Source organism: Myotis nattereri, assembly GCF_964212035.1.
Source record: "Myotis nattereri genome assembly, chromosome: 2".
NCBI classification, from domain to species: domain Eukaryota; kingdom Metazoa; phylum Chordata; class Mammalia; order Chiroptera; family Vespertilionidae; genus Myotis; species Myotis nattereri.
In genome coordinates, this window is record NC_138076.1 from 102,016,046 (window position 1) to 102,153,780 (window position 137,735).

The 137,735-nt window shown below is 42.0% G+C and overlaps 1 protein-coding gene across 5 annotated transcripts; it reads left to right on the forward strand.

Moving 5' to 3' along the window:
• Positions 1-41,293: 41,293 nt before the first annotated feature.
• On the forward strand, positions 41,294-92,163 carry HDHD5 (haloacid dehalogenase like hydrolase domain containing 5). 5 transcript variants are annotated; one of them, XM_081083471.1, is made up of 9 exons: positions 41,310-41,450; positions 61,751-61,954; positions 64,911-65,023; positions 67,334-67,427; positions 68,990-69,023; positions 70,671-70,845; positions 74,718-74,906; positions 75,074-75,218; positions 91,787-92,163. In XM_081083471.1, exons 1-9 carry the CDS (start codon positions 41,325-41,327, stop codon positions 91,838-91,840), a joined length of 1,134 nt encoding a protein of 377 aa, XP_080939597.1. In that variant the 5' UTR covers positions 41,310-41,324; the 3' UTR covers positions 91,841-92,163. The 5 variants fall into 5 exon arrangements, with proteins under 5 accessions (XP_080939599.1, XP_080939595.1, XP_080939597.1 ...); XM_081083470.1 differs by lacking the exon at positions 91,787-92,163 and adding an exon at positions 85,418-87,003; XM_081083473.1 differs by lacking the exons at positions 75,074-75,218; positions 91,787-92,163 and adding an exon at positions 85,395-87,003 and having other exon boundaries at positions 41,294-41,450.
• The last annotated feature ends 45,572 nt before the right edge of the window (positions 92,164-137,735 follow it).

Below are 137,735 nucleotides of genomic sequence, written 5' to 3' on the forward strand. Positions count from 1 at the left end.
ATGAGGACTATGTAGGATCCTTAGGCACATGGACCCCTAAGGCTTTCTTAAAGGGTGACAGGCATCCCCCTTCTTGCCACACTCCCCGCTGGGTAGAAGGCAGCCTATAACCAGAAGGTGATCTGGGGCTGTGGGATTTAGGGACTTAACTCAACTTCCAGAGATGGGGAAGTCCATCCCTATGCACGAGGAGCAAAGCAGCCCGGCCGATGTGGCTCAGTGGTAATGTGAACAAGGAGGCGGCGTCTTGGGAACAGGGAGAGAGATGCAGTGACCAGCCCGAAGTGGACGAGCGAACAAGGTCCAGGAGAACAGGATGAAGTATTCACATGAATAAGGGTATGGAGCCAAGTGAACAGCTGGAAGTGGTCATGCTAAAAAGGGGGTGAGACGAGATGAAAAGCCGGAATTGTACTAGTGAAGAAGGGTTTCAGACCAGGTGAACTGCTGGAAGTGGTCAAGTGGATAAGCTGGTGGGGCCCAGTGAATGTAGAGGAGGGTCACAAGAGGACAGAAACACCTCACCTTCCTGTGTTCCCGAAATGGATGGCAGCAAGGTCTCTGTCCTCAATGAAGAGTGATTGCTGTGAATGAGGTAGAAATCTAGTATCAGGGCCAGGCAACCAGTAAGTGACTCCAGAGGAGGCAGAACAGTGATAACCAGAAGGAATGGGGTTTCAGGGGTTTAACACTGATCTTGTCCTGATATCAAAGGCCACAGGAAGGGTGTCAGGGTCACAGTTCAGTCCAGTGTGAGATGCCTCCATGGTAGGGTCCATGTAGGATTCCTAGTCACATGGACCTTCATGGCTATCTTAAATGGGGTTAGCATCCCCCATCTTGCCATCCTTCCTGCTGGGTAGAAGAAAGCCTGTGACCAGAAGGTGATCTGGGGCTGTGAGCTGTAGGCACCTAACCCAACTCCAGAGATGGGAAAGTCCACCCCTATACCTGCTGAGCAAAGCAGCCAAGCCAGTGCCCCTCAATTGTAAGGTGAACAAGGAGGCTGAGTCTCAGGAACAGGCTTTCTGCCCAGGTGTCCAGGCTGACGTGATCAAGTACACAAGTGCAGTCCCTGAGAATGAGGCAGAAAGCTGGCCCTTAGTGCCTGACAAATCGTCAATGACTCTTGAGGGGGCAGAACAGTGTGCCCCAAATGTAACAGGTTTTCAGGGGCTTAACACGGCTCTTTTCCTGATTTCAAAGGCCACAGGTAGGGCCTTAAGGGGCCTAGGGGAGTCCAGTGCGAGATGTCCCCATGTTGGGCTCGAAGTAGGATCCCCAGGCACATTGCTACCTTAAAGGTAGGCAAGTGAACAATTGCAAGGAGAAGAGTCAGAAATGGTCATGTGAACAAGTGAATGGGTCCAGGACATCAGCTGGATGTAGTAAAGTCAACCATGCTTTGGGGCCAGGCGAACACCTGGAAGTGGTCAAGTGGCCCGGTTAATGGAGAGGAGGGTCACAGGAAGACAGAAACACCTCACCTTCCTGTGTTCCCAACAATGGATGGCAGCAAGAAGGTCTCTGTCCTCATGGAAGGGTGATCCCTGTGAATGAGGAAAAAAACTGGTCTGAGGGCCCGTCAAAAGTAAGTGACACCAGAGAGGGCAGAACAGTGATAACCAGAAGGAATGGGGTTTCAGGCGTTTAACACTGATCTTCTCCTGATATCAAAGGCCACAGGTAGGGTGTCAGGGTCACAGATCAGTCGAGTGTGAGATGCCTCCATGGTAGGATCCATGTAGGATTCCTAGGCACATGGACCCCCATGGCTATCTTAAAGGGGGTTATCATCCCCCATCTTGCCATCCTTCCTGCTGGGTAGATGAAAGCCTGTGACCAGAAGGTGATCTGGGGCTGTGGTTTGTAGGCACCTAACCCAACTTCCAGAGATGGGAAAGTCCACCCCTATACCTGCTGAGCAAAGCAGCTGGGCTAGTGCCTCTCAGTGGTAAGGTGAACAAGGAGGCTGAGTCTCAGGAACAGCGTTTCGGCCCAGGTGTCCAGGCTGAAGTGATCAAGTAAACAAGGGCCAAGTGAACAGCCAGAAGTGCTCATGTGAATAAGGGTTTGGGGTAAAGTGAAAAGCTGGAAGCGATCAAGTGGAGAATGCGGTGGGGCCAAGTGAATTTGGGTACTTAGAAGTGGACCCAAATGCCCCACCTTCCTGAGGTCCAGTCTCTGAATGGCAGCAAGAAGGTCCCTGCCCTCAAAGAAGTGCATTCCCTGAGAATGAGGCAGAAAGCTGGCCCTTAGTGCCTGACAAATAGTCAATGACTCTTGAGGGGGGAGAACAGTGTGCCCAAATTGGAACAGGGTTTCAGGGGCTTAACACAGCTCTTTTCCTGATTTCAAAAGCCGTCAGTGCCGAAGGGAGTCTAGTGTGAGATGTCCCCATGTTGGGTTCAAAGTAGGATCCCCACACATGACTACCTTAAAGGTGGGCTAGCATTCCCCTTCTTGCAAACATCCCTGCTTGGTGGAAGGAAGCCTGTGACCAGAAGGTGATCTGAGGCTGTGGGTTTTAGGCACTTAACCCAACCTCCAGAGATGGGAAATGTCACTCCTATGCCGGCTAAGCAAAGGAGTCCGGCCAGTGCCGCTCAGTGGTAAGGTGAACAGGGAGGCAGAATCTCAGGAACAGGGGTTCAGCCCAGGTGACCAGGCTGAAGAGGTCAAGTGAACAACTGCAAGGGGAAGAGTCAGAAATGGTCACGTGAACAAGTGGGTTGGTCCAGGATATCACCTGGATGTACTAAAGTCAACCATAATTTGGGGCCAGGCGAACACCTGGAAGTGGTCCAGTGGCCCCGTTAATGGGGAGGAGGGTCACAGGAGGACAGAAACACCTCACCTTCCTGTGTTCCAGACAATGGATGGCAGCAAGAAGGTCTCTGTCCTCCAGGAATGGTGATCGCTGTTAATGAGGGAAAAAACTAGTCTCAGGGCTTGGCAACCAGTAAATGACTCCAGAGGGGGTAGAATAGTGCTCCCAGTTTGAATGGGGTTTCAAGGGTTTAACACTGACCTTTCCTGTTATCAAAGGCCACAGGAAGGGTGTCAGGGTCACAGTTCAGTCCAGTGTGAGATGAAAACATGGTGGGGTCGATGTAGGATCCATAGGCACATGAACCCTCATGGCTATCTTAGAGGGGGCCTAGCATCCCCCTTCTTGCCAACCTCCCTGCTGGGGAGAAGGAAGCCTGTGACCAGAAGGTGATCTGGGGCTGTGGGTTTTAGGCACTTGACCCAACTTCCAGAAATGGCAAAGTCCAACCCTATGCCTGAGGAGCAAAGCAGCCCGGCCAGTGTTTCTCAGTGGTCCTGTGAACAAGGGGGCGGGTTTTAAGAACAGGGGGAGGGCCCAAATGACCAGCCTGAAGTGGTCAAGTGAACAAGGGCCAGGTGAACAGCTGGAAGTGGTCAATTGGATAACGCTGTGAGGCCCAGTGAATGGATAGGAGGTTAAGAAAAGGACCCAAATGCCGCCCCTTCCTGAGGTCCACACTCAGGATGGCAGCAAGAAATCCCTGGCCTCAAAGAAGGGAGTCTCTGTGAATGAGGCAGAAAGCTGGCCCTCAGTGCCTGGCCACCACTAAGTGACTCTTGAGGGGGTAGGACAGTGCTCCCAGAATGGAAGGGCATTTCAGTTGCTTAACACAGCTCTTTCCCTAATATCAAAGGCCACAGGAGGGCTGTCAGTGCCCAAAGAGAGTCCAGTGTGAGATGCGCCCATGGTGAGGACTATGTAGGATCCTTAGGCACATGGACCCTGAAGGCTCTCTTAAAGGGTGGCAGGCATCCCCCTTCTTGCCACACTCCCCGCTGGGTAGAAGGCAGCCTATAACCAGAAGGTGATCTGGGGCTGTGGGATTTAGGCACTTAACTCAACTTCCAGAGATGGGGTAGTCTACTCCTATGCCTGAGGAGCAAAGCAACCCGGCCAATGTTGCTCAGTGGTAAGGTGAACAAGGGGCGAGGTCTCAGGAACAGGGAGAGGGCCCCAGTGACCAGTCTGAAGTGGTCAATCGAACAAGGTCCAGGAGAACAGGATGAAGTATTCACGTGAACAAGGGTATGGGGCCAGGTGTACAGCTGCAAGTGGTCATGCTAAAAAGGGGTTGAGATGAACTGAAAAGCCTGAATTGTACTAGTGAAGAAGGGTTTCAGGCCAGGTGAACAGCTGGAAGTGGTCAAGTGCATAAGCTTGTGGGGCACAGTGAATGTGGAGAAGGGTCACAAGAGGACAGAAACACCTCACCTTCCTGTGTTCCTGACAATGGATGGCAGCAAGAAGGTCTCTGTCCTCAAGGAAGGGTGATCCCTGTGAATGAGGAAAAAACTAGTCTGAGGCCCCGTCAAAAGTAAGTGACACTGGGGGGGATGGGGGGGGGCAGAACAGTGATATCCGGAATGAATGGGGTTTCAGGGGCTTACACAGATCTTGTCCTGATATCAAAGAGCTCAGGAAGGGTGTCAGGGTCACAAATCAGTCCAGTGTGAGATGCCTCCATAGTAGGGTTCATGTAGGATTCCTATGCACATGGAGCCCCATGGCTATCCTAAAGGGGGTTATCATCCCCCATCTTGCCATCCTCCCTGTTGGATAGAAGAAAACCTGTGACTAGAAGGTTATCTGGAGCTGTGGGTTGTAGGCACCTACCCCAACTTCAAAAGATGGGAAAACCCACCTCTATTCCTGCTGAGCAAAGCAGCCAGGCCAGTGCCCCTCATTGGTAAGGTGAGCATGGAGGCTGAGTCTCAGGAATAGTGTTTCGGCCCAGGTGACCTGTGGTCAAGTGAACAACTGCCAGGTGAATAGTTGGAAGTGGACACGTGAACAAGTGGGTGGGTCCACGTCATCCGCTGGAAGTAGGCATTCCAACAAGGGTTTGAGGCCTGGTGAACACCTAGAACTGGTCAAGTGGATAAGGTGGTGGTGCCCTGTGAATGTGGAGGAGGGTCACAGGAGTACCGAAACAGCTCACCTTCATGTGTTCCAGAAATGGATGCAGCAAGGTCTCTGTCCTCAAGGAAGGGTGATCACTGTGAATGAGGCAAAAATCTGTTCGCAGGGCCCTACAACCACCGAGAGGGCAGAACAGTGCTCCCGTAATGAATGGTTTTTCAGGGGTTTGACACAGAACTTATCCTGATATCAAAGTCCACAGGAAGGGTGTCAGGGTCACAGTTCAGTCCAATGTGAGATGTCCCCAGGTGGGGTCGATGTAGGATCCCTAGGCACATGAATTACCATGGCTATCTTACAGGGGGCCTAGCATCCCCCTTCTTGCCAACCTCCCTGCTGGGTAGAAGGAAGCCTGTGACCAGAAGATGATCTGGGGTTGTGGGTTTTACGTACATAACCCAACTTCTAGAAATGGGTAAATCCAACCCTATTCCTTAGGTGCAAAGCAGCTGGGCCAGTATTTCTCAGTGGTCAGGTGACCAATGGGAGGGGGGACTGGGGAAATAGAGGAGGGCCCAGGTGAACAGCCAGAAGTGTTCATATGAACAAGGGTTTGGGCCTGGTGAACAGCTGGAAATCGTCAAGTGGATAATGCAGTGGATTCAAATGAATCAGAGGAAGGTCAGAAGAGGACCCAAATGCTCCACCATCCTGTGGTCCAGACTCTGGATGGAAGCAAGAAGGTCCCTGCCATCAAGGAAGGGCATTCCCTGAGAATGAGGCAGAAAGGTGGTCCTCATGCCTAGTGAACAGCCAATGCCTCTTGAGGGGGAAGAACAGTGTGCCCAGAATGGAACAGGGTTTCAGAGGCTTAACACAGCTCTTTTCCTGACTTCAAAGGCCACAGATTGGGCTGTCAGTGTCGAGGGCAGGCCAGTGTGAGATGTCCACATGGTGGGGTCAAAGTAGAATCCCCAGGCACATGGCTACCTTAAAGTGGGGCTGGCATCCCCCTTCTTGCCAACTTCCCTGCTGGGTAGAAGGAAACCTGTTACCAGAAGGTGATCTGGGACTGTGGGTTTAAGGCACTTAACCCAACTCCCAGAGATGGGAAATTCCACCTGTGTGCCTCCTGAGCAAATCAGCCAGGCCAGTGCTGCTCAGTGATAAGGTGAACAAGGAGACAGAGTTGGGAACAGGGGTTCAGCCCAGGTAACCAGGCTGCAGTACTCAAGTGAACAATTGCAAGGAGAACAGTCAGAAGTGGTCACATGAACAAGGTGGTGGGTCTAGGTCAGTGATGGAGAACCTTTTGAGCTCGGCGTGTCAGCATTTTGAAAAACCCTAACTTAACTCTGGTGCCGTGTCACATATAGGAATTTTTAGATATTTCCAACCATAGTAAACCAAAGACATATTTTTGATATTTATTTTTGATATTTAAATGGCATTTAACAAAGAAAAATCAACCAAAAAAATGAGTTCGCGTGTCTGGTCTAGGTCATTAGTTGGAAATAGTCAAGTCAACAAGGTTTTGGAGCTAGGCGAACACCTGGAACTGGTCATGTGGATAAGGTGGTGGGGCTCCGTGAATGTGGAGGAGGGCCACAAGAGGACAGAAACACCTCACCTTCCTGTGTTCCAGACAATGGATGGCAGCAAGAAGGTCTCTGTCCTCAAGGAAGATCGCTCTGAATGGGGCAAAAAAAAATGGTCTCAGGACAGGCAACCAGTAAGTGACTCCGGAGGTTGTAGAACATTGTTCCCGGAATGAATGGGGTTCCAGGGGTTTAACACAGCTCTTTTCCTAATATCAAAGGGCACTGGAAGGGTGTCAGGGTCACAGTTCAGTCCAGTGTGAGATGCCCCCATGGTGAGGTGGATGTAGGATCCCTGGGCACATGGACCCCCATGGCTATCTTAAAGGAGGGCTGGCATCCCCCTTCTTGCCAACCTCCCTGCTGGGTAGAAGGAAATCTGTGACCAGAAGGTGATCTGGAACACAATGAAAGCAGTCCTGAGATGGAAGTTTATAGCTCTACAGGCCTACCTATAAAAACAAGAAAAAATGGTAGTAAATCATCTAACTCTACATCTCAAAGAATTAGAATGAGAGCAACAAGAAAAGCCCAGAGTGAGCAGATGGAAGGAGATAATAAAGATTAGAGCAGAAATAAATGACATAGAGACAAAAAAAAAAAAACCCAATATATAAAATCAATGAAACCAAGAGCTGGTTCTTTGAAAGGATAAACAAGATTGATGAACCTTTAGCCAGGCTCACCAAGAAGCAAAGAGAGAGGACCCAAATAAACAAAATCAGAAATGATAGAGGCGAAATAACAACAGACCCCACAAAAATATAAAGGATTGTTAAAGATACTATGAACAACTCTACTCCAACAAACTAGACAACCTGGACGAAATGGACATATTTCTAGAAAAATACAAGATTCCAAAACTCAGTCAGGAGAATCTAAAAATCTCAATAGGCCAATAACTTTGGAAGAAATTGAAGAAGTCATCAAAAAGCTTCCAGTAAACAAAAGCCCAGGTCCAGATGGCTTCACAGGGGAGTTTTACCAAACATTCAAGGAAGAACTAAAACCTATCCTCCTCAGACTATTCCAACAAATTCAAGAGGAAGGAACACTTCTAACCTCATTCTATGAAGCCAGCATCACCCTAATACCAAAACTAGGTAAAGATAAAACAATGAAAGAGAATTACAGGCCAATATCCCTCATGAACATAGATGCCAAAATCCTCAACAAAATCTTAGCAAATCAGATCCAGCAGTACATCAGAAAGATCATACACCATAACCAAGTAGGATTTATCCCAGGGATGCAAGGATGATACAATATCTGCAAATCAATAAACGTGATACTTCGCATAAACAAATTGAAAGAATAAAAACCACATAGTCATATCAATTGATGCAGAAAAAGCATTTGACAAAATCCAACACTCATTTTTTGATAAAAACTCTCAGCAAGGTGAGAATAGAAGGATCATACCTCAACATAATAAAAGCCATATGTGACAAACCCACAGCCAACATCATACTCAATGGACAAAAACTGAAACCATTTCCCCTAAGAACAGGAGCAAGACAGGGATGCCCATTCTCACCACTCCTGTTCAACATAGTACTGAAAGTATTAGCCATTGCAATTAGACAAGAAGAAGAAATAAAAGGCATCCAAATTGGAATAGAAGAAGTAAAACTGTCCTTATTCGCAGATGGCATGATATGGTACATAAAAATCCCTAAAGACTCCATCAAAAAACTATTAGACTTAATAAATGAATTCAGCAATGTAGCAGGATACAAAACTAACCCCAAGAAATCTATGGCATTTCTATACACCAATAGTGAACTTACAGAAAGAGAGACTAAAAAAAACAATCCTACTTACCATCGCACCAAAAAAATTAAGATACCTAGGAATAAACTTAACTAAAGAGTTAAAAGACCTCTACTCAGAAAACTACAGGACATTGAAAAAAGAGATAGAGGAAGACATAAACAGATGGAAGAACATACCATGTTCTTGGATTGGTAGAATCAACATCATTAAAATGTCCATACTACCCAAAGCGATCTATAAATTCAACGCATTTCCCATTAAAATACCAACAGCATATTTCACAGACCTAGAACAAACTCTCCAAAAATTCATCTGGAATAAAAAAAGACCCTGAATAGCTGCAGCGATCCTGAGAAAGAAGAACAAAGTAGGAGGGATCTTAATACCAGATATAAAGCTTTATTACAAAGCCACTGTTCTCAAAACTGCCTGGTACTGGCACAAGAATATATAGATCAATGGAATAGAATAGAGAGCCCAGAAATCAACCCGAACCAATATGCTCAATTAATATTTGACAAAGGAGGCAAGAGCATACAATGGAGTCAAGACAGTCTCTTCAATAAAGGGTGTTGGGAAAATTGGACAGATACATGCAAAAAAAATGAAAGTAGACCACCAACTTGCAGCATACACAAAAATAAACTCAAAATGGATAAAGGACTTAAATGTAAGATGGGAAACCATAAAAATACTAGAGGAATCCAAAGGCAAGAAAATCTCAGACATATGCTGAAGCAATTTCTTCACCAATACAGCTCCTAGGGCAATGGAAACTAAAGAGAAAATAAACAAATGGGACTACATCAAAATAAAAAGCTTCTGCACAGCAAAAGAAACCATCAACAAAACAACAAGAAAGCCCACTGCATGGGAGAACATATTTGCCAATGTTATCACCAATAAGGGTTTAATCTCCAACATTTATAGGGAACTCATACAACTTAACAAAAGGAAGATAAACAATCCAATCAAAAAAAAGGACAAAGGGCCTAAATAGACACTTTTCAAAAGAGGACATTCAGAAAGCCAAGAGACACGAAAGCATGCTCAAAGTCACTAATCATCTGAGAAATGCAAATCAAAACAACAATGAGGTACCATCTTACACCTGTCATAATGGCTATCATCAACAAATCAACAAACAACAAGTGCTGGAGAGGATGTGGAGAAAAAGGAACACTCGGCACTGCTGGTGGGAATGCAGACTGGTGCAGCCACTATGGAAGACAGTCTGGAGTTTCCTCAAAAAGTTAAAAATGGAACTCCCATTTGACCCAGTGATCCTACTTCTAGGAATATATCCCAAGAAAACAGAAACACCAATGAGAAAGGATATATGCACCCCTGTGTTCCTAGCAACACAATCCACCATAGCTAAGATCTGGAAACAGCCTAAGTGCCCATCAGCAGATAAATGGATTAGAAAACTTGGTACATTTACACGATGGAATACTGCTGTAATACACTGCTGTAAAAAAGAGGGAATTCTTACCATTTGCAACGGCATGGATGGAACTGGAGAGCATTTTGCTAAGTGAAATAAGCCAGTCTATGAAAGAAAAATACCACATGATCTCACTCATTTATGGATAATTAAGACCATTATAAACTGATGAGCAAAAATAGATACAGAAACAGAGCAACATCGCACAGACTGTTAAACTACAGCAGGAAGGCCAGGGAGGGTTGAGGGCAGGATGGGGGATCAGAGATCAACTGAAGGACTTTATGCATGCATATAAGCATAACCAAAGGACACAAGACACTGTGTGGTATGGGAGGCTAGGGGAAGGTCAAGGGGAGAAAAAAAGAGACATACATAATACTGTTTGTAGTACTTTAAGCAATAAAACAATTTTAAAAATAAAAATAAATAAATAAATAAATAAAGGCCACAGGAGGGCAGTCAATGCCCAAGGAGAGTCCATTGTGAGATGCCCCCATGATGGGGACTAAGTAAGATCCTTAGGCACATGGACCCCCGCAAGGCTTTCTTAAAGGGGTTCTAGCATCCCCCTTCTTGCCACACTCCTCAGTGGGTAGAAGGCAGCCTGTGACCAGAAGGTGATCTGGGACTGTGGGTTTTAGGCACTTAACCCAAATTCCAGAGATTTGGAAGTCTACCCCTCTGCATGAGGAGCAAAGCAGCCCGCACAGTGTGTCTCATTGGTCAGCTGAACAAGGGGTCGGGGTCTTGGGAACAAGGGGTGGGCCGAGTTGACCAGCAGAAAGTGGTGAAGTGAAGAAGGGCCAGGGGAACAGCCGGAATTGGTCTCACGTACAAGGTGGTTGGGCTATGTGACCAGCTGGAAGTGGTCTTGAAAACAAGTGTGTGGGGCCAGGTTATTAGCTGGAAGTGGACTGGTCACCAGGGGGAGTGTCTAGGTGAACAGCCAGAATTGGTCACGTGAATCAGGGAATGAGGCCAATTGTACAGCCCCATTTCAAGTGGTCATATGAAAAAGGCTCTGTGGTCAGGTGAACTGCTGGAAGTGGACAAGTCAACAAGCGGGAGGAGCCAGTTAAACAACCAAAAGTGTTTACCTGAATAAGGGGGTGAGAGGGGTGACCAGCCAGAAGTGGTCAAGTGAGCAAGGGCCAGGTAAACAGCCAGAAGTGTCATGTGCACAATGGTGTCAGGCCAGGTGATTAGCTGGAAGTGGTCAGTTACCAAGAGGTTGGGACCAGGTGAACCGCCTGAAGTGGTCATGTGAACAAGGGTTTGGGGCCAGGCGAACAGCTGGAAGTGGTCAAGTGGATAAGGTGGTGGGGCCACGTGAATGCAGAGGAGGGTCACAAGAGGATGCAAACGCCCTACTTTCCTGTGGTCCAGAGTCTGGATGGCAGCAAGAAGGTCCCTTTCCTCAAGGAAGGACGTTCCCTGTGAATGAGGCAGAAAGCTGGCCCTCAGGTTCCAGTGACCAGTAAGTGACACTGGAGGGGGTATGACAGGTCACATTCAATGGAATGGGGGTTCAGGGGCTTAACACAGTTCTTTCCCTGATATCAAATGCTACAGGCAGGACTATCAGGGTCGCAGGACAGGCTAGTGTGAAATGCCCCCATATTAGGGATGATGTGGGGTCCCTAGGCTCATGGATCCCCATGGCTGTCTTAAAAGGGGTTGGCATCCTCCTTCTTGCCACCCTCCCCACTGGGTAGAAGGCAGCCTGTGACCAGAAGGTGATCTGGGGCTGAGGGTTTTAGGCACTTAACCCAACTTCCAGAAATTGAGAAGTCTGCCCCTCTGCCTGAGGAGCAAAGAACCCAGGTCAGTTTGGCTCAGTGGTGAAGTGAGCAAGGGGGCAGGGTCTCAGGAAAAAAGGGGAAGGCCCAGGTGACCAGCTAAAAGTGGTCTCATGAGCAAGGTGGTGGGGCCGGGTGACCAGCTGGAAGTGGTCAAATCAACAAGGGGGAGGGACCAGGTGAAGAGCCAGAAATGGTTACCTGAACAACAGGGTGGGAGGGGTAAACAGCCGGAAGTGGTCACGTGAACAAGAGGTTGGGGGCCAGATGAATAGCTGGAAGTGCTTAAGTGGTAAGGCTATGGGGCTACTTGAATGTGAAGGCAGTTCAGAAGACCACTTAGAATTCAGTGAAAAGTAGCAGGAAACTGTACCAAATAGTTAGAAGACACTTGGAAATCACTTCCAACCAGCAGGAAAGAGTGTAAAAAGGTGTTTGACTACTGGGGGAAATGACTGCTAAAGATCAGTATGCACACTATATCACAGTGTTTGAAACCACATTGAACTGAAGGAAAAACAGTAGTAAACTGTACCAAATAGTTAGAAAACACTTGGAAATCACTTCTAAACATTAGGAGAATAGTGTAGAAAGGTGTTTGACACCTGGGGAAAATCACTGCTAAAGAGCAGTAAGCACACTATAGCACAGTGTTGGATACCACTAGGAATTCAGTGAAAAGAAAAAGAAAACTGTACCAAATAGTTAGGAAATACTTGGAAATCACTTCTAAACCTCAGAGTGTGGAAACGTGGTTGACAACTGGGGGAAATCACTGCTAGAAAACCTTATGCGGACTATAGCACAGAGTTGGAAACCACTAGGAATTCATGGAAATGCTGCTGTAAACTGCACAAAATAGTTAGAAAAGACTTGGAAATCACTTCTAACCAGCAGGAAAGCATGTGGAAAGGTGTTTGACAACTGGAGGAAATCACTGCTAAAGAACAGTAAGCGCACTATACCACAGTGTTGGAAACCACTGGGAATTCAGTGAAAAGCAGTGCTAAACTACCCTAAATAATTAGAAAATACTTGGAAATCACTTCTAAACATAAGTACAAGAGTGTACAAAGGTGTTTGACAAGTGGAGGAAATCACTGCTAAAAAGCAGTAAGCGCACTATTGCACAGTGTTCAACACCACTAGGAATTCGCCAAAAAGCAGCAGTAAAATCTACCAAATAGGTAGAACACTCTTGGAAAATACTTCTAAACTATTTGGTACAGTTTAAAAAGTGTGAAAATGTGTTTGACAACTGGGGGAAATTACTGCTCAAGAGCCTTAAGCGCACTGGAGCACAGTATTGAAAACTACTAGGAATTCAGCAAAAAGCTGCAAACTGTACCACATAGATAGAAAACACTTGGAAATCACTTCTTAACAGCAGGAAAAAGTGTAGAAGGGTGTTTGACAACTGGGGGAAATCACTGCTAAAGAGCAGTAAGTGCACTATACCACAGTGTTTGAAACCACTGGGAAGTCAGTGAAAAGCAGTGCTAAACTATTCTAAATAGTTAGAAACACTTGGAATGCACTTCTAAACATCAGCAAAGAGTGTGAAAATCTGGTTGACAACTGGGGGAAAGTCACTGCTAAAGAGCAGTAAGCACACTATAGCACATTGTTAGAAACCACTTGGAATTCACTGAAAAGCAGCAGTAAACTGTACTAAATAGTTAAAAACACTTGGAAATCACTTCTAAACACTAGGGAAAGAGTGTAGAAAGATGGTTGACAACTGGGGGAAATCACTGCTAAAAAGCCTTAAGCACACTATAGCACATTGTTGGAAACAACTAGGAATTCAGTGAAAATCAGCTGTAAACTGTACCACATAGAAAGCTCTAGGAAATCACTTCTAAATACTAGGAAAGAGTGTGGAAATGTGTTTGACATCAGTGTTTGATACCACTTGGTATTCACTTCCAAATGGTAAGAAATGGTATACAGTGTTTGAAAGCTCATAGAAATCACTGATGAAAATCAGAAAACAGTGTAGAACAGTGTTTGACAAAACCTGAAAATCAGTGTTATAGAGCAGCACAGAGTAGAACAGTGGTTGTAACCACTTGGATTTCACTTCTAAATAGATAGAAACTGTATAGGACTGTTTGAAAACACTCGGAAATCATTGATCAACATCAGGAAACAGTATAGAATATTTGAGAAAACTTGAAAATCACTGCTTTAGAGCAGTTCACTGAGAACAGTGTTTGATACAACTTGGGATTCACTTCTGAATTGCAGGAAACTGTAAAAGTGTTTGAAATCTCATGGATATCACTGATGAACATCAGGAAGCACTGTAGCACAGTGTTTGACAAAACTTGGAAATCACTGCTCCAGAGCAGTTCTCTGTAGAACAGTGTTTGATACCACTTGGGATTCACTTCCAAATGGCAGGAAGTGGTGTAAAAATGTTTTAAAACTAATGTAAATCACAGAACAACATCAGAAAACAGTGTAGAACAGCATTTGTGAAAACTTGGAAAACACTGCAATAGAGCAAGACATGCTAGAACAGTGTTTGACACCACTTGGAATTCACTTCTCAATGGCTGGAAATTGAATAAAAGTGTTTGAAAACACTTGGAAATCACTGATCAATATCTGGAAACAGTACAGGACAGCTTTGACAAAACCTGAAAAAGACTGCTATAGAGCAGTACACTCTATAACAGTGTTTGACACCACTTGGAATTCACTTCTCAATGGCTGGAAATTGAGTAAAACTGTTTGAAAACACTTGGAAATTACTGACCAACATAAACAAACAGTGTAGAAAAGCTTTAGACAAAACATGGAAATCGCTGCTTTAGAGCACTGCATGGTAGAACAGATTTTGACACCACTTGGAATTCACTATTCAATGGCTGGAACCTCTATAAAAGTATTTGAAAACACTTGGAAATCACTGATTAATATCTGGTAACGGTAAAGGACCGCTTTGACAAAACTTGAAAATAGCTGCTTTAGAGCACTGCATGGTAGAACAGATTTTGACACCACTTGGAATTCACTTCTAAATGGCTGGAAGCTGTGTAAAATGTTGTAAAACACTTGGAAATCACAGGCCAATATCAGAAAACAGTGTAAAACAGCATTTGACAAAACTTGGAAATCACTACTACAGAGCAATACACTGTAGATCAGTGTTTGACACCACTTGGAATTCACTTCTAAATGGCTGGAAACTGTGAAAATGTTGGAAAACACTGATCAACATCAGCAAACAGTGTAGAAAAGCATTTGACAAAACATGCAAATCACTGCTATAGAGCAGTAAACTATAGATATATGTAATAAAGTGGTTTAGGCAACACTGAGATTACTTGTTTAAAGGGCTGTGAAATGTTTAGGACTGTGAGTAAAACACATGATTCACTCTCATTGTGCTGGTGTATATGGAACAAAGTGGCTTCAACATTTAGAATTCATGGATATAGAGCTTAGAGAACTGTACAAATGTCTATAGAGCACTTAGAATTTACATTGTTGGAGCTGGGAAATGTTGAGGGGTGTGTTTGAAATACATAGAATTCATATTGAAAGACTTTTGATATATACAGGGAAGTGTTGAAATACTGAGAATTCCCATTAAAAAGGACAGTAAAATGTGTAGGATAGTTTTTGAAATACTTAGAATTCACATTGAAAGCACGAGGAAATATGTTGGAAAATATGGGAAAACATTTATAATTTACACGTATCATTGGAAGAAGTAGAAAATGTTTATGGAAGTGTTTGAAACACTTAGAATTCATGATGTACAGATGTGATATCTCTAGGGAAGTGTTGGAATACAGATTTACTTTGTAAAGAGCTGTGAAATGTGTAGTACAGTGAGTACATGACATAATTCACCCTGATAGAGTGAGAGTATATGTAACAAAGTGGTTTATTCAACAAACCCAAACTGAACTGCAATTGGAGAAAAAAAATAAAGACAGCAGGAGAGCCTAAGGATGCTATGGGACAACATGAAATGAAGCAACATATGAATAATAGGGGTGCCAGAACAACTGGAAGGGGAACAAGGGTTAGAAAACCTATTAGAAAAAATAATGTCAGAAAACTTCCCTGAGGTGGGGAAAAAAAAGTGACACAAGCACAGAGAGTCCCAAACAATATGAACTCGAAAAGACCCACACCAAGACACATCATAATTACAATGGCAAATGTTCAGGACAAAGAGAGAATCTTAAAGGCTACAAGACAGAGACAGAAAGTTACATACAAGGGATCTCCCATTAGATTATCAAATGATTTCTCAACAGAAACACATCAGGCCAGAAAAAAAATGGAAGAAAATTTAAAAAATGATGTAAAGCAAGGGACTGAATCCAAGAATACTCTATCCAGCCAGGCTATCATTCAAAATTGAAGGGGAAATAAGGAGCTTCACAGACCAAAAAAAAGGCTAAGGGAGTTTATAACTACCAAGCCAGCAATGCAAGAAATGCTAAAGAGAATGCTGTAAAAAGAAGAAATAAAAAGGTAATCAGGAACACAGGTACAAAAATAAAAAAAAATGGCTACAAACAAGTACCTTTCAATAATTACTTTAAACGTAAACGGACTAAATGCTCCAATCAAAATACATCGAGTGGCTGAATGGATAAAAAAACATGACCCATATATATGCTGCCTACAAGAGACCCACCTCAGAACAAGGGCTCACACAGACTGAAAGTGAAGGTATGAAAAAATATCTTTCAGGCAAATAAAAATGAAAAAAAAAAAGCTGAGGTAGCAATACTTATATCCGACAAAATAGACCTCAAAGTGAAGGCCATAACAAGAGATAAGGAAGGCCACTTCATAATACTAAAGGGATCGATACAACAAGAAGTTATAACCCTAATAAACATATATGCACCCAATGCAGGAGCACCCAAATACATTTAAAAAAAAGACTCCTGGAAGATATCAAGGGAAAGATTGACAACAATACAATCATAGTAGGGGACTGTACTACACCACTGACATCACTGGATAAATCCTCTAGAAAAAAATCAGCAAAGAAACAGGAATCCTAAATGACTCACTACATCAGATGGACTTAATTGACATCTTCAGAACATTTCACCCCAAAGCCACAGAGTATAAGTTCTTATCAAGTGCACATGGGACATTTTCAAAGATAGACCACATATTGGGACATAGCCAAAATCTCTCCAAATTCAAGAAGATTGAAATCATATCAACCATCTTCTCAGATCACAAAAGCAGAATATTAGAAATGAACTACAATAAAAACAACAAAAAATACTCAAACATTTGGAGGCTAAATAGCATGTTATTAAACAATGATTTAGTTAACAAAGAGATCAAAGAAGAAATAAAAAAAATGTCCTGGAAAAAAATGGCAATGAAAACACAAGAATCCAAATTTTGTGGGACAAAGTCCTGAGAAGGAACTTTGTAGCATTACAGGCCTACCTCAAACAAACAAACAATAAAAACCAGTAATAAATTATCTAACTCTGTAACTTGAAGAATTAGAAAGAGAGCAACAAAAATAGCCTAGAGTGAGCAGAAGGAAGGAAATAATAATGATCAGAGTGGAAATAAATGACATAGAGACCAAATTAAAACAAATACAAAAGGTCAATGAAACCAAGAGCTGGTTCTTTGAAAAGATAAACAAGATTGATGAACCTCTAGCCAAGCTCACCAAGAAGCAAAGAGAGAGGATTCAAATAAACAAAATCAGAAATGAAAGAAGCGAAATAACAGAACCCACAGAAATACAAAGGATTATTGAAAAATACTATGAACAACTCTATTCCAACAAACCAGACAACCTGGAGGAAATGGACATATTCCTAGAAAAATACAACCTTCCAAAACTCAATCAGAAAAAATCTTAAAATCTCAATAGGCCGATAATTATGGAAGAAATTGAAGCAGTCATCAAAAAGCTTCCAGAAAAAAAAAAAAAAGAAAGAAAAAAAAAAAGCCCGGGCCAGAAGGCTTCACAGCAGAGTTTTACCAAATATTCAAGGAAGAACTAAAACCTATCCTCCTCAGACTATTTCAAAAAATTCAAGAGGAAGGGACACTTCCAAGCTCATGCTGTGAAGCCAGCATTACCCTAATACCAAAACCAGATAAAGACAACACAATTAAAGAGAATTACAGGGCAATAAACCTCATGAACACAGATGCCAAAATTCTCAACAAAGTTCTAGCAAATCAGATCCACCATTACATCTGAAAGATCATATACAATGACCAAGTAGGATTAATCCTGGGGATGCAACGATGGTACAATATCCGCAAATCAATAAACGTGATACATCACATGAATAAATTGAGAAATAAGTCACATAGTCATATCAATTGATGCAAAAAAAAGCATTTGACAAAATCCAACACCCTTTCTTTTTTTAAAATTTCTTTTTTGATTAAGGTATAATATATGTGTCCTTATCCCTCCATTATCCCCCCACTCATGCCCTCACCCCACTGTTGTCTGTGTCCATTGGTTAGGTTTATATGCATGCATACAAATCCTTTGCTTAATCTCTTCCCCTTACCCCCACCCTCCCCTACCTTCCCTCTGAGCTTTGATGTTCTGATCAATGATTCTGTCTCTGGATCTGTTTTTGTTCATCAGTTTATGTTGTTCATTATATTCCATAAATGAGTGAGATCATGTGATATTTATCTTTCTCTGACTGGCTTATTTCACTTAGCATAATGCTCTCCAGTTCCATTCATGCTGTTGCAAATGGTAAAAACTCCTTCTTTTTTACTGCAGCATAGTATTCCATTGTGTAGATGCACCAGTTTTCTAATCCACTCATCAGCTGATGGGCACTTAGGCTGTTTCCAAATCTTGGCTATGGTAAATTGTGCTGCTATGAACATAGGGGTACATATATCCTTTCTGATTGGTGTTTCTAGTTTCTTGGGATATATTCCTAGAAGTGGGATCACTGGGTCAAATGGGACTTCCATTTTTAGTTTTTGAGGAAACTCCATACTGTTTCCCACAGTAGCTGACCAGTCTTCATTCCCACCAGCAGTGCATGAGGGTTCCTTTTTCTCTACATCCTCGCCAGCACTTGTCGTTTGTTGATTTGTTGATGATAGCCATTCTGACAAGTGTGAGATGGTATCTCACTGTTGTTTTGATTTGCGTCTCTCAGATGATTAGTGACTTTGAGCATGTTTTCACCCCTTTGGGGGTCGAACGATCTTTTCACAGGGGTCGCCTAAGACCATTGGAAAGCACATATATAATTACATGTTGTTTTTGTGATTAATCATTATGCTTTAATTATGTTCAATTTGTAACAATGAAAATACATCCTGCATATCAGATTCACATTACGATTCATAACAGTAGCAAAATTACAGTTATGAAGTAGCAACAAAAATAATTTTATGGTTGGGGGTCACCACAACATGAGGAACTGTATTAAAGGGTCATGGCATTAGGAAGGTTGAGAACCACTGGTGTAGGATATTGTTAGGTTAGGGTTAGGGTTAGAAGTTAATGTTAGGGGTTAGGTTTAGGGTTAGGGTTAGGATTAGGGTTTAGGGTTAAGGTTAGGGAAATGTGTAGAATACTGTTTGGAACCCTTAGAATTCACATTGAAAGAGCTGGGAAATGTGTAGGAAAGTGTTAGGGATAGGGTTAGGGTTAGGGGTTAGGGATAGAGTTTGGGTTATGGTTTAGGGATAAGGATAGGAAATGAGTTGGATAGTGTTTGAAGCACTTAGAATTCAAGTTTGAAAATCTGAAAAATGTTCAGGAAAGTGTTTGAAACACTTAGAATTCAAGATTACTGGTAAAGGGCTGGGAAATGTGTAGGATAGTATTAAAGTTAGGGTTAGGGTTAAGGGTTAGGTTTAGGGGTAGGGTTAGTTTAGGGTTAGGATTAGAGTTTAGGGTTATGGTTAGGGAAATGTGTAAGATAGTATTTGGAGCACTTAGAATTCACATTGAAAGAGCTTGGAAATGTGTAGGAAAGTATTTGAAAGCTGTTAGAATTTACATTTAAAGACCTGAGAAAAGTGTAGTATAGTGTTACATACACAATTAGGTTAGGGGTTAGGGTTAGATTTAGTGTTAGGGTTAGGGGTTATGGATAGGGTTTTTGTTATGGTTTAGGGTGAGGGAGATGTGTAGAAAAGTGTTTGAAACACATACAATTCACAATTAAGGAGCTGGGGAATGTGTAGAATTGCTGTAGGGTTAGGTTTAGGGTTAGTTTTAGGGTTAGTGTTAAGGTAAGGGATTAGGGATAGGGTTTAGTTATGGTTTAGGGTTAGGGTTAGGGAAATTAGTTGCATAGTGTTGGAAACAGAATTCACGTTTGAAGAGCTGAACAAGGGGAGGAAAAGATGGTGACTGGTAAGAAGGTAGGGAGGGAGAGTGTATGAGAGAGTGAGGGAGTGATAGAGGAGTGTGTGGATGTGTGTGGTGTGTGTGAGTGAGAGCTAGGGACAGCTAGATCCTACAGGTCTTCCAAGGGGCTGCCAAACCGGGCAGTCTTAGACAGCGAAACCCCGCTGCCACTGCAAACACTCTGGGGAGGACACTGCTGGCACAGAGACCGTGCCATCTTGAAGAACAGAACTACTTGAGACTAGGATCCTAGTCTCGCCACTACCCAATCTGGTCTCAGTCACAAATTGGGACCTTACAGCCACTCTAGTAAAAGACCTGCGACCACAGCTGCAAACCACAGACACCAAGACCCCAGGCACCCCAGCCACAGATTTCTGTGAGTCACAGAGCCAATCCCCCTCCCCACCAGCCCAGTAACTGCTAGACCCTCTCCACACAAACGCACAGCAGCAGCAGGCTCAACCTGAATTTGAGCCTGGGTGTGCAGACTCGGGGCATTTATTTCCCACAACCAGACCCTGCACCCAAGCAGGGAGTCTGCACTGAATTTGAGCCTAGGTGCGCAATCTTGGGGAGTTTGTTTCCTGCGACCAGACCCTGTGCCCACACAGAGAGGCAGTGCTGAATTTGAGCCTGGGTGCACGGACACAGGGAGTTTGTTTCCTGCAGTGCACACCCACGTGACCAGACCCCACTGCCACACTGAGCAGCAGTGCCACCTGACTTTGATTCAGGGCAAGCGCACATGGAAGGCTGTTTTCCACAGGGCAGGAGTGGATCTCCGCCGATACAGTGCGACTGCAACCCGGTCCCCCAAGCAGACTGGGGACCCTGATTCTCCATGCAAGAGGCAGCACTGAGCACCAGTGATTTGACTCTGTTTCTCATCACGCACGCCTAGGATCCCTGATTCCCAGTGCATTCACACTAAGAGCCAGTAACTCTAATTCTTGGCGCATGTGCACACAGGGACCCTGATTCTCATTGCAAGACAGCACCAAGCAAAAGAGACTCTGATATTCGATTCTCGGCACGGACATAGATGGTCTCTTATTCCTGACATGCGCTAGGGGACTCTGAATTTTGGCACACACCAGCGAGGTCTCTGTTTCAGCATGGTGCAGGCAGGGTCCCTGATTCTAGGTGTGCACATGAGGCCACACTAAGTGCCTGTGACTCTGATCCTTGGTGAGCATGGCTCCCACCAACCCATGGCAGCCACACATCTTAGTGTAAGAGCTCTTCAGTGACACTCGGGGGGGGGGGGGCGTGAAGCTCCCACTGCACATGGCCCAGGCCCTCACAACTCAACATTTGAACCTTCTGGTGATAGTCAGAATGGGGAGACAACCAAACAATCCCCAGAGGAAAGAAAAAGAGGAGTCTCCAAGAAAGGAAATTAGTGCAATGGAAGCATGCAACATGACAGAAAAAGAATTCAGAGTAATGGCCATACAGTTCATACACCGGATGGATGAGAAAATCAACAACCTATGCAAAAATCAGGAAGAAATGGCCCTAGCCGGTATGGCTCGGTGGATAGAGCATCAGCCTGCAGACTGAAGGGTCCCAGGTTCGATTCTGGTAAAGGGCACATGCCTGGGTTGTGGGTTCGATCTCCAGTGGGGGGCGTGCAGGAGGCAGCCAATCAATGATTCTCTCTCATCATTGATGTTTCTATCTCTCTCTCCCTCTTCCTTCCTCTCTGAAATCAATAAAAATATTTTTTTTTAAATCAGGAAGAAATGAAAAGTGATATAGCTACAATCAAAAACACCATGGAAGCCCTGGCTGGTTTGGCTCAGTGGATAGAGCGTTGGCCTGCAGACTCAAGGGTCCCAGGTTCAATTCCAATCAAGGGCATGTGCCTTGGTTGCGGGCACATCCCCAGTAGGGCATGTGCAGGAGGCAGCTGATCAATGTTTCTCTCTCATCGATGCTTCTAACTCTATCCCTCTCCTTCCTCTCTGTAAAAAATCAATAAAATATATATTAAAAATAAAAAAACACCATGGACGGTTTCAACAGTAGACTAGAAGAAGCAGAGGACCAAATTAGTGAGTTAGAAGATAAAGTACAGAAACAATCCCAATCTGAACAGCAATTGGAGAAAAAAATTAAAAAGCAGGAGGAGAGCCTAAGGGAGCTTTGGGACAATGCAAAACGAAGTAACTACACATAATAGGGCTGCCAGAAGGACAAAAAGAGCAGCAAGGATTAGAAAATCTATTTGAAGAAATAATGACAGAAAAGTTCCCAGATATGGGGAAGAAAAATGTTACACAAGTACAGAGAGTCCCAAGCAAGATGAATCTGAAAAGACCCACACAAAGACATGTCATAATTACAATAGCAAATGTTAATGACAAAGAGAGAATCTTAAACACTGCTAGAGAGAGACAGAGAGTTACCTACAAAGGATCCCCCAAGAGATTATCAAATGATTTCTCAACAGAAACACATCAAGCTAGAAGGGAATAGAAGGAGGTATACAAGGTGATGCAAAGCAAAGGACTGAGTCCAAGAATATTCTATCCAGCAAGACTATCAATCAAAATTGAAGGGACAATCAGGAGCTTCACAGGCAAAAAAAGGCTAAGGGAGTTTATCACTATCAAGCCATTAATGCAAGAAATGCTAAAGGGAATGCTGTAAAAAGAAGAAATAAAAAGGTAATCAGGAACACAGACACACAAAACAGAAATGGCTACAAACAAGTACCTTTCAATAATAACTTTAAACTTAAATGGACTAAATGCTCCAATCAAAATACATCGAGTGGCTGAATGGATAAAAAAACATGACCCATATATATGCTGTCTACAAGAGGCCCACCTCAGAACAAGGGATTCACAGACTGAAAGTGAAGGGATGGAAAAATATCTTTCAGGCAAATGGAAATGAAAAAAAAGCTGGGGTAGCAATACTTAGATCTCACAAAATAGACCTAAAAGTAAAGGCCATAATAAGAGATAAGGAAGGCCACTTCATAATACTAAAGGAATTGATACAACAAGAGGATATAACCCTGATAAACATATATGCACCCAATGCAGGAGCACCCAAATACATAAAAAAAAAAACTTCTGGAAGATATCAAGGGAGAGATCAACAACAATACAATCATAGTAGGGGGATTTAATACACTACTGACATCACTGGATAAATCCTCTAGACAAAAAATCAGCAAAGAAACAGTAATCCTAAATGACTCACTAGATCAGATGGACTTAATTGACATCTTCAGAACATTTCACCCCAAAGACACAGAGTATATGTTCTTCTCAAGTGCACATGGTACATTTTCAAAAAAAGACCCCATATTGGGTCACAAGCAAAGTATCCCCAAATTCAACAAGATTGAAATCATATCAAGTATCTTCTTAGACCACAATGGCATAATCTACACTAATAAAAGGGAAACATGCAAATTGACCATCCCTCTGCTATGCCCACCAGCCAATCAGGGTGAGTATGCAAATTAACTCAACAAAGATAGCAATGGCCATGGAGCTGGAGGCTTGGGTTTCCCCCAGTGATGGAGGAAGCCAAACTTCCCGCCTGCACTGGCCGCCGCTGGAGGAGTGGCTGGGAGCCTGGGTCAGGGGCGACCCCCAGTTCCAGCCAGCCCTGGCCTCCACTCAAGGAGGGGCTGGGGGCTTGGGTCTCTGGGGGAAACCCAGGCTTCCAGGCTGCCCTGTCTGCTGCTCAAGAAATGGCTGGGGGCGACCCAAGCTTCCAGCAGACCCTGGCCTCCACTCAAGGAGGGGCCTTGGGCCTGGGTCTCCTGGGGGCATGGCCAGCCTGAAAACAGCCCTCAGCCCCTCACGCAGACTGGCCATGCCCCCATGAGGTGAGGGTCCCCGCTGGGGGGCATGGCCAGCCTGCAAACAGCCATCAGCTCCTCATCCAAGCACCCCAGCAGGAACCCCCACCCTGAAGGGGATGTGGCCAGCTTGAAAATAGCCATCAGCCCCTCACCCAGGCTAGCCACGACCCCCCAGCAGGGACCCTCACCCCATGGGGGCATGGCCGGCCTGAAAACTACCACAGGCTCCTCACCCAAGTTGCCCCACGCCCCCAAGGGAACCCCCACCCTGATCCAGGACACCCTTACGGGCAAACCAGATGGCCCCCACCCATGCACCAGGCCTCTATACTAATAAAAGGGTAATATACTAACTGACTGGGAGACCTTCCGGATGTTCTTCTGGACAAAGCCATGGTGGCAGAGTCAAGGTAGAGGCGGTTAGAGGCCAAGAGGGGATGGCAGTTGTGGGTGATGAGGCTGGTGTGGGTGGGCGTTGGGGTGATCAGGCAGGCAGGGGGGGCAGTTAGGGGTGAGAAGACCAGCAGGGAGCCAGTTGGGGGTGAGCAGGCCATCAATGGTGGTCAGTTGGGAGTGATCAGAACTGTGGGGTGGCAGTTTGGAGTGAGCAGGCCAGCGGGGGGGGGGGGCGGGGGCAGTTGCAGGCGAGTACACTGGAACGGGGGGCAGTTGGGGGTAATCAGGCTGGCAGGGGGGCATTTGGGGGTGAGCAGGCTGGCAGCACAATGGTTAGGGGCAATTAGGCAGGCAGGCAGGTGAGTGGTTAGGAGCCAGCAATCCCAGATTGCGAGAGGGATGTCCAACTGCCGGTTTAGGCCCAATCCCGTAAACTGGCAGTAGGACATCCTTCCAGGGGTCCCAGATTGGAGAGGGTGCAGGCCAGGCTGAGGGACAACCCCCCACCCCCACCCATGCACGAATTTAGTGCACCAGGCCACTAGTATTAGAAATAAACTACAATAAAAACAATCCAAAAAACTCAAACACTTAGAAGCTGAATAGCATACTATTAAACAATGATTGGGTTACAAATGAGATCAAAGAAGAAATTAAAAACATCCTGGAAACTAATGACAATAAAAACACAACAATCCAAAACCTATGGGACACAATGAAAGCAGTCCTGAGATGGAAGTTTATAGCTCTACAGGCCTACCTCAAAAAACAAACAAACAAACAAACAAAACAAAACAAACAAACAAACAAAAAAAACAAGAAAAAATGATAGTAAGTCATCTAACTCTACATCTCAAAGAATTAGAAAGAGAGCAACAAGAAAAGCCCAGAGTGAGCAGAAGGAAGGAGATAATAAAGATCAGAGCAGAAATAAATGACATAGAGACCAAAAAAACAATACATAAAATCAATGAAACCAAGAGCTGGTTCTTTGAAAGGATAAACAAGATTGATGAACCTCTAGGCAAGCTCACCAAAAGCAAAGACACAGGACCCAAATAAACAAAATCAGAAATGAACGAAGTGAAATAACAACAGACCCCACAGAAATACAAAGGATTATTAAAAAATACAATGAACAACTCTACTCCAACATATTAGAAAACCTGGAGGAAATGGACATATTCCTAGAAAAATACAACCTTCCAAAACTCAATCAGGAAGAATCTAAAAATCTCAATAGGCCAATAACTATGGAAGAAATTGAAGCAGTCATAAAAAAGCTTCCAGCAAACAAAAGCCCAGGGCCAGACAGCTTCAAAGGGGAGTTTTAACAAACATTCAAGGAAGAACTAAAACCTATCCTCCTCAGACTATTCCAACAAATTCAAGAGGAAGGAACACTTCCAACCTCATTCTATGAAGCCAGCATCACCCTAATACCAAAACCAGGTAAAGATAACACAATAAAAGAGAATTATAGGCCAATATCCCTCATGAACATAGATGCCAAAATCCTTAACAAAACTCTAGCAATTCGGATCCAGCAGTACATCAGAAAGATCATACACCAAGACAAAGTAGAATTTATCCCAGGTTTGCAAGGATGATACAATATCCGCAAATCAATAAACATGATACATCACATAAACAAATTAAGAGATAAAAATCACATAGTCATATCGATGCAAGAAAAGCATTTGACAAAATCCAACACCTTTTCTTGATAAAAACTCTCAGCAAAGTGGGAATAGAAGGATCATACCTCAACATAATAAAAGCCATATATGAGAAACCCACAGCCAACATCATACTCAATGGACAAAAACTAACACCATTTCCCCTAAGAACGGAACAAGACAGGGATGCCCATTCTCACCACCCTTGTTCAACATAGTACTGGAAGTATTAGCCATTGTGATCAGACAAGAAGAAGAAATAAAAACATTCCAAATTGGAAAAGAAGAAGTAAAACTGTCCTTATTCGCAGATGACATGATATTGTACATAGAAAACCCTAAGGACTCCATCAAAAAAAAAAATATCAGACTTAATAAATGAATTCAGCAATGTAGCAGGATACAAAATTAATGCCAAGAAATCTATGGCATTTCTATACACCAATAGTGAACTTACAGAAAGAGAAACTAAAAAAGCAATCCCATTGGCCATCACACCAAAAAATTTAAGACACCTAGGAATAAACTTAACTAAGTAGGTAAAAGACTTATATATGAAAAACTACAGGACATGAAAAAAGAGATAGAAGAAGACATAAACAGAAGAACATACCGTGTTCATGGATTGGTAGAATCAACATCATCAAAATGTCCATACTACCCAAAGCAATCTATAGATTCAATGCAATCCCCCATTAAAATACCAACAGCATATTTCACAGACCTAAAAGGAACTTTCCAAAAATTCATCTGGAATAAAAAAAAAGACCCCGAATAGCTGCAATGATCCTGAGAAAGAAAAACAAAGTAGAAGGGATCTCAATACCAGATATCAAGCTGTATTACAAAGCCACAGTTCTCAAAACAGCCTGGTACTGGCACGAGAACAATCATATAGATCAATGGAATAGGATAGAAAACCCAGAAATCGACCCAAACCAATATGCCCAATTAATATTTGACAGTGGAGGCATGAACATCCAATGGAGTTAAGACAGTCTCTTCAATAAATGGTGTTGGGAAAATTGGACAGATACATGCAAAAAAAATTGAAAGTAGACCACCAACTTACACCATACACAAAAATAAACTCAAAATGGATAAAGGACTTAAACATAAGACGGGAAACCATCAAAAATACCAGAGAAATCCAAAGGCAGCAAAATCTCAGAGATATGCTGAAGGAATTTCTTCACTAATACTGCTCCTAGGGCAATGGAAACTAAAGAGAAAATAAACAGATGAGACTACATCAAAATAAAAAGCTTTTGCACAGCAAAGGAAACCATCAACAAAACAACAAGAAAGCCCACTGCATGGGAGAACATATTTGCCAAAGTTTTCACTGATAAGGGTTTTATCTCCAACATTTACAGGGAACTCATACAACTTAACAAAAGGAAGATAAACAACCCAATCAATGAATGGGCAATGGACCTAAATAGATACTTTTCAAAAGAAGACAGAAGGAAGGCCAAGAGACATATGAAAACATGCTCAAAATCACTCATTATCTGAGAGATGCAAATCAAAACAATAATGAGGACCCTCTCACACCTGTCAGAATGGCTTTCATCAACAAATCAACAAAGGACAAGTGCTGGCGAGGATGCGGGGGGGAAAAGGAACCCTCGTGCACTGCTGGTGGGAATGCAGATTGGTGCAGTCACTGTGGAGAACAGTATGGAATTTCCTCAAAAAACTAAAAACGGAACTCCCATTTGACCCAGTGATACCACTTCTAGGAATATATCCCAAGAAGCTAGAAACACCAATCAGAAACGATATATGCACCTTTATGTTCATAGCAGCGCAATTTACAATAGCTAAGATTTCGAAGCAGCCTAAGTGCCCATCAGCAGAGGAGTGGATTGAAAAAACTGTGGTACATCTACACAATGGAATACTATGCTGGGGTAAAAAAAGAAAGAATTCTTACCATTTTCAAGAGCATGGATGGAACTCGAGAACATTATGCTAAGTGAAATAAGCCAGTCAGAGAAAGATAAATATCACATGATCTCACTCATTTATGGAATATAATGAACAACATAAACTGATGAATAAAAACAGATCCAGAGACAGGGAAACTTTGATCAAACTGTCAAACCTCAGAGGAAAGGTAGGGGAGGGTGGGGATAAAGGGGAGAGATCAACCAAAGGACTTGTATGCATGCATATAAGCCTACCCAATGGACACAGACAACAGGGGGTGAAGGCATGACAGGGGTGAGGGGGTTGGGAGGGTAATGGGAGGATGAGGACACACATGTAATATCTTAATCAATAAAGAAATTTTTAAAAATGCACAAATTTGTGTGTCAAAAAAAGAGCCGAACAATTTTCAGGGTAGAGTTTGAAGCACTTAGAATTCACAATTAAAGTGCTTTGAAATGTGTAGGATAGTGTTTGGGTTAGTGTTAGGGTTAAGGTTTAAGGTTAAGTTTAGGGTTAGGGCTTAAGGTTAAGTTTAGGTTTAGGGTTAGTGTTTAAGTTTAGGGTTAGGGAAATGTGTAGGATAGTGTTTGGAACAGTTAGAATTCACATTGAAAGAACTAGGAAATGTGTAGGAAAGTGAAACACTTAAAATTCATGATTAAAGAGATGGAAAATGTGTAGGATAGGGTTAGGGTTAGAATTATGCTTAGGTGTTATGGTTAGGAAAAGCGTTAGGGATTAGGTTTAGGTTTAGGGTTAGGGTGAGTGTTAGAGTTTAGTGTTAGGATTCGGGAAATTTGTAAGACAGTGTTTGGAACAGTTAGAATTCATGTTGAAAGAGCTGGGAAATGTATAGGAAAGTGTTTGAAACACGGAAAAATTGACATTTAAAGAAATGGGATGTGCGGAAGCACAGGACTTGGTTGGAATGTCTATAAGGAGGATTCTCTGAAAGGGAGGGGCCTCTGAGGGGATCTTCCCGAAGGCAGCACCCCTTCCTTGACTTTCCCAAACAAGTCTGATCACCTGGGGTGTTTTGCTAGAATCTCTATGTTTAGTCTTTAAAGACCTGACCTTGTAGAAGCATATACTTTCTCAAGGATACTTACCCTGCTGATTGTATCTAGAGGTTAATTTGAGTTCAAGCTGTTGTTACAATAAAAAGCCAATGAGGCAGGTTAACAGGCCTGCTTTTACTACTGAAGTTAAAGAGTCCCTTAGCCCTCTCTTTCACAGAAACCTGTGTCAGAGTAATCTGTCATCCATCGCTCAGGGTCTGCTGGTCAGCTCCAGCAATGGAAAATGTGTAGGATAGTGTTAGAGTTAGGGTTAAGGTTAGGATTCGGGTTAGGGTTACAATTAGGGTTAGGGTGAGTTTAGTCTTGGGATTAGGGAAATTTGTAGGATAGTGTTTGGAACAGTTAGAATTCACATTGAAAGAGCTGGGAAATGTGTAGCAAAGTGTTTGAAAACACTTGTAATTCACGTTTAAAGAGCTGTGAAATGTGTAGGATAGTTTCAGGATTAGGGGTTAGGTTTAAGGTTAGAGGTCAAGGTTAGGTTTAGCATTAGCCCTTGGAGTTAGAGTTAAGGTTTGGGTTAGGTTTAGGGTTAGGTTTAGGTAAATGTGTAGGATAGTGTTTGAAACACTTATAATTCACATTTAAAGAGCTTGGAAATGTGTAAGAAAGTTTTTCAAACACTTAAAATTCATTATTAAATGGCTGGGAAATGTGTAGGATAGTATTAGGGTTAGGGTTAGGAGTTTGGGTTAGGTTTAGGGTTAGGGTAAGGGATTAGAAATCGGGTTTGGGTTATGGTTTAATGTTAGGGTTACGGGAAGGAGTTGGATAGTGTTTAAAGCACTTGGAATTAACGTTAAAAGAGCTGGGAAATGTTTAAGGAAGTGTTTGAAAAACTTAGAATTCACCAGTAAAGTGCTGGGGAATGTGTAGGATAGTGTTAGGTTTAGGGTTAGGGTTAGAGGTTATAGTTAGGGTTAAGATTGGGGTTTGGTTTGAGTTAGGATTAGGGTAATGTGTAGGAAAGTGTTTGAAAACACTTGCAATTGGCATTGAAAGTTGATGGGAAATGTGTAGGGAAGTGTTTGAAACACTTAGAATTCATGTTTAAAGGGCTAGGAAATGTGCAGGAAAGCGTTTGAAAACAATTATAACTCAAGTTTAAAGAGGTGGGAAATGTGTAGGAAAGTATTTGAGAACACTTAGAATTTAGAATTATAAAACTTGGAAATATGTAGGATAGTATTATCATCAGGATTAGGGTTAGGGGTTAGGGTTAGGGTTTATGGTTAGGGTTAGAGAATTGTGTAGGATAGAGTTTTTAACACTTAAAATTTGCAATGAAAGAGCTGGGAAATGTGTAGGATAGTATTTGGGTTAGGGTTAGGGTTAGGGTTAGGGGTTAGGGTTAGATTAGGGTTAGGGTTAGAGTTAGGGTTAGGGTCAGTCTACTTTTAATGATTTAATAGGCTGCATATTGTGTGGAGCCTATAGTAAATTTTTTGAAATCTCTTAGTATGAATTCCTAGCCAGTTGGATTTTGGCAAACTCCTTCTAACACAGGCTATATTAATAAAGGATACATGTGCTAATTATGTAATAAATGTTCCATCTTGCTCTTCAAGTAAATGGCATTATATAACAGAATCTCGCAGAAGTTAACACTATTCCACATATTAGGTTCACCTGTGCATTCTTTCAAATGCTAACCATAGTACAACATATAGTCAATGTATTTCAAACATTACTAGCATACTGTGTCTTGAACAGTCTATTTTTACTATTTCCTGTTAGGCAGTGCTTATAGTGGTCTACAAGATAATGTAAAATCAATATTTCTAATTGCAAATCTGTTGAGGATGGTGTTGTTACAATATTTCAATAAGCTGGACATTGAGTGAAACCTGTTGGGTATTTGAACACTCTTGAAAAAAATCAGTACAAAGCAGGATTTGGAACACTATTTCAACACACACACACACACACACACACACACACACACACACACACTGCTGCTGCTGCTGCTTTGAATATAATTACTGCATGAAAGCCCTACTAATTACAAAAGGAATGTTCCAAAATGTTTCCCAGTAAATGGAATAAAAATATTTTACAGAAGGAACCAGCCATCCATGCTCTAGTTTCACCTATGTAATTCTTCAAGGGGTGAAACATATCCCCAGTGGGCAATGCATGTATTAGTGTATGACATAACATGTAATCAATACATTTGTAAATGCTATGGGAGCACACTGTTGTATCAAACCAGTTTTACTATTTTAATGATCAGTGCACTGTGTGAAACATGTAGTGTTTGAACACTCTTAGTATTAGTATATCCAAGTGGATTTTGGAAACATCTTTTTCACACTGACTACAATTACTAATTGAAACTCCTCCTAATTATGTAATAAAAGTTCTGACATACTTCCCCAATAAAGAACATTATATTATATTTCACAGAAGATAGCAGGTTCAATAGTGTATTCCTAGAAATATTGCAACATATTCCCAATAGATAATGCATGTATTAGTCTCTGACATAATGTTTAATCAATACATTTATTACACTACCGCAACACAGTGCCAAAATCAGTCTACCTTTAGTGATTTAATAAGCTGCACATTTTGTGGAACTTGTAGTAACATGTTTGAAACTCTTAGAATGAATTTCTAGCCAGTTGGATTTTGGCAAACTCTTTCTAACACAGGCTATCTACACTAATAAAAGAGAAAAATGGTAATTGGCGTACGGCGATACCTTTTTCATTGGCTAATCAGGGCTATATGCAAATTAACTGCCAACTAAGATTGGCAGTTAACTGCCAACAAGATGGCGGCTAATTTGCATATGTAGGCACAATGCAGGGAGGTGAAAGGGAAAGCAGGAAGAAGCCCCCTGCCACTGACAGTGATTTGAAACCCAGGGGGGAACTAAGAGCTGGGGGGCAGGGCAAAGGCGGCCCTGGGGCCGCCTTTGCCCTGCCCCCCAGCCATGATCGGAGAATCAGGTGCCTTTGCCGCCCTGGCCAGTGATAGCAGGAAGTAGGGGTGGAACCAGCGATGGGAGCTGGGCACGGTCGAAGCTGGCAGTCCCAGGAGCTAGGGGTCCCTTGCCTGGGCCTAAAGCGAAGCCCACGATCGCGGCGCCCCCCGCTGCCACTGCAGGTCCCCGCTGCCTGGGCAGGGGCGGAGCCTGCAACCACGGGGAGCTAGGGGTCCCCTGCCCAGGCCTGACACCTCTTCCGGAGGCCTCAGGCCTGGTCAAGGGGCCCATCCGGTGATTGGTGATCGGAGGGTGATGAGGGTCAACTCCTCTGGCCGAGGCATCAGGCCTGGGTGGGGGGCGGAGCCGGGGATTGGGGGGATATGATGATCCCCTTGCCCAGGCCTGAAACCTGGGTCAGAGGCGTCAGGCTTGGGCGGGGGGTGGAGCAAGCGATCAGAGGGAGATGGGGGTCCCCTGCCCAGGCATGATTCCTGGGCCAGAGGCCTCAGGCCTGGGCGGGGGCCAGAGCCAGTGATCGGGGGGAGATGGGGGTCCCCTGTCCAAGCCTGACACCTCTGGCGGAGGCATCAGGCCTGGGAAAGGGGCCGGTCAGGCGATCGGAGGGTGATGGGGGTCAACGCCTGAGGGCTCCCAGTATGTGAGAGGGGGCAGGCTGGGCTGAGGGACACTCTCCCCCCCACCCCCACCCAGTGCACGAATTTCGTGCACTGGGCCCCTAGTAATTATATAATTAGTAAAGGATACATGTACTAATTATGTAATGAATGTTCCAGCATGCTCCCCAAGTAAATGGCACTACATGACAGAATCTCACAGAAGTTAACATTATTCCACACACTAAGTTCACCTGTGCATTCTTTCAAAGTGTTAACTATATTAAAACATATAGCCAATGTATTTCAAATATTACTAGCATACTGTGTCTTGAACAGTCTATTTTTACTATTTCCATGAGCTGCATTGTGTAAAATCTGTAGCGAAGTGTTGATCACACAAAATTTGTACCAAGTTGGGTGTTGACAACCATTCCCATCACAGATCATCATTACTAAATAATCTCTGTATTATCTAACAGATGTTCCACCACTTTTCTTTTCCCATTAAATGGCATTAGAGTACAATATTGCACAGAAAGTACATGAATTGCACACACTACAGTAACCTGTGTATTTCTACAAACAGTGAAATAAATTCTAAATTGTCTATGACATAATCTCTAAGAAATACATTTGCAAACATTACTTGCATGCTCTGTCTGCCACTGTATAGTTTTAGTGTCTTAATGAGCTATGCAATGTGTAAAATATGTGCTAAAGTGTTTTAAATCTACTAAAATTAATTCCAACCTAGTGTGATTTTGGAAAACTCTTTCTGGCATAGGCTGTAAATACTAAATGATACATCTACTAATTATGGAATCAGTTTCCCAACATGCTTTCCAATTAAGTGGCTTTATGTTTTAATATCTCACTGAAGGTACCAGCATTCCATATGCTAGGTTTACCTGTGTATTATTTCAAAGGGTGAAATATATTTTGCATAGATAATGCATGTATTAGTTTATAAAATCAATATATTTATAAAATTACTAGAGTACTGTTTCTAAAACACTACCAGATATATTATATCAATGCCCCCTGCTTGTTGTGTAAAACCTTTAGTGAAGAATGAATTTGTACCCAATCATAATTTGATAAACTGTTTTTAGGCCAGACTATAATTAGTTAATGGAACTTTTCCTATGTCATGAATAATCCAACATGCTTTTCCAGTAAAGGGCATTAGACAATGTCACTAAAGATATAAAAATTGCACAAACTAGGTCAACGTATGTATTCCTTCAAAGTCTAAACCATTATTCCCCATAGGTCATTCAGGTGTCAGTCTATGACATAAGGTATCAACAACACATTTGAAAATTCTGCTAGCATACTCTTTAGAACAGTCTTGTTCTACCGTTTAAATGAGCTGTGCATTGTGTCACACCTGTAGTAAAGCGTTGGATCTGTCTTAAAACTAATTTGTATCAAGTGAGATTTTCGCACAATGCTTTTGGCACAGGCTAATTAATGAAACTCCTATTAACTATTCCATGAATGGAACAACATGCTAGTTAATTCCGTAAATGGCATTGCATCATATTTCCAAGAAGACATCAACATTGCACATAAGAGGTTCAGCTGTATATTAATTCAAACTCTGAAACATATTCTCCATATGGCAATGCATGTACTAGTTTGTGACATAGTATGTAATCAGTACATTTGTAAACACTGCAATCAAAACTCTTGGATCACCATAATAAGTAAATGTAATAACTGCTGACCACATAATGAACATTCCAACATGCTGCCACTGTATATTGTGTTGTATTATAATATTTCAAAGAAGATACAAGCATTCCGCCGAGACTGGTTTGGCTCAGTGGATGGAGCGTCAGCCTGCGGACTGAAGGGTCCCGGGTTCGATTCCGCTCAGGGGCATGTACCTGGGTTGCGGGCACATCCCCAGTGGGAGATGTGCAGGAGGCAGCTGATCGATGTTTCTCTCCCATCGACGTTTCTGACTGTCTATCTCTCTCCCTTCCTCTCTGTAAAAAATCAATAAAATAAAATAAAATAAAAATAAAAAAAAAGAAGATACAAGCATTCCACACCCTGGGTACACTTGTGTATTCCTTCGAAGAGTAAAATATATTCCAATCAGGCATTGCTTGTAGTGACCTACAAGATATTGTAAAATCAATACATTTCTAAATGCAAAGTCTGTTTAGAAAGTTGTAGTTTTAGTGTTTCAATAACCTGGGCATTGAGTGAATCCTTTTGGGTATTCCTTGAACACTCTTGGAAAAATTAGTACAAAGCAGATTTTGGAACACTGTTTTCTTTTCCATAATGTAATTACTTACTGAAAGCCCTGCTAATTATGTAATTAATGTTCTAAAATGTTCCCCAGTAATTGGAATCAAAATATTTTACAGAAAGAACCAGCCATTCACACACTAGTTTCACTTATATAATTCTTGAAGGGGTGAAATATATTCCCAGTTGGTAATTCATGTATTAGTCTATGACATAACATGTAATCAATACATTTGTAAATGCTATTGTAACACACTGTCTTCTCAAACTAGTTGTATTGTTTTAATGAGCAGTGCATTTTGTGAAACATGTAGTGTTTGAACACTCTTAGTATTAATACATCCAAGCATATTTTGCAACCTGTTTTTCAGACTGGCTATAATAACTAATTGACCATTAGTGTAATAAATGTTCTGGTATACTTCCTCAGTAAAGAACATTATATTATATTTCATAGAAAATACCATCAATGAACAACCATGGAATTTCCCCCTCCATATTTCTACAAAGTGTGAAACATTCAGAGTAGGTAATGGATGTAATATTTTATGGTAGAAGAAGAAAAACAAAAAAGAGAAAACTGGGGGAAGAGAGAATAAATACGAAATAGAAACAAGAAAGAAAGAACATAGAGTTGGAAAGAACAAAAAGTATAGGTAAAGAATAGAAAAAACAAACAGAAAATGTGAGAAAAAAATTAGGAGAGACCAATGAAAGTATAGAGAAAACAGAAAAATGAAAGCACCAAAAGTAAAACAGAAACCTGCCAAGATGGAGAGAACAAAGAGAAGGAAAAGAGACCAAAATGTGAGGAACAAGCATGGAGAAAATAGATAGGACAGGAAAAACAAAGAGAAACAAAGAATACTGGTAATATTAAGGGTAAAATAGAATTTTAACAGTAAAAAAAGGAGGAAAACAACACAAGATTAAAAAAATAGAAATCCAAAATCTTAAAACAAAAAATAAGGCAATAAAGAACCAAAAAAAAAAGAGTCCGTCCGGTGTGGCTCAGTGGTTGAGCATTGACCTATGAACCAGGAGGTTATGGTTTAATTCCTGATCAAGGAATATGCCTGGGTTGCGGGCTAGATCCCCAGTGTGGGGCGTGCAGGAGGCAGCTGATCAAAGACTCTCTCTAATCATTGATGTTTTGATCTCTCCCTTTCCCTTCCTCTCTGAAATCAATAAAAATATGTCCAAAATAAGACATTTATTTTTTAAAAAAAGATAATTAATGCCCTAACCGGTTTGTCTCAGTGGATATAGCGTCAGCCTGCGGACTCAAGGGTCCCAGGTTTAATTCCGGTCAAGGGCATGTACCTTGGTTGCAGGCACATCCCCAGTAGGAGGTATGCAGGAGGCAGCTGATTGATGTTTCTCTTTCATCGATGTTTCTAACTCTCTATCCCTCTCCCTTCCTCTCTGTAAAAAATCAATAAAAATATATTTTAAAAAAATTAAAAAAAGATAATTAAGACAAAAAGGAGGGCAAGAATATGGCGATAACAAAGAAAAAAATATTGAATGGGGCATGGGGAGAGAGAGACAACAGAGAAAATAGTGACAACAAAATGAAAAAATGATAATGGTAAAAAGGGATAGAAAAAGAGAAAACAGAAAAAATCAAAAGAACAAATGGATTAGAAAACAAGAGGAAATTGAGGGAATGAGTAAAGAACAATAGAACAAATAAAAGGCACAGAGAACAGAGGAAACAAGTAAAATAATGGAGTAAATGGAGAGGAAAAGGAGAAAATATAAAGAACAAAGAAAATGGAGAGAGCAAAAGAAGAAACCAGAAACACTGAAAATAAAGAGAGAACAATGAAAATATATCAGAAAAAAAAAATGGTAGCGAGAAGGGGGAAATTAAGAGAACAAAGAGAATGGGAAAAAGACTACAAAAAAACAGATCGTAGAAAAACTGAAAAAAAAACAAAAAGAGAACAAAGATACTGCAAAATGGAGAGAGCAAAGAGAAGATAGAACAGAGGAACAGAGAATAAATAAGAACAGAAAGAGCAGAGAAACTAAGAGAATGTAAAGAGAAAAGAGCGAACAGGGAAAACAAAGGGAACAAAGAAAAATATAGAAAATATTGAGAAAGAAGAGAACCAAAAAGGAGAACCGAGACAAGACAGAAAACAGACATGAGAAAAAACACAAAGAACTAAGAGAAAACAGAGAGAACAAAAAGAAAAGAGAGAACTTAGAAAACAAAGAGAAAAAACTGTACAACGAAAATAGGTACCCAATAGAATTAATTCATACCAAGGGGAATTTTATCAAACTCTTTTTAGCATAGACTGTGATTACTCAATGAAAGTGCAACAAACTATGTGATACATTTTCCAACATGCTCTGTGAAATGGCCTTATAATGTAATATCTAACAAGAGATACCAGCATTCTACACATTAGGATCAATAGTATATTCCTTCAAAGAGTGAAACATATTCCCAATAGGTAATGTACTAGTATAACATTTAATCAATACATTTGTAAGCACTACTGGAATACACTGTCTAAGTCAGTCTACTTTTAGTGATTTAATAAGCTGCGCATTGTATGAAACCTGTAGTAAAGTGTTTGAAAACTCTTAGAATGAATTTCTAGCCAGTTGGATTTTGGAAAACTCTTTCTAACACAGGCTATAATTAGTAAAGGATACATGTACTAATTATGTAATGAATGTTCCAACAAACATACTCCCCAAGTAAATGGCATTGTATTATAGTATCTCACAGAGGGTAACACCATTCCACATATTAGGTTCACCTGGGTATTCTTTCAAATTGTTAACCATACTACAACATATAATCAATGTATTGTAAATGTTACTAGCATACTGTGTCTAGAACAGTCTATTGTTACTATATCAGTGAACTGTATATTGTGTAAAATCTGTAGTGAAATATTTGATCACTTACAATTAATTTGTACCAAGTGGGATTTTGACCAATTGTTTTCAGCACAGATCATCATTACTTAAAAAAACACACAAAGAAACTCCTCCTTACTATGTAACGAGTGTCCCACTATGCTTCTTTTCCCATTAAATGGCATAATAGTACAATATTTCACAGAAGGTACCTGTATTCCACATACTATGGTAACCTGTGTATTCCTGCAAACAGTGAAATATATTCCAAATAGTATAGCCTCTAAGAAATACATTTGCAAACACGAAAAAGAGAAAGACAGCTTGGCTGGTGTTGCTCAGTGGTTGAGTGTTGACCCATGAATCAGGATGTCATGGTGTAATTCCCAGTTAAGGTATATGCCCAGGTTGTCAGCTTGTTCTCCAGCAGAGAGCAGGCAGGAGGCAGCTGATCAATGACTCTCTCTCATCATTGATGTTTCTATCTCTCCCTTTCCCTTCCTCTATCTGAAATAAATAAAAACATATTTTAAAAGAGGAAAGCATTGAAAAAAATAACAAGTGTTGGTGAACATGTGGAGAAAAAAGGGCACCCTTGGGCACTGTTGGTGGGAATATGAATTGGTGCTGCCACTATGGACAATAGTGTGAAGGTTCTTCAAAAAATTAAAAATAGAACTGCCATATGATCCAACAATTCCACTTCTGGGCATTTATCTGAAGAAAAAGAACATACTATATAGTATATATGCACTCCCATACTAATTGAAATATTATTTACAATAGCCAAAATATGGAAACAATTTAAGTGCCAATGCATGGATAAGTGGATAAAGAAAATGTGGTAAGTGTGTATATATATATATATATATATATATATATATATATATATATCATGTAATATTATTCAGCAATAAAAAATAATGAAATCCTGCCATTTGCAACATGATGGGCCTTGAGGGCCTTTTTTAATCTCATGGCACACATAAATTAATTACTAAAAATCTGTGGCACACCAAAAAATATATTATATTTTTTGCTAATGTGACAAGAAAAATAGGTATAATTTTGATTCATTCCCTCTGGACCGCTATTTTTGTGTTGGCTGTTGTCATTTTTTTATTTGACAATCAAAAGGAAAAGAGGTTAATGCCCCTGACTAAATAGTCAGATGTATATTTTAAAATTCTTGAGTTTCACTGGTTGAAAATTGCTGTGCTAGGGGAAATAAGACGCAGAAAGACAAATATCCTATGAACTCTCTTATATGTGGAATAAAAAACAAACACAAAAACAAGTCCCCTCACCCCTCCTCAGACCCAGCCAAGCTCATAGATACAGAGAATAAGAGAACAGATTGGTGATTACCAGAGGCTGAGGTGGGTATGAGTGAAATGGTTAAAGGAGGTCAAAAGGTACAAACTTCCAGCTATAAAGTAAGTACTGTGAACTTAAAGTACAGCATGGCAACTATAGTTAATAGTAGATTGTTTATTTGAAAGTTGCTAAAAGAGTAGATCTTAAATATCCTATCTAATAAAAGAGAAACATGGTAATTAGCCGTACCTCCACTACCCTTCTCATTGGCTAATCAGGGCGATATGCAAATTAACTGCCAGCCAAGATGGCGGCCGGCAGCCAGGCAGCTTGAAGCAAACAGGAGGCTTGCTTGCTTCAGTGACGGAGGACTCCAACGTTCCCCGCCTGCTGCTGCTGGCCTCTGAGCTTGCAGTTTGAAACATTGTTACAAATATAGAAGCTAAACAAAACCCCAGAAACCCGCTTTCAGCCAGCCGGGATCTCAGAGCTGGAGTTGAAACAGTGTTTCGATTATAGAACCCAAACAAACCAGATACCTGCTTTCAGCAGCCGAGGCCTAAGAGCCGGAGCCAAGCCTCAGAGCTAAAGCTGGCCCGGAATAAAAAAAAAAAAAAAAAAAAAAAAAAAAAAAGGAGCGGTTGGGAGCTTCAGTCACCCGCGAGCCTGAAAACAGCCCTCAGCCCCTCACCCAGACTGGCCAGGCACCCCAGTGGGGACCCCCACCCTGAAGGGTGTGTGACCAGCTGCAAACAGCCATATCCCCTCATCCAGGTTGGCCAGGAACCCCAGTGGGGACCCCCACCCTGATCCAGGACACCCTTCAGGGCAAACCAGCTGGCCCCCACCCATGCACCAGGCCTCTATCCTATATAGTAAAAGAGTAATATGCCTCCCAGCACCGGGATCAGCGGAGCTGCGAGGCCTCCCGGCACCGGGATCAGCGTGACAGGGGGCAGCGCCCAAACCCCCTGATCACCCTGCGGCTCTGTGTGTGACAGGGGGTGGGGCCACAACCTCCCTATCCGCCCTGCTCTGTTCGTGACAGGGGAAGGCACCCCAACCCCCTGATGAGCTCTGCTCTGTGCCTGATGGGGGGAGCTCCCCAGACCCCTGATTGCCCTGCGGCTCTGTGTGTGACAGGGTGCGGCACCCCAACACCCTGATCGGCCCTGCTCTGTGAGTGACAGGGGGGAGCTCCTCAACCCCCTGATCGGCCCTGCTCTGTGCGTGACAGGGGGGAGCTCCCCAACGCCCTGATCGACCCTACTCTGTGCATGACAGGGTACGGAGCCACAACCCCCCTGATGGGCCCTGCTCTGTGAGTGACAGGGGGCAGCGCCCCAACCCCCTGATTGGCCCTGCTCTATGCGGGACAGGGTGTGGTGCCACAACCTCCCCATCGACCCTGCCTTGAGTGTGACAGGGGGCGGTGCCCCAACCCCCCAATCGGCCCTACCCTGAGCGTGACTAGGGGTGGCATCGCAACCTCCCGATCCTCCCTACTCTGTGCATGACAGGGGGCAGCGCCCCAACTCCCCAATCGGCCCTGCTCTGAGCCCGACCAGGGGCTGCACCTAGGGATTGGGCCTGCCCTCTGCCACCTGGGAGCAGGCCTAAGCCAGCAGGTCGTTATCTCCCGAGGGGTCCCAGACTGGGAGAGGGCACAGGCCGGGCTGAGGGACCCCCTATCCTCCCCAGTGCACAAATTTTTGTGCACGGGGCCTCTAGTATATATATTAGCCTTCAAAGCTGAGGACCAAAGGGTATTTATTGCTAACCCCTGAGTTAGCAGCATCCCTGATGCCCACCTTTAGTCCTCCTCCTAAAGTTAGATATATTTTAGGCTCATCTATTCTTAGTATAACTATATACAAGGACAGATCAAGGGGTCTGGAAGGGGGCATCCTACACATTTAAAGTGGTGGGAACACACAGTTGTGCTTAGTTACCCAACCCCTCTCAAGACAGTTACCATCTCAGGATCTTGTCTCAACCAACCTCCAAAATGTGAGTTTGAAGGGATTACTTATGCAGTATATAGTTTCCCCAGGAAATAGCACAGAGCCCAGCAGAAAGGAAGAATATAGCTAATATTTACAAACACAAGAATGAACAACTGGCACCCAACAAGCACTCCTTGATTGACTGGGGACTTGAACATCAAAAGAAAGGTTTGCTCTCCCAAACCCTCTTCGCAATAAAGGTTTAGTTCCCTCCCCGGACGTCATCAAGGGTTCAGGAAGCTGGGACTTTGGCCTGAAACCTACGATCCAGGAAATCTGCAGGTATGAATGCCATGCCAACCATGAACACCAGCTTGTAACATCATGTCTTGTTTAGGAAGAGCAGGACCTTGCGCCTGTTCGCAGCCCAGCTTGCTGCCGGGACACCCATGCGGAACTACAAATCCCGAGAGGCCTCGGGCGCCTCCGGCCGCTGATTGGCTGCACGGCACAGGCGTAGTGCGCGCAAGTGGTGGCCCGATGGCTGTTCCTGGTTTGTTTGCCGCGGTCCGTGCGGCGCCTGAGCCCTGGCAGCGGGTGGCGTGCGCGGCCGCAGGGTTCCGGGGCCGCTGCCCTGGAAAGAGTTACGCTGTGGGCCCCGCGCAGGTGAGCCGGTCCGCAGGACTTGTGGTGAGGCCGGGAGCTGCGGGATGGGAGGCCGCGGGTCCAGCCGCTCCAGCCTTCCTGGCCTCCTGGGAAATGGCCGTGCCTGGGCAACTGACTTCAAGTGCTTTTCGTTCTTGCCTTAAGCACCAGTGTTTCTTGCACGCACTGTCTCCCCCTGACTCGAGGCGATTTGGCGGTCTTGCTCAGGGAGAAAAGTTACTCCGCTAGAGCATAAACAAAAGACCCAAAACGTGCACCAAGATTGTGTCATGGCCTCTTGCTGCTCTTCGCCCCCCAAATTACCCGGCCTTTTCTGCCTTCCCGTTTTTTCTGGTCAGGGTATGGTTCATGCACTTCCTCTTTGATTTCCATGATGAGAACCTTTTATGATTTTCAACTGCATTTGAAAGAGATTTGGAGACTCGTGCTAGACTCCCCTTCGGAGCTGCACCTGTAAGGGAACAGGCCAGAGATGAATGTGGTTTTTATGGGGCCTTTTCACTTTGTTCCCATTGGCTTGTGGGCCTGCATGTAATAGGTAGCTGTTAGGTCAGGAGGTGGGGGGAGGGTTTGGGAGAAGAAAACTGGCGCAGAGTCCCTAATTTGTGCCAGGTACTTAAGTGATATCTAATTCTCAACCTTGGAAGTAGGCATGACTCTGGTGTTAGTAAGGAAGCTGAAGTTACAAATCAAGTTGTTTTTCTTTTAAATCTTTATTGTTCAGATTATTACAGTTGTTCCTCTTTTTTTTCCCCCCATAGCTCCCCTTCACCCGGTTCCCACCCCACCCTCTGCCTCCCCCCACCCCCCCACTGTCCTCATCCATAGGTGTATGATTTTTGTCCAGTCTCTTCCCGCATCCCCCACACCCCTTTCCCCCGGAGAATTGTCAGTCCACTCCCTTTCTATGCCCCTGATTTTATTATATGCACCAGTTTATTCTGTTCATCAGATTTTTATTCACTTGATTTTTAGATTCACTTGTCGATAGATATGTATTTGTTGTCCATAATTTTTATCTTTGTTTTGAAGAACTTTTTTAAAATGTCGAACACCTGATATACTATCATGCCAGGACTCTCAGCCAGGTAGTTATATCTGTCACCCTGACTTTCCCCTGAGCCACTTTGCCTTCTAAGTTCACAATGTATGTAATAATGATAATATTTTACATTTGTATAATGCTTTCACAGTAACCCTTTGATGTATTTTAAGTTAAGTACTTATTTTAAAAAAATAGTACTTTGTGCCAGGCATTAAGTACTTCACAACTATATCATTAATCCATATAATTTTCATAGCAACTCCATGAGGTAAGTACTATTATTATTCACACTTTACAGATGGAGGAACTGAGTCACAGAGAGGTTAAGCGACTTGCCCAAGGGCACACAGCTGGTAAGTGGCAGAATATGAAACCCAGAGCAGTCTGGTGCCAGAGTTCTAGCTCTTGTTAGCTATCTTATTGTAATCATTTTGCATATGGAACAGCTAAGATTCAAAGAAGTTAAGTGACTTGACCAGTGTCACAGAGCTAAAAGTACCCAAGCTGGAAGCATAGAATGATAATATATTGATAAAAGCACTGCAAACTAATGACATAAGTATAAAGAATAATTGCCATCATTTATAATTATTATATTGATTCTGGCATCCTGAGATATCTCTGAGTGATTTTTCTGATATCATAGAATTTAAAAGTATTAGCATTTGAGTTGAATCCTGCCTGTACCGTTTACTGGCTGTTTGACCTAAGGCAAAATACTAAGCTTTCTAAGCTTCAGTTTCCTAATATATGTAACTGGTGTGTTACTTACTATGCAGTGTTTTTGTGTGAATATATTTAGGGTACTTTTTATGACAAACTAGAGGCCTGGTGCACGGATTGGTGCACCAGTGGAGTCCCTCAGCCTGGCCTGCGCCCACTCACAATCCAAGACCCCTTGGAGGATGTCAGACTGCTGGTTTTGGCCTGATTAGGCATGTGCCCTGACCAGGATTGGGCCGAAAACGGCAGTCCAACATCCCCCAAGTGATGTAGTAGTATGTGAAGCGGCAGGCAGCTGGGCTGGGCACCACACTGCTCCCGCTCATCCCAGCCCTGCTGTGCCTGCTGCTGCCTCCACTCAGTAGTGCTGCCGTGGAGGCGGAGAGGCTCGTGCGCAGATGCGTTTGCCAGCTGTGAGCCCGGCATCTGGTGCCTGTCAGTCAGCTGAGCGGCACTCCTGCTGTGGGAGCACACTGACCACCAGGGGGCAGCTCCTGGTTGAGCGTCTGCCCCCTGGTGGTCAATGCGCGTCATAGCTACCAGTTGTTCAGTCGCTTAGGCTTTTATATATCTAGATGATATAGAGTACTTTGTACGATGACTGACATATAGTAAGTTATCTCAAATATGGAAGTGATTGGAGGAGACAGTGAAATGGACTATAGTTGTAATGCTGTTTAAAATGGCAGTTGCCAACCGTTGGTCCGCGGACCACTGGTAGTCCGTGAGATCTGAAAGGTTGGCGACTGCTGGTTTAAAACATACCAAGCCAATTCTAGGTAAAAAGCAAAGAAAAAGGAACACCTAAGTAGTCCCTTAGTTTCAAATTAATCTTAAACCACACATTTTATCACTGACAAAATATGAACTTTAATTAGAGGATATGGCCTAATACCCAGGACTAGTTAAAAAACAAAATCAAGTACTATAGAAAAAAAATCAGAATACAGATTGGAGAATGAAGAGAAAAATGAAAAAAAATATATCCCTTTGTTCTTTTCTCTAGGTAGTTTCACTTTTTTTTCTTTCTTATATTTCTTTTTCTTATACCTTCACTTAAAAGAATAGACTTTATTTTTGTAACAGTTTTAGGTTTATAGAAAAATTGGGCAGAAAGTATAGAAAAGTCCCTCCCCACAGTTTCCTTATTATGAACATCTTGCATTATTAGTGTGGCATTTTTTTTTTTTTTATAGTTGTGTATCTTCACTTTTTATGTTGCTGAGTGCCTGGTTCTCTCTTCATTCACCATTCACCTGGGGATCGGAGATGATGATTATTCACTATGTAGTTACAGATGAGGGATTCTTAAGGATGTTGCTAAATTGGTCTGAAACCTTCCTGTTCTAAGTAACAGGAATTGAGGATTCTTATGTCTAAGAGAGAAAATCTTGTGATTATTTAGAATATGGCCACATAAGACCACTAAAACTGTATTGCAGACATCAGCACAGATGAACTTTTTATTTCATTTTTTAAAATATGTAAGTTTTCAGAAATCCAAAAAACAAAATACAGCAGTTTCTTTTTTCTTTTTCTTTTTTTTTTTTTAGTTGATTTCAGAGAGGAAGGGAGAGGGAGAGAGAGAAACATCAATGATGAGAGAAAAATCATTGGTTGGCTGCCTCCTGCATGCCCCCTTCTGGGGGTTGAGCCTGCAACCCAGGCATGTGCCCTTGACTGGAATCAAACCTGGGACCCTTCAGTCCACAGGCTGATGCTCTATCCACTAAGCTAAACCAGCCAGGGCTAGCATTTTCTTGAATAGTGTCATTTTGTCATAAGATTGATGAGGTACTATAGGAACTTAACTTTTGTTAATATCAATTAGTTTTGGTAAAATTGGTTTCATTATATATCACTAGAGGCCCAGTGCATGAAATTCGTGCGGGGGGGGTGGGGGGGGGGGTCTCCTCAGCCCAGCCTGTACCCTCTCCAATCCGGGACCCCTCAGGGGATGTCCAACTGCCTCTCACAATTTGGGACTGCTGGCTCCTAACCGCTTATCTGCCTGCCTGCCTGATCACTCTTAACCCTTCTGCCTGCCTGCCTGATCACCCCTAACCACCTCTGCCTGCCTGCCTGATCACCCCTAACTGCTCCCCTACCAGCCTGATCACTCCTAACTGCTCCCCTGCTGGCCTGATTGCCCCTAACCGCCTCTGCCTTGGCCTGCACCCAGGACCCAGGATTCCCTCCTCCGGCCAGTCGCAGGCACCCGGGACCCGGGCTTCCCTCCCTCTGGCTGGCCGCAGGCACCCAGGACCTGGGCTGGCTTTGTCCAGGCTGGTCACAGCCGCAGGGGACCGTGGGCAGGCAGCTTTGCTCAGGCCGCAGCTGCAGGCGCCCGGGCCCATGGGGCTGGCAGCTTGTCCCTCTCCCTGGCCGCAGGTGCAGCCACTGGCACCTGGGACCGTGGGGACCGTGAGGCATGCGGATTGTCCCTGTCCCAGGCCACAGCCCCAGCTGCTGGTGCCCAGGTCTGCGGGGTGGGTGGCTTGTCCCTCTCTCGGGCTGCAGGCACAGGCGCAGCCTCTGGCACTGGGACCGCGGGATGGGCAGCTTATCCTTCTCCCGGGCCACAGCCTGGCTGGTTCCCATTCCTCTCTTGTGAGCTCATTTGTGCCTGGCTGGTCCCCATTCCTCTCTCCCCAGTGTTGAATGTCTGAGCCATTACAGTGTGAGGGCATGGCCACCATTTGCATATTAGCTCTTTATTATATAGGATTTTGTTTCAAGTCACAAATCCTATTGATGATGTTAAGTGAGGAGGACATACTGTACTATGAAATCTTCCAGATTCAGCAATTATTAACATTTTGCCATACATGCTTTGCTTATCTCCTCAGTCACCCCCCCCCCGCCCCCCTTTTTTGGTGCCTATAAGATTTTAAAACAAATTTCTGATTGCTTGTCATTTCAGCCCTAAATTCTTCTATGTGTACCTATAAGGAAATAAGGACATTTTTAAATATAATCACAATGCTATTATCATATCTAACAACATTAGTAATTACTTAATATTACTTAAAATTCAATCCTTTAAAAATATTCCCTGATTGTGTCAAAATTATGGGCAAATGAGTTTTACATTTACACTTTCAGAACAGTATGCTCTGTGTCCTACAGTACAAGAAGGAAGGTAGATCATGTGCTAGAAAGACAGATTCCTTGTGTCACCAATTCTGTGTTGCCTGGTGTGACTCAGTTTCTTAGGTGTCATCCTGTACAGCCAAGGTTGCTGGTTCAATTCCCTGTCAGGGCACATGCCCACGTTGTGGACTTGATTCCTAGTAGGGGCCATGTAGAAGGCAGTTGATCAATGTTCCACTCTTACATTGATATATCTTTCTCTCCCTCTCCCCCACTCCTTTCCTCTCTAAAATAATCAGTAAAAATATATTTTTTAAGAAGAGTTACCCACTCTTTTCCCTTGAGAAGACATAGGGTGGTCAGAAAGTGCCTGAGGGGGAAGGTCTACCTTATTTTGCTCTAAACCTTCATTTTTGGGGGCATTCAACATTCCGTCAACCTTTATTGAGCACCTACAAGGGTCTAAGCATTGTGCCAGATTTGGGGGTTTGAAGGCAAATCACATCCTCTTTCCCTTTAGACTTGTGCAGTGGTTCTCTTTGAAAAGAATAAGATGATAAAATCTGAAAGGAGATATGGTTCTTTTAACCAGGAAAAATCTATAGAATTTTAAGAGATTTTATGAAGAGAAAAATGAAAAGCAAATGTATCCCTTTGTCCTTTTCTCTAGCTACTTTCACTTTTTTTCTTTCTTATATTTCTTTGTTTTTTTCTTATACCTTCACTTTAAAAAGGCCATTCTGAAACCTGTATATAGAACCCAGTTAGGACCCCGATCCTAGTGGGTTTTGTTGAGGAAAAGAAAGGTGTTGCAGAGATCCTTGAGAGCCATTGGGTGCATGAGTATATTGAGAACAGAGAAGAGCTAGATCTCAGTGGCTGGGGACTGGCAGGAGGTGTTGGATGACCTGGTACCTCCTGGGTCCCTTTTGTGCTTGGAGATGTTGCTGTGTGGGCCCCTGAAGAGCTCTGACTTTGCTGTGAGCTCAATTTGAGGCTGAATTTTTAGTCTAGCATTTGTGAACTGGGTCAATTTGACTAGTTTAATTTTCTCTAAATTTGGTTTCTTTTTCATTTAGTCGATTATCTAGTGAATATATAACGAGCACCATGTATAAACCAGGCTACTTTTGCTAGGTAATGTCAATTGGAGGTAATGACACCTACCCCCAAAGTGTTGGTACAATAAAAATATATAGCTTAGTACAATCCACATGTCTGGGGTGCAGAACCAGCCATTGGAGTAGAGAGAGATGCTGTTTGTTTAAGCATTTCTTGCATGGTATGTGGGACTTTACAAGTTTCTCCTGGCAGCTCTGTTTGCTGGTGGTCAGAAGTGCTATCTTCTTGGTTTGAGTTTCTCTCCTATTTTTCCAGTGTCCCTTCCTACTTCCAGCTTGGCACTGAAGCTGTCATTGTGTAAGGCTGGGAGACTCTGCAGAAGCTAGTGTGAAGGAGTTGGAAGATCCCTCCCTGGGTAGTCTTCCTTGTTCAATGGAGGGGAGATGGGATTATTACTTTGCAGTCTTTTATCAGTGGAAGTGGGGTATCCCTTTCCCCACTGGGAGTGGAGTTCTTATGATATCCTGAGAAAGAGAATTTTCTGAGACTCACATGGGAGGATGAGTGATTTTTATTTGCGTGGAAGTACATACCTGGGTTTCCAGGGCCCCATTTCTCTTAGTCCAGTTATAGAAGTGTAACTAAGGATTCAGTAGAGCTAAAATCAAAGCCAATGTCCAGAGTTTCTGTCCCATGTTGCAGCTGGGTCAGTTCAGCATCAGGCTAGTTACAGTCCATTCGTCCATTGTGTGTGGGAGTCCTCATGGCCATGGGCCACACAGGAGAATGCCAAGAAACAGGAGCAAGAGCCCCACAAGCCAGGAATCAACCAAGAAAGCCCAAGAACCCAAGAGAAATCAAAAGAATGAACTTCTTTGCTCAGGGAATTAAGTTTTCCAAGTCTTCCCACACTTGCAGTTGCCGTGCCCATTCCTCCAGTGATCTGTTCCCAGGTGTGACTGACAGACAAGCACCTTCTCTAGTCCCCCCAAATTTACTGGCATGCATCTAACTCGCCCCTGTCCAATCCCATCCCCCAGTGATCTGTGAGGAATGGACCACTGGTGGCTCCCTGGGGAGTGTAAACCTGCAGCTTCCTGGTGAAGCTGCCTGAATGACATGCCTGTAATATTTGACCTTCCCTATTCTCCCTTCTTGTTATTTATTAATAACTAGGTTAGTTAAAACTGTATCAACTCCATTTTCTATATTTCTTGTTCCAAAAACCCATGTCTCAGCTTCCTTGATCCTACACCTCTTTTTTTGTTGTTGTTAATCATTACCTAAGGATATTTTTCCATTGATTTTTAGAGGGCGTAGAAAGGAGGGGGAGAGAGAGAGACACAGCAATTGATTGCCTCCCCCACTCTCCCAGACCTGGAATCTAGCCTGCAACCAAGGTACATGCCCTTGACTGGAATCCCCCTTGACCAGAATCAAACCTGGGACCCTTTAGTCAGAGGGCTGATGCACTGAGCAAAACCAGCTATGGTGATCCCACACCCTCTTGATTTTCCTCCTCATGCTAGTTGCTGCTCTTTATTCTTTTGCTATTGACTCTTATGTGGCCCATCCTTAAATGGTGATGCTCTTCCTGGTTCTCTGTGAACCACACTTCAGCTCTCACCCTGCTTGTGCTTCTGAGGCTCTCCTGTCTTCTCCTAAGTTTCAGCTGAAAGTAGAGGCCTTCTAGATTTTCATCTCCAGGACCTTCTGTCCAGTACTGACATCTCCACTTGCCTGTGTTGCAGGTCCAAAGTGGGACGTATTTTCTGCCCTCTCCCTCCTCTTAGCTGGTGCTCCTCCTGAATTCCTTGGGTCAATGAGTGATACGTTGCAACATCCACCCTCCCAGGTTCCCAAGCCAAAAAGAGCATGGAGTTTCTGTGGCCCCGCCCTCCTCTCCTGCATCTGATTGTTACCAGGCCTGGTTGTTCTGCCTTCTACTCTGATCTGCCTTATCCTTTCCATTCCTGTTGCAACCACCTAGTAAAAACTACCACCATTATCTCTCTCTTGGATTGCAGTGAATCCTAACTGGTGTCCTTCAACTTGACTCTCTTCAGTTCACTCAATCCATTCTTCACTCTGCAGCCAAGATTTTTCAACAGCAAAAGTCTGATGATGCCATTTTCCTGTTTCAAACTCCTTATTTTATGTTGGCCAATCTTGTCATGGCCAATACTCCCCATCTGCAATAGGTAAGGTACGCCTGATTCAGGCTCTTAGGGTCCCTTATATGCCCTCATCTCTTAATATAATGCTCAGTGTAGAAGGCCCTGTGCTGCTTGTGCTGCTTGTTTAGTTGTCTTCCCTTGAACTGTTAGGCAGAGCCACTTCTACCTGCTTGTCTAGCCTGGTGCTGATTGGGTTCTTAATATGTCCTAATTATGCCCCAATTAATTAATTATCTGCCTAGATTTAGTGGGTCATATGCAGGTGACCAGGGGTCAGCAATAACAGCCTATCCCCTGGTACTTCAATGTCTAGACCAGCCGTGGGCAAACTACGGCCCGCGGGCCGGATCCGGCCCGTTTGAAATGAATAAAACTATTGAAAAAAAAGACCGTACCCTTTTATGTAATGATGTTTACTTTGAATTTATATTAGTTCACACAAACACTCCATCCATGCTTTTGTCCCAGCCCTCCGGTCCAGTTTAAGAACCCATTGTGGCCCTCGAGTCAAAAAGTTTGCCCACCCCTGGTCTAGACAGTTGAGCCAAACCGGAACACATGAACACACAAAACAGAATTAGTATGCAATCACACAAGGTTTATTTACCTATTTCTAGTGGGTCCAAGGCTCCAGCAAAGGCCACCTGGCGATGCACACCGAAAGACAGACAACGAAGACGGAGACAGACAGGCGGCCGCAGTTGGTTCAGGCTCACACAGCAGAGCAGTCAGTCAGGCTCGTCTCACGGAGTGAAGTGGAGTCCTCCTCGTATCAGGCAGGAGATGTCCACTGAAGAAGGTCCAGTGCTTATAAAGCCGGTAGTAAACAACTTGTGTCTTATCAGTGTGGGCCAGACGGTGTGCCTTATGCTAGGAGCAAGGCGTTTACACTTTAAGGGCTTAGGGCATTTACATCAAGATAGTGGGCCATTCACTATGTTTATAACATTTTGGAAGTTACAGAGTATTGGGGTCTCCACACAGCAAACATTTCACACAATAATAATTTCACACATTAGAGGGGTTTCCTTATGACCATAGCATTATAACAATAGATATTGTTAAATGAATGCATATATTTAAATCTTTTGTTGCCCAGCTCAAAATTATCTTATAAAAACCTACCTCTGTTTAATTCTGCTTACTCAGAACTTAATACTTAGGATTGCTTTGCACTTAGGAAAATGAAGCAGTTTTATTGAGTTTTTGTGTCTTAGACTAGTTTGTTCTTTTTTAAAAAAAATTTATTTTACTGTTTAAAGTATTACAGATAGTAGTACATATGTCTCCTTTTTTTCCCCCCAATGACCTTCCCCCCGGCCTCCCTTACGCCCCAGCACATGCCCTCACCCCACTCCCCCAGTGTCTTGTGTCCATTGGTTATGCTTATATGCATGCATATAAGTCCTTCGGTTGATCTCTTACCTCTCCCTCACCCCCCAACGCTCCCCAGCCTTCCCACTGTAATTTGACAGTCTGTTCCATGCTTCTCTGCCTCTGTATCTATCTTTTTGTTCATCAGGTTATAATGTTCTTTATTATCCATAAATGAGTGAGATCATGTGGTGTTTTTCTTTCACTTCCTGGCTTAATTCACTTAGCATAATGCTCTCCAGTTCCATCCATGTTGCTGCAAATGGTAAGAATTCCTTCTTTTTTATAGCAACATAGTATTCCATTATGTAGATGTACCATAGTTTTCTAATCCACTCATCTGTTGATGGGCATTTAGGCTGTTTCCAAATCTTGGCTATTGCAAATTGTGCTGCTATGAACATAGTGGTGCATATATCCTTTCTGATTGGTGTTTCTGTTTTCTTGAGATATATTCTTAGAAGTGGTATTACTGGATCAAATGGCAGTCCATTTTTAAATTTTTGAGGAAACGCCACACTGTTTTCCACAGCGGCTGCACCAGTCTGCATTCCCACCAGCAGTGAAGGAGGATTCCTTTTTCTCCGCATCCTCTCCAGCACTTGTCATTTGTTGATTTGTTGATTATAGCCATTCTGACAGGTGTGAGGTGGTACCTCATTGTCGTTTTGATTTGCATCTCTCGTATGATTAGTGACTTTGGGCATGTTTTCATGTGTCTCTTAGCTTTCTGAGTGTCCTCTTTCGAAAAGATTCTATTTAGGTCCTTTGCCCATTTTTTGATTGGATTGTTGATTTTCCTTTTGTTGAGTTGTATGAGTTCCCTGTAAATGTTGGAGATTAAACCCTTATCGGAGATAACATTGGCAAATATGTTCTCCCATGGAGTGGGCTTTCTTGTTGTTTTGTTCATGGTTTGTTTTGCTGTGCAGACGCTTCTTATTTTGATGTAATCAAAATAAATGTTTTGATGTTTATTGTCTCCTTAGTCTCTCTGTGTCTGTAAAGATATTCCTACGACATATGTCTGCAATTTTGCTGCCTATGGAGTCTTGTAGGATTTTTATGGTTTCCCGTCTTAAATTCAAGTCCTTTAGCCATTTTGAGTTTGTTTTTGTGTATGGTGTAAGTTGGTAATATAGTTTCATTTTTTTGCATGTATCTGACCAAATTTCCCAGCACCATTTATTAAAGAGGCTGTTTTGACTCCATTGTATGCTCTTGCCTCCTTTGTCGAATATTAATTGAGTATAATGGCTTGGGTCAATTTCTGGGTCCTCTATTCTGTTCCATTGGTCTATATGTCTGTTCTTGTGCCAGTATCAGGCAGTTTTGAGAACTGTGGCTTGGTAATATAGTTTGATGTCTGGTATTGTGATCCCTCCAACTTTGTTCATCTTTCTCAGGATAAGCTGTGGCTATTTGGGGTCTTTTTTTATTCCAGATGAATTTTTGGAGAGTTTGTTCTAGATCCTTGAAATATGCCTTTGGTATTTTACTAGGTATTGCATTGAATCTATAGATTGCTTTAGGTAGTATGGACATCTTAATGATGTTGATTCTACCAATCCATGAACATGGTATCTTCTTCCATTTGTTTATGTCTTCCTCTATCTCTTTGTTCAATGTCCTATAATTTTCCAAATACAGGTCTTTTACATCCTTGGTTAAGTTTATTCCTAGGTATCTTAATTTTTTTGTGTGTAATGGTAAATTGGATTGTTTTTTTCATTTCTCTTTCTGTGAGTTCATTATTGGTGTATAAAAAGGCCATAGATTTCTGGGTGTTAATTTTGTATCCTGCTACATTGCAAATTCATTTATTGGGTCTAGTAGTTTTTTGATGGAGTCTTTGGGGTTTTCTATATAATATCATGGCATCTGGAAATAAGGAGAGTTTTATTTCTTCTTTTCCAATTTGGATGCCTTTTATTTTTGCTTCTTGTCTGATGCTATGGCTAGTACTTCTAGTACTATGTCGAATAGGAGTGGTGAAAGTGGGCATCCTTGTCTTGTTCCTGTTCTTAGGGAAAATGGATTTAGTTTTTGACCATTGAGTATGATGTTGGCTGTAGGTTTGTCATATAGGGCTTTTATTATGTTGAGGTATGATCCCTCTATTCCCACTTTGCTGAGAGTTTTTATCAAGAAAGGGTGTTGAATTTTGTCAGATGCTTTTTCTGCATCAATTGATATGATTATGTAATTTTTGTCTGTTTGTTTATGTGATGTATCACATTTATTGATTTGCAGATATTGAACCATCCTTGCATCTCTGGAATAAATCCCACTTGGTCATGGTGTATGATCTTTCTAATGTATTGCTGAATCTGATTTGCTAGAATTTTGTTGAGGATTTTAGCATCTATGTTCATCAAGGATATTGGCCTGTAGTTCTCTCTTTTTGTGGTATCTTTATCTGGTTTTGGGATTAGGGTAATGCTGGCTTCATAGAAAGAGGTTGGAAGTGTTCCTTCCTCTTGAATTTTTTGGACTAGTCTTAGTAGGATAGGTTTTAGTTCTTCTTGAAATGCTTGGTAGAACTCCCCTGTAAAGCCATCCAGACAAGGGCTTTTGTTTGCTGGAAGGTTTTTGATCGCTGTTTCAATTTTTTCGGTAGTTATCGACATATTCAGGTTTTTGGACTCTTCTTGGTTGAGTTTTGGGAGCTTTTTTTCCCTAAGAATATGTCCGTTTCATCTAGGTTGCTCATTTTGTTGGAATAGAGTTGTTCATAGTATTTTTTCATAGTCGTTTGTATTTCTGTGGGATCGGTTGTTATTTCACCTCTTTCATTTCTGATTTTGTTTATTTGGGTCCTCTCTCTGCTTCTTGGTGGGCCTGGCTAGAGGTTCATCATTCTTGTTTATCCTTTAAAAGAACCAGCTCTTGGTTTTGTTGATCTTTTGTATTGTTTTTGGGGTTTTTTTGTGGGTTTTTTGTGTTTTTTTTTTGTCTTTATGTCTTTTATCTCCACTCTGATCTTTATTATTTCCTTCCTTCTGCTTACACTGGGCTTTTCTTGTTGCTCTCTTCCTAACTCTGAGTTGTAGGGTTAGATAATTTATTACCATTGTTTCCTGTTTTCTGAGGCAAGCCTGTAGAGCTATGAACTTCCCTCTCAAGACTGCTTTCACTGTGTCCCATAGATTTTGGATTGTTGTGTTTTCATTGTCGTTTGTTGCCATGATGCTTTTTATTTCTTCTTTGATCTCTCTGGTAACCCAGTCATTGTTTAATAGCATGCTATTTAGCCTCCAGGTGTTTGATTTTTTTATTGTTTTTATTGTTGTTCGTTTCTAGTTTTATGCCATTGTGGTCTGAGATGGTGCTTGATATGATTTCTATCTTCTTGAAGAGACTTTGCCTGTGACCCAATATATGGTCTATCTTTGAAAATGCCCCATGTGTACTTGAGAAGAATGTATATTCTGTGGCTTTGGGTGAAATGTTCTGAAGATGTCAATTAATTCCATCTGATCTAGTGAGTAATTTAGGATTGATGTTTCTTTGCTGATTTTTTGTTTAGAGGATTTGTCCAGTGGTGTTAGTGGGGTATTAAAGTCCCCTAGTATGACTGTATTGCTATCAGTCTCTCCCTTGATATCCTCCAAAAGTTTTTCATGTATTTGGGTGCTTCTGTATTGGGTGCATATATGTTTACCAGAGATATATTTACTTGTTGGATTGCTCCCTTTAGTATAATGAAGGGGCCTTCCTTATCTCTTGTTATGTCCTTCACTTTGAGATCTAATTTGTCCGATATAAGTATTGCTACCCCAGCTTTTTTTTTTTTTTTCATTTCCATTCACCTGAAAAATCTTTTTCCATCCCTTCACCATCAGTCTGTGTGAGTCCTTTTTTCTGAGGTGGGTTTCCTGTAGACAGCAGATATATGGGTCATGTTTTCTTATCCACTCAGCTACTCTATGTCTTTTTATTGGGGCATTTAATCCATTAACATGTAAAGTTATTATTGATAGGTACTTGTTTGTCACCATTTTTATTCTTTATGCCTGTGTTCCTTCTTCGTTTCCTATTTCTTCTATTTACAGCAGACCCTTTAGCATTTCTGAATTGCTGGTTTGGTGGTAATAAACTCCCTTAGTCCTTTTTTGTCTGTGAAGCTTCTGATTTCACCCTAAATTTTGATTGATAGCCTTGCTGGGTACAGTATTCTTAGATTCAGACTTTTCCTTTGCATGACTTTGTATATTTCATTCCATTCCATTCTTGCCTGATGTATGTCTGTTGAGAAATCAGTTGCTAGTCTGATGGGGGATCCTTTGTAGGTAACTTTCTGTCTCTCTCTGGCTGCTTTTAAGATTCTTAGTTTGTCATTGGTTGTTGCCAATTTAATTATAATGTGCCTTGGCATCGGTCTTTTGGGGTTCATTTTGTTTGGGACTCTGTGAGCTTCTTGGATTTCTGTGAGTTTTTTCTTCCCTATATCAGGGAAGTTTTCTGTCATTATTTCTTCAAACAGGTTTTCTATTCCTTGCTCAGTTTCCTCTCCTTCTGGCACCCCTATTATGCAGATGTTGGTTCTTTTCGTGTTGTCCCAAAGTTCTCTTAGGCTCTCCTCCTGTTTTTTAAGTTTTTTTTCTAGATGCTGCTCTGCTTGGGTATTTTTCCTACCTTGTCTTCTAGCTCACTGATGCGGTCCTCTGCTTCTTCTAGCCTACTATTGATGCTTTCCATTGAGTTCTTTATAACAGTGATGTCATTTTCATTTCTTCTTGGTTCTTCCACATATTGTTGAATGTGTCTTCCATTCTTTTCAGCCACCTTATGACCATGTCTTTGAATGATTTCTCTGACATATTGCTTGCCTCCTTTTTGTTTACTTCCTTTTCTGGTGATGCCTCCTTTTTCATTCGCGGGCTGTTGCTTTGTCTCCCCATGATCTCTCTTCTCCGGTGTCTGGTTATGTAGCTCTCTCTCTCCTGCATTGATTTAAAGGCATAAAATACAACACAACAAGGCACAACGCACAAGGCACTAAACACAAATGTATTCATGATACTAATAACCCCAAATAATGGTGACCACCTGAGAAAAGAGAGTTAGAGGATAAGAAAAGAAAAAAAAAGTGCAAAATGATATTGAGAAAATAAAAAAAGTGAGAAAAGAAAGGGAATAACAAAGAAGGGGGGAAACTATTTATATGGGGAGAAAACTCCAGTAGAACAACAACTAATCCCAAAAAATGCAAACAACAAATACCCAGAGATGAATGCAAACTACAAACAACTAATAACAAACCAGGAAAGGAAAAACAGAATAAAAAAATAAAGACAAAAACAAAACAAAAAAGGGAAACAATCTCACAAACAAGCAAAAAAAAAAAAAAACAACCCCAAAAAGAGGGAACCAAGATGGCGTCGTAGGGAGTAGACCTGTGCATTCTGCCTCCCACAACATCATTGAAACTACCAACTATAAGACAAACAACCACCATTCAGAACCATGGGGAAGTTGGCCCAGTCGGAGTTCTACAACTGGAAGGAAAGAAAGAAGTGCAGTGAGATTGAGTAGGATCTACAGAGGTGCCAAAAACAGAGGTACACAGTCGCATGCCGGGCGGGCTGCAACTGGATGCGCGGTTTTTTTTCAATCGGAAGCGGTTACAAATCCTCTGGGCTTGCTCATGGCGGGTCTCTGGGGCCCCAGACCCCATGGGGAGAGGCGGCACAGCCCTGCAGCGGTCGGAGAGCGGGAGAGGCTCTGGCATGCAGCTGCTCGCCGGCACGGGGTCGCGAAGTCCTGGTGTCCCGGAGAGGCGAGGAGCCACAGAAACGCCGCCATTGCTGTTTGTCCCGCCCTGGTGGCTTCCTGATACCCCGCCTTACTCAATTTACATCCCCATCCAAGCTGTGCCAGGTGCACAAAAAGACCCACCTGCGCTTTTGCATCCTCGCCCAACAAATTGCAGACTTCAACTACAGTGGGAAGCCTGGGGAGGGTTTGGGGGTGGGGGTTAAGAGATTAACTAAAGGACTTATATGCATGCATATAAGAATAACCAATGGACACAAGACACTAGGGGGTAGGGGCCGGGAGAATGTCAAAGCGGGGAGAAAAGGAGACATATGTAATACTCTTTGTAATACTTCAAGAAATAAAAATTATTTAAAAAAAAAATCTAATCAACAATCAAGCAAACTAGAACAATAGGCCAGAGAGAAAGCAAGACAAAACAAAACAAAACAAAAAACATAGTACAAAAAAAAAAAAAGCAAAAAAATAACAAAACAAAGAAAAAGGGGGGAAAGGAAAAAAATGTTGATAGTGATGAAGGCGAAGAAAGAGGTGTGTGTGCACTTGGAGCAGGGGATCGGAAATTAGATTTATAAGTAGGATGAATTTTTAACAGGTTGTAAAAAGAAGAAATAGGAAAAATCTAGTGCAGGCATAGAGTAAGAGAACAGGACAACAAAAGGGGAAAAGTGAGGGATGGAGTGTTGGCATAAAGGTAAAGTTGAGATAGTGTAAAAAGATGCTAAAGGAAAAATGAAAATAGAATGCAGAACATTAATCCCAAAATAAAATAAAGAGAAAATAGAATGACACTTTAAAAGAACACTTACAATAGTAGTAGTAATAATACTAATTAAAAATAAAAATGTAATAATTAAAAAGGTAAAATCAGATGAGGAAAAAAAGAAAAAAATTAGTTTCTTAAGTAAAAGGTGAGAAAAAATAAAAATGTGCAGTAGTGAAGGTCATTCACTCCCTCTACTCTTCTGTTTAGCACGCCTTAGTCTTGTCAGGTATTCAGGAGAGTGTTGAAGTTCCCTGCGATACACTGCTCCTCTGTAAACCACAGTCCTGATTTTAATGCAGGCAGTATTTCTTTGTTTCCCAGACTGCCTTTATTTGTGTTTACAGAAGAGTCAATGTATGATTCAGCCCCTGGGTGGCAGTGTTTCTGGATTGACCTCTGGGGCTATAAGTCCTCTCTAGCCAGTATTTAGGTTTTGTTTTCCCTATCGCACTTAATACTGGTTTGGGAGAATCGACTGTCCCAGAGCTGATTCCTTGATCGTTACTCCCCGCTCTGATTCCCAGGTTCCACAAAAACAACTTTCCCCTGCAGTCTCTCTGAGTGTCCCCAATTGGACGATCCTATGTATTGGGTTTAGTAATCAAAAGCAAGGATTTAAAGAGAGGGAAAAAAAGGCCAGACTAAGTGCGCGAGCTCACAACCTCCACTGTCCAGCTCTGCGCACAATTCTCCCAATGTCTCTTCCGCACATCTTCTCTTCCCTGGTACTAAGCAGCCAGTACACTGGCAAAATCTGAGGCTGCCTTTTTGCGCCCAGTCCAGCTATGGGCTGATTCTTAGAGTTCCCTTCTGCCAGCAGCCCTGCAGATCCCCTTCTGCACTCACAGATCACACTGGCCCCATCGGCCACGGACTTTGTGGGGCGCCTACTTCTCCCGCACCTGTTCCTCTCTCCAACCTGAATTACAAACCACACCTTTATCTAGGCAAAATGTGACCTTTCCGTGAGGCGGAGCAGGGCTCGTCCAAGTCCACGTATTCACACTGCTTGAGATCCGGTGTTGCTGGGTTCGTAGCTGGTCCCTGAGTGCCGTGGTTGCAGGGTCCCTGGATGTATATGCTTCCGTCCCCTTCATCTAGTTTGTTCTTTCACCCAAGCTTAGTGAAGGTCTGGAACAGTTTGTCTGTTTTTGGTTGATCCTCACATAGGAACACTATGCACAAAATAAGAATGACTTCACTTAGCACCCAAAAAAGGAGACTAGCAAACAAGTTAGGTTGGATTTTTTTTGACAATTGAAAAACATCTCATAATTAATAGTTTATGAAATAAGAAATTGAATATTTTTCTAAATTCAAGAAATACAGATTAAGATTGAGAAGGCAAATCGAGAGCAGATACCCCCCCCCCCCCCCGCCCTTTTGGCTGCATCACGATAACCACACCCCTGGCTTCTGTAATCTTGCTTCTTGATGGATTGACAGGGAGAGGCAGGGGAGGGGGAAGGCTACCTGTGTGTGCACACAGCACTCTCTGGCCTGGGTCTGGGAACTTCCCCCCCAGGTGCAGATAAGGAACCGAGAGCCCTCCCCCAGTAGCCTAAGCAACAGGCAGCGGCTTTTGAGGCCCAGGACCCAGAGGGTCAGCATGGGCCTGCTCAGCTCCCAGGCCCACCCTGCTGAAGCCCACACCGCAGGCCTGGCGGTAGGCTCCAAGCTGCGGGCACGATGTGGTGGGAGAAACAACGGAGAGCAAGGGGCAATCGTGGGAGGGCAGGCAGTGCCTGGGCATAGGGAGAGGCAGGCTGCTGCCCCACGCCCGGCAGAGGGGTGACCCCTGGCCAGCGCTGAGGGTCCGAGCTCTGCTTAGTTGAGGGCCCCGCCCCCCCCCCCCCCCTTTGCTAACTGCAGCAGATACCCGGAAGCCTAGCATGTAACATAGAAAGAATGTCTAGAATGTGTATGTATGCCATATAAAGGAGACAAGAAACCTAGAAATGTATATAAGGCAAAAACCTTGCTGCATTCAGCGCTCAGCCTCTGGAGAGGACTCTGCTGAGCTAGTACTGGTGCTAATAAACAGTCCTTTTCTGTACCTCCAAGTGCATTTGGTTTATCACTTCCCACTGGCCTGATTTCTGCCATAACAAGATGAGATACTTTTTTTTTTTAATTTATACATTTGATAATTAAACTCTTTGATACATTTGTAAATCAGTATTGGCAAGGGTAAAATGCATTCCATTGGCCATGTAAGTTGATGTGTTTTTGGAAAACAGTTTGTCAGGAGGTGTTACGTCTTTAAAATGTTTGCAGTTTTTTGACTTACTACTCCTACTTTTAAGAATCTAGTTCAAAGAAAAATTGATAATGTGGAAAAATCAGTAAGCATAAAGAGGTTCCTTATAGCATTATTTATAGTAGTAAAAATGTAGAAAACCCTAAATGTCTAATATAGGGGAAACAGTGTTTAGTGGATTATTCACTCACTATATTATGGAGCCAGAAATGATGATTAAGAGGTAGCTGTGTATTGATCTGGAAAGAAAACGAAGACATACCAATTAAATAAAGGAAAGATAGAAAAGAAAGTACAATATAATGCCATTTGTGTGTTAGTTAATAAGAAATTTTGACTATTTATCTATAAAAAAGTTTCTGGAAAATATACAAGAGGGAATAGCACTATGTGGAAGAAGGAGACAAGAACCCTAAAAAATATCTATATCTGTAGTTTTTTAAAAACCCTGTGTGTGTGGTTATAATAAAATTTTAAAAGATGGTTATGAAGGCTATTATAACAGGTAAAAATGCTTGTATGTCAAGCAAAAAGAACAAGATGAAAAATTACACATTTAAAGTATAGTCGTAGCTATATGACAAACAAGAATAGAAAAAATAGATAAAGAGAAAATATTTGCCTGGCCATAATGGTTCATTTGGTTGGAGCTTTGCCCTGTGCACTGAAAAGTTGCTGGTTTGAGTCCCTACCAGGGCACATACCTGGGTTGCGGGTTCAATTCCCAGTTAGGGTGTATATGGAAGGCAACAACAGGTCGATGTTTCTCTCTTTCCACCCCTCCTTCCCTCCCTCTCTCTAAGCATGTCCTTAGGTTATGATTGAAAATTAATTAATTAATTAATTAAAAACAGAAAATATTAATTGATTGTGTTAAAGTGCAGGGATTGCCCACCTGGTGTGGCTCAGTGGTTGAGCATAGACCTATGAACTAGGAGCTCACAGTTCGATTGCCAGTCAGGTCAGTCAGGCACATGCTCGGGTTTCAGGCTTGATCCTCAGTAGGGGCATGCAGGAGGCAGCCAATCAATAAAAATATATTTTTTAAAAATAAAGTGCAGAGATTTATGTTTTGAATTTCTATTTTTCAATTTAAAATTCTTTATATTCATTATGGAAAAATATTTTTTAACATTTTTATTGATTTCCCAGAGGAAGGGAGAAGAAGAGAGAGATAGAAACATCAATGATGAGAGAGAATCATTGATCAGCTGCCTCCTGCATGGCCACACTGACGATTGAGCACTCAACCCTGGTATGTGCCCCAACTGCAATCAAACCGTGACCTCCTGGTTCATAGGTCAATGCTCAACCACTGAAACACGCCAGCTGGGCTGGAAAAATAATTTTTAACAAAATCGCTATGTTTTTAAACATACATGAAAAAGGACCAATTCTTTATTATTGATGGGTTTGCTCTATCAGAAATCCCATTTCCTCATTTTATGTTTCAGGCCCTGGGCAACTTGAGAATGATGTGGAGTTCCTCTTTTTTTTTCTTCTTTTTCTTTAAGAGCATTTATTGGGAAAATTACAGAGGTAGAAGAAGCAATTTCTATAAGAAACGGGCTTAGCAAATAAGTTATGGAGGTAAAGGAAGGGCCCTTGGAGCTTGGGAGTGAGGAAGCTAATGGTAACATGCCTGGGGCTGGAATGGGGAGGGAAAAGGGAAAGTCATGGGCATGCTCCCTGGAGGGAGAGCATTGAGTTCCTCTTTTTTCTCTTTTTAAAATATATTTTTATTGATTTCAGAGAAGAAGGGAGAGGGAGGGAGAGAGAAACATCAATGATGAGAGAGAATCATTGATCGGTTGCTTCCTGCACACCCAACACTGGAGATCGAGCCCACAACCGGGGCATGTGCCCTAATCAGGAATCCAACCTTAACCTGGTTCATAGTTCAAGGTTCAACCACTGGGCCATGCAGGCTGGGCCCAAGTCCCTCTTTTTAAGGGTCTTTTCTTTCCTCCTCTCTGCCTCTTGACTTAGGCAGTGGCGGCTCTGTTCTCTCCTCTGCAGAGCCAGCCTACCTTTGGGTTCCTGTTGGACATCGATGGAGTGCTGGTACGGGGCCATAGAGTGATCCCTGCTGCTCTGAAAGCCTTCCACAGGCTGGTGAATGCCCAGGGGAAGCTGCGGGTGCCTGTGGTCTTTGTCACGAATGCTGGGAACATCTTACAGCATGACAAAGCCCAGGAGCTGTCAGCTCTGCTGGGCTTTAAGGTAAGGAGGCAGCTGAAGACTCAAGGTCCTGGTTCCCCGTGGAACCCCCACTCTTGTTCTGACTAAGCCTTTTTCCCTCGGGTGCAGTACAGTATTGATAAGCCTGAGGGCATGGCCAGTTAGTTCAGTACAAATCTTTCAACCCTGCTTGAAAAATAACTTGAAGTTTAAGCCCAGCCTCATGAGTAGAGCCTCATCAATGGGGTAATTTTTTATATATACATACATGTTAAGCACAAAAATCCTGCCCATGGAGTTGGCAGTTCAGCTCTAGCCTTTATATTCATTTCTTCTGGGCATCAGAGTTGTCTCTTTTGAATTGTCAGCCCCTAGAAAGTAAGGGTTACATTTTTCTTTTCTTAATATGTTTACACTAGTGGGCTGGTGCACGAAATTCATGCACAGGGGAAGGGGTATTCCTCACCCTGGCCTGCACCCTCTCTAATCTGGGACCCCTTGAAGGATGTCCTACTGCCGGTTTACAGGGATCGGACATCCCTCTCGCAATCCGGGACTTCTGGGTCCTAACCACTCACCTGCCTGCCTGATTGCCCCTAACCACTCTGCCTGCCGGCCTGCTCACCCACAGCTGCCCCCTGCCACCGGCCTGCTTGCCTCCAAATGCCCCCCGCCCCCGCCAGTCTGATCACCCCCAACTGCCCCCCCTGCTGGCCTGCTTGCCCCTACCTTCCCTCTCCACTGGCCTGCTCATCCCCAACTGCCCCCCTGCTGGCCTGCTCACTCAAAACTGCCCCCTCCCGCTGTCCTGATCACCTCCAACTGACCCCCACTGATGGCCTGCTTGCCCCCAACTGGCCCCCCTGCTGGTTGGCTTACCCCCCCCAACGACCCCACCCCCACCAGCCTGATCACCCACAACTGCCCTCCCCTCTTGGCCTCTAACTGCCTCTACCTTGGCCCCGCCACCATGGCTTTGTCCAGAAGAACATCCGGAAGGTCTCCCAGTCTAATTAGCATATTACCCTTTTATTAGTATAGATAGTGGCCTGGTGCACAAGTGGGGGCCGGCTGGTTTGCCCTCAAGGGTGTCCCGGATCAGGGTGGTGGTTCCCTTTGGGCGTGGCCAGCCTGGGTGAGGGGCTGAGGGTTGTTTTCAGGCTGCCACACCCCCTTCAGGGTGGGGGTTCCCACTGGGGTGCCTGGCCAGCCTTGGTGAGGGGCTGATGGCTGTTTGCAGGCTGGCCACGCCCCCCAACAGGGACTCTCACCCCATGAGGGTGTGGCCAGTCTGGGTGAGGGACTGAGGGCTATTTGCAGGCTGGCCACGGCCCTGGGAAACCCAGGCTCCCAGACCCTCCTTAAGCAGAGGCCACAGCGGCTGGAAACAGGTATCTGGGATTTATTTATCTTCTATAATTGAAACTTTGTAGCCTTGAGCGGAGCCGGCCAGGGCAGGCAGGAAGCTTGGCTTCCTCCATCACCAGGGGCAACCCAATCCTCCTGTTTGCTCCAGCTCCTTGGCCACAGCCATCTTGGTTGGGTTTATTTGCATACTTGCTCCTGATTGGCTTGTAGGCGTGGCTTGTGAGTGTAGCAGAGGTATGGTCAATTTGCATGTTTCTCTTTTATTAGATAAGATTGATTTTAGAGAGAGAGAGAGGAAGGGGATGAGAGAAACATCAATGAGAGAGAACCATCGATTGGCTGCCTCCTGCATGCTGCCTACTGGGGATTGAGCCCACAACCCTAGACATGTGCCCTGACCAGGAATCAAACCATCAACCTCTTGGTGCATGGGACGACACTCAACCAACTGAGCTATACTAGTCAGAGTGAGGGTCACATTTTTCTAAATCTCCGTATACCAAGTAGGACTCTGAAGTAATGGCCCTTGTTTCTCATAAAGATGCATGCCCGTGAATAAGCGCTGTCCCCTGAAAGCAGTCCCTCTTCACCCACTTTCAACTGCCCATGTATCTCATGTTGACACACTCATTTTTCTTTGTTGAGCGTGCTTGTAGTTTTGGGAAAGAGTACTTGGAACCAAGAAAGTAAATAAAGTGGCTGATTGATGATGGGATGACCCTGTTTGAAGATGAATGCAGGGAGTAAAGACATAAAACTGTTTCCCTTCTGTGGTTTTCAGGGAGGGTTTCAAAAACATTGTGAGAAAAGGCTGTATTGTTGTAATTAGTTTAAATGTTAAAAGGCTAAGTCTTTAAGTAGAACTGAGAACTGAAAGTCAAAGTTAGAGGCAGAGCTCTAAGACAGTGACAGAAAACATGCACACAAACTGCTTTTCAAAGGGGAGTTGAGCAGGACAGGATCGGTGAGTATCAGAACCCATCACTGATGGCATGTCCTGCTTGCTTTTTTTGTTAATCCTTGCCTGAGGATATTTTTTTCCATTGATTTTTAGAGAGAATGGAAGGGGGTGGGGGGGAGAGAGAGAGAGAGAGAGAAGAGAGAAGAGAGGAGAGAGGAGAGAGGATAGAGAAGAAAGAAAAGGGAAGGAAGGGAGGAGAGGGGAGGGGAAGGGAGGGGAGAGGAGGGGAGGGAAGGGGAAGGGGAAGGGGAAGGGAAGGGAAGGAGGGAGGGAGGGAGGGAGGGAGGGAGGGAGGGAAGGAAGGAAGGAAAGGAAAGGAAAGGAAGGAAGGAGAAAGAAAGACTCCCTGACCTGGGGATCGAACCTGCAACCCAGGTAGATGCCCTTGACTGGGAATCAAACCCGAGACCCTTTAGTGCTCAGGCCAACACTCTACCCCTGAGCCACATGGGACAAGGCACTGCTTGCTTGTTTTGTGTGGCAAGAGCCAAATTAGACTTGTGATTGTCATACCCGTTTAGATACTTTCTAGGAGCTAGGAAACCCTCCACCCCCTTTTTTTTTAATCTGGGCAGTTGTTTTTTTTCCTTCCTAGGTGAAAGAAGCTGCTATTTATCTTCCATTATTTCCCCTCAACTCTTCTCTCCTGTCTCATGGCTGTCCCTACAGGTGGAGCCAGATCAAGTTATACTCTCTCACAGTCCCATGAAGCTTTTCTCACAATATCATGGAAAGCGGATGATAGTATCTGGGCAGGGACCCCTGGTGGAAAATGCCCAAGTGTATCCTTTTGATGCTTCTCACTCTGGCTGAAGAGAAAGGGGCAGGACTGGGGACTTTTCTCCCATGGCTGAGGGGGCACCATCATGAGGCATGCTGAATGGAGGCCTCATCGGGTGTGTGGTGGGCTCTTGAGGGCGAGGGACAGCCCTCAGATGTGGCCAGTCCTGGTGGCTGGTGGTTTCCAAAAGCCAGCCCACTGCATCATTACCTTCTGGGGAGCTGAAAATACAGATTCCTGGAGAGTCTGTGTCATTAGGTCTGAGATAAAAATCAACAGTCTATATTTTAAAAAATTAAACTAAGTGATTCTGTAATTAGGTTTGAGAACCACTGCTCCAGGGCTATTCTTCATGGTGCTCAATCAACTTATCTGCAATGTTAATTAAGTATCTACAATGAATTCATCCTTTGGGCGATGTGCATATTCAAAAGGCAGCGAAGATTGTCCTTGTTCTCAAGCAGCTTATTTATTTGCTCCTGCAGACCCTGTCCAGCACTTCCTTTGTGCCAGCACTGTACTATAGGGTCTAAGGGGAGTAGGGGCCAGGAGAAGCACTGTGGAATTTTGAATTAACTGAAGGGCTCATATTTGAAGCACCCTATACAATAAAGGAATATTTCAGATGGCATGGGATTAAAGACTTAAAAGAACAGTATAGGCGGTTCTGGGTGTCACAGGTATAGTTAGGGGGAGGGGAACATCCTTCGAGCAGAAATTGCTTATGGCTTCAAGGAGGGGCAAGGCTATGCCACAGGAGAGGTTTCAGGTTTTCCATGCAGAAGCAGTAAGGAGGCTAGAAAGAGAAGGGATGGTGAGGATCCCTGAAGCAGAAGATTGTAATGGGACAGGGTGGGAAATAAGGATAGGGAGGGTGGTGTAGGAAACTGCAGAAGTAAATACAGGAAGTAACTGAATTTATTATGAGGGCAGTGGGGAGTCTCCAGGTTTATTACTGATGGGGTGGTCTGATGGAAGTATCATTTTTGAAAAATTCATTTTGAGAATAACCTGAAATCATAGCCAGTTAAGGTTACAAGTGGGAATTAAAGACAGAAAAATGGAGGCAGGTCTTGAAGAGCTAAAGCTGAGCTGGCTTACCTCTCCCATGGCCTCCCCATGCTGGTGGAATGCAATTCATCTTAAAGCTTCAGCTCAAGCCTAAATTCTCTAAACCAGCGTTAGCCAACTGGTGGTCCGTGAGGTCCAAAAGGTTGGCAACCGCTGGTTTAAGGAAACCTCTGGAGCAGCTGTCGCCAACCGGTGGTCCGTGGACCACTTGTGGTCCATGAAGTCCAAAAGGTTGGCAACTGCTGCTCTAGACCAAGCATGTCAAACACAAAGGCTAACACAGGCCAAATAAACAAGGTTTAAGTTTATGTGGGCCGCAAAAAAAAAAAAAAAAAAATTCAATTTTCATGGAAAAGTAGGTTTATTTTGATAGAGACATGCGGAATACAAAGGGCTGAAATAAATAAATAATAAGTAATCATTAACATAAAATAATAGAACACCTTAATAAAAATTAATATTTTTTCTTGAACATTAACTTACCAGACACTGAATAACTGCACAAATTAATAAATGTAATGCAAATAAACCTATTTTTCTTGTTCTTCGAAAGCAAAATTTGCCAAGACTAAAGGCGTGGCAATTGCTAGTATTAGTGGAAAGAAATGGCGCGCCTGCACGTAAGGTGTGTAAGGGAAATGAATGCAACACGATTATAGTAATCAGTCATTAGCGAACGTTGTAGCTCATTATTAATAATTATGTATAACAGGATATTGTAAAAATTAAGTTATGAAATTTTTATTAAAACATTTCTTGCATACCATTATATTGGCAAAAATATTTATTGTGGGCCGTGAGTTTGACATGCTTGCTCTAGGCCTTTTGCCCAGCTACCCAGACCACTGAGTAGTCTCCTATTCTGAACTTCTTGGCATACAGTGGCAGCACTTCACAGAGTGCTCTCTGTGATGGGCTTTGGGGAGGTAGTGAGCTCCTTGAGGACAGAGTTTCTTATATGCCGTATGCCCTAGTATTGCCCAGTGTAGGATCTGGCACCTAAAATGTGCCCAGTTTGCAGTGGTATATTGCTTGGAGGGACACAGCCCCGCTCTGCCTATGCACTCATGGACTGCCTGTCAGTACTTTTAGGATTGGTGTTGACCCTGCTGGGCTCATTAGTTAACTCCTGTCTGGGGATTAGGTAGACTAGTTTGATCAGGATTAGGTTGGTTCCCCTTCCTTTAAAGATATTTTTCCCCCAGAACTGCCCAGCTTTGTTTCCCTGATCTTGGTCTAGACTGGGCTTCAAGAATGTGGTTACTGTGGATGAGCTGCGGATGGCCTTCCCTGTGCTTGACATGGTGGATCTCCAACGGCGGCCAAAGACCACGGTAATAAGAACATCTGGTGACTCTTGTTCCTTCATGGGCTCCTCTTGCAACCCTTCACCGTTAGAGCTACAGCTTGTCCATGTTTCACAAATTGCCTTCTTGGAGAAGCACATCTGGCCAAGGATTTGTCCCCCACATATCCAGAATGACTCAGAGGAGCTATATACTCCAAAGGGCTTTCCTTGTTTGTGATTAACTGAGAACCCTTTTATAGAGCCCCAGCATCTCCTCCAGTTGGTAGCTTTGTATTTTAGTAGCTGGCTTTCCCAGTATTGTCTGGGAGAATCGTTAACCTCTGTTAACAAATTCTTCACTGTTCTGCTTTATCCTGAGACAGTTTCCTTGTGAAAAGCAGCCTACTTATAAAAGTAACTGGCAGTTCTGAGTGTCTGTTGTGTTCTCTTTGGGTTCAGCTCATATTTATATTTTCTGATCAGTAGTCACAGAGCATCTTATTGATCCTCTATAGTACGTGACAGCCCCTGACCCTCTTTTTTATGTCAGCTTTATATATTTATATCATATAGCCTATATTATAAGTCTGACTACTATCAAAATGTGATGAAATGTGTTATAAACAGATAAGCTCACTTTTATTCACTTATATAGCTTCTCTCCTTCTCCCAGAGTGTTCCAATTAAAATAGAGTACTTCATTGCCTTTGAGAGCTTTTTTCTAGAACCATGCAAATTATGTGGAGAACCAGAATGTCAGAGTTGGAAAAGATCTTAGAACAGCTCAGAGACTGAGTCTCAGGGGAAGAGACTTACTCCAGGTCATATAGCTGATTAGTGGCAGAGATAAGATTGTAATAGTCTGGGGAAGGAATGGAAGCAGTTGGTAACACAAAAGCTTCTGACTCCTAATCCAACAGCAACAGAAATGGTCCATCACACCCTGAAGGCCTCCTTTTTCTCCAAAGGCTCACCTTCCTCTAGACCAGTGGTTTTGAACCTTCCTAATGCCGCAACCCTTTAATACAGTTCCTCATGTTGTAGTAACCCCCAGCCATAAAATTATTTTTGTTGCTGCTTCATAACTGTAATTTTACTACTGTTATGAATCGTAATGTAAATATCTGATATGCAGGATGTATTTTCATTGTTACAAATTGAACATAATTAAAGCATAGTGATTAATCACAAAAACAATATGTAATTATATATGTGTTTTCCGATGGTCTTAGGCGACCCCTGTGAAAGGGTCGTTTGACCCCCAAAGGGGTTGCGACCCACAGGTTGAGAACCGCTGCTCTAGACTCTTGCTTGGCCCATATCTTGCTTCCTGTCCTTGCAGGAGAAAACAGCTGACCTTTACTAGTATATGTGGTATCCCTTAACCTGTTCTGTGACCAGCCTGGTTCTTCTCTCTTCACCTTTCTTCATGAATCTTCTTCCGCAGTCCTATTTGCTTCTCCTCAGCTTGGGCTACACCATGGGGTAGTCTTCAATCCTGTCTGGAATGCGACTTTCCTCCCACCCACCCTTGGAAACCAGTGTGTAATTGTCCTGTAGTGGAAAGTAATCATTGCATTGATGGGCTTGTTCTTTGTCTCTTGGCAGCCCCTTCCAAGGAATGACTTCCCCGCTATTGAAGGTAATGAGGTCCTCTCCTTGTGTGGGCATGGGACTGGGTTGTTCTTTCTCCTTTCAGGCCCTCCAGATTATTGTAGCCAGGGGGCATTGAGCATTAGATCACCTGGGTTCTGGTGTTGTATCTGCCACTCACTACCTCTGAGATATTTGTTGTTAATCTTTCCTTCTTTATATCATTTGCCTTTTATTCCAGAAGAATCATAAGCTTAGAAAATCTTAGAGTAGAAAGGCACCTAGAGGTAATTTAGTCCAGTGTTCCTTAGGCCCATTAAACCCAGTTTGCTCCTTGTATAACAAAAATATTGTAGTGTCCCCTTTACTAACTTAAAATGAAATTAATAGATAATATATCTTCCTATACACATGTTACAATTAATTAGTTTAATATAATTGTAATAGGGAGAAATAAAGGGAAAACATTTTAGTAAGGTAATATGTACTTCAATATGTAGTAATTTTCCAAAAAGACATAACGAAGTAGTAAAATGATTGAACCAAACATAGAATCACCATGAATGTTACAGCTACAAATGCAGACTGATATATGTTTATAGGTGTGTTTTGTTGGTGACTCAGAAATTAGGGACAGTACCATCATTGGTGAAGTGATTTTGTAAAATAGGGACTAAACTTGATAACATTTTGAAAAAAGAAAAGTACAACCTTCTCTTGACTTATGTGATAGTTACATTTTTTTTGAAAAATTAGTGTTTATGAAAACTACCAAAAAATACTTTGTGTTTACATGGAATTAGGGTTTAGGTTCATTAATTATAAACAGGTTGTTCCCTACATGAATACCAGATGGGACACTCAAATGTTTATAGACATTGGCAGTTTTTGATTGAACAAGACTGTACTGAGCATCTAGCATCCCTGGCCCCCTCCCACAATCCTCACCACTAAGTATCAGTCATTTTAATGATTAAAATACATCCTCCAGCCTCCAGAGCATCTCTCCAGGGGGCAGTGGTTCAATTCACTGGTCTTGTAGCTGATATCACAACTTCCATTTGTTGAGTACCATGTGTCCAGCACAGGTTAAGTGCTTTATTTATTATATCTCCTTTTTATTCTCATAACAATAGTAGGTGTTGTTATTGTAGTTGAAGAAGCTGAGGCTTAGAGAAGGTAAATAACTTGCCCACAATCAGGAAAGTTGGCACAGTCAGCCTTGGAATTCAGGTCTCTATCACTCTGCATCCAGCTCTCCTAGTTGTTAGGTTTATTGGCTCCTGGGGCTCAAAGAGAAGTGGCTGAGAAAAGTGAGCATTTTGCCAAGTACCTATGGGTAGGGTGGTGGGGAGAATATCAGTTAGCAAGAGGAAGTGGGCCTGAGACTCACTGTTGTTTGTCTTGTTTTAAACTTCTGTGAACATGGTGGACACAATAACAGTATGAGCCCTTAGGTCCTAAGGCTTAGGAGGTGCCTTCCCAGTCCCTGGGTTTTGTTCACCTTGGGTGAATAGGTGAGAGGCTCTTTCAAGGCTATTCAGGGAACCATGCCCTTGCCAAGGTGATTGTACTGTAAGGGAAGAGCTTGTGGTTGGGTGGCCTCAGCTGGTCTTCTGAGGGCCTTACTCCCGCCTGCCACAAAGGGCAGGCTAAGTGCCCTGCACCCTTACCCCTATGCCTTTGCTCTTTAAAGGAGTACTCCTCCTTGGGGAGCCAGTACGCTGGGAGACAAGCCTGCAGCTGATCATGGATGTCCTTCTCAGCAATGGGAACCCTGGGACAGGTCTGGCGACGGCCCCTTATCCCCATCTCCCTGTCCTGGCCAGTAACATGGATCTTCTTTGGATGGCTGAAGCCAAGATGCCCAGGTGAGGACATAGTCCCTGGCCTTGACCCTGGTGGCCCATTTCCAGCTATTGCCTGAGCAGTCCTACTGACAGTTTCCCACCGCCATTTGATATTGCAGCTTACTGAACACTGAAGATGTATTGAGATGATTTTTAACAAATAATCCTTGCCCTTCAGAATCTTAACAGAACAAGTTCTTTTTGATTAGAGGAACCCAAATGGTCAGTTTCTGAGGTATATCAATGCAAATTATTCAACTGCTCTTCCTTCTTTGCCTTCACCCTGTAGCATTGATTATTTCAATTCTTTGTTTCCCTTTGCCCTTAAAACATAGGAGCAGGGAAAAGAAATAATTGTTCTGATGTTTATATATACCAGAGAACAGACCCAGTGGATAAGTGACTTTCTCAAAGGCATGCGGGTAGTGAACAGGCTTACACACTCCCTGCGCAGTTGTGTAGAGCTCACCTGTTCTGTCCTTTTCTGAGTTTGAGAATAGTATAGGCATCCCTTTTTCTGGCCCTGGAGGTGCCTTTACTGGAAGGGCGGCTGACGGCTGCTGTGTACTGTTTGGCTGCTCTTATTTGCAAGGCCTAAGTCTAGAGCAAGCATGTCAAACTCAAAGGCTAACACAAGCCAAATAAACAAGGTTTAAGTTTATGTGGGTCACAAAAAACAAAAGCTTCAATTTTCATAGAAACATAGGTGTATTTCAATAGAGACATGCTGAATACAAAGGGCTGAAATAAATGAGTAATCGTTAACATAAAATAATAGAACATTTTAATAAAAATATTTTTTCTTGAACATTAACTTACCAGACATTGAATAAGTGCACAAATTAATAAGCGTAACGCAAATAAACCATTTTTCTTGTTCTCCAAAAGCGAAATATTTCCTGTTGCACACAGCAAACAAGTCAGTCCAAGACTAATAGCGTGGCAATCGGCTGCTAAAATATTCGCTGCTAGTATTAGTGGAGAGAAATGGTGTGCCTGCATGTAAGGCATGTAAGGGAAATGAATGCAACACAATTATAGTAATCAGTCATAAGCGAACGTTGTAGTTTGTTATTAATAACTAGTGGCCCAGTGCACAAATTTGTGCACATTGAAAGGAAATTAATTAGAAGAAATATTTTAATATCGCTACTTGCCCTTTCTCTATAATAGAAGTGTCAACCAAATTCATGATCGACAATGACAGAGGAAACACATGCGTGAGATTGGCGCCAGCAAGAGCTTTATATATATAGATAAACTTGCTTAATTAGACCTGCTTCTGATGTAGCTTAACTTTTCCAGCCCAGTGAAGCACCCCAATTTCTCTTTCAATTGTCAGCAACACAGCAATAAATATCAACACGAAGCAGGGTATTATTGTAGATCACACAGGGAGAACAAAGGGTAAAATATTTAACTGCAGCAGTGTTTGACTATATTCCGTGCAGTGAGAAAACCTGAAGTCATTTTCAGGGTCCACCATTTCTTCTTTTCAGTTGGGTCAGGTTTCTAAATCTCTGTTTTCCAGCTAATAAAAAGAAAATAGGATTCCATCGTGTCTCCTATCTACCTAATCCAGAACTTTTATGAGGATCAAATAAGATGAGGCACAGGAAAACACTTCACAGACATTTGATTAAAGTGTAAAATGTTTGCACCTGGCTATAAAGCAAGTCATGTTCCTGGGCTGAAGAAACTCCAAGGAGGCTAGTTGTCGCTAGGGAGAGGAAGCCAGGCATTGATTGCTATGTGACGTCATTACCCAGATGGACACTTAGCATATTAGCCCTTTATATATAGAGAGGCCCGATGCACAAAATCTGTGCAAGAGTAGGCCTTCCTTCCTCCGGCTGCCGGCACTGGCTTCCCTCCGGCACCCGGGACCTGGGCTTACCTCCGGCCACTGGCACCTGGGACCTGGGCTTCCCTCACAGAGGGAGGCCCCACCCACCTGCCGCAGCCTGCAGTCGGTGGCCTGGGCCTCCCTCTGCAGGGTGATCATGGGGCGATGGCAAGGCCCCCTACCAGTTGCATCACACCCGCCTTGGCTGGCTTGGTGCCAGTGGATGTCATAGCATGGTCCAGGATGTTCATCCCAATGGTTGTTCTGCTGTTCGGCCATTCGGTCGATTTGCATATTAGGCTTTTATTATATAGGATGGCCTGTCACTAAGGAGAGGAAGCCGGGCATTGCTATGTGATGTCATTACCCGGTGCCCACAGCCACCATTTCTGGGCTGGGCTGGGCTTGCACCATGGGGTCTCGGCAGCATCAGCTGCAATTTGGTGGGCTGTTGCTCTGGGGTGGTGGCGGGGCCTGTGTCCCACTTAGGGGAAGCCAAGTGTTGCTCTGTCAGCATCAGGTCTACGTTGCTGTTTCTCTGTAAATGGCAAGTGTGCATCACGGCAGCTCCTGCATTGAGCGTCTGCCCCCTGGTGGTCAGTACATGTCATAGTGACAGTTGGAGGGACACTTAGTGTATTAGCCTTTATATATATAGATTGTGTATAACAGGATATTGTAAAAATTAAGTTATGTAATTTTTATTAAAATGTTTCTTGCATACATTATATTGGCTGGGCCACAAGAATATTCATTGTGGGCCGCATGGGGCCCATGGGCCCCAAGTTTGACATGCTTGCTCTAGAGATTTCTCCCCTCCCCATGACTCCCAGTAAGCTGGATGTGTGATCCATCAATAGGGCAGCAGGGCCCAACACTGCCTCAAGTCAATAGCCCATAAGAGATGGGCCACTCAGTAGCCCATAAGAGATGGAGATTACAGTGTTCTCTCTTGTTAGGTTTCAAGTATTTTCCTATAGCTTGAGGTTAGGTATTTTTTCTGAGTTATTCTTCCAAAATTAGGGTACGCTGACACTAGCTGAAGGGGGTTTGGTTATATAGGCTGGGAACTGAATAGTAAGGGGAAGATTTCAATTTACAAATTACAGATTTGAGGTTAATTTTTCATTCAGTAATTTGAAAATGTAATTTATTACATAAATAAATGACACAAATATAACTTCAATATATTGTGTGGCATCAGTTCAGATTTGGTTTAGTGGCAAGGGATTTAAACCCCCCAAAAAAAGTATCTTAAAAAAGATAAAAGTTTCTTTCTCATGTGAAATAAGTCTGGGGTAGGCTGTCCAAGTCTTGTATGGAAGCTCCACCTGTCAGGAACAGAAGCACCTCTGTCTTCCTGCTGTGCAATCCTTAGCCCTTTACTACATAATCCCAAATGGCTGCCTGAACTTCAGCTATCATATCAGCATTCCAGGCAGAGAGGAACAGGGGAAGGTAGAGAAGAGCATCACCTCCCCAATTTAAGGATACTTCCTAGAAGGTTAGCCCAGCACTTCTAATTTCATTGACTCTTTGGTTATAGTGCAGCCACATGGCCACACACCCTGTTGCAGAGGAGGAAGGGAATATAGTTTTTACACCTGGTAGCACTATGCTCAGTGAAAATTGGCACCAAGAAAGAAGGGGAGAACGGCAACCAGTAGTCTGCCACAATTCTAAAGCAAAAATTAAACTTTCTGGAATACTAACACCTGGGGTATAATCCTAGTGCTACCACCTTGGGCAAGTTACTTAATTTCTTTATGCCTCAGTTTCCTCACTTGTAAAATGAGAACAATGATCTCATAGGGTTTTTCTGAGAATTAAATGTGATTTGTATCTCCAGTGTTAGAACAGTGCTCAATAAATGTTATTAGATAATAGCAGATCATAAATGTAGGCAATAAATGTAATTCTTACTAGAAGTAATTTCATTTTGACCTGTTACCACTGGGGGAGTGAAAGGGTACTGCTCAGAGAATGGCAGGTGGCCTGGAGAGACCAGGGAGTGAAGACTGAGCTGCTGGGCTGTCTTCTCTGGCAGGTTTGGCCATGGCACGTTTCTGCTGTGCCTGGAAACCATTTACCGCAAAGTGACAGGCAAAGAGCTAAGATACAAGGGCCTGATGGGCAAACCCAGCATCCTCACTTATCAGTATGCAGAAGAACTGATCAGGCGGCAGGCGGAGAGGCGGGGTTGGGCTGCCCCCATCCAGAAACTCTATGCTGTAGGGTAAGTTCTACCCATCTCCTCAACTTTCCCTTCCCCTCTCATTCACCTTGTTTCCCTATGTTTAATGCACACTCCTTGCCCCACAATTGTCCTCTGCTCTCTGCACCTTACAACACTGAACTTCAGTTTTCTCCTCTTTTCTTTTCCGGTATGGTTACCCCTACCAGTGATAATCCTATGTCTGATGTCTACGGTGCCAACCTGTTCAACCAGTACCTGCAGATGGCGAAGCATGAGGGGGCAGAGGAGCTGGGGACGAGTGGTCTGTTGAAGCAGCGACCCTCAGCAACCCAGAGCTGTGCCTCCATCCTGGTGTGCACTGGTGTATACAGTCCCAAGGCCCCGGGGTCCACAGAGCCTGCTCAGGGAGGAGAGGAGCCTCCCTTCCATGGGCACCGGGACTTCAGTTTTAGTCCAGGGCTTATAGAGGCATCCCACATTGTGAATGATGTAGATGAGGCTGTGCAGCTGGTTTTCCACAAAGAGGGTTGGGCTTTGTAGTGAGGACTGTGTGTTCCAGGCAGGGTGACAGAGGGTATCTTGGAGCTGTAGGTGAGTCCCATTTACTGGTTTCTGGCCTGGATCACAGGGCAGGGCATCATGTCAGGGCCTGCTCCCCATGACATTCTTCCTGCTACCCCACAGATGTGACACTAGTGATTACTTGGAAGAAGACACTGGCTTTTTCTCCTGCTGAGCAGTAGCCATAGAATTGTACCCTGGGTAGCATTATGGGTAGAACTGTGAGGATTTTCTCGGTCCAATTCCTATATGTTTCTCCTGGCAGTCTGACCTCAGCCCAGTCCCTTTACCTCTGTGCCTTGGTGTACTCCTCATTTCATTAGGGTCTTCTGGGAAAAGGGGAGACAATATGTAATAACATGGAAATTTCTACAGGACCTTTGCCTGCATTAAGTGAACTATTGCATGCCAGCAAGGTGTCTAACACTCAGATACTACATTTTATTGTATTTCAGCTTATCGCTCAGAGACTTTTGAACTTATTTTTTAAATTAAAATGATAATAAATATTCCTTATGCTATCTCTTGTGAAGCTCTATCTGGAACGTACTTAAAAGTCATGTGGGGGAAGGCTAGTGGGTGAGTGGTGTGGGTGACCTTCAGGCAAAGAGATTGGTGGCATTTCACTACCAGAAGGAGTTGATGTCTCCTTTTCCACCTTTACTCCCTCTGACCTCGTCTGGGCAGTGAAGCAAGTCTATTTAGGAATGAGTTATGCCCAGGCTTTGGCATATACTTAGCAACTTCCCTGATATGGAAAAGAAAAAGGATCTTGCCTATGGTTTGTTCTAAAGGAAGGAGCTGACAGGCCCACAGCCAACATCATACTCAATGGACAAAAACTAACACCATTTCCCCTAAGAACAGGAACAAGACAGGGATGCCCACTCTCACCACTCCTGTTCAACATAGTCCTGGAAGTATTAGCCATTGCAATTAGACAAGAAGAAGAAATAAAAGGCATCCAGATTGGAAAAGAGGAAGTAAAACTGTCCAAATTTATTTGCAGACGACATGATATTATACATACAAAACCCTAGAGACTCCATCAAAAAGCTACTAGACTTAATACATGAATTTGGCAATGTAGCAGGATACAAAATTAACCCCAAGAAATCTGAGGCATTTCTATACACCAATAGTGAACTTTCAGAAAGAGAGATTATAAAAACAATCCCGTTTACCATCGCACCAAAAAAATTAAGCTACCTAGGAATAAACTTAACTAAAGAGGTAAAAGACCTCTACTCAGAAAACTACAGGACGTTGAAAAAAGATATAGAGGAAGACATAAACAGATGGAAGAACATACCGTGTTCATGGATTGGTAGAATCAACATCATTAAAATGTCCATACTACCCAAAGCAATCTATAAATTCAATGCACTTCCGATTAAAATACCAATGGCATACTTCACAGATCTAGAATGAACTCTCCAAAAATTCATCTGGAATTAAAAAAGGCCCCGAATAGCTGCAGCGATTCTGAGAAAGAACAAAGTAGGTGGGATATCAATAACAGATATCAAGTTGTATTACAAAGCCACTGTTCTCAAAACTGCCTGGTACTGGCACAAGAACAGACATATAGATCAATGGAATAGAATAGAGACCCCAGAAATCGGCCCGAACCAATATGCTCAATTAATATTTGACACAGGAGGCAAGAACATACAATGGGGCCAAGATAGTCTCTTAAATAAATGGTGTTGGGAAAATTGGACAGATATATGCAAGAAAATGAAACTAGACCACCAACTTACACCATACACAAGAATAAACTCAAAATGGATAAAGTACTTAAATGTACGATGAGAAACCATAAAAATTCTAGAAGAATCTGAAGGCAACAAAATCTCAGACATATGCCGAAGCAATTTCTTCACTGTTACAGCTCCTAGGGCACTTGAAACTAAAGAGAAAATGAACAAATGGGACTACATCAAAATAAAAAGCTTCTGCACAGCAAAAGAAACCATCAACAAAACAACAAGAAAGCCCACTGCATGGGAGAACATACTTGCCAATGTTATCACCAATAAGGGTTTAATCTCCAAAATTTATAGGGAACTCATACAACTTAACAAAAAGAAGATAAACAACCCAATCAAAAAATGGGCAAAGGATCTAAATAGACACCTCTCAAAAGAGGACATTCAGAAAGTCAAGAGACATATGAAAACATGCTCAAAGTCACTAATCATCCGAGAGATGCAAATCAAAACAACAATGAGGTACCATCTCACACCTGTCAGACTGGCTATCATCAACAAATCAACAAACGACAAGTGCTGGAGAGGATGTGGAGAAAAAGGAACACTTGTGCACTGCTGGTGGGAATGCAGACTGGTGCAGCCACTATGGAAGACAGTATGGAGTTTCCTCAAAAAACTGAAAATGGAACTCCCATTTGACCCTGTGATCCCACTTCTAGGAATATATCCTAAGAAACCAGAAACACCAATCAGAATGGATATATGCACCCATATGTTCATAGCAGCACAATCCACCATAGCTAAGATCTGGAAACAGCCTAAGTGCCCATCAGTAAATGAATGGATTAGAAAACTGTGGTACATCTACACAATAGAATACTCTGCTGCTGTAAAAACGAAGGAACTCTTTCCATTTGCAACGTCATGGATGGAACTGGAGAGCATTATGCTAAGTGAAATAAGCCAGTCAATGAAGGAAAAATACCACATGATCTCACTCATTCAGGGATAATAAAGACCATTATAAACTTATGAACAATAATAGATACAGAGGCAGAGCTGCCTCAAAGTGATTGTCAAACTTCAGTAGGAAGGCCAGGGAGGTTTGGGGGGCAGAAGGGAGGGGGGTAAGAGATCAACCAAAGGACTTGTATGCATACATATAAGCATAACCAATGGACATAAGACACTGGAGGGTAGGGGAGGCCAGGGGATTGTCAAGGGCGGGGGAAAAAAAGGACACATATGTAATACCCTTTGTAATACTTTAAGCAATAAAACAATAAATAAATAAATAAATAAATAGTTCATTGTAACATCAAAAAAAAAAAAAATGGAGCTTTTCCTGCAGTGATTCTAGAGCAGCAGTTCTCAACCTGTGGGTCACAACCCCTTTGGGGGTCGAACGACCCTTTCACTGGTCGCCTAAGACCATCGGAAAACACATATATAATTACATATTGTTTTTGTGATTAATCACTATGCTTTAATTATGTTCAATTTGTAACAATTAAATTGGGGGTCACCACAACATGAGGAACTGTATTAAAGGGTCACTCATTAGGAAGTTTGAGAACCACTGTAGAGAGTATGTGTTTTCTTTATTCCTCCCTCTAGGACAGTGATGGCGAACCTTTTGAGCTCGGTGTGTCAGCATTTTGAAAAACCCTAACTTAACTCTGGTGCTGTGTCACATACAGAAATCTTTTGATATTTGCAACCATAGTAACAAAGACTTATATATTTTTTTGATTTGTTATATTTTTAATAGAAATATTAAATGGTACATGAGGTAGCATGATAATTCTAAAGCATTTGGTATAATTTGTTTTTAAAGCTTCAGTTAGGTATTCTAGGTGCTTAGTTTGGTTGGTTGTTTGTTTGTTTTTTTGAGTTTTCAACATCCTTGCTTTTTTTTTTTTTAAGGTATTACAAATGCGTCCTCATCCCCCCCATTAACCCCCAACCTCCCTCTCCCCCCACCCCCTGCCCCGCACACTCATGCTCCCATCTCCCTGTTGTCCATGTCCATTGGTTTGGCTTATATACATGTATACAAGTCCTTCGGTTGATCTCTTCCCCTTACCCCCGCCCTCTCCTACTTTCCTTCTGGGGATTGATAGCCTGATCACTGTTTCTCAGTCTTTGGGTCTATCCCTTTTCATCAGTCTATGTTTTTCTCTATATTCCACAAATGAGTGAGATCATGTGGTATTTATCTTTCTCTGACTGGCTTATTTCACTTAGCATAATACTCTCCAGTTCCATCCATGCTGTTGCAAAAGGCAAGAGTTCCTTTTTTTTTACTGCAGCATAGTATTCCATTGTGTATATGTACCACAGTTTTCTAACCCACTCATCTGCTGATGGGCACCTAGGCTGTTTCCAAATCTTAGCTATGGTGAATTGTGCTGCTATGAACATAGGGGTGCATATATCCTTTCTGATTGGCGTTTCTGGTTTCTTGGGATATATTCCTAGTAGTGGGATCACTGGGTCAAATGGGAGTTCCATTTTTAGTTTTTTGAGGTAGCTCCATACTGTTCTCCACAGTGGCTGCACCAGTCTGCATTCCCACCAGCAGTGCAGAAGAGTTCCTTTTTCTCCACATCCTCTCCAACACTTGTTGTTTGTTGATTTGTTGATGATAGCCATTCTGACAGGTGTGAGATGATAACGCATTGTCGTTTTGATTTGCATCTCTCGTGTAATTAGTGACTTTGAGCATGTTTTCATGTCTCTTGGCCTTCTGTATGTCCTCTTTCAAAAAGTGTCTATCTAGGTCTGTTGCCCATTTTTTTTATTGGATTGTTTATCTTCCTTTTGTTACGTTTCATGAGATCCCTGTAAATGTTGGAAATTAAACCCTTATCGGTGATATCATTGGCAAATATTTTCTCCCATGTAGTGGATCTTCTTGTTGTTTTGTTGATGGTTTCCTTTGCTGTGCAAAAGCTTTTTATTTTGATGTAGTCCCATTTGTTTATTTTCTCTTTAGTTTCCATTGCCCTAGGAGCATTATCAGAGAAGAAATTCCTTCGGCATATGTTTGCGATTTCGCTGCCTGTGGATTCCTCTAGTATTTTTATGGTTTCCCATCTTACGTTTAAGTCTTTTATCCATTTTGAGTTTATTTTTGTGTATGGTGTGAGTTGGTGGTCTAATTTCATCTTTTTGCATGTATCTGTCCAATTTTCCCAACACCATTTATTGAAGAGACTATCTTGACTCCATTGTATGCTCTTGCCTCCTTTGTCGAATATTATTGGGCATAGTGGTTTGGGTCGATTTCTGGGGTCTCTATTCTATTCCATTGATCTATATGTCTGTTCTTGTGCCAGTACCAAGCTGTTTTAAGAACAGTAGCTTTGTAATACAGTTTGATATCTGGTATTGAGATCCTACCTACTTTGTTCTTTCTCAGGATTGCTGCAGCTATTCGGGGTCTTTTTTTATTCCAGATGAATTTTTGGAACGTTCGTTCTAGATTTGTGAAATATGCCGTTGGTAATTTAATGGGAATTGCATTGAATCTATAAATTGCTTTGGGTAGTATGGACATTTTGATGATGTTGATTCTACCAATCCATGAACACGGTATATTCTTCCATCTGTTTATGTCTTCCTCTACCTCTTTTTTCAGTGTCCTGTAGTTTTTGGCATATAAGTCTTTTACCTCTTTAGTTAAGTTTATTCCTAGGTATTTTAATTTTTTTGGTGCAATGGTAAATGGGATTGCTTCTGTAGTTTCACTTTCTGTGAGTTCACTATTGGTGTAAAGAAATGCCATGGATTTCTTAGCATTAATTTTGTACCCTGCTACATTGAATTCATTTATTAAGTCACCAGCGCCATAACTGCCATCCTGTACATGTGATCTGATACGGCCTCTCGACATTTCTGTACACCCAGCCAGTCCGTGGGACTCTCTTGAGCTGCCCCACCAGCCGCAGGAACTGCAGCAGGTTCCCGGCGGGGCCCGAGGCAGCCGTGGAGGAGGCCGCAGCCATCGGCCACCGATCTGCTGGGGGGAGCGAGCCGCGTGCCGCTCAAAGACTTATATTTTTGATATTTATTTTATATATTTAAATGCCATTTAACAAAGAAAAATCAACCAAAAAAATGAGTTTGCATGTCACCTCTCACATGCGTGTCATAGGTTCACCATCACTGCTTTAGGAGTAATCCAGTTCCATTTTTTCATGTTCTGTGTCACCCATGACCTTGCATTTGCCAAATCCCCATATCATTTCTTGCCTTCATCTTTCTACAGCTATCCTTTGTTGTGACAGAAGCTGATTATTCCTTCCCCTCTTCTCAAAACACTCTGTACTTGGCTGTCTGACTGACTTCTTGATACCTCTGTTTACATACCTGGCAGTCATTTAAAGTAGATGGAGCAAAGGAGGTTGAGAAGAGGCCAGTGAAATAGGAGGGACTTGAGAGCTGGTGTTTTGGAGGCTGAATGCAGAACATATTTCATGAAGGAGGTAGTGATGAACTGTGCTCACTCTGTATCAGAAGCTTACCCTGTTCAAAATCAAACACAGCCTGATCCTACCCTAGCACCCCAAATAATCTGGGTCCTGCTGCAGTCCTCTCCACTTCAGACAATAGCAGCTCCTTCCTTGTTCTTTAACTGAAAGCTTGGACTCATCCTTGTCTTCTCTTTCTCTCCCATTTCCCATGTCTAGTCTGTCAGCAAGTCTTGTCAGCTTTGCCTTTAGATCCAGTGTGTGAGCACTTTCCAACTTTCAACACCACCCTGGTTCAGGCTGCTGGCTTCCCTTGTTTGGATTGTTGCTGCAACCTCTTATCTGGCCTACCTGTCTCACCCCTACCCTCTCTCCTCACTGTTTTCCACTCATTGGCCCAGAAGTCAAATCATAAGTTTGATCTATTCTGTGATCAGAACCCTCCTGTGACTTCTTATCTCATTCAGAGTAAAAGCCTAAATTCCTTACCACAGCACAAATCCCATTCTTACCACTTTCCCTTCGATCATTTCATATCAGCCACACTGGCTACTTGCTGGTCCACCATACACAATCCTGCCTCTGGGGCTCTGAACTTGCCGTTCCCTCTGCCTCATTTCCAATATCCACAAGGCTCACTCCATCCATATTCTCCTCCCCCAACCCCATCATTTAACTTTCTGTTAAAAAGTTCTCTTTTGTTACCTAATTTTCCCTGTACCTTATCACCCCATGACTTATATTTAGTCTTTATTCTGTGTCTTCTAAAATATAAGCTCAATGGGCTTTGTTCATATTGTTTTACTCTTGTATCCCCACACCTACATGCTTGGCAGTTGGTAGGGTTACAGACCCTGTACATCCTCGTATAGGGTTTTTAGAGACAAACATGGCTTTCTTTTATTTCTTCTCCCTTGGGGAGTATGGGAAAAGTAACAGACTATGGGTCTTAGAATCAGACAGGCATGGAATCAAATCCCAGGCAGGTCTGTCACTCATTAGACAGATGGCTTTGGGCAATTTCCTTCACTTCTCCAAGCTTCCATTCTCTCATCTGTAAAATTGGCAATGTGTATTTCATAAATGAGCTATTTTAAGTACAGTACTATGTCATTTAGGATTTTGTTCAGCTGCTTGTTACAGAAATATGACTACAGTGGTTTGACCAAATAGATGATTATTTTTATAAACAACAGGAAGTTCAGAGATAGGCATTTCAGGGGTTTCATCAAGGACTCAGATGCTTGCCCACCATCCTTAGCGTTTATGTTTGTCCAGTTGCAAGATGTATTGGTGGTATACTTTCAGGCCTCTTGCCATATTCGAAGGAGGAGAAAAGGGCAAAGATCTTTTATTTTTAAAATATATGTTTATTGATTTCAGAGAGGAAGGGAGAGGGAGAGAAAGATAGAAACATCAATGATAAGGGAGAATCGTTGATCAGCTGCCTCCTGCACACCCCCTCTGGGGATCGAGCTCGAAATCCAGGAATGTGCCCCAACTGGGAATCGAACTATGACCTCATGAGGTTCATAGGTCAACACTCAGAGCACACTGGCCAGGCAGATCTTTTAAAGAACTTTCCCAGAAGTTCCACCTTTGAACTTGCAGTTCTATGTGATTGGCTCCAGCTGGGTCACACAGGCACCACAGTTGTAAGGAGGAAGTGGTGGGGTACATTATTGCTCAAACAAAATCAGAGTCTGTTTGTAAGGAATGCTTGTGGAATGGATATTGGGTAGGCAACTTGCAATACAACTACAATGCCCAGGACCCAGAAGGCATTTAACTGTGATCATTTCTTCAAGAGCTCTAAGGAAATGGGTAAAGCCCTGACCTCTGGTACTTTGTCTGTTATCTGAGCCACTGGGTTGGGTAATAATCTTGCCAATTTATATTTGCTTATTAGGTAACCTTTTCCAAAGCATTTTAAAACAGACATCTGTCCATTCTTTGTTATAGCCCCACAAAACCCCTAATGGAGAGAGACAAATCTTATCTATCCATTTTTATAAATGAGGACATCAAGGTAGAGATCATTCATTTTAGAAACTTTAGTGAAGATCTATGTGCCAAGCACCATTCTAGGCACCATAGTAGTGACCAGTCATTGGTAACAATGCCTGCCCTCATGGAGTTAACCTTTTAGTCATCCAAAGTTAGTAAATGAAGGGGCTGGGCTTGAAATTGGGTCTCCTAACTCTTATCCCAGGGTTCTTCCTGAGATACACACCAAAGACCCTCTCATCCTTAGCCAGCCTACTGCCCTTCCTCCAAGCATAGCTTTATGTCCTGGAGCAGCTGCTATTGTGGAAAGAGACCAGGTAAGATCTCTGTGGGCCAAAGAGGTTGAAGTTACCAACTGGAACAACAGGCGAGTGCACAGTAAGGTGGAAAGTAAATCCAAGTGTGGCTACTTGAGGAGAAGTCTTGCAGAGTTGAGAACCCTTAGGTCCAGATTGAAGTGACAGAAGATAGCATCTCTCTCTGTCTGCCTTGGGTTCTGTGTCTTTGGCTAAGCAGTTGCTTTGACTCTGTGGCCATCTCTCTCTCTTTCTTGTTTGAGTTACCTAAAGATAATGATGAGGAAAATAAGACATTTTTGGGGGGAGGGCCTAGCAGCCTGACTCTGTACCTAGTTAATCAGTATCCCTAATGCACATTCTTGTTAGCCTATAATCATGTCATTGCCCCTTCCTTAATTATCTGGTCTTGCAAGCCCTGTTTACCTAAATACATTTTACAGAGGCCATAAACCATGAATAATATTCAACCCCCAGGGAGGGGATTTATCAGCACTGGCACTAGGCCAGGCCTTTAGGTATGGTCTCACATCCCCCATCCCAACACATGGGGCTTTTTTCAAAGCCTGCAAAAGGTCCGGAAGTATGATTCATATATGGAGGACAAAGAAACCAAAGGGTATAAAGAGAAAGCTTCCTCCATATTGGCTTTCTCATGATTTGGAAACAGGCTCTCCTGACTCACAGTACTAGTACATCTGGAAATAAATGGGTTTTTCCTGTATCTCCGAGTACTCCTGTGTGTATTTTCCGGTCGCGTGGTAAATTTTGTAACAATAACGGAAGATCTTTCAAATCCATGTCAGAAAGCAAGCCAGCCATTCAGCTCCAATGCAGTCTTGTTGTCTATTAGGGGCTTTGTCTGAATTTGTAGAACCAAGACTCACAACCATTTCATTAGCTTAGCCTGAAACTTAATGCAAATGTTACCTTTCTGTGTTTTGATGGAGCCAAATCAGTACCCCAAAAAAACTGGACTTTGTAAGTCAATTTGACCAGGAGGTAAGCTCATATTTATAATAAAATTATTAACCTGGAACAAAACTATACCATCAGGCAGTCACATTGAACAGAGAGAATCACCTTGATTTCTCTAGTTAGTCATTGCCTTGGAGTCGGAACAGGGGCATTTCCTTGCTATTCACCTTTGTGGGAGCAGCTTCTGGCCTCCTGAGGGCCCCTCTTGGCTTCCCAAGGCAGGTACAGTGAACAAACCTGTAATCTGGATTTCCAGCGGAACTAGGGTTGCTATAGCAACTGGATCTTGCCTTGAGGGTGGAATTTTAAAATATCTCAGTTGTAATAGTTATTTTTTCTCCCAAATAACTGTCATTTCTCCAGTGCTGTGTGATTGCTGCTGAGGTTGGGCAATGCTGGTAATAGGGGCAGAAATAGAATGTTGGGGAACCAGCTAGAATTGTAATCAATATTAATCATGCTCTGTTAACTGTGATTGTTTTATTCTGATTAAAGAAGGCACATTCTAACCTTGCCAGCAGCTGCACTCAGGACCTGGGAGCTCACCTGGAAATGCAGCCCATCCTCCTCATCAGGGAGCTGCCTATTATGGAAAGATTAACAACTTTGCTGCAGAAACCAGAATTAGCAGCCTTTTGAAGATCCTCACTAAGCGCTTTGAAGACCCCAGCCCCTTTTGCATATCACTAGCCCTTTGAGGATCCCCAACCAAGTGCTTACCTGTTAACTGCCCGTTTGGCATACCCTATGGCTACTTCCCCATGTAATCTTTGTACTTCTACTCAATATAAGCAGTCGATTTATGGTGGGGTGCAGAACCGATTTTTGTGGATGATCTGCTGTTCTCCTGTACTGCCAGCAGTATTGGAATAAATGTTCATAATGATTCAACCCTGCCTCTGCTCAATTGGCTCAAGTAGTGACAGGCATCATGGACCCATTGTTTGTCCCGTTACATATTCTGATAACCACAAAGGGATGTAAGCAAGGAATTCCCCTAGGGTGAATACCAGGGATCCCACTTGCTGCCTGGACTGGGGGTTTCCAGGGCTGAGGCCTAGACTCTTATTTGCAGCACTGCCTGGAATGTTCCTGTTTTGAGTCCCAGCTGCAACCTCAGCAATCCCTGTCATCTCACCTGAGACCTAAGTTGAATCAAGCATTTTTGTAGGAGGAATTAAGGATATTTGTATGGCATGAGAGTAGTGGCTGCTTCCCATCTGGGCTTCCTTATAAGGAAGCATGTACTGTGTGTACTGTGTATAGCACAGGAGGCATTATACTGCCTCTCATCTGGGCAAGCCTGATCCACTCTGTATGGCAAGAGACCTCCAGTGGTCCTTGACCTGGTCTCCGATCCCTTAGCCTGATCCCTTTTGGGATGAGAGAAATTGCTCTGTTTTGGTGGTTATTTTTGTTGTTTGTTTGTTTGTTTGTTTGTTTTTTATGCAGGGTATTCTGTGGTATCTGTGGTTGGACAGGCAAGGAGCATGGTGTGAAGCTCTTGTCTGTAGGTTGTACACGCCTGTAAATATTGTACATTAAGTGTCTCTGTTGATTGTTGCTTTGTGTGTCTTTGTTGTTTGGTTTAATTTGTTTAAGGATAGGGCACTTCACCTTTGCTGGCAGCCAGCTGCTTGTGGCGGCTGAGTTCATGACAGGGATTGTAGGAACTTAAAGGCATCAGCCATCAGGAAATCTTTATTAGTGAGAGTTCTTGTCATTTGCTATGCTGGGTTAGTGTGAGTTAAGATTCTAAGACTAATGTCCCAGTCCATCCTTTTGAGAGTACTCATTTATTTACTGTAGGGGTTTTCGTTTGTTTGCTTGTCTGTTCCTGTTTGTTTCTCTTCTTATACTTCATGTTGTCACAGTCTACTCAGAAAGAAAAATCCTAGCCCTAACCAGTTTGGCTCAGTGGATAGAGCGTCAGCCTGTAGACTCAAGGGTCCCAGGTTCGATTCCGGTCAAGGGCATGTACCTTGGTTGTGGGCACATCCCCAGTAGGGAGTGTGCAGGAAACAGCTGATCAATGTTTCTCTCTCACCGATGTTTCTAACTCTCTATCACTCTCCCTTCCTCTCTGTAAAAAATCAATAAAATATATTTTAAAAAGAAAGAAAAATCCTATTTAATAAAGAGGTAATATGCAAATTGACTGCCGCACCCTCACACAAGATGGCTGCCCCCATGTGGGCACAAGATGGCTGGCAGGGGAGGGCAGTGGTGGGTGACCAGGCCTGAAGGTGAGGGCAGTTAGGTGCAATCGGGCTGGCAGTGGAGCAGTTAGGCATCGATCAGGGTGGCAGGGGAGTGGTTAGGGGGAGATCAGGCTGGCAGGCAGAAGCGGTTAACGGCAATCAGGCAGGCAAGTGGTTGGGAGCCAGCAGTCCCAGATTGTGAAAGGGATGTCCAACTGCCAGTTTAGGCCTGATCCCTGTGGGGTCCTAGATTGGAGAGGGTGCAGGCTGGGCTGAGGGACACCCCCCCCCCCCTCCAGTGCACTAATTTCGTGCACCGGGCCTCTAGTATGAGAAATAAAACCTTCTAAACACCCCAGTCTTTATCCTAGGAGGACCAGATCTGCTGAAGTGCTTGAACAGTGGGGGGCCACTACCGTTTTTGTAAAGAAAATAGTACTTTCATATTGAAGGCTGGTGAGTTATCCCTGTTACAAACTTTGTCAAGAAAATGCCTTGGGTAATAATAATTGGCTTTAAAATCTCAAAGTTATTAAGACATAATAAATAGATGTAACTAAAATGAAGGGTTTATGACAGCAGTTCTCAACCTGTGGGTCGCGACCCCTTTGGCAGTCGAATGACCCATTCACAGGGGTCACCTAAGACCATCCTGCATATCAGATATTTACATTACGATTCATAACAGTAGCAACATTACAGTTATGAAGTAGCAACAAAAATAATTTTATGGTTGGGTCACAACATGAGGAACTGTATTTAAAGGGCCAGAAGGTTGAGAACCACTGGTTTATGATAAAGCTTTTTAGTGATAATTTTATGCCTAAACATAATTTTCTAAAGTCTTTGGTAACTTAACACTTTGGAGTTTGCTGGGTTATATAATAAAAAGTATTAAATATCTAGGTATATATAATAATAAAAGCATAATATGCTAATTAGACTGGATGTCCTTCTGGACGTCCTTCCGGGGCAAAGCCAGGGCTGCAGCCGTGGATCGAGGCAGCCACAGTGGCTGCGAGGGAGGGATCCAGGCAGCCGCCCCCAGCTTCAAAGGCCTACTCTTGCACGAATTTTGTGCATCAGGCCTCTAGTTTAGAAATAACAGGATACTGAAATATTAATTAATCTGAGTTTGCCTACTTTGGGGTTTTTATTACAGAGAATCTAGAGGATACATTTGAATCTTTTAATGGATATGTATTGTATTTTATTTGAATTATATCTTAAAAATGTGCATGTATTGCTAATCTGAGAAATGTACTTGTCAACTAAAATTTAAGGTTTCTAATAGTTAGAAATTCTAACTAATTGGAAAGAAATATGGTTTTGGTAATAGAAGGCATGAGGTGTGGAGATACATTTTTGAAGGGAAAAGGGAATTTCGTTGTTCTAAAGCTAAATGAATAGTAAGATTTGCAAAGTTATATAAGGCTTGTGAAGAGAAATCTTAAAAGGAAATTACAGGTAATCTGAATAATTTAATTAGATAAGTGAATCTAAAGTAAGCTAATACAGAATTTGTTTAGTCCTTTTCCAGCTTATTAAAAGGGAAAAAGGTTTTCTTGTATTTGCTTAGGAAGCAAAAGTTCTATAAATGGTTGAAATAATTATATATTGTGTTATTTTAATCAGCTACTTAATTACTTAAAAAAGTGATCTTTTGTGGGAAGATAGTGGGAACTGAAGTTTTGCTAGCCTATGTTTGTGTTTTATACCCTTTTGTCACTTTGAATGAATAAATAGTCTAATACTGTTTAATAATAATAATAATAATAATAATATATAATAACTTTTTGATAAAATAAGTTTGACAGTCTTTCCAGAGTTTAAATTTTAAGAAACTTTTTTGACATAGAATTGGCTTTAGATCATTTTGATAGGCCCTAGAATGCCTCAAGGATTTGTCTTCTTTTTTTATGAAAGAAAACTTTATACTTAAGGTACATGGGAAGGTTTGTCAAATAAAGAAATGATAATTATATTTTATTTATATATGCATATTAAATAGATTCTGATATGCTTTGCTTATAACCATTGTTACTTATAATATTGTGAAATATTGTGCTTTGCAGAAAGGATACGATTCCATGTTGTTCGCAATATAATCAAATCCATAACTATGTCATTTTAAATTTCTTCTTGTAATTTAGAGACAGTCACTGTTTTGTTATAATGCATTTGGAAAAATGTTACATCTTCTGTACATTTTCTGAGGGATCCATGGAAAGTTCTCTAATATTTTCAGATCATCCCTTTCAAACTGCATGAAAATTAATAGAACTCTATAGACTATCTGGATTTATAGACATACTAGCAGAAAAAATCAGGAGAAATAAAAAATGATGGGGCTGAATGAACTGAAAATAATTATAGTTTTTGTAACTTTTGTTGAAAGTATTGCTGATTCTTAAACGTTTTGTTTTTCAGATGTAAGGAAGCATTTTTAAAGCAATTTGGTAAATTATTTTTTTCTCCCTACCTGATCCCTCCAATATTTGGCAATTCTTAGTGAGTGAGTCATGGCAATGCATTTCTTTGCATGAATTCAGTAAGACCATTTTCCAGTTGTGGTTTTATTAACCAAGACTTTGTAATGTCATGTCTAACATGCCTGGACTCTGGATGTCACCAGAAAGCTTTAAGGAATGAAGGCAATGTGAGCACCTTGGAGAAAGCCTGATATCTTGCTTGGTCACATGGTTCATGGCAATCTTTCCAAAGGAACGAAGGTTACTTTCCTGAAAGATGGCAAGGAAGGAACATCAAGACATCTTTGGGGACCTCAGCTTGAGGAATGCATTTCTTTGCATGAATTCAGTACAGGTGTACAGGTATTGCAAGAAAACCTAATAGCAGCTAGGTGTCACAGCTTCTTTGTACTGCAGGGCTAATTAAAGCTCAAACATGAGATTCCAGCAAAGCATTTTTTTAAAAAAACCTGTATGAGCAACTGTTATTCTTACTGTGTTCATGCAAATAATCAGGCTGAACTGCAACTAGACTTAATACACTAAGTAAATTGGTCTTAATTTGGCTCCTTACTAAAAATGAGGGTGACTTTTAGGAGGAAAAAATATATTTCAACAGGGAATTATTATAACTGAAATTCTTTTCCCTCCACCAGACCGTTTGTTGTAATTTTTGCTGTTCTAACTTTTGCCCAATAATACTAAATTTTATAACACAGTTTGTCTCCACCAGGTTATAAGCCCTACTCACACTTAGAGAATACCATCTGTAGACACCATTGCTACCTCCTTCTGTTCCCAGGCCTCATCATCCTCTGACAGAGAGCCAGGATCTCTTGGCTCTGAGAGAAGCCTCCATCCCTCTTCAGCATGAAGCAGTTTCAGAAGAGACTCTATGCTCCTTTTCTATGAAAAAATTCAGAGCCAAGATCCTTGAGAGGGGTGTGTTAGGCAGTTACACAGACATAAGCAGAGCAAGGACGATGGGCCAACTGGAGGAGAAATGAACAGGACTCTGAGACATGCTTCTCACCACTCCAACTGCTCTGAAGCTGTCAATGGAGGAACCTATGTAGAATGGACCTTCACATTTTGCCTAATAGGAGTTGGGATACCTATTGTTAATATATATTTTTGGGCATGGGTGTTTTCTCTAAAGGTTGCTGCAGTAACTTCCTGTGGTGAATGTCTGACTTTTATCGAGTGTTCTAGTTTTTGTCTTTAAGTATCTAATAACTACATTATCGATTGTTCTGATAATTTCACCCTCCCATATAGTAATAGACATACTAAGCTGCCAGCCAGTTGATTTCTGATATGTGGGATAAATGTTTATTCATATATGCCTGCCAAGAGCATGGGGGGGTGGGGGGGAGGGGCAGGGAGAGGGGGGCGGGCTTATTCCTTAGGATAACTGACAGTCTTTATGCTTCAGAAACATCACAGGGTCCAAACCAAAAGAGACCTTCTTATGGCCATGGCAACCAGACTGCAATGCCGATCTCCACCTATGGATTTCTGCTGAATATATTACTTTAACCATTTTCATTATGCTGGTAATGGTAGGCACCCTTAATGTAGAAGTGACCCAGCTGACTTGTAGCATGGTAAAAGCCCTGAAAGCCACTTCCAGGGCTGTACATGAGATAAGTCAAGAGCTGAGCCAGGTCAGGGAGGCTGTCCTAGAAAATTGGGCAGCAATAGATTATTTGCTGTTGCAGCATACAACAGTTGTGAAGAATTTAAAGGAATTGTCAACATTTCTGACAATTCTCAATTGATAGAAAACAACATTCTACAAATTAGGAAAACCATCTCCAAGGTAAAACAATGAGAAGGGTTTTTTTGGAGTTGACTTATTCAACCTAACTTTCTGGCTATCAAACCTGTCTGGGTTGCTGGAATTTTTTAAAATTTTTCTCCTGGTTACTTTTTGTAGTTTGTAGTTTGATAGCTTGCTGCTGTATTCAATGTCTTCCTCTTTGGAGATCCTGCATTCATTGTATTCTGTCCCCAAGAACTGCTATCAAGGCAGAAGCAAATGCAGTCCAACAGGATGAGATTTTTCATCTAAAATTAATCTAATAGATATGAGATGATAAAAATAGCAGTGGGGAAATGATAGGAGCAGAAATAGAATATTGGGAAACCAGCTAGAATTGTAAGAAATATTAATCATGCTTTGTTAACCATGATTGTTTTATTCTGATTAAAGAAGCTAACTTGGCTGGCAGCTGCACTCAGGACCTGGGAGCTCACCTGGAAATAAAGCCCATCCTCCTCTTCAGGGAGCTGCCTATTATCATGGAAAGATTAACAACTTTGCTGCAGAAACCAGAATTGGCAGCCTTTTGAAGATCCCAGCCCTTTTTGCATATCACTAGCCCTTTGAAGATTCCCCAACCCAGTGCTTACCTGTTAACTGCCCATTTGGCATACCCTTTGGCTACTTCCCCATATAATCTTTGTACTTCTACCCAATATAAGCAGTCGGCTTACGGAGGGGTGCAGAGCAAATTTTTGTGGATGACCTGCTGCTCTCCTATACTGCCTGCAATACTGGTATTGGAATAAATGCTCATAATGACTCAACCCTGTCTCTGCTCAATTGGCTCAAGTAGTGACAGGCATCATGGATCCATTGTTTGTCCAGTTACACTGGGATGCCTGTTTCTCTGCTTCAGGTTCTTGGCTGCTTTATCAGGCTTTGGAGGTGGAAGGATTGTCTCTGTATAAACTGCTGGGGAGTTGACAATTTCAGCTTTTGCTTCCAGGCTCCTCTAGCACTTGGTTCCAAAAGCCTTATATCATTTTTTTTCTTTTCTGGGAGACGGAGAAGAGGGTTCTAGCTTGAAACTCTCCCACTCTGCCTCCCACTTTGACTTGAGCCTTATTGCTTATACCCTACCAGAGCAGCCTTAGCGTTCCTGGGACTACTCTTTGGAGAGGGAAGGGGCATATCCCTTCTTTTCTGCTTTTCTTTTGGTCTTTATAACTTTTGCTTTTGGCTTCATTCATTCACTACAAATGACTACTGAGCACCTACTAAGCCTCAGGATAAGAAATGAGAAACTACACTTGTCTTGGAGGAGTTCATAACCCTGAACTTGGCCCTATCGGATTTCAAACATTTTTATAAAGTTACAGTAATTTAGTGTTCTGTTGGCAAAGAGGGATACAAATCATGGGCTAAAACAGTACTCAGAAACACATATATGACAAATATAAACATATGACATACTAAAATGTTTATTTCTTGCTCATTTTATAATCTGATGTGGGGTAGGTGGCTATTCTCAGCCTTTCCCTACCATGTGGTAATTAAGGGATCCAGGCACCTTCTATTTTGTGGTGCTGTCATCTTCAGCACATGGTCTCCAAGGTCTTTGTGAAAGAGGGAGAGCAAATAGGTGACTGTGGAGTGATTCATGGCCAGACCTGGTAGTGGTGTACATCACTTCTGTCCATATCCATTGGCCAGCCACATGGTTCCAAAGCAACTCCTGAGAAAATGTGGTCTTTATGCCTAAGAAAAGGAAAGGTATCAGTTGGCATCTAGCCTCTGTTGTCATAATTTACTAGGATAAAGAAGTTGTTTTGCTTAGTTTTTATTTAATTTGTTATGAAGAGCTCAAGAAAGATGAATAAAAAATATAAGAATTATTTTTTGTACAATTAAGTCTTCTCTTTAATCTGTATAGCTTAATTTTTATTTTATTTTATTTTTTGTATTCCCATTATCCCTTCCCTTTGGCAACTATCAGCTTGTTCTCTATATCTGTGTGTCTCTGTTTATTTTATTATTATTTTTTTTAGATTTTGCACATAATAAGTGAAACTATATGGTATTTGTCTTTGTCTGTCTGACTTATTTCACTTAGCATAAAACCCTCTAGGTTCATTCCTGGTTGTTACAAATGGCAAGATTTCATTCTTTTTATTTTATTGCTGAATAATATTCTACTATGTATGTGATATGTGTGTGTGTGTGTGTGTGTGTGTGTAATCTCCATATTCACCCATCTATTTTAATTTTATTGATTGAGAGAGAAAGAGATAGAAATATCAGTTTGTTGTTCCACTTATGCAGTCATTCGTTGATTCTTGTATGTGCCCTGACTGAGGATCAAACCTGCAACCTTGGTATATAAGGATGATGCTCTAACCAGCTCAGTTACCTGGCCAGGGCCTTCCATTCATCTGTTGATGGACATCTAGGTTGCTTCTGTATCTTGGCTATTACTAGTAATGCTACAATAAACATAGGGATGCACATATCTTTTCAAATTAGTGTTTTTGTTTTCTTTGGGTAAATACCCAGGAGTGGAATTTCTGGATTGTATAGCAGCTCTGTTTTCCATACTGTTTTCCATAGTGGCTGCCCTAATTTACAATCCCATCATCAGTGTACAAGGGTTTCCTTTTCTTCGCATCCTCACCAGCACTTGTTATTTGTTGATTTATTGATGACTTAGTGGCCCCAGGCACAGATTCGTGCACATCAAAAGGAAGTTAATTAGAAGAAATATTTTAATATCGCTATTCACCCTTTCTCTATAATAGAAGTGTCAACCAATTCATGATCAACAATGACAGATGGAAACACACGCGTGAGATTGGTGCCAGCGAGAGCTTTATATGTATCGTGCATGCGTGAGTCAGCTTAGCCTTTTATATATACTATATAGAATAAACTTGCTTAATTAGACCTGCTTTCTGATTTAGCTAAACTTTTTCCAACCCAGTGAAGCACCCCAACTTCTTTTTCAGGTAATTGTCAGCAACACAGCAGTAAATATCAACATGAAGCAGATTATTATAGATCACGCAGGGAGAACAAAGGGTAAAATATTTAACTGCAGCAGTGTTTGACTATATTCTGCGCAGTGAGAAAACCTAAAGTCATTTTCAAGGTCCACCACTTCTTTTCAGTCGGGTCAAGTTTCTAAGCTTTCTAAATCTCCGTCTTCTGGCTAATGAAAAGAAAATAGGATTCCACCGAGTCTCCTGTCTCCCTATTCCAGGATATCTGTGCAGATCAAATGAGATGAGGCATAGGAAAATGCTTCACAGACATTTGGTTAAAGTGTGAAATGTTTGCACCTGGCTATAATGCAAGTCAGACACTTAGCCTATTAGCCTTTTATATATATAGATAGCCATTCTGACAGGTGTGAGGTGATAGCTCATTATGCTTTTAATTTGCATTTCCCTGATGATTAGTGATGCTGAACATTTTTTCATATGCTTGTTGGCCATCTGTCCTCTTGGGAGGAATGTCCTCTGTTTAGGTCTTCTGCCTATTTTTAAATTGGATTGTTTTTTTGGTATTAAGATATAGGAATTCCTTATAGATTTTGAATATTAACCCCTTTTTGGATATATCATTTGCAAATATTTTCTCATTCAGTTGATTGCTTTTTCATTTTGTTCATAGTTTCCTTTGCTGTGCAAAAGCTCTTTAGTTTGATGTAGTCCCTTTGTTTATATTTCCTTTTGTTTCCCTCACCTGAGGAGACACCTCCTAAAGGATATTACTGAGTGCTAAGTCAAATGTGTTACTGCTTATGCTTCTAGGAGTTTTATGGTTTCTGGTCTTATTTTCAAGTCTTTAGTCCATTTTGAATTTATTTTTGTATAGTGTAAAAAAATGCTCCAATTTTCATTTTTCTTCATGTATCCATTCAGTTTTCCCAACATCACTTATTAAAGAGACTATCTTTATCTCATTGTATATCCTTGCTTCCTTTGATGCAAAAATAGGTGATGAGACTATTAAGTCTAACTTTATTTTTTTTTAAATTAATTAAATCTTTATTGTTCAGATTATTACATTTGTTCCTCTTTTTTCCCCCCATAACTCCCGTCCACTCAGTTCCCACCCCAACCTCCTCCCTAACTCCCCATCCACTGCCCTCATCCATATGGGCACAATTTTTGTCCAGTCTCTTCCCGCATCAACCTCACCCCTTTCCCCCCCCAAGAATAGCCAGTCCATTCCCTTTCTATGCCCCTGATTCTATTATAATCACCAGTTCATTCTGTTCATCAGATTATTCACTTGATTTTCAGATTCACTTGTTGATAGATGTGTATTTGTTTTTCATAATTTGTATCTTTACCTTTTTCTTCTTCCTTTTCTTAAAGGATACCTTTCAGCATTTCATATAATACTGGTTTGGTGGTGATGAACTCCTTTAGCTTTTCCTTATCTGTGAAGCTCTTTATCTGACCTTCAATTCTGAATGATAGCTTTGCTGGATAAAGTAATCTTGGTTGTAGGTTCTTCGCATTCATCACTTTGAATATTTCTTGCCACTCCCTTCTGGCCTGCAAAGTTTCTGTTAAGAAATCAGCTGACAGTCGTATGGGTACTCCCTTGTAGGTAACTGACTGTCTTTCTCTTGCTGCTTTTAAGAGTTTCTCTTTGTCTTTTGCTCTTGGCATTTTAATTATGATGTGTGTTGGTGTGGTCATCTTTGGATTCCTTTTGTTTGGGGTTCTCTGCGCTTCCTGGACTTGTAAGTCTATTTCTTTCACCAGGTAGGGGAAGTTTTCTGTCATTATTTCTTCAAATAGGTTTTCAATATCTTGCTCTCTCTCATCTTCTGGCACCCCTATAATTCTGATGTTGGTACGCTTGAAGCTGTCCCAGAGGCTCCTTACACTATCTTCGTATTTTTGGATTCTTTTTTCATTTTGCTTTTCCGGTTGGGTGTTTTTTGCTTCTTCGTATTTCAAATCGTTGACTTGATTCTTGAGATCCTCTAGTCTGCTGTTGGAACTCTGCATAATATCCTTTATTTCAGTCAGTGTATGCTTAATTTCTAGTTGGTCCTTTATCACGACCTCGAGGGTCTCAGATTTCTTGTAGATCTCATTAAGTTTATCGGCAGTTTCTAGAAAATTCTTAAAAAACCTTAAAAGTGTGGCTTTGAACTCTATATCCAGTAGTTTGCTTTCCTCCATTTCTGTCATTTGTGTCCTGTTTCTTTGTCTCCGCATTTTTTATGCTTCCCTGTGTTGATAAAGTGGTTTTCTGTGCTGAGTGTCCTCTAGGGCCCAGTGGTTCAGCCTCCCCAATTACCTGAGGAGGACACTCTTGGTGCACCCCCTTGTGGTCTTTGTGCATAGTCTTGTTGTAGTTAAGCCTTGATTGTTGTAGTTATCACTGGGAGGAATTGACCTCCAGGCCAGCTGGTTGTGAGAATCAGCTGTGTCTGCAGTGGGAGAACTTCTGTGCTGGAGATACCCCTCTGGGGCAAGACTTTCTTCAATGGGGTTTTGGTGCTCATGGGGTTGCAGACTGGATGGTCCCACTCTGACCTCTGGGTTTCCTGGCTCCTGGATCTCTAGGGAGGTGCTAATCTAGCCTCTGCCTAAGGCTATCCAGCAAAAGCCTCCCTGCAGGGCTTGGGCGGGGCGGGTCCCACGGGATCAACAGGGCAGGGCTAGCAATTATGGCTGCTCTCAGTCTTGCCTTCAGAGGCTCTGCTTCTCAGTGTCCCAGTAATCACTGCAAGCCCCTTGGGGAGAAAGCTTCCCTCAAGTTCCGACCAATGCCAGACAGTCCCGCTTCTCCCGTATGAGTCTGGGTCCCTAGAGACTTTCCCGGAACTGGAGCTCAGAGCCTGAGACTCCCTCCTGATTGAAAATGACAACCGCGCCCTCAGCCGCCAACCCACTCCACATGCACCTCCACACCTTAGTATTTTACTTCCGTACTGCGCCTCCTCTGAGTCTCGGTATGCTTTTCTCTTTCCTTCTAGTTGTAGAATTTCCACTCAGCCAGCCTTCCTGTGGTTCTGGATGATGTCCGTTCTGTCTTTTAGTTGTATTTTTGAAGTGGTTGTTCGAGGCAGCAAACTCCGGTGTTTACCTATGCTGCCATCTTGGTTACTCCCTCTAAGTCTAACTTTAAATTAAAGCAATACACAAAGGCTTCTCCCACAAGGACAAGTTTTTTTATTTTTTCCTCATCAAAAACCAATTATGTCTCCAGCTGTAGCCTCAGTTTAAGCGGTTTTTAAAAAACAACAAACAACAAAAGTGAAAATTAAAATAAACACCCCAAATCTTGCCTGTGTCAGAGCCAAAGTAAAAAGGAAGTGGGTGCAGAGTCCCTGAAAGAGAAAACTCTAGAAGCAGGTGTGTGTGAGCACATTCAAGTCATGGGGTTAGAGATTATGAGTCCTTGGCAGTAGTTTCTTCCCTTCAATCACTGGGATGTCCATCTTGAGAGGCTTAAAGGTTGCTGGATCCTTGGACAGTCAAGTGGCCTGCACATGGATCAGTTCCATTGGAGAAGGTTTCTGGGCTCCTCTGTAGGCCTAGGTGGCAAAACACCCTCCCAAATCAGATACTGGTCCAAAGAGATCCCATTTATCTTCCAGAATTAATGATGCTAAGATTTGGGCCAGGTGAGGCTGTGGAAGAGCCAGCAGAGAACCAGCATCTAAGCTTCTGCTTAGGGGAAGAGTTAGGGGTGGACTGGGCTGAGGCCAGCAGCTTCTCTTCTCTCATAATCTCTTCACTCTAGTTTTATTTTTTGGAGTTTTTCTGTCATTCAAAGTTACTTGGTCCCCTCAGTGGTAAGGACCTTGGATGTTTATCCAGCATCTCTCTCCCTCTGTCCTGCCTGTTGTTTAAAATGCTGAATGCTCTCCTGGGTCTGTTTTTGTCATCAGAGAATACATGATGACATAGGTGGCTTTAGCCTTTACCATGAGAACCTTGTTCATATTGTCAATGACGGTGATACAATCATGACAGGAGAGAAGATACTGCCTCTTTTTTCTCCACCCTGACAACGTGCTGATACTTGTGCTGTGGAATCACTGACTTCTAGGGGATGCTGCCCATGTCTGATGGTGGAATCACGGGCATTGGGTCCAGAGCATTATCATAGCTGAATGCCTGGTGGTACATCTCAGTGGTCGGGGCATCTTGCCTAGAGGCCCATTAAGTTCAAGAGGAGGCTTCTGATTTATCATGAAGCCATTGAAAGACTGGGATCTAGGTGCTTTTTCTATATGGATTTCAGAACTGAGTCCCTGCCACCAGAATGAAATGTGATGATTATGCTGACAGACAAAGCAAAATTGCTCAGGAAGAGTCTGTCCATTCCAGAGGGTCTGTTTCACCACTGAAATGCTGCCTAAAGCCCTATCTCCAGCACTAAAAGAGGCTCTGAGGACCTAAGTCTTCCTAGAGGCTATGGTGAAGTCAGGACCCAAGCCATGGTGTAAGTGGCACTGTGTCCATGGTGACACTGAAGGCCTAGGGCACTGACCAGGCAGAGCAAGCTGCTGGGCCAATGTTAAGAATTTTTGCACCTATATTCATCAAGGATATTGGCCACTAGTATTTTTTTAATGCCTTTGGTTTTGGTATCAGGGTAATTCTGACTTCATAGAATGAATTTGGAAGCATTCCTTCCTTCCTCTTCAAGTGTAAAAACATCTGTATCATAGGTGTACCAGAAGAAGAGAGAGAGCAAAAAAGAATCTCTAAAAATTTCCCTAACCTGGTGAAAAAAAATAGACATACAAGTCCATGAAGAGCAGAGAATCCCAAACAAGATGAAACCAAAGAGGTGCACAACAAGACACATCATAATTAAAACGCCAAAGGTTAAAGACAGAGCATCTTTAAAGCAGCAACATAAAAGGAGTTAATTACTGCCAAGGGAGCACTTACAAGACTGTCACCTGATTTCCAAACAGAAACTTTCAGGCTAGAAGGGACTGGCACAAAATACACAAAGAAATGAAAAGCAAGAACCGATAACCAAGATAATTCTACCTAGCAAGGCTATCATTTAAAATTGAACATGAAATAGAGCTTCCTAAACAAGAAAAACTAAAGGAGTAGATCACCACCAAAACAGTATTGCAAGAAATATTAAAGGGTCTTCCTTAAAAAGAAAATACATGAATAATAAAATGGCAATAAATACATATCTATCAACAATTACTTTAAATGCAAATGAGTTAAATGTTCCAATCAAAAGACATAGGATGGCTGAATGGATAAGAAAACAGGATCCTTACACATGCTGTCTATAAGAAATCACTTTAGATGGAAAGACATACACTGATTAAAAGTAAATGGATGAGAAAGATATTTCATGAAAATGGAAACAAAAAAATGAAAACTGGAGTAGTAATACTTATACCAGACAAAATAAATTTAAAACAAAGGCTATACCAAGAGACATAAAAGTACCCAGAATTTCTACTTTTGGGTATTTCTCCAAAGAAACCCAAAACGCTAAATCAAAAATTAATATATGCATCCCTATGTTTATTGCAGCATAATTATAATAGCCAAGATATGGAAGCAACTTAAGTGTTCATTAACAGATGAATGGAGAAGAAAGTGATGCATATGCACAATTGAATATGACTCAGCCATAAAAAGAAAAACACTAATGAATCTTGCTATTTGCATCAACAAGGGTGGACCTAAAAGGTATTATGCTGAATTACATAAGCCAAAGAAAGACAAATACCATATTATTTCACCTGTATGTGGAATCTAAAAACCAAAATACATGAGCAAGCAGAATATAAACAGACTCATAGATACAAAGAACATTTTGTCAGTTGCCAGTTCGGAGGAAATTTAGGGGTTAGGTGAAAAGGTGAAAGGATTAAAAATACAAATTAGGTCTAGATTAGAAGATGGTGACAGAGTAGATGGATCTTTCTCCCATCAGCACCCAGAATCTAACTTGAATTAGAACTAAATTGGGAATATTCACTCTTAAATACCATCTGAAGACTGTCTAAAAAGGAGACTTTTATACAAGGAAGGACAGAAACCCTTGAGACTAGTAGGAAGAGGGGTGTGGTGAGGAGCTGGCCCAGCTCTCATGAGTGGTGGGCCAAGGAGGTGCGGGGGGAGGGGGGGAGGTTCAACCAGAGAGTATATAGGCCAGGACCCCAGGCAGGACACCCTAGCCGGGACAAGTCAGACAGCAATAACCGTCCATGCAGCAAAAAGCAGCAGGGCTTCTAGCAGCCAGGAAGTTGAGCCCTCTGCAGAAAAGCCACTTTTTTTAAAAGGGCTGGTGCACAGTATTTTCATTTGCAGACACTCACCCTAGGTTTTGGCTAAGGGAAGGTGGTATGGACTGGAGTCACCTAAGAAAAGATAGTGGTGGAAGAAGTTGAGAGTCATGGGGAGGGCAGCTGCTGAGATGCCAGTGCTGAGTTATTCATGAAATATTGCACCAGCCATTTCTCCTGAGAGACAGAAGCTCCTCCCAACAGCAATACACCTAACCCTCCCTCTCTGGAATCCATTGTGCCACACCTTGCATCTTGACCCAGACTAAGGAGGCAGTAGTCACAAGGAGCAGCAGTCTCAGGGAGAAAAAGTGTCTGGTTTGGGGGCAGGGACATTCCCCTCACATTCCCAGGAACTTGGCTGGCACTTCCCTCTCAAAGGAGAGCTAGTAGAAATTCCAGGCTTCAGATAGACCCCCACTGGCTGGTCTAAGAGGGACTCCGCTTGACCAAGGACAAGGAAATAGTCCAGGAACACACCCATCATCTTTCCTGAAGTTTGCTGCCCTGCCTAAAGGCCCCATGCTGCTAAAAAGCTGGCCTAGGAGCTTAGGTTAGCCCATCTCCTAGGCAGCCAAGCCCAATGAAGGCAGCCACAATCTGTGGATACCTTGAAGCTTCAAACAGGGTGCCAAGGGCCAAACTTGGTCAGCTTCTGACATTGGCTAGCACAAGAGGACCTACCAGGAGACCTGAAACCAGCACACAAAATAGCCTCAGACAACATAAGAACAGGATCTGAGACAAACTTCACTTGGTGTGGGGTTTTTTTCCATTATTTTTTAAAAATATATTTTTATTGAAGGAGTGGGAATGAGCAGGGGCTGTGAGGAAAGCCCGGGTCCCGGGTGCCAGAGGAAAGCCAGTGCTGGCAGCCAAAGGAAGGGCTATTCTTGCACACATTTCGTGTGAGCCTCTAGTATATATCCTATATAATAAAGAGGTAACATGCAAATTGACCATCATGCCCACGCACAAGATGGCCCCCATGTGGTCACAAGATGGCTACCCACATGTGGTCACAAGATGGCCACACCCATGTGGTCATGATGGCTGCCCCCATGTTGTCACAAGATGGCCAGCAGGGAGGGCAGATGGGGGTGACCAGGCCAGCAGGGGAGGGCAGTTGGGGGTGACCGGGCCTTCAGGAGAGGGCAGTTAGGGGCAACCAGGTTGGCAGGGAGGGCAGCTGGGGTCGATCGGGCTGGCAGGGGAGGACAGTTGGGGGCGATCGGGCCGGCAGCTGAGCAGTTAGGCATCGATCAGGCTGGCAGGGTAGTGGTTAAAGGGAGATCAGGCTGGCAGGCAGAAGCAATTAGGGGCAATCAGTCAAGCAGGTGAGTGGTTGGGAGCCAGCAATCCCAGATTGTGAGAGGGATGTCTGACTGCCGGTTTAGGCCTGATCCCTGTGAGCCTAAACCGGCAGTCAGACATCCCCTGAGGGATTCCAGATTGGAGAGGGTGCAGGCTGGGCTGAGGTACACCCCCTCTCCGGTGCACAAATTTCATGCACCAGGCCATATATATATATATATATGTGTGTGTGTATATATATGTGTGTGTGTATATATATATATATATATATATATATATATATATGTATGTTTATGTATTTGAGAGACTAAGGGAGATGGAAAGAGAAACATGGGTGATGAGAGAGAATCATTGATCCACTGCCTCCTGCATGCCTCACACTGGGGATCAAGCCTGCAACCTGGACATATACTCTGACCAGGAATCAAACTATGATCTCCTGGTCCATAGGTTGATGTGCAACCACAGAGCCACACCAGCTGGGCTCCATATTTTTTATTTTTTTATTTGTTATTGCTTAGGTATTATTATTGTTATTTTTTCTATTATCTTTTGTTCCTTTCATATCTCTTATTTGATTCCTTCCTTTTCTAACTCTATTTATCCCCTTTTTTCTTTTCTTTCTTTTGCTTTACCTTTCTTATTTTTACCTTTTCATATTTTTTTTCTCTTTCATCTTTTCTTGTTACCATTTTCCTGTTCCTACTCTTTACTCATTTTTCTTCTCTCTCTTCTTTCCTTTCAGAATCTTCTTTCTTGTAGGCCGGCGAACCTGCGGAACTGGTGAGGAGAAAACCAAGATGGCGGCATAGGTAAACGCCAGAGATTGCAGCTTAGCACAACCACTTCAAGAATACAACTAAAAGACAGAACAGACATCATCCAGAACCACAGGAAGGCTGGCTGAGTGGAAATTCTACAACTAGAAGGAAAGAGAAAAGCATACTGAGACTCAGAGGAGCTGCGGTGCAGAAGTAAAGTACAGAGGTATGGAGGTGCACACGGAGAGGGCTGGCGGCTGAGGACATGGTTGTCTTTTTCAATCAGTAGGGAGTCTCAAGCTCTGAGCTCAAGTTCCCGGTGAGTCTCTGGGGACCCAGACTACTATGGGAGAAACTGGACTGTCTGGCATTGGTCAGAACTCGAGGGCAGCTTTCTCTCGGAGGTGCTTGCAGCGGTTGCTGGGACACTGAGAAGCAGGGCCTCTGAGGGCAGCCATAGCTGCTTGCTCCGCCCTGTTGATCCTGTGGGACCCCGCCCCGCCCAAGTTGTGCACCGGCTTCTGCATATGAAAGGCCTGGCCCTGTGCAATCTGAAAATTACGTAACAAACTTGCAGCTGGCCCAAGGCCCCACAGCAACTTGCATTGCTTAACAACTGAGCTCCTGCTGGGTAGCCTCAGGCAGAGGCTAGATTAGCACCTCCTTAGAGATCCAGGATCCAGTGTGCCCAGTTGTCAGAGTGGGCCCATCCAGATTGCAGCTCCTCGGTCCATAAAGGACACACTCAGGGGGCAGAATCAGTGAGCACCAAAGCCCCATTGAAACAAGTCTTGCCCCGGAAGGGTGTCTCCAGCACAGAAGTTCTCCCACTGCAGACATAGCTGATTCTCACAGCCAATTGGCCTGGAGGTCAATTCCTCCCAGTGATAACTACAACAATCAAGGATTAACTACAACAAGACTGTGCACAAAGCCCACAAGGGGGTGCAACAAGAGTGTCCACCTCAGGTAATTTGGAAGGCTGAGCCACTGGGCCCTATAGGACACCTAGCACAGAAACCCACTCTATCAACACAGGGAAGCATAAAAAATGCAGAGACAAAGAAACAGGATACAAATGACAGAAATGGAGGAAAGCAAACTACTGGATATAGAGTTCAAAACCACACTTTTAAGGTTTTTCAAGAACTTTCTAGAAACCGCCGATAAATTTAGTAAGACCCTCAAAAAGTCTGGTGAGACCGCCGATTAATGTAGTGAGACACTCAAAAAATCTAGTGAGACCCTCAAGGTTATGAAAAAGGACCAACTAGAAATTAAGCATACACTGACTGAAATAAAGGATATTATGCAGAGTTCCAACAGCAGACTAGAGGATCTCAAGAATCAAGTCAACGATTTGAAATACGAAGAAGCAAAAAACACCCAACCGGAAAAGCAAAATGAAAAAAGAATCCAAAAATACGAAGATAGTGTAAGGAGCCTCTGGGACAGTTTCAAGCGTACCAACATCCGAATTATAGGGGTGCCAGAAGATGAGAGAGAGCAAGATATTGAAAACCTATTTGAAGAAATAATGACAGAAAACTTCCCCTACCTGGTGAAAGAAATAGACTTACAAGTCCAGGAAGCGCAGAGAACCCCAAACAAAAGGAATCCAAAGATGACCACACCAACACACATCATAATTAAAATGCCAAGAGCAAAAGACAAAGAGAAACTCTTAAAAGCAGCAAGAGGAAGACAGTCAGTTACCTACAAGGGAGTACCCATACGACTGTCAGCTGATTTCTTAACAGAAACTTTGCAGGCCAGAAGGGAGTGGCAAGAAATATTCAAAGTGATGAATGCGAAGAACCTACAACCAAGATTACTTTATCCAGCAAAGCTATCATTCAGAATTGAAGGTCAGATAAAGAGCTTCACAGATAAGGAAAAGCTAAAGGAGTTCATCATCACCAAGCCAGTATTATATGAAATGCGGAAAGGTATCCTTCATATAATTGCTATTTATTTTTACTTTTTCTGAACATTCAATACATGTTCTTTTTTTGTTTGTATGTTTAGTTACATATCTGTCACATAGAATATAAAATCTGTCACATAGCAATGATAAAACTTTGGAAAAAATAATGCACATTTTAGTTGTGGGAAAATAATTATATATACACAGTTAAATTTAATAGATCTTAAGGTATCCTTTAAGAAGAGGAAGAAGAAGAAAAAGGTAAAGATACAAATTATGAACAACAAATACACATCTATCAACAAGTGAATCTAAAAATCAAGTGAATACATAATCTGATGAACAGAATAAATTGGTGATTGTAATAGAATCAGGGCTATAGAAAGGGAGTGGACTGACTATTCTTGGGGTAGGGAAGGCGTGTGGGGGATGCGGGAAGAGACTGGAAAAAAATCATGCACCTATGGATGAGGACGGGGTGGAGGGGAGAGGGGAGGGCAGAGGGTGGGTTGGGAACCGGGTGGAGGGGAGCTATGGAGGGTAAAAAGAGGAACAACTGTAATAATCTGAACAATAAAGATTTAATTTTTAAAAAAATAAAAATAAAACAAGGTGAAACACTGCCAATCCTTGAGATTCTGCTTCCTGGCAATTGTCAACAGTTTGGCTCAAATAAACGTACAAAAGGTCTTTAAAAAAAAAAAAAAAGAATCTTCTTTCTTTCCCCTTTTTCTTCTAGTATGTTTATTATTATTATATTCTGTCTTTCTTTATCATTTATTATTCTTGTTCTCTTTTCCCTTTCCTAAGTCTCTTTCCTCTTGTGGTTGTTTTTGCTGTTGTCAGTTTCTTTAGTATATTTTTGTTAGTTTTTTTTTTTTCCTTGGTTGGTTTTGTTTTGTCCTATCAGCACCAGTACAACAACTGACATGATGTGATCTGGGTTGAGCCTCACAGTTAGCCAGCCTGAGAATAGATCTCACTTAAGAATGCAACAACAGTCAAGACCCAATTACAACAGGAAAGCCCAAATAAACCTTAAATTGGTCACTCCTAGAGTACCCAGCTCTGGAGTTTGAGAACACACCAATGGGTACCACAGGACTTTTACTACAAAAGACCACCCCATGAAGACTGTGAGACAGATATATCTAATACATAGAAACAAACACAAAGAGACAAATAAAATGGGGAGACAAAGAAAAACATCCAATTAAAAAAAAAAAAAGGAGGAAAAAACGACCTAAATAAGGTGGACATAAGCAATTTATCAAACACTAAGTTCACTGTAATGATTATAGAAATGCTCAAGGAACTCTTGGAGAACTATAAGGAAATTACTGGTAACTACAAGGAACTTAGTAGTAACTACATGAGCATGAAAAAAGACATAGAAACCATAAATAAAAACTAGCCAGAGCCTGTTCAGCATGGCTCAGTGGGTGAGCATCGACCTATTAACACAGAGGTCATGGTTCAATTCTGGGATAGGGCATATGCCCGGGTTTCAAGCTTGATCCCGAGTGTGGGGTGTGCAGGAGGCAGCCAATCAATGATTCTCTTTCATCGATTTTTAAAAAATTCTTTATTGTTGAAAGTATTACATATGTTTCCCTTTCCCCGAGTGATCTCTCCCAGCCTGCCCCTGTCCCCCAGCACAGGCCTTCACACCCATATTGTCTGTGACCATATGCATGCATATGCATGCATATAAGACTTTTGGTTGATTTCTTACCACACCTTCATACCCTCCCCTGCCTCCCCTCTGAGGTTTGATGGTCTGTTCAATGCTTCTGTGTCTCTGGATCTATTTTTGTTCATCAGTTTATGTTGTTCATTATATTTCACAAATGAGTGAGATCATATGATACTTATCTTTCTCTGGCTTGCTTATTTTGCCGAGCATAATGCTCTCCATGCCCATTCATGTTTTTCAAGGGGTAAAAGTTCTTTCTTTTTTACAGCAGCGTAGTATTCCATTGTGTAGATGCACCACAGTTTTTTAATCCACTTATCTGGTGATGGGCACTTAGGCTATTTCCAAATCTTAGCTATTGTAAATTGTGCTGCTATGAACATAGGAGTGCATATATACTTTCTGATTGGCATTTCTGATTTCTTAGGATATATTCCTTGAAGTGGGAGTACTGGGTCAAGTGGGAATTCCATTTATAATTTCTTTGAGAGAACTCCATACAGTTTTTCACAGTGGCTGCACAAGTCTGCATTCCCACCAGCCGTGTATGATGGTTCCTTTTTCTCCACATCCTCACCAGGACTTGTCATCTGTCGATTTGTTGATGATAGCCATTCTGTCTGTTACCACAATTACCTACCTGACTAAGGGCTAGATGTGTATCTAAAATTGAATAAAAGGTTGGCAAAGCCTGGGCACAAGTGGAAGTCCTTCCCCTTGCTTCCCGCCTGGCCCCCAATATTTCCAAATTATTATTTCTTGTCTCATCTCTGTCATTTGTGCGCGGCCCTTCTCCAGATCCCAAACCCTGAACTACGCAGGACATGGCTCACACATCTGGCACCTCAACAAGGGACATCTGGAGTAGAAGATATCGCCTAGAGCGAAAAATGAAGTTTCACCAGCAAGGTGGGGAAAATTCACCGTAAAGGTGATGAAAATTCACTGCAAGCAAAGCCCACAGTCAGCTGCAGAAATCACGATCTGTAAGTAGGGTGGGAACATCTTTTTTCAGCCAGGCTAATGGGGCAGAATTTGGTTAAAAAGTAAAAAATTTATTGTAGACTTTTGGCTTGCATGCTTAAGAATAAGGGAATTAAAGTGTCAGAAGGTATTCTCTTACAGTTTTTGCATGGTATTGTAGAACATAACCCTTGGTTTCCTGAAGAAGGTACATTAGATCTTGAATGTTGGGAAAGAGTGGTTCAGAACTTGAAAAAAGCTCAGCAGCAGGAGATATTTTAATTTACCAATTAGCTTATGAAAATGCCAATGCTGATTGTAAGAAATGCCTGACACCTCTGAGAAAAAAATAGTACCATAACAGAAATGATTCGAGCATGTCAGGACATGGGGTCAAGCACTTTTCAAGCAAATTTACTCGCTGCTGCTGTAACAGTGGGGAATTAAAAGGTGTTATAATTGTGGAAAACCAGGACATGTTAAAAAAGTATGTAGGCAACCAAGAAGGACACAAGGTGGTGCTCCAGGGAAAGGCACGAGCATTCTGCCTCCAGATTCAATCAGTGTAGCTTCAACCTCTTTTATGTCTTAGATATTAAAAAGGAAATTATTGTGTACTTATCTATTAATTATTATCTGTCTTTGTTGTTTATTGTTAGTTTATTAAGCATAACTTTAATTTAATAAGAAAGAAATGATAGGTGGCCAGGCAATTGCTGAGTTTCCCCAGAACAAACAGAATGCGGGAATGGGGAGAGAGAGAATATGAGCGGTACACATGGCCAATAATACAGGTTCTAGGAAAATTCCCTAGACAAAAGGAAATAATTAAAAAATTACTAGGTCTTTTGGCGATCCTGTAAAATAGGCGCCCACTCAAGAGTGTTATTAAAAGTCTCATTTTTGCCATGTTTTTATTTCACAGTCCGTCATTTAAAATTTAGACAAATGAAACATTTCCCAGAATTTAGGGATGCACCATGAATAGAAAAGCAAGCTTAAGAAAACACGCATGCTCTGCCTGATTTTGGGTGACTTCTTGAGCCCAATCTTTTCACGGATGCTACAGAATAAACAAGACTTTTTTCTTTAAAAAGATAGCAAAAAATGACACAAAGAAAATATACAGGCTGTATTTGGACAATAGGATTAATGTTTCCATAATAATGATAGTTCTTATAAGTACCGCGCTAACCGATTGCGCCACTGGAGCTCCGGCAGATAGTTCTTGAATAATAATGTACCGCATTCCAAGGTCGACTCCCAAATCTTGGAGGCACTCCTGTTTTTATAAAATAACATAAAAATAAAAGTCAATAAGTTAGCTCTGTTATAAAATTTGCCAAAAGAAAATGCCTTGGATTGTAATTGGCTTTGAGATCTTAAAGTTGTTAGAACATAAATAACTAAAATAAAGTAAAGCTTTTCAGTAATAATATATTAATGGTAAAGGGTCAGTCACTCTTCTCCCCATAAAAGTGGAGAAGTTGGTGGCGGCAACAGAAACCTTACATGTTATCTCTAAAGAAAAATGTGGTGGTTTAAAAATTTCCCCCACCCTTGCCTTTTTGCCAGAAACGTAGTTTTCTAAAGCATTCTGTAACTTAAGACTTTAGAACATTGCTGAATTAAATAATAAAAATTATTAGATACCTAGGTATTTTAAAATAACAAGATACTAAAATATTAATCTAAATTTGCCTCATATGAAAAATCTAGAGGATAGAATTGAATCTATTAATTAAATATGCCTTGTATTTTATTTGAATATATCCTTAAAAATGTAAAAGTATTACTAATTTAAGAAATACTAAGTATTTAACTTGCCACCTAAAACAATTAAAGCTTCTAAGAATTTAAATTAAATTGGGAGAAATTATATAGTTGTGTTAACAAAATACATTAAGTTTAAAAATTCATTTTTGAGAAAAATAATTCTGATATTTTCCCTGAAGAAATTAATAGTTCAAAATATATTGTAGTCTGTGTGATAAAATTTCAACCTAAAATATAATATTTAATGTGGTCTAATTAAAAAAAGGATTAATTCTATGGTCTGAACAAAATTTTTTATATAAAAACTGGTTTAAATTTAATTGATCTCTTTTAAAATAATTACAAAAGGTGTGTTGATAAATGTCAATCTAAAAAATGCTGTTTACAGCCACTGAACGACTCAATATCTATATACGTCAGTGAGATCAAACATGGGTAGACAAAGAAATCCCCAAAGGAAAGAAAAGGAGGACTCACCAGAAAAGCAGCTAAGTGATACAGAGGCATACAACATGACAGAAAAAGAATTCAGAATAAGGGTCCTAGAGTGCATACACCGGATGGAGGAAAAAATCGACAACTTATCCAAGAAGCAAGAAGAAACAGATGAAAAAATCGACAACTTAACTAAGACCCAAGAAGAAATGAAGTGCGATATAGCTGCAATAAAGAACACCATTGAAAGTATCAACAGTAGACTAGGAGAAGCGGAAGACCGAATTAGTGAATTAGAAGACAGGGAAGCAAAACACACCCAAACTGTACTTCAGTTGGAGAAAAAAATTAAAAGACAGGAGGAGAGCCTAAGGGAGCTTTGGGACAACATGAAACGAAACAACATACGAATAATAGGGGTGCCAGAACAACAGAAAGAGGAACAAGGATTAGAAAACCTATTGGAAGAAATAATATCAGAAAACTTCCCTGAGGTGGGGAAGAAAAAAGTCACACAAGCCCAGAGAGTCCCAAGCAAGGTGAACCCGAAAAGACCCACACCAAGACACATCATAATTACCATGGCAAATGTTCGGGACAAGGAGAGAATCTTACAGGCTGCAAGAGAGAGACGGAAAGTTACATACAAGGGATCTCCCATTAGATTATCAAATGATTTCTCAACAGAAACACATCAGGCCAGAAAAGAATGGACGGAAATTTACAAAGTGATGCAAAGCAAAGGACTGAATCCAAGAATACTCTATCCAGCAAGGCTATCATTCAAAATTGAAGGGGAAATAAGAAGCTTCACAGACAAAAAAAGGCTAAGGGAGTTTATCATCACCAAGCCAGCAATGCAAGAAATGCTAAAGGGACTGGTGTAAAAAGAAGAAATAAAAATCCCAGAAAGAAAACAGCCACACACACAAAAAAAGAAATGGCTACAAACAAGTACCTTTCAATAATAACTTTAAATGTAAACGGGCTAAATGCTCCAACCAAAAGATATCGAGTGGCTGAATGGATAAAAAATCATGACCCATACATTTGCTGTCTACAAGAGACCCACCTCATTAGAAAGGACTCACACAGACTGAAAGTGAAGGGATGGAAAAACATCTTTCAGGCTAATGGAAAAGAAAAGAAAGCTGGGGTAGCAATACTTATATCGGACAAAATAGACCTCAAAGTGAAGGCCATAACAAGAGATACGGAAGGCCACTTCATAATACTAAAAGGATCAATACAACAAGAAGATATAACCCTGATAAACATATATGCACCCAATGCAGGAGCACCCAAATACATAAAAAATCTTCTGGAAGATATCAAAGGAGAGATCGACAACAATACAATCATAGTAGGGTACTTTAATACACCACTGTCATCACTGGATAAGTCCTCTAGACAAACAATCAGCAAAGATACAGCAATACTAAATGACTCACTAGATCAGATAGACTTAATAGACATCTTCAGAACACTTCACCCCAGTGCCACGGAATATACATTCTACTCAAGTGCTCATGACACATATTCAAAAATAGACCATATATTGGGTCACAAGCAAAGTATCCCCAAATTCAAGAAGATTGAAATCATAAAAAGCGTCTTCGCAGACCACGATGGCATAATATTAGAAATAAACTGCAATAAAAACAACCCAAAATACTCAAACACCTGGAAGCTGAATAGCATGCTATTAAATATTGATTGGGTTACCAATGAAATCAAAGAAGAAATTCAAAACATCCTGGAAACTAATGACAATGAAAACACAAGAATCCAAAACCTATGGGACACAATGAAAGCAGTCCTGAGAGGGAAGTTTATAGCTCTACAGGCCTATCTCAAAAAACAAGAAAAAATGGTAGTAAATCAGCTAACTCTACAACTCAAAGAATTAGAAGGAGAGCAACAAGAAAAGCCCAGAGTGAGCAGAAGGAAGGAGATAATAAAGATTAGAGCAGAAATAAATAACATAGAGACCAAAAAAACAATACATAAAATCAATGAAACCAAGAGCTGGTTCTTCGAAAGGATAAACAAGATTGACAAACCTCTAGCCAGACTCACCAAGAAGCAAAGAGAGAGGACCCAAATAAACAAAATCAGAAATGAAAGAGGCGAAATAACAACAGACCCCACAGAAATACAAATGATTGTTAAAAAATACTATGGAGAGCTCTACTACAGCAAACTAGACAACCTGGAGGAAATGGACAAATTCCTAGAAAAATGCAACATTCCAAAACTCAATCAGGAAGAATCTAAAAATCTCAACAGGCCAATAACTATGGAAGAAATTGAAGCAGTCATCAAAAAGCTTCCAGCAAACAAAAGCCCAGGACCAGACGGCTTCACAGGGGAGTTTTACCAAACATTCAAGGAAGAACTAAAACCTACCCTCCTCAGACTACTACAAAAAATTCAAGAGGAAGGAACACTTCCAAGCTCATTCTATGAAGCCAGCATCACCCTAATACCAAAACCAGGTAAAGACAACACAATGAAAGAGAATTACAGGCCAATATCCCTCATGAACATAGATGCCAAAATCCTCAACAAAATCTTAGCAAATCGGATCCAGCAGTACATCAGGAAGATCATACACCATGACCAAGTAGGATTTATCCCAGGGATGCAAGGATGGTACAATATCCGCAAATCAATAAACGTGATACATCACATAAACAAATTGAAAGAAAAAAACCACATGGTCATATCAATTGATGCAGAAAAAGCATTTGACAAAATTCAACACCCATTTTTGATAAAAACTCTCAGCAAGGTGGGAATAGAAGGATCATACCTCAACATAATAAAAGCCATATATGACAGGCCCACAGCCAACATCATACTCAATGGACAAAAACTTACCCCATTTCCCCTAAGAACAGGAACAAGACAGGGATGCCCCCTCTCACCACTCCTGTTCAATATAGTACTGGAAGTGTTAGCCATTGCAATTCGGCAAGAAGAAGAAATAAAAGGCATCCAAATTGGAAAAGAGGAAGTAAAACTGTCCTTATTTGCAGACGACATGATATTATACATACAAAACCCTAGAGACTCCATCAAAAAGCTTCTAGACTTAATACATGAATTTGGCAATGTAGCAGGATACAAAATTAACCCCAAGAAATCTGAGGCATTTCTATACACCAATAGTGAACTTTCAGAAAGAGAGATTATAAAAACAATCCCGTTTACCATCGCACCAAAAAAACTAAGCTACCTAGGAATAATCTTAACTAAAGAGGTAAAAGACCTCTACTCAGAAAACTACAGGACGTTGAAAAAAGATATAGAGGAAGACATAAACAGATGGAAGAACATACCGTGTTCATGGATTGGTAGAATCAACATCATTAAAATGTCCATACTACCCAAAGCAATCTATAAATTCAATGCACTTCCCATTAAAATACCAACGGCATACTTCAGAGATATAGAACGAACTCTCCAAAAATTCATCTGGAATAAAAAAAGACCCCGAATAGCTGCAGCAATCCTGAAAAAGAACAAAGTAGGTGGGATCTCAATACCAGATATCAAGTTGTATTACAAAGCCACTGTTCTCAAAACTGCCTGGTACTGGCACAAGAATAGGCATATAGATCAATGGAATAGAATAGAGAGCCCAGAAATCGGCCCGAACCAATATGCTCAATTAATATTCGACAAAGGAGGCAAGAGCATACAATGGAGCCAAGATAGTCTCTTCAATAAATGGTGTTGGGAAAATTGGACAGATATATGCAAGAAAATGAAACTAGGCCACCAACTTACACCATACACAAAAATAAACTCAAAATGGATAAAGGACTTAAATGTACGACAGGAAACCATAAAAATTCTAGAAGAATCCAAAGGCAACAAAATCTCAGACATATTCCGAAGCAATTTCTTCACTGATACAGCTCCTAGGGCACTTGAAACTAAAGAGAAAATGAACAAATGGGACTACATCAAAATAAAAAGCTTCTGCACAGCAAAAGAAACCATCAACAAAACAACGAGAAAACCCACTGTGTGGGAAAACATATTTGCCAATGTCATATCTGATAAGGGCCTAATCTCCAAAATCTATAGGGAACTCATACAACTTAACAAAAGGAAGATAAACAATCCAATCAAAAAATGGGCAAAGGACCTAAATAGACACCTTTCAAAAGAGGACATTCAGAAAGCCAAGAGACATATGAAAACATGCTCAAAGTCACTAATCATCTGAGAAATGCAAATCAAAACAACAATGAGGTACCATCTCACACCTGTCAGACTGGCTATCATCAACAAATCAACAAACGACAAGTGCTGGAGAGGATGTGGAGAAAAAGGAACACTTGTGCACTGCTGGTGGGAATGCAGACTGGTGCAGCCACTATGGAAGACAGTATGGAGTTTCCTTAAAAAACTGAACATGGAACTCCCATTTGACCCTGTGATCCCACTCCTAGGAATATATCCCAAGAAACCAGAAACACCAATCAGAAAGGATATATGCACCCCTATGTTCATAGCAGCACAATTCACCATAGCTAAGATCTGGAAACAGCCTAAGTGCCCATCAGTAGATGAATGGATTAGAAAACTGTGGTACATCTACACGATGCAATACTATGCTGCTCTAAAAAGGAAGGAACTCTTACCATTTGCAACGTCATGGATGGAACTGGAGAGCATTATGCTAAGTGAAATAAGCCAGTCAATGAAGAAAAAATACCACATGATCTCACTCATTCATGGATAATAGAGACCATTATAAACTTTTGAACAATAATAGATACAGAGGCAGAGCTGCCTCAAACAGATTGTCAAAGTGCAGCGGGAAGGCCGGGGAGGGTTGGGTGGCAGGAGGTAGGGGGGTAAGAGATCAACTAAAGGACTTGTATGCATGCGTATAAGCATAACCAATGGACATAAGACACTGGGGGATAGGGGAGGCTGGGGGACTGTCTAGGGGGGGGGGGGATAAAATGGACACATATGTAATACCCTTTGTAATACTTTAAGCAATAAAAAAAAATTGTTAAAATAAATAAATAAATAAATAAATAAAAGTAAAATAAAAAAAAATAAATAAAAAATGCTGTTTACTTATAATTATCATTGAAAAATTAAAGTTTAAATATTGTATCTACACTAATAAAAGACAAAGATGCTAATTGACCGTATCTTCGCTATGCCCAAGCCACACCCACCAGCCAATCAGAGCGACTGTATGCAAATTAACCCAACCAAGATGGCAGCTGGGAGCCACGGAGCTAGGGCAAGCAGGAGGCTTCGTTGCCACGGCAATGGAGGAAGCCAAGCTTCCCGCCAGCCCTGGCCAGCTGTGGCCTCCGCAAAAGGCAACAAAGTTTCAATTATAGAAGCTAAATAAATCCCAGATACCTGCTTCCAGCCAGCCTCCACTAGAAGCTTGGGTGGCTGGGGACTGTGGCCAGCCTGCAAACAGCCATCAGCCCCTCACCCAGGCTGGCCACACCCTCAAGGGGTGAGGGTCCTCGCTGTGGGGCTTGGCCAGCCTGCAAACAGCCATCAGCCCCTCACCCAGGCTGGCCAGGCACCCCAACAGGGACCCCTACCCTGAAGGGGCTATGGCCAGCCTGCAAATAGCCATCAGCCCCTTACCCGGGCTGGCCAGGCACCCCACGGGGGCCCCCCACCCTGATCCAGAACACCCTTCAGGGCAAACCAGCCGGCCCCACCCTTGCACCAGGCCTCTATCCCAGTGATGGCGAACCTTTTGAGCTCGGCATGTCAGCATTTTGAAAAATCCTAATTTAACTCTGGTGCTGTGTCACATATAGAAATTTTTTGATATTTGCAACCATAGTAAAACAAAGACTTATATTTTTGATATTTCTTTTATATATTTAAATGCCATTTAACAAAGAAAAATCAACCAAAAAAATGAGTTCGCATGTCACCTCTGACATGCATGTCATAGGTTCGCCATCACTGCTCTATCCTATATAATAAAAGGGTAATATGCAAATTTACCCTAACAGCAGAGCAACTGGGAATAACTGGTCACTATGACACACACTGACCACCAGGGGGCAGATGCTCAATGCAGGAGCTGCCCCCTGGTGGTCAGTGTACTCCCACAGGGGGAGCTCTGCTCAGCCACAAGCCAGGCTGACGGATGCCAGTACAGTGGTGGTGGTGGGAGCCTCTCTCGCCTCCTCAGCAGCATTAAGGATGTCCGACTGCAGCTAGGCCTGCTCCTCGCTGGCAAGTGAACATCCCCCGAGGCCTCCCGGACTGCCAGAGGGATGTCTAACTGCCAGTTTAGGCCCAATCCCCTTGGGGAGTGGGCCTAAGCCAGCAGGTGGTCATTCCCCAAGGGGTCCCAGACTGCAAGAGGGCACAGGTTGGGCTGAGGGACCCTCCTGAGTGCACAAATTTTTGTGCACCCAGCCTCTAGTATTTTTAATAACTGAAGGTATTTACAAGTTAATAACAGAAAAAAAATTAAAGTAAAAATACATTTTTAAAGGACATAAATGGAAGGTTTGAAGATTAATCTAAAAGTATAAAATTTATGAAGGTTATGTATATAATGAAAAAAGAACAAGAATAATTTTTAAAATCTCTTCAGCTACGAAGTAAACTAAAAATTATTGTTCAAGCATTAAATCTCACCATTAATGAGACACCATAAATAAAAAGAAAGTTACTTTTGCTTGGAATGTATGCATGGCAGCATTGGCCAGCATCCAAAAAACAACAAATTTTGTTGCTCGGTTTAAAAGAAAGAAAAAGTTTTTAAAAGAAACTCCCTAAATGTAGCTCAAAGATCACTCTGGGAGGAAATAAAGGGAAATTCCCTTCAGATATTTAGAAACTGTAATTAAAAGTCAATATATTAGGCCTTAAAAAGTAAAAATACAAAAAGAATTGTCTTAAAACCTTAAATTATTTTCAGAAATTATTAGGGGACATTAATTTGGTTAAGATCTTATCTAAAAATCTCTATGGAAGAAATGACAAATTTGTTACTCAGTTAAAATAACTCAGTGACACAAGCTATCATTTCTAGCAATTTTGTAAAAAGTTGAAAATTCAGCACACTGCAGAATTTTCAAAGCCGCTTAATATTATTTAAAACAAAAAAAGGGGGAATATGGAGAAATCGCCTGTAAGTAGACTACACCAAGCCTTAATTACTTTAAATTTTTTCACTTGTGATGCCAATGGCAAGACACCCATGGAAATACACTGGTGTCAGAATAAGCCAAAGGATAAAGGTCTGGTTAAATGGGAGGATCCTGAGTCTGGGTTATGGGAGGGCTCCGATCCCCTCTTAACATTTGGTCAAGAATATGCTTATATATTTTCAGAAAATTTCCCCAAGCCTGTGTGGATTCCCGCAAGAAATATTAAACTTCAACATAGATCTGAGGGAGGAACTGGCCAGGTTAATGAGGACCTTGCACCTGGAGCCATGCCTTACAGCTGCAGACAATCAACTACCCCAGCCGCAGACACCAGCAGCTTCGAACAATCCATTGAAGATAAGGAGTGGGAGGAGGACGAGGAGGAGGACGGCGAATAGCCCAGAGGTCACCTGGGGCGTGGTGAAGAAGACAGTCTAGAAAGCTGAGCAAATTTGTGAGGAGACCAGAACCCCAAGAATGCCTGAGAATGTCTTTCTTGCCATGCTTGCAGTAACCAGCTGTGCGGTAATAATACCGGGGGCAAATGGGTAAGTATTTTGGACTTATGTTCCTGACCCACCATGGGTAAGACCAGTTATGTGGGCTGATCCCCTGTCTAATGTAGTCACCAATAATACCAAACACCTTGGTCACCCAGGGGAACCACGGTGGGGCAAGGAAGTATATGGGCAAAGTATAATTACACAGGTGTCGCCACCCAGCTTCCCTTTTGTATGACACAGAACCAAACCACTGCTCCTTTGTATGTAAAATTAAAGAGAGGCTTCTGGCTAGCATGGACACCAAAGGTAGGGGAAGAAAAAGCCCAAATATGTCTACTATCACTACTTGCTCCGGGGAGAAGTGCAGAAAATGTAACTGTACTAAGACACTCCCCCACCCCCACCCCACCAAGCCATTATGTAAAAAGTCTTATGAATGGCACCCCACTGAGGAAGAAATTAATTGACAAGACTGTTATAGTGATTACTCTACCACCAGAAAACTTAATAACAGTTTTTCCTTTGTGGATTGGAGCCCCTACAGGTCCGCATATAGTAACAATCGCACCCTAAAATGGAAGGGGAACACACCCTATCTATATGTTGAAGCTAATCATTCCATTTCATGGAATGGAGGAGGATTTGTTGTATCTCAATTACAACATGACAGTTGGCCACTACAGAATACGCAATGGAAATTAGCTGTTGCACTTGCACCTATTAAATGGTATAGTTTTAATTATAGCTCAGCTAATTCTATTCATACCCTATGGAGAACTTCCAATAAGACAGTATTTGCCACCACCTGTGTGTTTGATCCATTTTTACTCCTCTCAGGCCCCATCCAGATGCACCTTAATGTTACAAGCCATCTGTATGAGGTGTCATGCACAGGCTGCACATTATACCATTGTATTAATTCTACATTCCAAAAGGATTCCCTCATGATTTTAAAACAACCGGCTTTCTCTTGGGTTCCTACTAACCTAACCGAGCCTTGGGAATCTCATCAAACCTACAAACTGTTACATGATCTGGTAAAAATCTTAAAAAGACAAAAAATATTTCTTGGAATGTTAACTGCAGGAATCTTTGCCCTGGTAATGTTACTTACTTCTGTGGGCATTGCTGCTTCATCCATGATACAAAGTGTTCAAACTTCTCAGTTTGTACAACAAGTTAAGGAAAATGTAACTAAGACGTTGTCTATACAAAAAAGAATTGACAGCCAGTTTGAGATTGAATTGTGGGCACTAAAGCCTACAGTCTTGTGGATGGGTGATAAAATCCACAGCCTAGAGCAAAGAATATCCTTGCAGTGTCATTATAATTTTTCCCAGATTTGTGTTACCCCCCGTTCCCTATAATAGTACCTTACACCCTTGGGAATCAATAAAAAATCACATTCTTGGTGCTTGGGGTAAAGGTAATACAACCCTTGATATTTTAGAAATACAACAGCATATTGGACAATTATCCCAGGCAAACTTACAAACTAATTCCTTAGATGCCTGGCAACAATTTAAAAAGGACATGAAAGAATTTAACCCCTTCCCCTGGATCTCATTACATTTGCCTCTCAACATAACCACTATTGCTTGTCTCATTTTTGTTCTCATATGTTTATGTCTAGTCTGCAGATGCAGAATGAAGAGTTTTAAAAGGACTCAAATCCTTCAGGCGGCATTCACTTTTCAAATTTTACTAAGAAAAAGAAAGATGTAGGAAGCCACCCATTGTCTTCACTATCAGAGAAGTGTAAACAAGGAGCCCGGAACACTGGTGAACCTTGAGTCTTGGCAAGGGCCAGAGCTATGCACCAATTGTTTAGTCCAGACAATGGTGGCTCAAGCAATTTCCTGACCAAATAGTCTCAGAGTAAATCTTTCTAATATTTACTGACTTTTAAGATAGTCTGTTACCACAATTACCTGCCTGACTAAGGGCTAGATGTGTATCCAAAATTGAATAAAAGGTTAGCAAGGCCTTGGCACGAGTGGAAGTCCTTCCCCTTGCATTGGGCTTCCTGCCTGGCCCCCAGTATTTCCAAATTATTATTTCTTGTCTTGTCTCTGTCATTTGCACGTGGCCCTTCTCTAGATCCCAAACCCTGAACCACGCAGGATGTGAGTCATCACAGTTCACCTGCTTAGTTAAGTTTATTCTTGGTATTCTTACTTTTTTTGTTGCAAGGGTAAATGGGATTTTTTTAGTTTCTCTTTCTGTGAGTTCATTATTGGTTATAAAAAAGCCATAGATTTCTGCATGTTAATTTTGTATTCTGCTATGTTGCCAGATTCATTTATTAAATATAGTAGTTTTTTATGGAGTCTTTAGGGTTTCCTATGTACCATATTATGTCATCTGCAAATAATGACAATTTTACTTCTTTTTCAATTTGGATGCCTTTTATTTCTTCTTGTCTGATCACTATGGCTAGCAATTCCAATCCTATATCAAACAGGAGTGGTGAAAGTGGGCATCCCTGTCTTGTTCCTGTTCTTAGGGAAAATGGTTTTAGTATTTTCCCATTGAGTATGATGTTGGCTATAGGTTTGTCATATAAGACTTTTCTTATGTTGAGGTATGATTCCTCTATTCCCACTTTGCTGAGTGTTTTTCTTTTTTATCAAAAAAGGTTATTGGATTTTATCAAATGCTTTTCTGCATCAGTTGATATGATCATGTGTTTTTTTGTGTTTCAATTTGTTTATGTGACATATTATGTTTATTGATTTGCAGATATTGTACCAGCCTTGCATCCCAAGAATAAATCCCACTTGGTCATGGTGTATGGTCTTTTTAATATTTTGCTGGATCCAATTTGCTAATATTTTGTTGAGAATTTTAGCATTTAAGTTCATCTGGGATATTGTCCTGTAATTCTCTTCCTTTGTAGTATCTTTATCTGGTTTTGGGATTAGGGTAATGCTGGCTTCATAGAAAGAGCTTAGAAGTGTTCCTTCCTCTCGAATTTTTTGGAATAGCCTGAGGAGGGTAGGCTTTAGTTCTTCTGTGAATGTTTGGTAAAACTCTCTTGTGAAGCTATCTGCACCAGGGCTTTAGTTTGCTGGAAGTTGTTTTTATTACTGCTTCAATTTCTTCAGTAGTTATTGGCCTATTTAGGTTTTCTGATACTTCCTGATTGAATTTTGGAAGATTGTATTTTTCTAGGAATATGTCTGCTTCATCTAGGTTGTCCACTTTGTTGGAATAAAGTTGTTTGTAGCATTTTTTTTTTTTTACAATCTTTTGTATTTCTATGATGTCGGTTGTTACTTCACCTCTTTCATTTCTGATTTTATTTGGGTCCTCTCTCTGTTTCTTGGTGAGCTTGGCTAGAAGTTCATCAATCTTGTTTATCCTTTCAAAGCACCAGCTCTTGATTCTATTGATCTTTTGTACTTTTTATGGGGAGGTGAGGTCTATGTAATTTCTTTCTGCTTTGATCTTTATTATTTCCTTCCCTCTACTTACTCTGGGCTTTTCTTCTTGCTCTCTATTTCTTTAAGTTGTAGGGTTAGATAATTACCACTTTTTCTTCTTTTTTAAGATGGGCCTGTTGTTTTTTTCTACCTTGTCTTCCAAGTCGCTTCATCAATATTGCTTGCAATTCCTTCCAGTGAATTCTCAATGTCAGGTATATTATTCTTTGCTTCTGGCTAGTTTTTTAAATATTTTTAAATTGATTTCAGAGAGGAAGGGAGATGGAGAGATAGAAACATCAATGATGAGATCCAAAAATAGCAGCCAGCAGGCCAGCAGTGAGGAAGAGAGTTTGAGTGAGTAAAGGAGTGAGAGGGGAGGGTGTGGACATGTGGTGTGTGTGGGGGGGGGTGGGGGGGGTGAGCAAGAGACAGTTAGCTCTTTCAGGAGCCTCAGGGACTGGTGGATCAGGCTCTCCTGGATAGGGACCACCTGCTACCTCCATAGGAAGTCCCAGGCCTGGCACGGCTCTAGCACAGAGCCCATGCCATATTGAAGAGGGACACAGCAGAGGCCAGGAGTGCAGCCACACCGACACCCAGACTGGCCTCAGACACCACCCCAGACTGGCCAGCCATAACTCTCAAGGGATCACTGTTGCAATCCTGCAGTGAGTGGCACACTACCTTGCCATGGCTTCCAGATGTCTGCAGTGAGCAAAAGCCAGACATGCAAATAAAGGGATGGGAAAAAAATTCCAAGCAAATGGAAAAGGAAAAAAAAAAGCAGGGATAGCAATACTTACGTCTGACAAAATAGATTTCCAAACAAAGGCCATTAGCCCTAGCTGGTTTGGCTCAGTGGATAGAACATCAGTCCATGACTGAAAGGTTGGGGGTTCAATTCCAGTCAAAAGCATGTACCTCAGTTGCAGGCTCGATCCATGGCCCTGATCAGGGCATGTGCAGGAGGAAACCAATCAATGTGTCACTCTATTCATGCTTCTTTCTATCTCTGTCTCCCCTTCCTTCCACTCTCTCTAAAAATCAATGGGAAAATATCCCTGGGTGAGGATTAACAAAAAAAACACACACACAAAATAAGGCCATAAAATAGACAAAAATGGTCACTACATAATATTAACAGGATTGTTCCAACCAGAAGAAATAACCCTGGTAAACATATATGCACCCAATATAGAAGCACCTAAAACCTATATAATAAAGAGCCAGGGTGTAATGACCATTATGACCTAAGGCTCGACCAGACCGGAAGTCAGTGCTGGGTTGCCGTGCCTGCGGGTCGGTCCTAGGTGGGAGTCAGTCCCGGTCCTGGCCACGCCAGGCGGAAGTCAGTCCCAGGTGGGAGCCAGTCCTGGGTGGGAGCCAGTCCGGGTGGAAGTCAGTCCTGGGTCATGTAAGTGGAAACTGTAAGAAATAGAAACAAGGCAGACCTATCCCTCCACATGGGGAGATATTGGCAGAAGAATAGCAGGGAGCCAGAACTCCCACCATCTCATAACAATAATGAATACCCATCTCCCTCCCCTGACACACACACCTACAAACCTTGGGCCAAGTGGAGAACCTGGATTTCTACTGTCTTCTTGAAATAATGAGGTGACATCTCACCCTTCCCTTACCAGAGCAATATCAAAGCAAAGCCAGATGAAACATGGTTGAAAAAGATCCAGAGTTTCATAATGCTCAAAATTTCTAGGTTTCAATTATCAAATTATTCATACAAAGAAGCAGAAAGAGCTAAAACTGAATAAAAAAGCTAATAGATACTAACACTGAGATAGTAGAGGTGACAGAGTTATTTGATAATAAGTTTAAAGCAACCATCAAAACAATTTTTACATGAGTGATTTTGAACATCCTTAAATGGGAAAAAAAGAAAGTTATGGCAAGTAAATAGGAAGTCTCAGCAAAGAAAATGAAGCTATAAAGAAAAACCAAATGAAAATTATAGTTCAGTAGAATATAATAACTGAAATAAATAACTCAGTGAATAGGCTCAAAGCAGAATGGATGGAACAGAGGAAACACTCAGGGAACTAGAAAATATAACAATAAAAATATCCAATGAGATAGGGAGAACATGGGATTGAAAACAACAGAAAAAGATCAGAACCACAGGAACCAGTGGAGTCATAACAACAACAAAAATAAATAAATAAATAAATTGATAAATAAATAAATAAAACTGTAACATTTGGAGTTTAGGAAGAAATTAAAGGAGATGGAGCTGAAAGAGTACTTGAAGACTCTTCTACTTGGTCAAAAGACAGAAATCCTCAACTTTAAGAAGGTGACCAAATACAAAATGAGAGAAACCCAAAGATATCAATACCCACATCATATTCAAACTTCTGAAAAATAAAAACAAAGAAAAAAATCTTGAAAGTTCTGAATGACAAATAACACTTTATCTATAAGGAAAAAGTAATTCTCATGACAATAGGTTTTCCATTAGAAACCATAAAGTCTAAAAATAAAAGAACTGTCAACAGAGTACTATTGCCAATGAAAATATCCTTCAGCAATATGGGGAAAATCAAGGCACCTCAGAAATGAGAAAACATAAATGTAAACAAGAATTGATAAAGAATAATATCCAAATCTCAAAAAATAGATGAAATATATTTAATATAGTCTATCCAGGTAAACTCAAATTTATTCCTCCATTACTTACTTACCAGGATAGCTAAAATTAAATAGGCTGATAATATTAATTATTGGCAAGTATCTGCAGGATCTGGATCTCTCATTCACTGCAGGTGGTTGTATAACTTAAATAAAAGGATGCTAAACTGTATCTACTAAAACTAAACATATGCCTACAGCATGACGCATTAAATTTACTGCTTTTATATATCCAAAAGACATGAACAGATAGGTCCTCAAAATCATATGTGAAAGTATGTTTAGCGTACCTTAATTCATAATATTTTTAAATTAGAAACAACTTACAAATCTGCCTACAGGAAAATGGAAGAATGGTAAATTCAAATAATAGAATACTACACACCTAAAAAAAAAGGAATAAAATCCTGATATGAAGAATATTATGGGTTAATTTAATTTCATAGATTTTATCTTGAGCAAAAGAAGTGAGACACAAATGAGAATACATCATATAAATCCACTGATATGAGTTTCATGAACTATGGTACTATCAGTGATTATAAAGGTCACAAAATTAAGAAATTCTGAGGGTAGTAGTCAGAAAGGGGGATGAAAGAAACTTCTAAAATCTTTAAAAAGATTCTGCATCTTATATTGGGTGTTACATATGTAAACAAGTTTGATCTCTACATTTACGTTTCATGCACAGGTGGAGTTAAATATAGGTGTTTTCTTGTCAGGGCCAGCCTGACAGGGTTGAGCCGGGCTGAGGCAGGGAGGTGGGAATTGAGAAAAGAAAGAAAGACAGGAAAGCGGGGTTGGGAGGACCCCAGTTCTCTTGATGAACTGAAGCGAGTTTATTAGCTATACAATCCTATTTATACACGACACACTGAATCGGAGGTCTGTCAAGAGGAATGTATTCTTTGTTCCTCTTAATCTCTAAGGGAGAGATACAGCAGAAGGACACGTTCTCAGTACAGCATATCTCAGTAAATAGTTACAGACTTCTTGGTAAGCTGTGAAAGGCTGTTCTCATTCTACAAATGTTACCCCCATTCTACTGATATCGCCATCCAAACAAGTCTGGGAAAACTGTGTGGGCAAGGGTTCCAGCCTTGCTAGCCCCTGCAGGTGCAAGGACCTTGCCAGCTTACATCTGGCCCCCAACAGATCTCCCTTCTTTGTTTTTTAGGCGAAGTTCATGTTTCAGTGTCTGATAGTTTTTTTTATGTGTACATGTCAGCAGTAATATTTCAGTTCTGGATGGTGGACAAATGGTGGCAATGCAGGTCCGACCCTCTCTAGTTTGGTCCTGGGCAACTTGCAACGATGCACAGCTGCTGACTGCTAGCATGATAAGGTGTCTTCACCATCTTTATTTCTGGACTGCTTCTCTTCTCGTTGTCTCATGAGGCCACTGCTATTCTGTGGCTGGAGCAGTCCTGATAATTCCTCTCTGTTGCAGGAATCCACATGGTCTTGGAGTTGTTTTCTGAAAATATACAAACATATTCTCGACCAAAGGTTAATAAAGGAATCATATCTATTATTTAGACTTGGGATTCTTTTAATTTTTGTCCAAACGATTTTCCTTTGGCTTATTTTGACACCATGTATATTTTCATGGGTGTCTTCCTATTAGCATTATAAATGAAAAAATTAATTTTCAAGTAAAAATATTAAAGCAATTAAGGCATTTACTTAACAGGTTATCATTTACTTAACAGTTTATTATTCCACTATCCCTCCTTTTTTATTTTTTAATATTAGGAGGTTTTTAGAAATTATATAATGCAGTCTAGATAACTTTAAATTTTAATTTTTGTATAAAAATATGACTGCTTTAGGTTTATAGTATGTTAAGCAATTTGTCCATGAAATGAAAATTTTGGCTAATACTTTATGAATAATTACGTATATTAATTAGTAAAATTTAATTAATCTGAAAACTTGACTATTATTTTACTGTTAAATTTAATACTTTAATAACAATCTTAGTTTATACTGTAAATATTAATGGAAAGGATTATTTTGCATCCTTGAGAAGGCCCTGAGCATTCCTTGTGTTAAGCTAGATTTATATGCAGGGTAGTTGCTGTTAGCCAAGTCTCTGTTATCTGGGTACCGATTTCGGCTGGTTTAAGTCTCTTTCTGTTATCTGGGTCCCGATCTGAGCTGGGCATGGGAAGCGCAGCAGCCATGGGGGCAGGAGACCTCCCTCAGAAGGGGCGAGTGTTCAAGCCCCTGCATAGTTGGGGGGGTGAGGATCTCTGCCCCACCTCTGTTGACCCCCAAGTTCTCCCCTGAGGCCCCCTGCGACTGTGCCTGTCTTAGGTCGCCCCTCCCAGAGGGGTCTTACCCGTCGTTGACTAACCAGCCATCCTCCGGGGCCAAACAGGGTGATGTGAGGTTTAGTTTTGTCTCCTTGGTAGCGTATGCCCCTGTGGCCTCCATGCCCAGTAACTGCCTTTGGATCCCCTCGCCTGCTGGCGGGGCCCCGGCATTGATCATGGGGAACCCAGATTTCTTCTCTAGAGAGGGCCCAGCTTACGCCATTGGGCAAGAGACAGATCCATGGTACCAGCCACCATGAGGCTTCAACCTCAGTATGAACAGAGAGCTTAGATAACAGCTGTGGGCAATTGGAAGAGAGACCCCCTTTGGTAAAAAGGGTCAAGAGAGGTCAATATAGAATGCTTAAGTGCCTTCCCAGGGGGCCTTCCACACAGTGGAAGTGATTAAATCCTTTTATGTTCTTATTAAATTGCTACCAAATATTTAAGGAATTTGTAAGTTTGTTTTGGGATAAATGTACAATATGCTGTTGTAAAATATTAAAAGTTATTAATGAGCTTTTATTATTTTAAATTATATCTTAAAATTCTACTGCTGTATTTTAAGAAATATTAAATAAGATAACTTGTTTTGCCTTTTCTTAGAGGCAAAAACTTAAAATATATATTTATTAATATTTATTTTATAAAGCTTTCTATGTGATTTTAAGTATATTAAATTGTCTTTATTAAAAAATCATTTAAGAAAAGAGAATAAACTTTTGAAAACATTCCAGGGCCCATGAAATGTCCTAAAGTAATTCCTTGATTATAGTTTAGAAATCTAACGTAAAAAACTATTAAATATATATGTGTATATATAATTTAAAGATTATATACCTTTTATAATTATTAAGAGATATCAATTAAATTAAAACTGTTCTTTGTATTTAAAAATTTTGGTTGGGATTATAGAATTTATCCTCTTTTTTTCAATTAGATAAATGTTGAAATTTTATTATAATTATATGATTTCTCCCAATTTATGTAACCAGAACTTTAGACTCTTAGCTGGCAAGTTAAATATTTAGTATTTCTTAATCAGTAACATTTTTAAGAATAAACTTCAAAAATACATGACATAATCAAATAGATTTAATTCTGTCCTCTAGATTTTTTGTGAGGGACATTTAGATTAATATTTTAGCATTCTGTTATTTTAGAATATTTAATTTAATTTAGTAAACTCCTAAGCCTTGGGGTGCCATTCACTGAAAACAGGTAACTATTAAAATACAAATTAGTTACATTCTTTCTATTAAGGATGGGAAACTGAGTAGCAAGCCTCTTTTTTAAAGTTGTCACTGGCAGGAAATTTTTGGCCTACCTGCTCTGTTGGGGGAAGGGAGGCTAGCCCTTCCTCTATTAGAAACTGCTTTGGGAAGCCAGCCTTAATTAAAGGGCGTAGCCGTCTTTTACCTGGGCTACTTAGATTTTTATAATTAATATATTTTAATAATTCTTGAGATTTAAATTCAATTTATTATTTTAAGGCATATTCTTTAGTAAATTCTTTTAATAGAGACAATTTTACTAACTTTACTTTTTGGCCTTGAAATTAACCTTTTAATATTCTTTATTAGTATTTAAAAACTGTTCTTTATTATGGAAATGCCAATCCTGCTGCTAGAATCTAGCCAGCATCTTTTTTTCTTTGGGTTAAATTTTGCCATCTTTCTTAGGAAATAATCAGTCTTGGGTTTTATTTTGTATATTTGTAAAGAGATTTTAGCTTGAAACTCTATCTAAATGTCCAAAATCAGACAATGCGCGCCTTAGTTTCAAGCCAGTTTTCTCTTTACACGTGTACAGAAATCCCAGACGCATTTTTAAATTTCAGATCCGGTGGCATTTGCTGTAGCTGTATCGGAAATGCAAAGAAATCATCATTTCTTCTCTATGTGGGAGGTTTTAAATCTAATGATATTTTGTTTATTTCAGTAGGCAAGGGCAGCACCCAGGACAGACAGAATGTCTTATTCCTATGGATCCAAGGCCCAGCCCGGCACTCCCGGGGGCTGCTCGGAATAGCTCTTGTATCTGTTTTGCTCTCTGGGGCGGGCTGGGTGCTGTGCAGCCTGCTGGCCTTGAGACGGCATAGGGACAGGAGGGTAAATAGACAATGTCCCTGTTATTTGCTGTGTCTGGGCTGGCCCCTTTTGGTAGTTTCCCGACTGGTGTTGAGGCAAAGAATGTCCCTGGATATCTGTCTTAGATTTACACTCATTTGCCCAATGTTTTCCTTTTTTACATTTAGGGCATAGTCCAGGTTGTTTGGGACCTCTGCCATTTCCTTTATTAACCCCTTTATTAGAAGGACACTGTTTTGCCATGTGTCCTGTTCCTCCACAAGTGTAACACTTGTGTGTTTGACTTTTCCCTGTGCTAAATTGTTGCTGAAGAATTCCTTCAATGGTGGTTCCCTTTAATGCAGCCGCAATGGCAACTCCTTGTATATATGAGGGGCCAATATCTGCGCAAATGCGGATATAATCTGAGAGAGTCCCCTGTCTTTGATAGGGCCGCAGTGCAGCTTGGCAGGCAGTGTTGGCGTTTTCATATGCCAACTGTTTAACTATTAACATGCCAGCCTCTCCATCCACCACTACTCGGCCAACAGCCTGTAATAGCCGAGAGACAAAATCCTGATACTTTTCATCTGGCCCTTGAATAATTTTTGAGAGCTCCTCTGTTTTCTGACCAGAGGTGGGTAACTTTTTCCAGGCTCTGATCCCAGCTCCATTAATCTGTCCATAAGCTTCCTGGGGGTATTGAATTTGATTGTGGGTATCAGCATAGACTCCTTCACCTACCAGCATTTCATAAGAAATATTAATCTGGGCCGCTCGATTACGAGAAGCTTGTTCCTTAGCCTTTTCATCATATTCTGATTTCCACAAGAGATAATCCCCTCCTGATAAACAAGCCTTGGCAATAGCTCTCCAATCATTAGGTGGGAGAGCCTCTTCGGCCATAGTTTCCAAGATGGTTAAAGTATAAGGGGAAGTGGGCCCATACTGAGCACAGGCTGTTTTTAACTCTTTTAAGGTTTTAAAAGGAAGCGGGTCATAAGCACGCTCACGCTGTCCCGTGTGAGGATTTACCCGTTCCATAACAGGGAAGGCATGAATGCCCAATTCCTCACCACACTTCCGTGCCTCCTGCAAGGCCATCTGGAGAGGGGAAAGTGGAACTGGTGCTGCACAAGGCAGCGGAGAGCGGAGGGAACGGCCCCCGCGGCTTCTCTTTTTCTTGCTAAGAAGCTTTAATGTTTCTAAAAAGGATTCCAACACATCCTCTATATCACTGCCCTCTTTAGTTCCAGCAGAAAAATATTCTTCCTCCTCTTTTGCCTGAACAATACCTGTATTATCATCATGACAAAGAGCAGCAGCTTCCTCAAAATCCTCCTCATCTTGAGGAGTTAAATTGTCTTTAAAAGTTACATTATTTCTTTTTAATATACTGTCTTTTTTAGACACCTGTTTTGTGCTATCACGTTGCTTCTCCTTTTTTTCTGGCTTGAGAGACGGTTGATTATGGTCATGCCTGGGATCTAAATAATCCCGTATTAAATTCGATAAGGAAATGCAGACCTCCTGAATGAATTTTAAAAAATTTTCTACTTGCTTGTCATTAATCTTAGTTCCTCTACTATTGAGCATAAACTTTAGCATTTGGCCATAAAAGGCATTTTCTCTAGATTCTAATTGCCCCATGCTTTACTCCTGATTATCAAAAAATTGCTCCTCCGTTACCTTAACGAGTGCACTCTTTATCCGGAGGAGATCCTCACGTCGTCTCTCCAGGCCGACGGAGTTCCTCACCGTCTTTTTCCCAGTTCCTCAGTCCCTTAGCTCGGGCGCTAGATCTGCCAGGGCCAGCCTGACAGGGTTGAGCCGGGCTGAGGCAGGGTGGTGGGAATTGAGAAAAGAAAGAAAGACAGGAAAGCGGGGTTGGGAGGACCCCAGTTCTCTTGATGAACTGAAGCGAGTTTATTAGCTATACAATCCTATTTATACACGACACACTGAATCGGAGGTCTGTCAAGAGGAATGTATTCTTTGTTCCTCTTAATCTCTAAGGGAGAGATACAGCAGAAGGACACGTTCTCAGTACAGCATATCTCAGTAAATAGTTACAGACTTCTTGGTAAGCTGTGAAAGGCTGTTCTCATTCTACAAATGTTACTCCCATTCTACTGATAATCGCCATCCAAACAAGTCTGGGAAAACTGTGTGGGTAAGGGTCCCAGCCTTGCTAGCCCCTGCAGGTGCAAGGACCTTGCCAGCTTACATCTGGCCCCCAACATTCTCTAGCACTGAAAGTCGCTTATTATTTAAGCTTGGGTTCCTCAACTTTCAGAGTTCATGCTAATCTCCATTATGTCATATTACCATTGAAGATAAATAGTGCCATCAAGATCTAATTCTACAGCTCACTAACCCTGAAAAATGAAAGAGGATTTATCCTGATTAAGAACTCTGAAGAGAGACATACCTTGAAGGAACACAAAACGGACATCATCCAGAACTACAGGAAGGCTGGCTGAGTGGAAATTCTACAACTAGAAGGAAAGAAAAGCACACTGAGAGCCAGAGGAGCTGCGGAAGTAAAGTGCAGAGGTACGGGGGCTCGCGCGCGCGCAAAGGGGCTGGCACCTGAGGACGCGGCTGTCTTTTTGAACCCAGAGGGAGTCACAAGCTCCCAACGGCTCTGAAATCCGGTTCTGGGAAGTCTCTGGGGACCCAGGACTCATACAGGGAGAAACTGGACTGTCTGGCAGCGGGTGAACTTGAGGGAGGCTTTCCCTCAGAGGTGCTTGCAGCCATTACCGGGACACTGAGACACGCGACTCCTTAGGGCAGGGCTAAGGATCCGCCATAGCTGCTTGCTCCATCCTTAGATTCCTTGAGACCCCGCCCCACCCAGGCTGCGGCAGAGGCTTTTGCATATGAATGCCCCGGCCCTTTGCAACCTGATAATTACATAACTGCAGCCGGGTCAGACATACCCAGAACTTCCAAGAGAAGGTCCAAGGCCCCACAGCGGCTTGCATTGCTTCACAGCTGAGCCTCATCAGGGCACCTCCAAACTCCAAAAAAGGAAGGGGAATCTGCAGTTCTCTTCGTAGCTCCTGCTGTGTAACCTCAGGCAGAGGCTAAATTAGCACCTCCTTAGATCCAAGAGCCAGTGTACCCAGTGGTCGGAGGGGGACCATCCAGATTACATCTCCGCAGATCCATAAGGGACACACTCAGGGTGCAGACTCAGTGAGCACCAAAACCCCACTGAAGCAAGTCTTGCCCCAGAAGGGTGTCTCCAGCACAGAAGTTCTCCCACTGCAGACACAGCTGATTCTCACTACCAATTGGCCTGGAGGTCAATTCCTCCCAGTGATCCTACAACAACCAAGGCATAACTACAACAAGACTGTGCACAAAGCCCACAAGGGGGTGCACCAAGAGTGTCTACCTCAGGTAACTGGGGAGGCTGAGACACTGGGCCCTACAGGACACCTAGCACACAAAGCCACTCTATCAACACAGGGAAGCAGCCAAATGCGGATACAAAGAAACAGGTCACAAATGGCAGAAATGGAGGAAAGCAAATGACTGGATATAGAGTTCAAGGCCACGTTTATAAGGTTTTTCAAGAATTTTATGGAAACTGCCGATAAATTTAGTGAGTCCCTCAATAAGTATAGTGAGACCCTGGAGGACATGAAAAAGGACCAACTAGAAATTAAGCATACACTGACTGAAATAAAGAATAATTTACAGAGATCCAACAGCAGACAAGAGGATCCCAAGAATCAAGTCAAAGATTTGAAATACAAAGAAACAAAAAATACCCAACCGAAAAAGAAAAAAGAAAAGAGATTCCAAAAATATGATGATAGTGTAAGGAGCCTCTGGGACAACTTCAGGCGTACCAACATCAGAATTATAGGGGTACCAGAAGAAGAGAGAGGGCAAGATATTGAAAACCTATTTGAAGGAATAATGGCAGAAAACTTCCCTTACCTGGTGAAAGAAATAGACTTACAAGTCCAGGAAGCGCAGAGAACCCCAAACAAAAGGAATCCAAAGATGACCACACCAACACACATCATAATTAAAATGCCAAGAGCAAAAGACAAAGAGAGAATCTTAAAAGCAGCAAGAGAAAGAAACTCAGTTACCTACAAGGGAGTACCCATACGACTATCAGCTGATTTCTCAACAGAAACCATGCAGGCCAGAAGAGAGTGGCAAGAAATATTCAAAGTGATGAATAGCAAGAACCTGCAACCAAGATTACTTTATCCAGCAAAGTTATCATTCAGAATTGAAGGTCAGATAAAGAGCTTTACGGATAAGAAAAAGCTAAAGGAGTTCATCACCACCAAACCAGCATTATATGAAATGCTGAAAGGTATTCTTTAAGAAGAGGAAGAAGAAAAAGGAACTCTTACCATTTGCCACAGCATGGATGGAACTGGAGTGCGGATAAATACCACATGATCTCACTCATTTGTGGAATATAATGAACAACATAAACTGATGAACAAGGACTGATCCAGAGACGGAGAGGCATTGATTGGGCTGTCAGGCCTTGGAGGGAAGGTAGGGGAGGGTGGGGGTAAGGGGGAAAGATCAACCAAAGGACTTACATGCAAGCATATAGGCCTAACCAATGGATACGGACAACAGGGGGGGTGCGGGCATGGGGGGGGTAGAGGGTAACGTGGGGACAAGGACAGATATGTAGTATCTTAATCAATAAAAAATATATTTTAAAAAAAGAACTCTGAAGAAATCATACTAACAATTCAATATAATTCACCAAATATTATGCAAAAAAATCATCTCAATTGGAGTATCATTTATGATTCAATAATTGGAATTTAAGAGGAAGTAAAAGAGTAGGTCTTTTGTTATTCTCATAGTTTGTGGACTCAGTAGTAATACTGATAAACTATTGAAAAAGTAGGTGTTTACTTTTTCTACAAATATTTAAATTGTTTGGGTAAGACTGTACATTTTTAGCCTAAACATACTTTAATATATTTTATTGTTAATTTTAGAGAGGAAGGGAGAGGGAGAGAAAGATAGAAACATCAATGATGAGAGATGCTGGAGTCCATTCATTGTCTTCACTAGCTGAGTTTAGACAGAGACCCCAAAAAGCTAGTAACCTTTGAAGTCCTAGCAAAGGTCAGAACTGTGCACCACCCAGTTAATCTAGGAACCACCCAGTTAATTTAGGTAATAATAGTTGAAGCATCATCCCCACCTTAGTTCACTTAATTCCTTAGATATTTATGTAGATCCTTGTTGATTATTGTTAATCAGATACTCTGCCTACTCCTGGAAATCTATTGATGAGCTAATCAGATACTTTGTCTATTCCTGGAAATTGTCTACTGATCTGTGTGTCATTGAAACCTCCTTACCCTAAGGGCTACTCCAGATCAATAAAAGATTGGAGCAGCCTGAGCAGTGGTGGAAGTCCTTTGGGACTTGTCCGCCTGGTCCCCCAATATTGCAAAATTATCTCTTGTCTTTTTCTCTCATTTGTTGTGCGGCTCCTCTTTCAGATACTGAACCCTACTCCACGCAGAACATGGAGGGAGTCTTATTCGACAGAGAGAGAATCATTGATCGGCTTTCTCCTGCATAACCCACACTGGGGATCTAGCTTGCAACTCGGGCATGTGCCCTGACCAGGAATTGAACTGTGACTTCCTGGTTCATAGGTTGATGCTCAACCACTGAGAAACACCAGCAAGACAGCCTAAACATACTTTAAAAAGTGACTGTCATATATTGGGAAATGAGACATTAAAGTAATATGTAATCCTATATAATAAAAGGCTAATATGCAAATTGACCAAGCAGCAGAATGACAGGTCACTATGACACGCACTGACAACCAGGGAGTAGACTCTCAACACAAGAGCTGCCCCTGCTGGTCAGTGCACTTCCACAAGGGGAATGCCACTCAGCCAGAAGCCCTGAGCCAGGCTCACTGCTGGCAAGTGCAGCAGTGGTGGCAGGAGCCTCTCCCATGGGGATCGGGCCTAAGCCATCAGTAGGACATCCACTGAGGGCTCCTGGACTGAGAGAGGGCACAGGCCAGGCTGAGGACAACCTCCTCCCCAAGTGCATGAATTCTGTGCACCGGGCCTCTAGTATATTATAAAAACTCATGGAGGACATTAAAGGAGAGATCATCAGCAATACAATCACAGTAGGAGACTTTAATACTGCACTTACATCACTGGATAGATCTTTCAGACAAACACACTAGATGAGGTAAATTTAATTGATATTAACAAAACATTTCATCCCAAAACTACAAAATATACATCCTTCTCAAGTGCACATGAAATATTCTCAACAAGCTGGAACTAAGATAGCAGCATAGGTAAACACCGGAGATTGCTGCCTCGCACAACCACTTCAAAAATAGAACTAAAAGACGGAACAGACATCACTCAGAACCACAGGAAGGCTGGCTGAGTGGAAATTCTACAACTAGAAGGAAAGAGAAAAGCATACTGAGACTCAGAGGAGGTGCAGTGCAGAAAATACAAAGGTGCGGAGGTGCGTGCGGAGCGGGCTAGCAGCTGAGGGCGCAGTTGTCTGTTTCAATCGGGAGGGAGTCTCGGGCTCTGAGCTCCAGTTCCGGGGGAATCTCTGGGGACCCAGACTCATACAGGAGAAGCGGGACTGTCTGGCATCCGTCAGAACTCGAGGGCAGCTTTCTCTCTGAGGTTTGCAGTGGTTGCTGGGACTCTGAGAGGCAGAGCCTCTGGGGACGAGACTGAGAGCAGCCATAACTACTTGCTCCACCCACCCTGTTGATCCCCTGGGACCCGCCCTGCCCAAGCCTTGCACAGAGGCATTTGTGGGATAGCCTCAGGCAAAGGCTAGATTAGCACCTCCCTAGAGGACAGAAGTTCTCCCACTTCAGACACACCTGATTCTCACAACCAGTTGGCCTGGAGGTCAAATCTCCCCCCGTATTACCTACAACAATCAAGGCTTAACTACAACAAGACTGGGCACAAAGACCACAAGGGGGTGCACCAAGAAAGCATAACAAATGCAAAGACAAAGAAACAGGACACAACTGACAGAAATGGAGGATATAGAGTTCAAAACCACACTTTTAAAGTCTCTCAAGAACTGTCTAGAAGCCGCCGATAAACTTAGGAAGGCCCTCGAAAAGTCTGGTGAGACCACTGATAAATATAGTGAGATCCTCAAGAAATCTAATGAGACCCTTGATGTTGTGATAAAGAACCAACTAGAAATTAAGCATACACTTACTGAAATAAAGAATATTATACAGACTCCCAACAGCAGACTAGAGGATTGCAAGGATCAAGTCAATGATTTGAAATACAAAGAGCAAAAAACACCCAACCGGAAAAGCAAAATGAAAAAAGAATCCAAAAATACGAAGATAGTGTAAGGAGCCTCTGGGACAGCTTCAAGCGTACCAACATCAGAATTATAGGGGTGCCAGAAGATGAGAGAGAGCAAGATATTGAAAACCTATTTGAAGAAATAATGACAGAAAACTTCCCCTACCTGGTGAAAGAAATAGACTTACAAGTCCAGGAAGCGCAGAGAACCCCAAACAAAAGGAATCCAAAGAGGACCACACCAAGACACATCATAATTAAAATGCCAAGAGCAAAAGACAAAGAGAGAATCTTAAAAGCAGCAAGAGAAAGAAACTCAGTTACCTACAAGGGAATACCCTTACGACTGTCAGCTGATTTCTCAACAGAAACTTTGCAAGCCAGAAGGGAGTGGCAAGAAATATTCAAAGTGATGAATACCAAGAACCTACAACCAAGATTACTTTATCCAGCAAAGCTATCATTCAGAATTGAAGGTCAGATAAAGAGCTTCACAGATAAGGAAAAGCTAAAGGAGTTCATCACCACCAAACCAGCATTATATGAAATGCTGAAAGGTATCCTTTAAGAAGAGGAAGAAGAAAAAGGTAAAGATACAAATTATGAACAACAAATATGCATCTATCAACAAGTGAATCTAAGAAGCAAGTGAATAAATAATCTGATGAACAGAATGAACTGGTGATTATAATAGAATCAGGGACATAGAAAGGGAATGGACTGACTATTCTTGGGGGGGGGAAGGGGTGTGGGAGATGCAGGAGGAGACTGGACAAAAATCGTGCACCTATGGATGAGGACAGTGGGTGGGGAGTGAGGGCGGAGGGTGGGGTGGGAACTGGGAGGAAGGGAGTTATGCGGGGGGGGGGGGAGGAAAGAGGAACAAATGTAATAATCTGAACAATAAATATTTAATAAAAAAAAAAGAAATATTCTCAATGATAGACCACATGTTAGAACACAAAACAAGTCTCTACAAGTTAAGAATACAAGTCATATAAGCATCTTTTCAGATCACAGTGGCATGAAACTAGAAATCAACTACAGTTTCTTTCTTAAATGTATTTTTACTAGTGGCCCAGTGCATGAAATTCATGCACGGGGGGGTGGGGCGGGGAACGGGGAACCCTTTGGGGATGTCCGACTGCTGGTTTAGGCTCCATCCCTGGGATCCCCCTAACTGGCAGCCGCACATCCCTCTTGCAATCTGGGACCACTGGCTCCTAACTGCTCACCTGCCTGCCGACCTGATCTCCCTAACTGCTCTCCCTACTGGCCTGACCCCTCTAACTGCTCTCCCCTGCCAGCCTGATTGTCCTAACTGCTCTCCCCTGCCAGCTTGATCCCCCTAACTGCTCTCCCCTGCCGGCCTGATCTCCCCTAGCCACCTCTGCCTCGGCCCCACCACCATGGCTTTGTCCAAAAGGACATCCAGAAAGTTGTCTGGAAGTTGTTTGTTCTAATTAGCACATTACCCTTTTATTAGTATAGATTGATTTCAGAGAGGGAGGGAGATAGAAACATCAATGATGAGAATCATTGACTGACTGCCTCCTGCACGCCCCACACTGGGGATCAAACCCATAACCCAGGCATGTGCCCTGACCAGGAATTGAACTCTGGGCCCTTCAGTCCTCAGGCAGAGGCTCTATCCATTGAGCAACACTGGCCATGGATACACTTTCCCTTTCCACTGGGACGTGTTCTGTTTGCTGGAGCTGAAACACTGAAGCTGTCTCACTGGGGCAGAGTGGGGTGCAGTGGTTTGGAGTAGGTGAAGCCCCCTGAAAGCTGGAGAGGGGCCTTGTTTAACAGCCAGACTGTTTCACGGCTGTGCTGCCTCGCAGTTGAATGGCCACACTGTTGGGCTGTGTTACTGTCAGTGGGAGTTTACACAACTGAACTGTCTGCACGGATAGCTTCCTCCTCACCACACCCCCAAGCTGGGGGTTCCTCTTAGGGTTGAAGTGACACCGACCACCCTTGGTTAGTAGCCCAATCGGCCACTTTGGAAAGAGAAGTGGGGAATCCTGATTTTACGTGAATGCTCCAATTTCTTAAGTTGGCAACTAATGCGAACTTCAGATGTTTGGGCCAAACCAGAGAGGTGGTCAGGTCTGGTGTCCAGGCCACTTGGCGACACTGGGCTCAGCCCAGCTATAAAGTGACCCTAGGCGTCTGGGCAGGTGAAGGGGTTGGGGGTACGCTTGGGTAATTCTGATGTCACCCCACTTGGTTTTCTGGGTTTTTTTCCCCACTGATCATAATTTATTATAATCTGTTGGCAGCATAGATAGATATTAGTTACCAGAACTATGTCTTCATAGAAGTGGACAGTATGTAGCCATTCTATGGGGAACTGTGTGCACTTAAGCATCAGCATGATCTTTCAGTTTCTTTTTTTGTTGTTAATGAAAATAAGCTTTATTACATCAAGTAATAAATACATACAAAGATGCAAACACTATTAGTCACTGTCTTCCAGATGTTTGGATCCACTGATGGGAAAGGTGGAACTGAAATGTACATACATCCTTAGGGGAAATTTCAGGGGTCCTTGTCAGACGAGGTTCAATAAATTGCTCTTTCTTCTGTATTTATAACTTGTGCATTTTAAAGATTGACTTCAAAGTGCTAATAGTCATGCAAATGCTTCAGCAAAAAAAAAAAAAAAAGTTACATTGAAAAGAATTTATACTGTGTGGTGAATGGGCACTGGCTACTAAAGCGCT

Coding starts and splice junctions, on each gene's coding strand:
- HDHD5 (XM_081083469.1), top strand. CDS start 41,325: ATGGCTGTTCCTGGTTTGTTTGCCGCGGTCCGTGCGGCGCCTGAGCCC. Junction 65,024..67,333: donor CTGGTGGAAAATGCCCAAGT/GTATCCTTTTGA, acceptor ATCTTGGTCTAG/ACTGGGCTTCAAGAATGTGG. Junction 69,024..70,670: donor TGACTTCCCCGCTATTGAAG/GTAATGAGGTCC, acceptor TGCTCTTTAAAG/GAGTACTCCTCCTTGGGGAG.